This window comes from Mustela putorius, unplaced genomic scaffold, assembly GCF_011764305.1.
Source record: "Mustela putorius furo isolate JIRA1106 unplaced genomic scaffold, ASM1176430v1.1 tig00003913_pilon_pilon_pilon, whole genome shotgun sequence".
NCBI lineage: Eukaryota > Metazoa > Chordata > Mammalia > Carnivora > Mustelidae > Mustela > Mustela putorius.
This window is the reverse complement of record NW_025422060.1, coordinates 5,284,380-5,428,558: the sequence shown is the minus strand read 5'-3', so window position 1 is coordinate 5,428,558 and position 144,179 is coordinate 5,284,380. Positions and strand designations below refer to the sequence as shown.

At 39.4% G+C, this 144,179-nt stretch overlaps 1 protein-coding gene, 1 non-coding gene and 1 pseudogene across 2 annotated transcripts; 1 reads left to right on the top strand and 2 right to left on the bottom strand.

Moving 5' to 3' along the window:
- The first annotated feature begins 6,343 nt into the window (after positions 1-6,343).
- Positions 6,344-7,541, top strand: LOC101674414 (annotated as a pseudogene).
- Positions 7,542-19,382: 11,841 nt separating this feature from the next.
- On the bottom strand, positions 19,383-19,487 carry LOC123388859. The gene has a single exon (XR_006603381.1). It is a non-coding gene; the product is annotated as a U6 spliceosomal RNA (small nuclear RNA).
- A 16,756-nt stretch (positions 19,488-36,243) lies between these two features.
- Positions 36,244-80,782, bottom strand: KIF5B (kinesin family member 5B). Its single transcript, XM_004777869.3, has 26 exons — positions 80,210-80,782; positions 71,787-71,874; positions 63,677-63,750; positions 62,657-62,761; positions 61,929-61,977; positions 61,307-61,362; positions 61,127-61,214; positions 60,817-60,941; positions 59,648-59,752; positions 59,218-59,363; positions 58,106-58,254; positions 57,470-57,663; positions 55,975-56,043; positions 53,647-53,853; positions 50,841-50,984; positions 46,652-46,840; positions 45,953-46,070; positions 45,358-45,419; positions 45,147-45,256; positions 44,176-44,277; positions 43,086-43,146; positions 42,902-42,973; positions 42,626-42,730; positions 41,510-41,726; positions 40,836-40,985; positions 36,244-36,684 (listed from the first exon to the last, which is right to left on the bottom strand). Exons 1-25 carry the CDS (start codon positions 80,333-80,335, stop codon positions 40,855-40,857), a joined length of 2,892 nt encoding a protein of 963 aa, XP_004777926.1. The 5' UTR covers positions 80,336-80,782; the 3' UTR covers positions 36,244-36,684; positions 40,836-40,854.
- Positions 80,783-144,179: the final 63,397 nt, after the last annotated feature.

Below are 144,179 nucleotides of genomic sequence, written 5' to 3'. Positions count from 1 at the left end.
GAATTTTAGTTGGGATTTCATAGAATTTGTAAATTGCTTTGGGCAGTATGGACATTTTAACAATATTATTTCTTCCAATCCATGAGCATGGAATATCTTTTTTTTTAAAAAGATTTTATTTATTTATTTGACAGTAGATGGAGAGGCAGGCAGAGAGAGAAAGAGAGGGAAGCAGGCTCCTTGCTGAGCAGAGAGCCCGATGCGGGACTCGATCCCAGGACCCTGAGATCATGATCTGAGCCGAAGGCAGCGGCTTAACCCACTGAGCCACCCAGGCACCCCTGAGCATGGAATATCTTTATACTATTTGTGTTCTTCTATTTCTTTTTTTTTTAAGATTTTATTTATTTATTTGACAGACAGAGATCACAAGTAGGCAGAGAGGCAGGCAGAGAGAGAGAGAGAGAGAGAGAGGAGAAAGCAGGCTCCCCGCTGAGTGGAGAGCCTGATGTTGGGCTTGATCCCAAGACCCTGAGATCATGACCTGAGCCGAAGGCAGAGGCTTTAACCCACTGAGCCACCCAGGCGCCCCTTTGGTGGAGTTTGAGAAGGATAGGTATTAAATCTCCTTTGAATTTTTGATAAATTTCACCCAGTAAACGATCTGGTCCTAGACTTCTGGATATTGGGAGGTTTTTGATTACAGATTCAATCTCCATACTAGTAACCAGTTTATTAATATTTTCTGCATTGAAATATTATCTGTTTTTAGGAATTTATCCATTTCTTCTATGCTGTTGAGTTTGTGGGCATATTTTTGTGTATAATAGTCTTGTGATCCTTTGTATTTTGGTGGTATCAGTTGCTACTTCTTAATTTCTAATTTTATTTATTTGAGCTTTCTCTCTTTTTTCTTAGAAAATCTAGCTAAAAGTTTTATCTTTTCAAAGAACCAGCTCTGAGTTTCTTTGATCTTTTCTATTTTTTTAGTTTCTATTTCATTTTTTCTGCTCATATCTTTGTTATTTCCTTCCTTCTTCTAATGTTGGACTTCATTTGTTCTTCTTTTCTAGTTCCTTTGAGTATAAAGGTAGGTTCTTTATTTGAGATTTTTCTTGTTTCCTGAGGTAGTCCTGTATCACTATGAACTTTCCTCTTTGAACTACTTTTGCTGCATCTCACAGATTTGGGATGGCTGAATTTCCATTTCCATTTGTCTCAAGCTATTTTTTAATTTCCTCTTTGATTTCTTTATTGACTCATTGTCCAGTAGCATATTGCTTATTCAGCACATATTTGTCTTTTTTTTTTTTTTTTCCAGTTTTCTTCTTGTAATCGATCCTTAGTTTTACACTATTGTGGTCAGGAAAAATGTTCAATATCTGCTGGTTCATTATTAGTGTATAGAAATGCAACATGTTTTTGCATACTGATTTTATGGCCTAACATGATCTATTTTGGAGAATATTTCATATAAACTTGAGAAGAAGGTGTGTTCTGCTGCTTTTGGATGAAATGTTCTGTATACATGTATTAAGTGGATCTGATCTACTATGTCTTTTAAGGCTAATATTTCCTTATTGATTTTATGTCTGGATAGTCTATCTCATTAATGAAGGTGAGGTATGAAAATCATCCACTATATTGGTGTCATCTTCTCCCTTTAGGTCTGTTAATACCTTTTCTATATAATTTAGGTGCTCCTATATTGGGTACATACCTATTTACAAATGCTATATCCTCTTGCTAGATTGACTCCTTTATCATTATGTAATGACCTTTTTTGTATTGTTTAAAGGTATATTTTGTCTACACCAGGTTTTTTGCATGAAATTTCTTTTTACATCTTCATTTTCAGTTTGACTCTCCTTAGATCTAAAATGAGTCTCTTGTATGCAACATATAGATGCGTCTTGATTCTTATCCATTTTGCCACTTTGTATTTTGATTGAAAAATTTAGCCCATTTACATTTAAAGTATAACAATTGATAGGTATGCACTTACTGTTATTTTGTTCATTCTGGCTGTTTTTGTAATTCCTCTCTGTTCCTTTCTTCTTCTCTTGCTCTCTTCCCTTGTGGTTTGATTCTTTTCTTTAGTGTTATATTTAGATTCCTTTCTCTTTGTCTTCTGTATACCTTCTGTAGGCTTTTGCTTTATGGTTATGATGAAGTTCATAAATAACAACCTATACATATAACACTATTTTAAATTGATTGTATCTTAAATTTGAATGCATTCTGAAAACTCTACATTTTTACTCCCCCAACCCACATGTTGTATATTTTATGTCATATTTTACATCTTTTTATTTTGTGTATCCCTTAACTAACAATTGTTGTTGTAGTTAATTTTCTGCTTTTGACTTTTAACCGTCATACTAGATTTAAAAGGAGTTAGTCCAATATCTTTATTGTATATTCTCCATTACCCATGAGATGTTTACTTTCATGTATTTTCCTGTTAGTGCCTTTTCAGCTTAAAGAAATCCATTTAAGGGGTGCCTGGGTGGCTCGTGGGTTAAAGCCTCTGCCTTCAGCTCAGGTCATGATCTCAGGATGCTGGGATTGAGTCCCGCATCGGGCTCTCTGCTCGGCAGGGAGCCTGCTTCCTCCCTCTCTCTCTGCCTGCCTCTCTGCCTACTTGTGATCTCTGTCTGTCAAATAAATAAATAAAATCTTAAAAAAAAATAAATCCATTTAGGTACCTGGTTGGCCCAGTCAGGTAAGCAGCTGACTCTTGATTTTGGCTGAGGTCTCAAGGTCCTGGGATTAAGCCCTGTGTTTAGCTTTTGCTTGTCTGAAAAACACTATCTCTCCTTTAATTCTGATAACATTGCCAAGTAGAGTATTTTTGCTTGGAAATAGTCTTCTCTCAGCACTTTGAGTATACATCATGCCACTCTCTTCTGGCGGGCAGTTTCTGCTAAAAAATCAGCTGATAGTCTTTTGGGGTTCCCTTATAGGTAACAAGTTGTTTTTCTTTCTTGCTGCTTTTAAAAACGTTTTTTAGTTTATTTATGTGTCAGAGAGAGAGAGAGAGAGACAGTGAGCACAAGCATGGGGAGTGGCAGGCAGGGGAAAAGCAGGCTCCCCACTGAGCAAGGAGCCCAATGGGGGACTTGATTCCAGAAACCTGGGATCACAACCTGAGCTGAAGAGAGATGCTTAACTGAGACACCCCAGGGGTGCATTTTCTTGCTGCTTGTAAGATTCTTTTTATCACTTTAATTTTTACATTTTAATTATAATGTGCCTCTGTGTGTACCTCTTTGGGTTCATCTTACTTGGAACTGTCTTTGCTTCCCAGACCTGGATGTCTGTTTCCTTCCCTTGGTTAGGAAAAATTTCAGTCATTATTTCTTCAAATAAGATTCTACCCCTTTCTCCCTTCTCTTTCTGGGACCCCTATAATGCAAACCTTATTCTGCCTAATGTTGCCATAGAGGTCCCTTAAGCTATCCTCACGTTTTCATTCTTTTTCTTTTTAGTCTTCTCTTTGGGTGAGTGTGGCTGCCTTGTCTTCCAGGTCACCAATTTGTTCTTCTGCTTCATCTAGTCTGCTCCTGAACTGCTCTAGTGTATTTCTCAGTTCATTTATTGTATTCTTCAGCTCTGTGACTACTTTCTTATACTTTCTGTTTCTTTGGGAAGGTTCATCCTTTCTTCTCCTGTGTTCAGTGACTATATTTATGACCATTACTATATTTATGACCATTACTTTGAACTCTTTATCAGGTATATTATTTATTTTTATTTCATTAAGGTCTTCTTCTGTTTTGTCTTGTTCTTTCATTTGGAACAAGGGAGGGATCAACGATGGTATTTTCCTGCCTATGTTCCCTGAGCATGCCTCTGTAGACTCTAATGTGGGGCAGACTTGAAGGTTGTTCCTTCAAATGAAACTCCAGGACAAGTAGATAGGCCTTTTTCTCAGGCACACTGAGAGTACATTTCCACTTGCTATCTGTGCAGTGCCCTAGGTATTATTGCCTGTCCAGAACCATCTTTCTAACTGGCATAGTCTTGTGGGACCCAGAAACAAGAGCTCCTCAGGCCACCAGGGCCAAGCGATCAAGGGGCATCCCCTTTTTGGACTACACTCACACACTGGCTTTGAGAGGGCTGCATGAGTGTGCTGAGGGCCAGGAATGTCCACAGCTTTAAGGAGATGTGGGAGCACTGGGCATGGAGCTTGTCCTGTGACTTTAGTGAGGCTATGTCCACACACATCTGCGAGTGCTGGCAAGGTAGAGGGAGAGTGCAAAAATGGCACTAGCCAGTGCCTCCATCCCCAAAGAATGTCCCCATTCATCCCTGCCCCTCTGGCAGATCCTTTATGGTTAGAAAATGAATGTCCTTCACATGAAATCCAGTTGCCTCTCAAGATGCTGTCTTTGCACTGGTTCCTGGGATGAGGGAGTCTGCATGCAAGCCCCTTATAAGGAATACCTCAGTTCTCCCCAGATTCCCAGTTTCCTAAGTTGTAAGCCCCTTGGATTTCCAAATTCAGATATTTGGGGGGGGGGGTCTCATCTCTGGTACAGATCCCAAGGGTTGGGGTGCTTGATATGGGGCATGAACCTCTCACTCTTCAGGAAGAGGCTCCAGACCTGTGAGATCCCTCCCTATTGTGAGTTGCTGCACGGGGATGTGGTTTTTGGTGAGATTGTTTCTGCCTCTTCTACCTGTCTCAGTGCGGTCCTTTTATCCCTTCTTGTGGAGAGAGCTGTCCAGCCAGGCTTCCATTCTCTTGGAATTATCCCATACACAGCTGTATATTTGCTGTCTGTGGAAAGAGGCGAGTTCAGAGTCTTCCTTGGCTGCCATCTGCAGGCTCCAGGTTTTCTCCCAAGGGACTGGAAGCAGGACACTTCACTTGAAATTCATTGGAATTCGGTGAGTACTTGGAGTTCACTACTTGCTACCAGTTAACTCATTGGATGGTACAAATTCATTCATCCTAAGGAATTCTCAATCACGTACGTAGAAAATTCTGTTTTAACATATATTACATTTGATTAAGGTTTTTTCTTTCTTATATAACTTTCCATTACTGTAAAGAACTGTTTTAAAGTTATTTAAGTCTTACTGTTGTTTTCAGTCCTTTGAAGCTTTATGAGGAAAACTGTATGAATATACACATGTTCATACAGACATACCTTCTTATTGCCTCTACTGTTAAAAACAAAATTTGACTAAGTTTGATGATCTAACTGGCTTCATTCAATGATTCATGAATCCTATTTAGCAAATAGAAGGACCTCCAAGAGCTATACAAAATGGAAGGCTTTTATAGGCAGAAGAGGGAAAAGAGTGGATTGTTTAAGGCACAGTTAATTTCCTTTAGGAGACAAAAATGGATCCACCAGGTAAATTACCTCACTAGAATTGATCAGGACATTCCAGACTGACTGGTTAAGATTACATCTTTGTGGTGGGGCGGGGTGGGGGGTGGCACCTGAGTAGCTCAGTCAGTTAAGTGTCTGATTCTTAGTTTCAGGTCAGGCCATGATCTCCAGGTTGTGAGATCAAGCCCCACATTCGGCTCTGCACTCAGTGGGGAGTCTGCTTGAAATTCTCTCTCTCCCTCTCTCCCTCTGCCCTTCCTTCCACTAGAACACACTTGCTCTCTCTTTCTAAAATAAATAAAAAAATATAAAAACAAACAAAAATACTACATCCTGGGAGGGGCTGAAACTTCTTTTAGGTAAGGTATTATTAACTCTTTTTGGCTTGCCGATGCGGGGTTTAGCACAAGTGGTTCCATTTTGGAATCCTAATGTTTCTTTTTTAACACACACAAAGTTATTGAGTACAGGTAGTGTTTGTGATCATAGATGCTTTTCAGAGAGCATACTACCAGTCTGTAGGATCTGGAGAAGAAACAGAACTGATGCTCCCATCTTCTCTCCCAGAGTAAAGAACTTTGACATCTGTAGGCCCTTGGGTGTTTTAGATTGCCCTGGAGCAGTCACAAAGTTAATCCAGTTAATTCCAGTAATTAATCTTATTACAGGGAACTAGAGGGATTCTGTGTGCCACCATCATGACTTCATGTTGAAAAGCCAGGGTTTTTATTCTACATCCACATCATTCCATCAAGAAATGGTTATTATGTATGAGTATTAGCCTACTTAAAATAGAAAAGACTTCTATATATAATAGCAAAGAAAGAACATAAAGGGGAAAACTGATAGATTTTGCTATAAAAAAGGAAACATATTTACAAGTTAAAAAAACCATAAATTAAACTAAAAGGCAAAAAAAAAAAAAAAAAAGGAAGGTATTTGCAAACCATATGACAAAGGATTAGAGCTAATGTTTTTAATACATGGAGCGTTCTTTCCAACCTCTATAAATAAAATTTTTTCCCTTTTGAAGATAATCTAGAGGCATTCAAATGGTCCAGCATTTGACATACCCCATAAGCTATTTTACAATACAGCGTCCAACAAAACTAGGCTGCCCTGAACCCCTGGCATTAGAATTGTTTACCATTATAGCAAGAAAGTGGGACAGTACTAAATCCACCTGTGGCATGTGCCTAGGTCAACTTCAAGAGGTTTGTACCTTGAGAGCCAAAGTTCTTATGAGACTGTCTAAAACAAAAAAACAGGTCATCCAAGCCCCTGGTGCTTCCATGGTTGCAAAACGTGTCCATGATAGGATCAAGAGTACTTTTCTTATTGAGGGGCAGAAAATAATTGTGAAAGTGTTGCAGGCACAAGTACGGAATCAGAAAGCTAGATTTAAAAATGGATCTTTTCTAAATATTTTTTTAAATATTTTATTTATTTGAGAACAAGGAGAGGGAGAGGGAGAAACAGACTTCCCACTGAGCAGGGAGCTTGATATGGGGCTTGATCCCAGGACCCTGGGATCATGACCTGAGCCAAATGCAGATGCTTAACCAACCAAGCCACCCAGGCACCCCAAAAATGGACCTTTTTTAAATAATAAAAAAAATCAGAAAACTCCTACAAAAATTAAGTTTCTTCCTTTATTATATCATAGAAAACGAATGGGCATATTTTCAACAAATTTGGAGAGATTTGGAGTGATTTGACTTAAAATACAGCTCCTGTATCGTATAAGGAATCCATTTGGGGAGAAACCAAGGAAGTTGGGCAGTCCTACTTTAGAGCACCTGAACTGGTTTAAAGCAAGGCCTTAGGAGTGCCTACTGGGTCAGACAAACTAGCGAAAGTGTTACTAGTATAAAGACTAGCTAAGACATCAAGTGTTGTGAGATCTAAAAGAGGCAACCCATGTAAAGGGCTGAACTCAATGCCTGGCACACTCATTTATTTTTTTACTCCAAAAATCTTTATTGAGTGACTGCTGTGTACCAGGCACCCTGTTTGGTGCTGGGGATAAGGCAATAAACAAGGCAATAAATAAGATGACAGCTATCTTTACCCTCTTGGTAAAGGGTGACTGACACATAGTAAAAAATCATAAAACAAAGCTAACATTATAATATAACACAACACACACAAAATTTAAAAACCAAGATATCTTTTTTCACCTGGTAGATTGACAAAGGTCCTCTGATAAAGGTAAACCTAGAGGTACGGCCCAAGGGTGTGGAAAAATAGGCCCTTTAATCTCTCTCTGAGGGCTGTATGAATTGGTGCCCTCAGGAGAGCAGCTGACAGTACGTATCAAAAGCCTTTACTCCTTCAATTCCACTTCTCTTGATTTATTATCATAAGGAAATATTTATGGATTATCTAACAATTTCTACATAAAAGGAAAGTTAAGAGGTTCAGAGGCTGAGCAGTAGGTTTGCAGGCTGGGTCATCATCTGTTAGCTGTGACCCTCAGGTTAATTCGTGACTATCCGTTGCTGTGCCATCTTGGGCAAGTTTTTTATAACTTTCAAGCAACATGTTCCTCATCTGTAAAATGGTGATAATGATAGGATTTACCACTGTTGGGTCTGTTATCAAAGGAACGAGACTGAGACAAAGTAAAAGTTATGCAAAGCCTTATTCTACACCAAGCATTAGAAGTTAGACTGACCCGCCAGGGGAACAAGGCTGAGACAAGGTGAAAGTTATGTAAAGCTTTATTCTTTGCCAAACATTAGAAGTCAGACTGACCGGCCAAGGCCGCCTCCGAAGAGAGCAACCCCGCTTTGGTCTTACAGGCTAGTTTTATAGGACACAACCGCAGACCTTTATGTATGTGGCTTTGGCTGATTGGATGTCTTCTGCCTGTGTGTTTTAGTAACGGTTACCCGGAACCGATACTAGTAACTGCTGAGGCATTTATTAAACAACAAAATGGCTACATAGGCAACGTGGGGTCGCTATGGCTAAGTAGGCCCAGGCAGGCCCTAGAGGTTTAACAGGTTTTAACGTGGAATCGGCCCCAACACCACACAGGGCACTGTGGGGAGTCAATGAGAAAACGCACATGCAACACTTAGCATAGCGCCTGATACATGTTGCCATAGAGGTCCCTTAAGCTATCCTCACGTTTTTATTCTTTTTCTTTTTCTTTTTAAGAAATCCATTTGGGGAGAAACCAAGGAGTCTACTTCAGCAAAAGAGAGAGAGAAAAAAGAAGTATATGCTCAGTGCAGCATTATTTACAATGGTAAAAGGTAAAATAGAAACCACCTCTGAGGGACGCCTGGGTGGCTCAATTGGTTAAGTGTCTGTCTTTGGCTCAGGTCATGATCCTGGGGTCCAGGGATCAAGTCCTGTATCGGGTACCTTGCTCGGCGGGGAGCCTGCTTCTCCTTCTGCCTCTGCTGCTCCCCTTGCTTATGCACCATCCCTGACAAATAAGTTAATAAAATCTCAAAAAAAAATTTACCTAAGTGATTAAAATATAAGCAGAGAAGACATACTATACAAATATTGAAAAGCAAAATTGAGAGGGAGACAAACTGTAAAAGATTCTTAATCCTGGGAAACAAACTGAGCGTTTCTAGAGGGGATGGGGTGGAGGGATGGGGTAACTGGGTGATGGACATTAGGGAGGGTATAGGTTGTAATGAGCACTGGGTATTATATAAGACGGATGAATCACAGACCTGTAACTCTGAAACAAAGAATACATTATATGTTAATTATGAATTTAAATTTTAAAAATGCAGATTAAAAAAAGAAAAAGAAAAAGAAAACCAAAATTGAAAAGCAGATGAATAATTGTATGACACTGGAAAATGATCACAATATGTCGGGAGAAAAAAAGTTGGTTATAAATAGTACATTCAATAGCAATTCCAATTTCGGAAAAAATGTAGAAAGACAATACTATGTATTTTCCACGATGAACATGCATCATTTTATAATTTAAACAAGTCCTACATATTTATAGCAGACGTATATAAGATTTTGGATGCCCAGCATCATCCCACTTCTTATAATATCCCAGCTTTCTTGTGGGAAAGAGGCTCCCTCTGTGAGGAATCCTGACGGGAGGGCAAGATTTAGCTCACCCACCTCACACCCACCTGGCACTTACGGAAGCCAGGAGGACTTTGACCTAGGATGGCGTGTGACAAGAATGGGAGATCTTTTGGAGGATAGTCTTAGTGTGGTGGTAGCACTGCCAGTGTGGAAGGGGCTGGGCTGGGCCTTCTTTGACCCCTGCCCCTTTCCCAAGCCAGGAATTCCTCCTCTTAGTGTGTTCATGAGCCCCTATTAGTCTTTCAATAAATACCTTTTTTGCTTACATTAGCCAGAATATGTTTCTGTTGCTTGCAACCAAGAACTCTTACTTATACATTGTTTTTCATAACTGGAAAGTGAACCAAGCAAGCTGCACTTAATGCAAAGGGCTGTTCTTTACAGGAATAGTCTAAACACAGATGAGTTTGACTGGGTTAAGAGGAAATGCTAAATGACCTGGCTCTGGTCACAGGATGCCAAATATCTGGTTGGAAACTGGAAAAACTAATTTAAAAATTTACATGTTCCCAAATATCCAATTATTTGACATGTGACAGCAGATGATTATTATTCACTGATCTTTGTAATTTGCACTGACTTAAAATTTAGAACACTATGAATGAATGAAATGTTTAACTTCGCTAAACAAACACCTTAGACATACTGATAATAAACCACATAGATGAACAGGAAACAAAACTTATGCCCTGTATGTTGATTGCATTATGAAACCGTAGACCTTTTAGCTAATACACTTTTAAAAGCTGACCCCAGGAGAATGCTATGAATTACAGCTCTGTTGTTAATACTTTAACAATAGCAAACATCTGCATATGTTCATTTACATTTAATTTTGGTAGCATGACACCATCTGTTTTCAAAAGTTTCCCTTATGTCATCTGCTATTAAAATGATTGCTGCCCTTGGCATGAGTAAGTTTGCTAGGTCTTAGTCACACATCCTCAGTCCTCATCTTTACATTTTGGGAGTGTTTGTTTCCAAAATCCTTTGACTTGCCTCAATTATTTAGTCCGTTTCTCTATCTCTTGTGGAGAAAATACCCTGCAACTGTGAGTCAGACCCAAGATTTGGACAAGTTCTAACACCTAGACAATATGGCCCATTAACAGAGAATAATTACCTAGCTTTCTGGGAACAATTACTCTAAACACAATTTTAGCTCAGTATGCAGTTTTTCATAATTTGTAATCGGTGTTGTTAAAGGCAGTAGGAAAAATTACATGTTACACAATTTTGCTTTAAATCAATACTCTCACATTTGAATATGCATATGAATTATTTTTTTTAAGATTTATTTATCTAGAAGAGAGAATGTGTGCCTGTGCAAGTGGGGGAGGGGCAAAGGAAGAGCATCCTCAAGCAAATTCCATGCTGAGTGCAGAGCCTGATGCAGGGCTCGATCTTGACCCATGAGATCATGACCTGAGCTGAAACCAAGAATCACATAAGCTTAGCTGACTGAGCCACCCAGGCACCTCAGTATGCATATAAATTATTGAGGGGTGTTGTTAAAATGATTCAGTGGGTATTCTGGTTATCTGTTGCACAGCAGACCATCCCAAACTTAGTGGTTTAAAACAGCCATTAAATGATTACTCATTTAGTTTGCCCACAAAGCTGCAATTTGAGCAGGGCCTGGTAAGGATAGCTTGTCTCCATACCTGCTTAGATGGTTGGATTCTGAGGGTAACTTAATGGCTGGGAGCTGAAACCATCAGAGTCTGATGGTTGATGCTGGCTGTTGACTGAGATCCTAGATGGGGCTCTTGACCAGAAAGCTCATATGTATCCCTTCCAAATAGTGCTTGGCTTCCTTACAGCATGGTGGCTGGGTTTCACCAAGTGTCCCAACAAAGCAAGGTGAAAGTGCATGGCATTTTTATGACATCACCTCAGAAGTCACATAGTGTCACTTCAACTATAATCTACTGGTAGAGGCAGTTGTAAAGGTCTTCCCAAATTTTAGGGAGGAGATATTGTCCCCACCATTTGATGGGAGAAGGGTCAACTTCACAAAATGTGGAATGGAACATATTGTAGAGGCTATATTTGAAAAATATCTGTGTGGTGTGTCTGGTGGGGCCTGAGACTTTTCTAACTTCCAGGAAATATCAGAGCTGCTGACACAAGCCCGTGCTTCAAGTAGCAAGTGTCTAGACTGCTTCATGAAGCCAAATTTTATTATGTAGATTCTTTGGGTTGTTTTAGAAGTAGACAGAAAACACATACAAGCATACATGAATAGTTTGGATATTCTTGAGAGATGACATACAATTTTTCCTTATTATTATTTTGTTTTCATTTTTTTTTCTTACAACATTCTTTTAGCCTAATCTCATTTACTCTTCTTTCTCCATACTACCCTTAAAGAAGGAAGAATTGCTTCATAAGCATTGTTTAGGTAGATCTATCCCTCACATGTAGAATTTTGTACTAGATATTTCATAAAGGTGGTTGACATTATATTATAGTGTATTTTATTTAATATTTATAGAAATAAATATTTATTATTAAAAGTCACAATCTGTTTCTTAAGGGCAAAATTTGTGAGTTTTAAAGCTAATTAGTTTTATACAAGAAGCAACAGATGTTGGCAAACATGAAGAGAAAGGGGAACTCTCTTACACTGTTGGTGGGAATGCAAACTAAGGGGTCCACTGTGGAAAGCAGTATGGTTCCTCAAAAGTTTAAAAGTAGAACCACCCCATGACATAGCAATTGCACCATAGGTATTTATCCAAAGGATACAAAAATACTGATTTGAAGGGGCACATGCACCCCGATATTTATAGCAACATTACCAACTATAGCCAAATTATGGGAAGAGTCCAAATGTCCATTGACTGATGAATGGATAAAGAACATGCAGTACACACACACACACACACACACACACACACACACACACACAAAGGGGTATTACTCAGCCATCAAAAAGAATGAAATCTTGCCATTTGCAATGATGTGGATGGAACTAGAATGTATTACACTAAGTGAAATAAGTCAGTCAGAGAAAGAAAAATACCATATGATTTTATTCAAGTAAAATATGTGAACAAACAAACAAACTGATGACTATATGGGAAGAGAAAAAAAGAGAGAAGTAAGCCATAAGAGATTCTTTTTTTATTTTATTTTATTTTTTTAAGATTTTATTTATTTATCAGAGAGACGTGGGGGAAGAGAGTGAGCACAGGCAGACAGAATGGCAGGCAGATGCAGAGGGAGAAGCAGGCTCCCTGCTGAGCAAGGAGCCCGATGTGGGACTCGATCATGACCTGAGCCGAAGGCAGCTGCTTAACCAACTGAGCCACCCAGGCGTCCCCCATAAGAGATTCTTAATGATAGAGAACAAACTAAGGGTTGATGGCAGGAGGCGGGTAGGTGATGGGCTGAATGGGTGATGAGTATTAAGGAGGGCTCTTGTTGTGGTGAGCACTGGGTATTGTATATAAGTGATGAATCACAAAATTCTATTCCTGAAGCCAATATTACACTATATTTTAACTAACTAGAATTTAAGTAAAATCTTGAAAACAACACTAGTTAATTTTAAATTAATTTATCTTTAAGACATCAATTTTTTAAATCCTGGGAAAATAATTTAATGTAGTCTCAAGGTCATATAGCTCCATGAACCCTCCTATGAAATGATAAGATAACTTTATGGGATGCCTCTCTTATGGAATCACTAAAGTGCATTCATTGAGCCAGTGATTATTGAGAACAAGTGCAGGTGCAAGAGATACAAGAGGAACAATGTTCCTGCTCCTATGAAGCTTACTTTCTGGAGGGGATGGTTGGGAGGAGAAAACTATGAACATGTAAATAAATAAGACATCGCTTCCAAAAGTGTGGTCTATGGACTTTTGAGAATCACTAAGACTTTTTCAGGTGTCTGCAAGATCAATATTACACATGGGTGAAATATCCATCCAAAGTATAAATCAACAGTGCATTTTTTTAAAAGATTTTGTTTATTTATTTGACAGAGAGAGACACAGTGAGAGAGGGAACACAAGCAAGAGGAAGCGGGAGAGGGAGAAGCAGGTTTCCCGCCGAGCAGGGAGCCTGATGAGGGGCTTGACCCCAGGACCCTGGGATCATGACCTGAGCTGAAGGCAGATGCTTAACAACTGAGCCACCCAGGCGCCCCTGAACAATGGATTTTAACATAACAGAGGACAAAGAGCTCATTGATATGGTTTCAGATTCCACACTGCAGCTAACCTTTCAAAAACTAATACTTGTCAAGTTTTGGTGTAGTATCAAAGAAGAACATCCAGTTATCTGAAAATGCTGTGTCTACCTTTTCCAACGACACTCTTATGAAGCCAGATTAGCTTCCTAAACTTAAACCAAAACAAGATGCTGCAATAAATTGAATGCAGAAGCACTCGGGAGAATTGAGCTTTCTGTTAAACCAGGTTTTAAAGAGACCTGCCAATATGGAAAGCAATACCACTCTTCTTGCTTAATTTTTTTGTCTGGAAAAGATATTTGTTTTTGTATCAAATATGCTACTTGTGTTTGCATATAATGAATGAGTTTTATTGATGTCTAAAATCAACTGACAAATACTTCAAAGTTTTCTCATTTTTAATTTTGAACATGATAAATATGGATAGTTGTAAACCATGTCAGGAAAAGCTTTTAGAAATCCTCAGTAGGGCAAACATTCCCCATGGGGTGTTAACCTTCACACTTCCAAGTTGTATCGCCTGTCCTCTTGTGCAGCCATTTGGGATGTTAGAACCCAATACTCTGCCATGTGGCCTCATCTGAGTCAAGAAGGAGCAGGAACAGGTGGAAACTCTGGGCATGTGGTTTGCCTGTTCACGTAGTGGCAGCAAGAGAGAGCCTTGCTGTCCTAGGCTGCAGGACTATGTTGGCCCTGATGGTGAAACTACACACTGAGGTAGAACAGGAAGCTGAGGGTCTGACAGGCGGCTGGAGCCAAGGGAGCTGGGAAAGCATATATTGGTATGTCTGATACAAGTATATCTTGGTCATCTTTTCATGGCAGTATATATAGGCCTACTCGTTCTTCAAAACAGACATATGGCTTTATATTATAAGGATATAACTTTTTAAACCAGTTCCCATCGTCAGGCATTTGGGTTGTTTCCAACTTTTGATTTATAAATGTTGCTGAAATGACCAGGTGATGAAATAAACATTGAAAAAAATGAACAAGATAATTGCAGTAGTGATTAGTGCTTTGTAAACAGTCACCAGCATATAAGCCTCGTAGGAGTAAGGATTTTTTAAAAGATTTTATTTATTTGAGTGTGTGTGTGTGTGTGTGTGTGTGAGCATGGCTGGGGGGAGGAGCAGGGGGCAGGAGAGGGAGAGAGAGTCTCAAGCAGAGCCTAAGCTGAGTGCGAGCCTTACATGGGGCTTGATCCCATGACCCTGAGATCATGACCTGAGCTGAAATGAAGAGTTGGACACTTAACTGACTGAGCCACCCAGGAACTCCAAGAGTAGGGATTTTAGCGTGTTTTTTTCACCACTCTATCCCCAGCAGTTAGAATAGGGCCTGTCATATAGTAGGTGCTCAAGAAGTATTTGTGAAAAGTTTGGAACAAGGTATGATAATGATTGGGAGGAGCCCTCAGGAAACATCTGCATTTAAGCTGGAGGAGAGAGAGCCAGCCTTGGGAGGGGTAGGGTTTCCAAGGGTTTTCAGGCAGAGGGAAGAAGCTGTATGAAGGGCTGAGTTATGGAAACCTCTTGGCATATTTGAAAAACAGAAAGGTTCATGTGCGGGAGGGTTGTGACCAAGGGGAGAGTGTCAGAGATGAGGTTGGAGAAGAGGGCCATATGCTTAAAAATGGTTAAAATGGAAAGTTTTATGTTAGGTATAATTTACCCCAATTCTAGATATGTTCTCAATAAAAGTTTGTAGAGGGGCATGGCTGGTTGTCCCATCAGTACCCCTCCTTCTTCCTGACTGTATCTGCTTTCTCCTCTCTCCTTCCTAGCAGATTATGACTTAGTGTACCTTTCCACTCCCTCTCCTAACAGCTGGAAGCTCTAGGAGAAAATGACCCAGCCCCTCCTTTGGTGATAAGGCAGAGCAGTTCCTAAAATGCAGCCAAAGACCCTGGGGTTTCTGAGATCCTTTTCAGGGGTCTGTGAGTTTCTCCCTTTTCTGGCTACATATCTGAATGAGGCTGGATTTTTTTTTTTTTTAAATACTTACTTCAACAGATTCCAACAGATTGAATGAATGCAAAAGCATTTATGGGAATCCAGCTGTCTTAACACTAAGCCAAATAGTAAGGATTTGCAAAAATGGAAAGCAAGGCCATTGTTCTCATTCAGTGCTTTTGCTACGGCTAATAACAGAACTTCCATATGATCCAGCAATTCCTCTTCTGGATATAACACCCCCCCAAAATGAAATCAGTATCTTGAAGGGATATGTGCAATCCCCTGTTCACTGCAGCATTATTCACAAGAGCCAAGACATGGAAGCAACCTAAGTTTTTGTCAACGGATGAATTGATAAAGAAATTGTGATATGTACATTCAATGGAAGATTCTCCAGCCTTAAAAAAAAAAAAAGAAAAAGGAAACTTTGCCATTTGTGACAACATGGATGAACCTGAAGCACATTATGCCAAGTGAAATAAGTCAGACACGGAAAGAAAAAAACCATGATCTCACTTCTATGCTGACTCTTAAAAAAAGTCAAATACATAAAAACAGAGAGTAGAAAGGTGGTTTCCAGGGGCTAGAGTGGGGGAAATGGGGAGATGTTGGCCAAAGAGTACAAAGTTGCAGTTATGTAGAATGAGTAAGTCTAGATCTAACATACAACAGTTGAAAATACTGTATTGAATATTGGAAATTTGTTGAGAAAACAGGTTTCAGGTGCTCTCATCGCACACACGGTAACTATGTGAGGACTAGCAATGAGTGTGATTGTAGTAAGCACTTACATGTATATCAGATCATCACACTGTACACCTTAAATACACACACTTTTTATTTTAAAAATGCTTTTGCTTTGGAAAATATAGCTATGTTAACTTATGTTAACATTCAGTGGGTTTATTGTTGTTTTAAAATTAATAATTATTTAGAAATTTTAGTAATAGATACAAACCATAATAATAAAAGCCCTTTGAAATCCTTAATTTTTAAGCACCTGAATTGGTCCCAAGATAAAAAATGTTTGAGAACCACTGGCCTGGAGTATTGTCATTCCCTTTGCTGGGAATTGGTGTGGGAAGGCTTCATGGACCCCAGAAATGTCCAGTGAGAACGGAGAAGTCTATTGGAAGCTTATGGGAAAAGTTTTTCTAGTCCTAGAAGTGAGCCCCCAGAAAGCCACTCTCTTCTTCCCCTGGATGTTGATGTGTCTGGATGTGATGCCTAGGTCTGCCGTGGCCACCTTCCTACCACCTTGAGGAGAAACACACCACCAAAGATGGCAGTGATGTTTCCAAATTTCATGATTACAGTAATTCAACAAACATCTTTCTACATAACATATCTTTGTTTGAGTATTATGGTGGAATTCTTAGAATTGGAGGTGCTGGATGTCATTAAAATACACACATTTAAAATTTTAATACCGATTGTTGGTAAGTGGTCTTCCCCTGAGTTTTTACCAATAAAAATGTCTACCAATATTTATTTAACAAGAACTTATGTGAAGTTTACTATGTGCTAGGCAACTGTTCTAAGGTCTTTACAAATATTAACTCATTAATAGTATATGCGAATGCATATTTCTCCATACTTCTGCTAAATTATTATTTATTCCTCCTTATCTGAGAAGCAGGAAATATCTCACAATTTCAAGTTGCATATCTTTGCAACTTGCAATTAGTATGGCTGGACATTTTTAAAAATGTTATCTTTAAATGGTCTATTTATGTCCTTGGTCCAATTTCCTTCTGGGTTTCATCTCTCTTTTTCTTATTAATTTCTAAGAGCTCTGTGTATATTAGGGATAATTGCCTTTCAATGTCATATGTGTGACATATAAAATTCAATAATCACTCACTCACAATTCCAACATCTAAGAAGCTCTTAAGTTTCTTGTCAATTTGGTACAAACTCATTTGATAACAAAATGTGACCTCAGCTGACATAAGACTATTTCAGCTTTTTTATATTCCACTTAATGGAAACAGTGGTACATTTTGCCAAAGAAAAAAACTGATTCCAAGGCACAGGCCTAGACCTCACGGGTGGTATTTTTGTACTAGGTATTACCTTTTCTCAAAATTCCATGAAATAGTTGTCCCCAGGGATTTCAAGTAAAAAGGTGAGGCAGTTTATTTACACACATAACGTTTGAGAGTTTTTTAGTGCCTGGGAGGTCTTCCACTGGATAAGTTCTTCATGCTGTTGGATATAGGAGTTAAAATTCAAGACAAAGATCAGGGTTAGAGAAGGAGATTTGGGGTTTATCAGCTATGGAGGATGATTGCATTAGAATCATGAGAGCTACATGTTAGAAACCATGCTTTGCTAGAAAAGCAATGGGGGCATCTGTGTTTAAGGGTTGAATGAAGAAGCATGGAGAAGCAAGCAGGATTTGGACAGAGCAGAGGTGCAATCATTCTGGAATGTGACCAACAACGGGGACCATGCAAGACAGCGCAGTTGTCCTCACTTCAGAGTCTCAGTGGAGTTATTGTTGGGTTTCAGAGTGAACTTAGCCTTTTGGAGCCTGTGGGGTGGGGGAGATGGGGCAGGAAGGGCTCGTGGTTGCCTCTGTGTCCAGGCTCAGCGATGTGGCCTCAACACTCCTAACAACCCAGTATCGTTCCATCAGTCTTCTTAAGAAGGGTTACACAGGCTTCCTCTCCCATAAATGTTCTGTGAAAGGGTCTGCAGCACTTTCCCAGCCCCATTAGCTCCCTGTGGGCCCCATTCTCTGTGGCTCAGACCTTAACATGAGCGAGCTATTGCGATAGTGGCCGTGGGAAGATGTTGGTCCTTGACACTAATACTGGGCCAGAGAGACCAGGAGGAGGTTCCATTTCTTCCTGTTTTATCTTTCAGATAGGCCTTGTCATCAACCTTGGCAGGAGCAGTTAGAAAATACTTGCTGATGGGGTGCTACTTTCAAAGACAGGACAGCTGGAACCTTCTAACCTGCCCACTGCACTTAAGTCTGTAAACCAGTTATGTCTTATGGAAGAAAATTCCGTTTTTCCTTTTCAGTTGAATGTTCTCAGCCTTCAAATGTGTGCCTTTTGTTCATTCTAATTCGCCTACATCTGCATAAAACAAAAGTTCATTTTCAGAGCAGTGTGGAGAGAGACTGTGCACAATTCCAGTTATTGTATAGAAAAGCTGTGTGCCTAACTTTTTATTCAGCGAGAAAATAATATATCCAAGATGTTAATGTGGGTGTTTTCTGTAGCTCATACTGGTGATGTCTTGTCTCTCTCTCTCAAGAAACAATGGGCATTTATTTGGGATTGCTTAGATTTAGTTACATTACTTTTTTTTTTTTTCCCAAATGGCTCCCAACTGTTAAGTGGGTGAAAAAAATGAGTTAATTTCTTGAATATTTTAAATAGTTGTCATCTAATCTTACCTACAGTGGAAACATTTGAAAGTTTATAATGTTAACTTTATTTTATGAAGCTAATATGAAATGAGCAACACTAAATAAATATTTTGGTATACAACATGACCCAATTCCAATCCTGAGCTAATTTTTACATACATTTTCTTTAAAAAGCACTTCTCTTCCAACACCACTGAATCGTACACCTAAAAATGATTAAAATGGTAAACTTTGTGTGTTTTACAATAAAAAAAATTCTAAATTTTTAAAAATTTGGAAGCATTTATTTAATAAGGAAGTACTTTCAATAAATGTTTACTTCCATTTGAGAGAGCTTGTGAATTTGTTTTTGTAGATATAGTCCGTGATTATGAAGGCTTAATTTGAAATAAACACTTCACATGTGAGATATTTATATATCTATTTATATTTGTATATATATTTATTTGAACTCAGAGAAACATCTTAAAAATATGGAATGCTTCATGAATTTGCATGTAATCTCTGTGCAGGGGGTCGTGTTAATCTTCTGTGTATTGTTCCAACTTTTAGTGTATATGCTGCTGAAGCAGGCACCCGATGTTATATTCATAAGTCTAGAAAAAGTTACTTGGGATCAAAGAATGTTAGAGCAATAAGAGATGGAAGAGTCACCTTTGAGGTTTTCAAATGACAACTCATTGTTCTACAAATGAACAAGTTAAATTCTGTTAGGGCAGAATTCTGGTTCTGAGTGGTCAAGCCACTCAGAATACCAAGCTGAGCCCTGCCTGAAAAGTCAAACATGCTCTAGAAAACTTGTTTCAAAAAGCGGTAGTTCCCCCACCCCCAATTAAAAATAAAACTAAAAAGCAGTCCCTGCCCCACCTTTCTTGTTTTCCACTCTCCAGAAGCAGCCACTTTCATTTTTTTCATCTCCAAATCCCTGCTTCTTGATAATTCAATTCATGGTTAAGCACTATCAGTTGTTACTGTGGAAGATGAGGCATGAACCCTCCTCATCACCACATACACAAACACACACACACACACCCTAACCCTCTTCCTCTCAGTAAGGTAAGACTTTTGTTTTCTATTTCTTTCTTATGGTCCCTTGGTTTTGTTTTGTTTTGTTTTTAAGATTTTATTTATTTATTTATTTGACACAGAGAGAGAGAGAGAGAATCACAAGTATGCAGAGAGGCAGGCAGAGGGGGGTGGGGAAGCAGGCTCCCCGCTGAGCAGAAAGCCTGATGTGGGGCTCGATCCCAGGACCCTGATGACCTAAACCGAAGGCAGAGGCTTAACCCACTGAGCCACCCAGGTGCCCCTTTTTGTTCATTTTTTAGTGGAGATAAACTTTTTTTAACAATTTCAAAACCTGAGAATATTAGTGGTAGCTCTTTAAAATGTTCTCTTCTCCCTTCATAGACCCACTTTTCTCCCTATTATTTTTAATTTTTTTTTTTAATTCTTTCACTGTAAAGGCTTTCCTCGAATGCTGACGATCCATGGCCGTCTGCACATATTGGTTGAATGGGAAGCTGAATGGGAGCAATTGATTCATATAAGTAGGATTTGTTGACTGACATTTCTAAAACTGCTTCCCTGGGTATCCCCAGTATCAGCTGTCAATTTTTTCACAGAAGAATCTTATCTTCTGGATGGGGACCATAAGCCTGGCTGCCAGCATTCAGGTAGCCAAGTGAGGGGGAAAGGGCTGAAGGTCTAAATATTCTTTTATTTTTTTTAAAGATTTTATTTATTTATCTGACAGAGAGAAGAGAGAACACAGCGGGGCGGTGGGAGGCGGGAGCAGCAGGCAGAGGGAGAGGGAGAAGCAGGCTCTCTGGGCAAGGAGCCCAATGCAGGGCTCAATCCCGGGACCCTGGGATCATGACCTGAGCCAGTGGCAGACGCTTAAGGACTGAGCCACTCAGTTGCCCAGTTCTAAATATTCTGATAATAAATTTTCATATTACTTTCTGTATCAGTCATGGTCCAAAGGGATTAAGTATAAATGGGTACAGACAACTTTAAAGAACACTCTAGGGCTAAGGGAGAGTACCCCAAAAAGAAACACACTTAGAAGGCCTCCCTGCACCCCCATGTCTGGGATTCAGATCTCATTGGTGAAGGTGTGATTGCAGCCCACTGGATGGAGAAGTTTGCTAGGTTTCCCAGGCGAGCAGGAACCATCCCTCTGGACTGTAGTTAGGACAGAGCTGGCGAGCAGGGAACCATGACTGGGATTGAGAAGAACCATGTATCACTGGGATATAAAAGGGGTGAGCCTAGAGCGCTCCTACTAGGGACGCTAGGTGAGTAGGAAATGCCTCTCTCCATGCGGCTGAAGGGTAGGTTCACAGAGGGAGTCAGGGCTTTGGAAGCCCATCCACCGGCCAGAGGCAGTCATGTGGTCCGGGCTGCAAGCTCTCTTAGAGACTGTGCACCCTGCGGCTACGAGCCACTGGATGTCTCCACCCAAAACCACAACAAACACACCACTAACAACTGGGTGGTATTAACAAGGAAAAGCAAGCTAAGGCATGTCAGCTAAGAAAGGAGAAAAGCAGAAACGCGGGAAGGGTCCAGCTCAATATTGTAGTGTAGCCAGTTGTATTAGTTTGCTACGGCTGCCATAATTAAGGTCCCACAGCCTGACTTCATAGAAATTTATGGTCCAACAACTGAGGAGTCTGGAAGTTCAAAATCAGGGTGTTGACAGAGTCGATTCCATCTGAGGGCCGAGAGACGGATCTGTGCCAGGCCTCTCCTTGGGTTGTAAATGACTGTGTTCTTCCTGTGTCTCCTCACGTCATCTTCCCTCTTGTCAGATTAGTCTTTTACAAGGACCCCAGACATATTGGATTAGAGACACTCTGGTGACCTTTAACCTGATTACCTCTGAAAAGACTCCATCATCCAAGTAAGGTCACATTCTAAGGTGATACGGCATCCCACATAGGAATTGGGTGAATTAAGGGTGAATATAGGGACGAGGGGCAATAATTTAATACCTGGCATGCTCTTTACTCCTTTTCAGTAGGTCACTTTACCCTCAGCTCTTCCTGGTGTTTCCTAGTATAGAGACCCTCCAGTTGACCCCTTCTAAATGAACACACAGGCTTGTGTAGGGACATTGGAAAGGCAGTTGCCAAACCGTGTAGTACTAAAGGTCCCTTCTGGGGATTGAACTGAAAGTCCTAAATCCTTTCAACTAATGCTATATTCAGGCTCCTTCTGCTGGTACCTGGTATCATTTTCAAGAACACTGGGGAGTTCCAGGGGGGGACATTGGGTTGCTTCTTGGCATTCCCCACTGTTGGCTTAGGAGGCAGGTTTTTGGGGTTTGCTAAGTTTTGCTTTCCAGCATCTAGAATGTTATTGCTGTCATCTCCATACCTTGTGGCTTTATAAATTATTAAATAAGGCTACTATATCAGAATAATTTTAGATTTATGAAGTTGTAAGGGTAATAGAGGGGATTCCCTTATGCCCTTTACCCAGTTTCTCCGAATGTTAACATCTTACATCAGCAGTGCATCAGAACTAAGAAATTAACTGGTATGTTACTTATTCACCAGGTTTTCCATTGATGTCTTTTTGCTCCAGGATCTAGTCTTAGGATACCACACTGCTTTTACTTGTCAAGTCTCCTTAGTCTCCTGTGATTTGTGACAGTTTGTCTTTCCTTGCTTTTCATGACCATGGCACTTTGGAAGAGTACTGGTTAGCATTTTGTAGAATGATCCTCTAACTGGTTTGTGTGGTGTTCTTTTCACAATTAGACTGGAGTTAGGAGTTTTGGGGGGAGAATAACACTGGTGAAGTGCCCTCCTCACATATGAGGAGTACAAGATACCCACATGTATTATTGGCAATCACTTGGTTAAGGTAAAAAGTTCAACAGTGGCTCTCTTCTATAGGGTAGGACTGATACCTGTCATAGAACTAGATTCACTGGTAGCAGTGGGGGGGGGGGATGAAATTCTCCCCACCTTCTCCAATATAAATGCCAGGTGGTGGTGCCTACCATAAGACAGATGGATATAATTATACTGTGCAACAGGAGGCTGGCCTGGCAACCAAGGAGATGGACTCACAGAGAATTATAGATATGACTAATAGAATACAGTATGTGTAGGGCAACATATATGGGCAGTTTTTACCATCAGAATATTAATTATGGAAGATGACAGGGAAGTTGAGGGTAGTTGCCCTAATAAAGTCACAATCCCTTCCCCAGTTAGCCAAGCTAGTTTTCCAACTCAGAACACACAAATAAAAGGTTGAGAACCCAGCAAGAAGGACCTGGCAACAACATAGCATGCACAGACTAAAACACTTGCCTATCTGGTGCCAAAAGGAATTAAGGCCATTCAGAATTGTACAATGGAGAAAGGGGAATACCCACATATTTTGAGGGAGGGCTATCAGACACAGGTAGGAGTTGATACTGACACCCAGAAATCTGAAGCATCATCATGGTGGGAGGGAGGGGTTCATATATAGGCACAGTAATAACTTAATAAGTAATAATAGGCACAATAATAATAACAACTTAAAAATAATAAGTATGGGCCAAGTTATAAATGTATATTTAAGTGCTCTTATTATAACAGCATAAGCTCATGGATTGGAAGAATATTATTAAAATGTCTACTGAAAGCAACCTACAAATGTAATACGATCCCTATCAAAATACTAACAGCATTTTTCAGAGTTAGAACAATTCTATAATTTGTATGGATCCACAAAAGATCTAGAATAGCCAAAGCAATTTTGAAAAAGAAAAACAAAACTGGAGATATCACAATTCCAGACCTCAAATTATATTACAAAGCTGTAATGATCAAAACAGTATGGCACTAGCATAGACATACAGAACAGAAAACCCAGAAATAAATCCATAATTATGTGGTCAGTTAATCTTCAAAAAGGAGGAAAGAATATGCAATTGGAAAAAGACTGTCTCTTTAACAGTGTTAGAAAAACTGGACACTTTTTGTCACCACACACAAAAATAAACTAAAAAATGGATTAAGGGAGGAGCAAGATGGCAGAGGAGTAGACCTAAATTTCATGGGGTCCCAGGAATTCAGCTCAATAGTAATCAAGCCATTCTGAACACCTACAAACTCAACAGGAGATCAAAGAGAAGAGCAGCAATACTAGGAACAGAAAATCGACGAGTTTCTGGAAGGTAGGACATGCAGAGAAGTGAATCCGAAGCAATATATGGGAAGAGAGACTGCAGGGGTAGGGGCTGGCTCCCAGCAAGTGGCAGAGCAGCAGAGTCACAAATTCGGAACTTTTAGAAATCTGCTCCACTGAGGGACTTCACTCTAGAGGCTAAACACGGGTGGGGTGGCGGGGAGGGAAGCCTTCACAGGGACAGTTGTGGCTCAGGACTTAGGGTCACAGGAAGACTGGGGATGCCTGAATGTGACAGAGCTCCCAGGTATCAGAGAGGGGAAGCCGGCTGCAGAGATGGAGCTGAGGAGTGAGCTCTTAGCTCAGGGTTGCCATAAACTGTGATCCCTAGCACTGTCATGCCACTACTCTTCAAGCAGGGACCCCACAACTGGCAGATATTGGGAAACTCACCGTCCTTCCCTGGGAGTAGCAGCACAGGAGCACACTGCAGAAATTGGATGGGTTTGAAGACTCCAAGCAAGGCTGTGCACCAGAGATAAAATGCTCAATCATAGGCTGGATGAGCAGAGTGCAGCCAGAGACCAGGGAGATGGGAAGGATTGACAGCTTTCTCTGAGGACTCACTTAAGTGTTGGGACCCTTAGCGCTCGGCTCCTCTATGGCCAGAGATGGGAAGCTACCATCTTCATTCTCATCCCCCAAAGCTGTACGGAAAGTGATCAGGGAACAAAAGCTACCAAGAGCAAAATTGAGCAGATTACTTAGCCTGGCCCCTGGCAAGGGCAGTGCAATTCAGCCTTGGGCAAAGACAAGTGAGAATCACTGTAACAGGCCTGTAGCTCAGAAGTCAACAAGAACATCCAGCCAAGACCAAGTTCACTGATCAATGAGAATTGCAAAACTTCAGAGCAAAGGGAATACAGCACATAGAATTCATGGCTTTTTTTCCCCATGATTTTTAAGTTTTTCAAAGTTAAATTTTTTTTAAAAATTTCTTATTCTATTTTTTAATGTTTCCTCTTTCCTATTTTAACCTTTTAAAACTATTTAATCTTATCAATACCTTTTAAAAAATCTTTTAAAATTCTCATTGTTGTAATCATATTCTATCCCTTCATTGTATTTAATCTTATTTTTTATATACATTTAAGTTTTTCTTTCTTTAAAATTTTGGGATACAGTTTCTTCTAACAGATCAAAATATACCCTAAATCTAGTGTATGGCTTTGTTCTAGTCTCTAGCCTGACCTTTTCTCTTTTCTTTTTTTCAAACAACTTATCAATTCCTTTTTTAAAGTCTTTTTAATTTTCCTCTTTACATGTTTACCCTTATTTCTGTGTGTGTGTGTGTATGTTTTTCTTTCTTTAAAATTTTGGGATGCTGTTTCTTTTTTTTTTTTTTTAAGATTTCTTTTTTAAGATTTTATTTATTTATTTGACAGACAGACAGAGACCACAAGTAGGCAGAGAGAGAGAAGGAAGCAGGGTCCCCGCTGAGCAGAGAGCCCGACTCAGGGCTCGATCCCAAGACCTGGGATCATGACCTGAGCCGAAGGCACAGGCTCAGCCCACTGAGCCACCCAGGCACCCCAGGAGGCAGTTTCTTTTAACGGACCAAAATACACCCAAAATCAAGTATGTGGCTCTGTTCTACTCAACAGTCTTAAAAAAAATTTTTATATCTATCTATCTAGATAGATAGATATAAAATATAATATAAAATATTCCCTTCCTCCTTTCTTCTCCACCTGGTTTCAGGTCTCTTCTGATTTGGCTAAGGTATATTTTTCAGGGGCCGTTACTACCTTTTTAGTATTTTATTCTCTCATTCATCTGTTCTTCTCTAGCTAAAATGATAAGGTGGAAAAACTCACCTCAAAAAAAAAAAAAAAAGAACTAGAGGCAGTACCAATAGCTAGGGACCCAATCAATACAGACATTAGTAAGATGTCAGAACTAGAGTTCAGAATGGTAATTATAAAGATGCAAGCTGGGCTTGAAAAAAACCATAGAAGATACTAGAGAATCCCTTTCTGGAAAAATAAAATCCCTTTCTGAGGGAATAAAAGAACTACAATATAACGAAGTTGAAATTAAAAAACAGCTATTAAGGAGGTGCAACTAAAAATAGGAGGTTCTTACTGCCTGATAAATGATAAACTGATAAATGAGGCAGAAGAGATAATTAGTGATATAGAGGACCAAATGATGGAGAACAAAGCAGCTGAAAGAGAGAGAGACAAACAACTACTGGACCATGAGGGGAGAATTCGAGAGATAAGAGATACCACAAGACAAAACAATACTAGAATAATTGGGATCCCAGAAGAAGAAAAGAGAGAGAGGGGGGCAGAAGGTATATTGGAGCAAATTATAGCAGAGAATTTCCCTAACCTGCAAAGGAAACAAGCATCAAAACCCAGGAGGCACAGAGAACCTCTCTCAAAATCAATAAAAATAGGTCCACACCCCATCATCTAGTAGTAAAACTTAAAAGTCTCAGTGACAAACAGAAAATCCTAAAAGCAGCTTGGGACAAGAGTCTGGAACATACAGCAGTAGAAATATTAGACTGGTGTGAAATATTCAGAGCACTAAATGAGAAAAATATGCAGCCAAGAATACTATACCCAGCTAGGCTGTCATTGAAAATAGGAGGAGAGATATAAAGCTTCCAGGACAAACAAAAACTAAAGGAATTTGCAAACACCAAACTCTCCCTACAGGAAATATGGAAAGGGGTCCTCTAAGCAAAGAGAGAGACTAAAAGTAATGGACCAGAAAGGAACAGAGACAATAGACAGTAACAGGCACCTGGCAGGCAATAAAATGGCACTAAATTCATACCTTTCAATAGAACGCCGAATGTAAATGTGCTAAATGCCCCAATCAAAAGACACAGGATATCAGAATGGATAAAAAACAAGACCCATCAATATGCTGTCTACAAGAAACTCATTTTAGATCCAAAGACACCTAGATTTAAAGTGAGGGGGTAGAAAATAATTTACCATGCTAATGGACATTGAAAGAAAGCTGGGGTGGCAATCCTTGTATCAGATAAATTAGATTTTAAGCCAAAGACTATAAGAGATGAGGAAGGACACCATATTATACTTAAAAGTTCTGTCCAACAAGATCTAACAATTTTAAATATTTCTGCCCCTAACATGGGAGCAGCCAATTATATAAACCAATTAATAACAAAATCAAAGAAACACATCAACAATAATAGCAGGGGACTTTAACACCCTCCTCACTGAAATGGACAGATCATCTGAGCAAAAGATCCATAAGGAAATAAAGGCTTTAAATGACACACTGGACCAGATGGACATTACAGATATATTCAGAACATTCCATCTAATGCAACAGATTACGCGTTCTTCTTTAGCACACATAGAACATTCTCCAGAATAGATCACATCCTGGGTCACAAATCAGGTCTTAACCAGTACCAAAAGACTGGAATCATTCCCTGAATATTTTCAGACTACAATGCTTTGGAACTAGAACTCAACCACAAGAGGAAAGTTGGAAAGATCTCAAATACATGGAGACTAAAGACCATCCTACTACTAAAGAATCAGTGGGTCAACCAGGAAATTAAACAATTAAAAATCAATTCATGGAAACAAATGAAAATGAAAACACAACTGTTCAAAGTCTTTGGGATACAGCAAAGGCAGTCCTGAGATGAAAGTATATAGCAATAAAAGCCTTTCTCAAGAAACAAAAAGGTCTCAAACACACACCCTAAAGGAGCTGGAGAACAAACAGCAAATAAAGGCTAAACCCAGCAGAAGAGAAATAAAAAGATCAGAGCAGCGGTGCCTGGGTGGCTCAGTCGTTAGGTGTATGCCTTCAGCTTGGGTCATGATCCCGGGGTCCTAGGATCGAGCCCCACATCGGGATCCCTGTTCTGTGGGAAGCCTGCTTCTCTCTCCCACTCCCCACTCTCTACCTGTGTCTCTGTCAAATGAATGAGTAAACTCTTAAAAGAAAAAAAATAAAGATCAGAAATCAATGAAATAGATACCAAAAGAACAGTAGAAAAGATAAACAAAACTAGGAATTGGTTCTTTGAAAGAAATTAATAAGACTGATAAACCCCTGACCAGATTATCAAAAAGAAAAAAGACCCAAATTAATAAAATCATGAATTAAAGAGGAGAGCTCAACATCAACACCAAAGAAATACAAACAAATATAAGAACATATTATGAGCAACAATAGGCCAGCAAATTTGACAATCTGGAAGAAATGAATGCATTCCTAGAGATGTAATAAGCTACCAGAACTGAACCAGGAAGAAATAGAAAACCTGAACTGACCCATAACCCGTAAGGAGATTGAAGCAGTCCTCAAAAATTTCCCAGCAAACAAGAGCCCAAGGGCCAGATGGATTCCCAGGGGAATTCTACCAAACATTCGAAGAAGAATTTATACCTATGCTCCTGAAACTGTTTCAAAAAATAGAAATGGAAGGAAAACTTCCCAACTCATTTTATGAGGCCAGCATCACCTTGATCCCAAAACCAGACCCCATCAAAAAGGAGAATTACAGACCAATATCCCTGAAGGACATGGATACAAAAATTCTCAGGAAAATACTAGCCAATAGGATACAACAGTATATTAAAAGGATTATTCACCAGGACCAAGTGGGATTTATTCCTGGGCTGCAAGGTTGGTTCAACACCCACAAATTAGTGTGATACAATACATTAATAAAAGAAAGAACAAGAACCATATAATACTCCCAGATGCTGAAAATGGGTTTGACAAAGTACAGCATCCCTTCTTGATCAAAATTCTTCACAGTGTAGGGATATGATATCTCAATATCTTAATATCATAAAAGCCATCTATGAAAAACCAATATCATGCTCAATGGGGAAAAACTGAGAGCTTTTCCCCTAAGGTCAGGAACACAGCAGGGCTGTCCACTATCCCCAGTGCTATTCAACATAGTAGTAGAAGTTCTAGCCTCAGCAATTAGACAACAAAAAGAAATAAAAGGCATACAAATTGGCAATGAAGAAGTCAAACTCTCAGTCTTTGCAGATGATAAGATACTCTATGTGGAATACCCAAAAGACTGCTGGAACTCATACAGAAATTCAGTAAAGTGTCAGGATATAAAGTCAATGCAGAGAACCAGTTGCATTTCTATACACCACCAAGAAGACCGTATGATATCTAGGAATCAATCTAACCAAAGAGGCAAAGAATCTGTACTCAGAAAACTATAAAGTGCTCATGAAAGAAATTGAGGAAGACACAAAGAAATGGAAATACTTTCATGCTCATGGATTAGAAGGACAAATATTGTGAAATTGTCTATGCTACCTAGAGCAATCTACACATTTAAAGCAATACCTATCAAAATACTGTCAACTTTCAAAAAACAGAACAAATAATGCTTAAACTTATATGGAATAAGAAAAGACCCCGAATAGCTAGAGGAATGTTGAAAAAGAAAACCAAAGTTGGTGGCATCATCATTTCAGACTTAAAGCTCCAGGCAAAGCTGTAATCATCAAGACAGTATGGTACTGGCACAAAAACAGACACATAGATCAATGGAAAAGAATAGAGAGCCCAGAAATAGAACCTCAACTCTATGGTCAACTGATCTTCGACAGAGCATGAAAGAATGTTGAATGGAAAAAAAGACAGCATCCTCAACAAATGGTGTTGGGAAAATTGGACAGCCACAGGCAGAATGAAACTAGACCATTTCCTTACACCACACCCAAAAATAGACTCAAAATGGATGAAAGATCTCAATGTGAGACAGGAATCCATCAAAATCCTTGAGGAGAACATAGGCAGCAACCTCTTCGACCTCAGCTACCGCAACTTCTTCCTAGAAACATCGCCAACACAAGAGAAGCAAGGGCAAAAATGAACTTTTGGGACTTCAAAATAAAAAGCTTCTGCACAGCAAAGGAAACAGCAAAACCAAAAGACAACTGACAGAATGGGAGAAGATTTTGCAAATGACATCAGATAAAGGGATAGTATCCAAAATCTAGAAAGAACTTATCAAACTCAAAACCCAAAGAACAAATTATCCAAGAAATGGGCAGAAGACATGAATAGATATTTCTGCAAAACAATACAAGCTGGTGTAGCCACTTTGGAAAAATGGAGATTCCTCTAAAAGTTAAAAATAGAGCTACCCTACAACTGAGCAACTGTACTACTGGGTATTTACCCTAAAGATACAAATGTAGTGATCAGAAGAGGCACATGCACCCCTATGTTTATAGCAGCAATGTCCACAATAGCCAAACTATGGAAAGAGCCTACCTAGATGGTCATCAGCAGATGAATGGAAAAAGATGTGGTGTGTACACACACACACAATGGAATACTATGCAGTCATCAAAACCCCAAAATCTTGCTATTTGCAATGACATGGCTAGGACTGGAGGGTATTACACTAAGTGAATTTAGTCAACCAGAGAAGGAGAACGATTACATGCTCTCTCTGATATGAGGAATTTAAGAGGCAGGGCAAGGGGTCCTGGGTGGAGGAAGGGAGGGAAAAATGAAACAAGATGGGACCAAAGAGGGAGACAAACCATTAGAGACTCTTAATCTCAGGAAACAAACTGAGGGTTGCTGGAGAGGAGGCATGTGGGAAGAATTAGACAGCTTGGTGATAGACAATGGAGAGGGTATGTGCTATGGTGAGTGCTGTGAATTGTGGGAGGACTGATGATTCACAGACCTGTACCCCTGAAACAAATAATACATTATATGTTATTAAAAAATAGATTAAGGGTCTAAATGTGAGACATGTAACCATAAAAATCCTAGAAGAGAGCAGAGTCAGTAATTTGACATTGGTCATAACAACATCTTTCTAGTTAAGTCTTCCAGGGTAATTGTCTCCCTTCCTAACCAAGGGAAATAAAACCCTTTTTAGCACTACACCAAAATAAGCTTCTGCACAGGAAAACAAACAGTCAGCAAAACTAAAAGTTCACTGAATGGGAGAAGGTATTTGCTAGTTATATATCTGATAAAGGGTTAGTACCCAAAATATATAAAGAATCGATACAGGGCCTGGCTGGCTCAGTCAGTTAAGTGTCTGACTCTTGATTTCGGCTCATGTCATATCAGGATCTTGAGATCGCACACTGCACTGGGCTCCGTGCTCAGTGGAGAGTCTGCTTGAGATTCTTTCCCTCTGCCCCTTTCTTCCCACTTGCTTGTTCTCTCTAAAAATAAATCTTAAAAGAAAAAAAAAACAACCCACAAAAGAAACCCTATATAACACTTAAATAATCCAACTTAAAAACACACAGAAGACATTTCTCTAAAAATGATATCCAAATGGCCAAGAGACCCAGGAAAATATGCTCAAATCCCTCATCATCAGGGAAATACAAATCAAAAGCACAATGAGGGATCACCTCACAACTATCAGAATGGCTAAATTCAAAGACAGAAGAAAACAGGTATTGGTGAGAATGTGGAGAAAAGGGAATGCTCTTGCACTGTAGGTAGGAATGCAATTTGGTGCAGCCATGGTAGAACACAGTATGGAGGTTCCTCAGAATTTTAAAAATAGTACTGTGCTATCATCCAGTAATTGTACTGTTGGTTTTTATCCCCGAATTGCAAAAAAATTAAAAAAAAAAAAAATTCAAAGGGCTACATGCTCCCCTATTATGTATTGTAGCACTATTTACAATGGCCAAAGAATGCAAACAGCCTGTGTCCAATGACAGATGAATGGATAAAGAAGATATTGTGAGTGTATGTACATGTATGTATTACCAATCCATAAAAAAAGAATGAAATGCCATTTGCAACATGGATGGACCTAGAGAGGATAATGCTAAATGAGATCAGACAGTCAAAGAAAGACAAATACAATTCCACTCATATGTGGAACTTAAGAAAACTAATAAAACAAGGAAATATTAGAGACAAACCAAGTAATAGACTCTTAACTAGAGAACAAATTGATGGTTACCAGAGGCAAGGCTGTTGAAGGGTGATGGGGATTAAAAAGTACACTTACCAAGAGAAAGAGTAATGTACAGAGAACAGCTAAAAAAAAAACAAAAAACAAAAAAACCACAAAAGCATATGCTCTGCAGACTCAACCCTTGGGTCATTTCCCTATTTCTGCAAGTGTAACTAGAACTGACATACTCCCTAAGTGGCAGGACTCCCCACATGCAACTTTGGCCTGCAGGACACTGGCTATGCCAGAGCCAAACAGAAGCCTCTGAATCTGCTGTGCCCTCCCTTCCCACACCTACCAGCCAAATCAGTATGCAGTGCGCTCCTTTCAGATTACAAGAGGACCAAAAGCAGTTTACATTCACATGTAGCAGACAACATACATGTACAATTTTGCTCCAGGCCCGTTTTAACTCTCCTACCCTCTATTCTAAGTTTGAAGCAATCTGAGTATCTGGTCATTCCACAGAACATCAAATCGACACTGTTAAGCTTATTGAGCTGGATGAGACAGAAATGGCTAGCACACTGAGGCCCTGATAAGACAGACTGCATCAGCGCCCAGTGTGGGAGATAAACCTTATTAAGAATGTTTCCAATTAAATCTCCCCTTGAAAGGGAAAAATGACTTGAGGCTCATAGAGCACTCTTTTTAAAAAGAAAATAACCAAATAACATACAAAAAACAAGGAAAAAAGGCACAACTGGTCACCACTATCAGATGATAATAAAATGATAATTTTGAAACTTTCAAGTAAAGGAAAAGAATCAATCATTTACCCTGTTTTTCCTAAACTAACTATACCACTGGTTAACCAAATAGTAGATGAAGGCAAAGTTCTCTATGACAACTAACAAATAATTATCAAATTAGAATACTGCCAACCCCTAATAAATTGATAAAGGGATTGATCATCAATGGCAGTTAATAATCCAACAAGAGACTAGACATTATGTGCCACCTGATGGAATACCACCACCTATGAAAGAATGCTGCCCCCTACGCCAACAAAAACAGCAATCTGAATCTGAAGTCTCTAGATTCAGGATAAATTTACTTTCCAAGGAAATACAAAGGTCGGAGGCGTTAGTATCAAAGGAATGCAATCAGCAAAATATGGGAATTTCTACAGGACAAATAACCTGTTTTCCTCATAAACTAATTACAAGGGGAAAAAAATGAGAAAGAGATATGGAGGGGACACAACTCTAGTATATGGATTATAATTGGGTCTTGATTCGGAGTTTATAAACATTGAAATTTTGTTTAGGAAACTTTTTTGTGTGTTTTAAAGAGTATGTATTTTAATATATATGCTGAAATACTTATGAATAAATGCATATGACATTTGGGATTGAGTCCAAATAATAGGGGAGAGGGGACACACAAGTGTGGTTATGGATGGAACAAGATTAGCCACGAGCCAATTAACTATTGAAATAGAGTGATAGGTACTTGAATCTTCATCATTTACTACATGCTTTTATATGTGATTAAACATTTCTATAACGAAGAATTTAAGATTATCCCTCTCCCCCACCCCCAACAAAAAGCCAAATCACCACTAGAATTCATGAGTAGTCTTTCTTTAGTTTTCTTCAACTAGGTCTGAATGACCATTAAGGACCACTGCGTAAGTACTGAAAAACAAACACTTCTTATACAGGTTAATAAAACAATCGAGATCAGATGAACAGAATCATGCAGGAAGGCTACACTAAAGTAACAGGTGAGATTGAGGATTCACTTCTGGTTCTAATTTTTTAGCCTACATACTTAATACCCACTGTCCAAAGAGTATGCAATACATTAGGAAACAAAATATGAACGAATATAACATTTTAGTCACCACCTGCAAGACAAAGGCCACTCAGTCATATGAAATCAACCTAATACTTCACTAAATAAGTTTTAAGAAAGTTACTACATTTCAAAAAATTTTTCTTCTTTATTTAAACATAAAACACATTTACAGCATGCAGGTTAACTTAAAACTTAAAGATTATATGGCGTCTTCCCAAACCAATTATCTTTGAGTGTGTCTTCAAGCACTGAAAATAAACCAACATATTCCACAGGTATATTCAGATTCTTTTCTGTCACCTTCTATCAAATTGAAAGTTATGAACAGTAGCTTGCTTAAATTAGACAAATAATTTAATTGATCACCATGAATAAATATTACTTTTATTTCATTGAGTTTCTCTTCTGAACCATTTATCAATACCATTCAGAGGAACATTAATAGTCAAAAAAAAAAAAAAAAAAGACACTGCAAATTGAAACAAGTGTCAATGTTCCAGATGATCAGAAATTTTATAAGAGTAAATCTTGTGTTTAATGACCTACCATAGCAAAAAGAGCAATTCACTGAAAAACTAATTTATGAAATTCTTTGTACACTTCGTGAAAGTCTGAAATTATAAATAGAAAAGAACCATTTCAGTATTTTAAAAAACCCTAACATTGTGAATTCTGAACCACATGCTAATTACAATTGTTTGTTACACAGCACCAATACCCGTGATACATCTTACAAGAATGAAACTACCATAATGTTCAGATAAAAGAGAAAAAAAATTCTGCTTCATTTAAGAATACTGCCAAAGAAGCAAGCTTTCTTTTGAAACAAAATAATGTCTATGTAAATGCAGCCCAACAGTTCTCCATTTAGAAAACTATCACCATAAATAGGCTATAGCACTTTTTTTTTTTTTTTTAAAGTTAACTGTATTACTTCAATCTTGCTGCACACCAAGTTTTCATCTCAATTTCTGGAGTGTTTCTTTTGACCAATCTGAAAAGCAACACCATCATTTTGAAGGTTGCAGACTACAACAGCAAGGGCTTTTGAGTGTTAAAAAAATAAATAAATAAATTTATCTTTTAAATCAAAACTATTATAAAAGTGGAAATTACAATAGTTAAATAGAAAAATAAGCCAATTATGATCTGAGTCTTCTGACTATGGCTCCAAATTTAATACAAATATCTGTGTATAAAACTTTTTCAAAAAGTTAATTCTGCCAGCCAGATCCCAATACAGAATTTTCCAACTTTCTCTATTGACTGAATCACCTTAAAATCATCATTATCTGCAAATTTCTGCTAATATAAGTATAGTCACCCCACACACAGATGAGGCAAATATTTAAATCTCCCTCCCTACTACATTTTGAACTTCTGAAAATAAACTTTTGACGTCGTTTTATAAGCTGAGGAAGAAGTGGCAAAAATGGATACACTTAGTACAAATTACCAAATTATGGGCTATAGCCAACAAAATTTCTTTGAGGATTATTAGTGACTTGCACTTTGCTATTTCTAGACTAACTAAATAAGAAATAAATTATAGTGTATGACTTAATGTAGCAGGTTAAAAATACCTCAGGGATTTCAGACCAAAATTCACCTCTAGATTTATAAGCTCACCATTAAGTTCTCCACAATTTTTCTCAATTTCCATTGGCTATAAATTTAGATCAACCAATACAGTAGTTAAGAATATAAATGCTGTTTAAACCTGTAGTATCTTACTTCATTTCATTATAAGAAGATGACAAATCAGGGCGCCTGGGTGGCTCAGTGGGTTAAGCCGCTGCCTTCGGCTCAGGTCATGATCTCAGGGTCCTGGGATCGAGTCCCGCATCGGGCTCTCTGCTCAGCAGAGAGCCTGCTTCCCTCTCTCTCTGCCTGCCTCTCCATCTACTTGTGATTTCTCTCTGTCAAATAAATAAATAAAATCTTTAAAAAAAAAAAAAAAAAAAAAAAGAAGATGACAAATCAGTATCTAATTCTTACATTAATTAACAGGCTCACCAGAATGAAGCAGAGTGTTTTCATTCCATCCCGCCATGTTGATTATAGAACTGGGAAGAGAAATAGAATTCCTTCTCCAAATCCTCTTTCTTAAATGGAGATTTGCTTTTGATATTATAAAATATTTCTATTCAAGATAATTCAGCAACAGGCATTTCATGAAGACAATTAATTAGCCGTGCTCAGTCTCAAATGCCTTGTTACGCAGTTTTAAGGTTTCAGTGCTCAAACAGTAGTTTTCAGAAGCAACTTCAGACACAGTACAAATAATTTTAACTCTGAAATCATTTCAAGGGATTTTAAAGTACAGTACTGACCTGATAGATTTTGTGGGCATGTAGTGTTTTAGGTTGTGAAATTAAAGACATTTAATCTAAATGTTCCATTTTCCCTAAAGTAAGGAAGACATTTTATTAAGAAAAGTAAGAAGCAGTAGCAGCTAGGTAACTTAAACTGAGATTAAAAAACAAACACAAACAAACAAACAAACAAGTACAAAAAGCACAATCCTATATGGTACAATTAGCTTGGCACAATGAAGACTAAATTTAAGACACAAAAGACAAACTGTGTAATAAATAGAACCACAGTTGTAAACTGTCATCTTTTCCCCTCCTAAGACGCCAAAATTGCACTCTAGTTGTGTTGGGAAGCAGCAGAGTTTACAAGAAGAGTGGGTAGGAAACGGCTGTACAGGCCAGGTATAATTTATACATTAAAAAAGGGTTATAATTCTACAATTCCCAGGGGGTAGAGGTTATAGTCACTGAATGACTCTGCCTGATATTATGTCCTCTTCATTCTTCAATTATTTTCAACACCTGAAAATAGATGCAAAAAAATTATTTATATAAATTAGTTTAAAACAATCACAAAAAGAATGAAACAAGTAAATAAAACATAACAATATATTTAAAAACATTTTAGCCAATAGCTTAGACCACTTGCCCCCAAATGATTTGATCATTTTTCTTTTTACTTAGCTTCTGCTTCAAAGAAGCTCTTTGTTTTTATCTCCCCAAGAGAGTTATGAGTGAGCATATGTAGGAATTACATTTAAAAAAAAAAAAAAAAAGGATGGTTAATAAAATGGAAGCCAGTGGATGGTGTCAGTGACATTCTTAAGCCAAAAACCATGATGTTATATTCATGGTAGCTGTAAAAAAAACAAAAAAACAAACCACTAAGAAGTGTGGGTTGGAGAGAGGGATAGGTAAAAACAAGATAGATACAGTAGGAAAAGCAGCAGTGAAATAAACAACTCCAGTTGTTGTCACCTGGTGGCATTCTTGTATTAAGCCGCCCATTTACCTGTGTGTTTAGGAAAACTCAACTTGTTTTTTTTTTTTTTTAAAGATTTTATTTATTTATTTGACAGACAAGAGATCACAAGCAGGCAGAGAAGCAGGTAGACAGAGAGGAGGAAGCAGGCTCCCCGCTGAGCAGAGAGCCCAATGCGGGGCTTGATCCCATGACCCTGGGATCATGACCTGAGCCGAAGGCAGAGGCTTTAACCCACTGAGCCACCCAGGCACCCCAAAAGTCAACTTGTTGACAGTATTACGGAAGAAAGACAAACAGACATGTAAAACTGGGTTCTAACAGAATCGGTATTATTAACACATTGCTGTCTTCCCCAGAAATAAACCCAGTGTTTTGAAATGTTTTGCTTAATGAGTAAAAATAATTTAAACATTTTTCTACATATTATTCAACTTTTCAACAGTTTATCACTTATGAAGCTCATATACTCCGCAATCGTGGTTTAAGACTGAATGATCCAAGGCTTTAAGAAATAAAAACCACTATCCTTCTGGACCAGCAATGAAACAATCCTGTAATCAACTATACTTCTATAATTACTACTTCAAGTCTTCAAACCCTAGTCTGGCTAGGTTAGCTATCCCCCTCATGTGCTAAACTGCTGTCATTACACTGGGATCAGCATTCTACTTTCTAGCTAAAACTTAAGTTATACATAACAAAAGGCCCTGGTCTAACCTCTCTGCAAACAAGATAGGAGTTCAAAGTTTACAAGTGAATTCTAATGCGAGGACAATACCCAAAAGGAATAAACTTTTATCTGTATCTCTATTTATGCTGTGAAAATCCCTTTGCCCACCTACACTTCCAGAAAAGGCAGCCTGCCTATTACCGAACAGCTGCTCTGTACTAACATCATTTTAACTTGCATAATTCTCAAAAGTGACTTACATTTCACTAACAAAGGGGCTCAGCAAGTTATTACTCCAAACAGGGAAAAACAGAGGCCGTCTCTAATTGGCAGGAAAGCAATCTACTGTATGTCTACGGATGTGACACAACACATACTAATTTATTTGGTAGTCTTGTTAAAGATGCTTACGCCCCACCTCGTAAAGCTTTCATTATATAGGGAATAGAGAAATAAGGCTATCACATATAGAAACACACCCAGAGGAGGCATATGCTCAAGGTAACTGGCCTAGTCTCCTCAGTAAACCAATGTCATTAAAAAGGGGGGATTTTTCTAGATTAAAAGAGACTTCAGAGGTCTAACTGAATGTAAACAGTGGTCATGGATTATACCGTGGTTTAGATAAACCTAAGGCCTTAGGCGGGAAAAAAACAATTAGAGAAATCCGAATATGGACTGGCATTAGATAGTATTAAAAATATTTTGTTGTATGCAATGTATTGTGGTTATGGAAAAAATGTTGTTTTATAGGTACATTAGTTTTAGACCACAGATACATAATTTATTTTCATGCTTAAGAAATTTAAAGGAGTGGGCGCCTGGGTGGCTCAGTGGGTTAAGCCGCTGCCTTCGGCTCAGGTCATGATCTCAGGGTCCTGGGATCGAGGCCCGCATTGGGCTCTCTGCTCAGCAGGGAGCCTGCTTCCCTCTCTCTCTCTGCCTGCCTCCCTCTCTCTCTCTGCCTGCCTCTCCATCTACTTGTGATTTCTCTCTGTCAAATAAATAAATAAAATCTTTAAAAAAAAAAAAAAGAAAGAAATTTAAAGGAGTAAAAAAAAAAAAAAAAAGAAGTCAAATACTATAAAAAGTAATATGCTGATGGTCATAAAAATAGGAAAGTTGGGATTTAAACTGTCACTTTTCTAAACAACAAAAAATTGGAGTTTCTGCTATATGATGGAATACCAGCAGCTTACTACCTAGTTGTGTTGTACAAAAAAATGTTCAGAACATATTACTAAGTTAAAAAAGCAGGTTACAAGGGCATCTGGGTGGCTCAGTCGTTAAGCGTCTGCCTTTAGCTCAGGTCATGATCCCAGGGTCCTGGGATCGAGCCCCACATCAGGCTCCCTGCTCAGTGAGGAAACTGCTTCTCCTTCTCCCACTATCCCTGCTTGCGTTCCCTTTCTCATTGTGTCTCTCTCTCTGTCAAATAGATAAAATCCTTAAGAAAATAAATAAAAATTTAAAAAGCAGGCTACAAAGAAACATATGTACTAGGAGTAGTAGAAGAGTATTCATCAACAGTTTAAAATTAATTTTTAAAAGATCTTATTTATTTGTGAGAGAGAGAGCACAAGCAGGGGGAGCAGCAGGCAGAGGGAGAGGGAGAAGCAGGCTCCCCACCTGAGCCACCCAGGTGTCCCTTGAAATTAATTTAAATATTCTAATATGCAAAGAAAGCACCAGAAAGATACAATGTATTGGACAGTATCTTTGGATGATATATATATCCTACTTTGCAGGTAGTCTTTATCCTCCTACAAGGAACAATCACTCATGTGATCAGAAACAGATTAAGACAAATCTGTTAGGAAAATCATTTGCAACAGATAAATGGAAAGGACAAAGAAATAACTTAAAAAAAAAAAACAATCCAAGTTCTTATTTTTTTTTTTTTAAGATTTTATCTGACAGAGACAGAGATCACAAATAGGCAGAGAGAGCGAGGAAGCAGGATCCCTGCTGAGCAGAGGACCCTGAGATGGTGACCTGAGCCAAAGGCAGAGGCTTAACCCACTGAGTCACCCAGGCACCCCCGAAACAATCCGAGTTCTTAATAAATCAACAAGATGTTTATTTTGGACTATTAAAACGGAAGCTTAAAAACTATTAATATTCAGGGGCACCTGGGTGGCTCTGTCGGTTAAGCATCAGCCATGATCCCACGGTTCTGGAATTGAGCCCCACATCGGGCTCCTTGCTCAGCGGGAGCCTGCTTCTCCCTCTCCTTCTGCCCCTTCCCACCACTCATGTGTGTCCGCTCTCTCTCCCGTTTCTCTCTCAAATAAATAAGTAAAATCTTTAAAAAAACCACAAAAAACTATTAATATTCCATGCTGGCGAAGATGCAACAAAATGGACAGTATCCTTGGCTAATATGCAATTTGACCTAATCTTTCTGGCGAGCCATGTATTAAAATGTATCAAGAGCCTAAAATGGTTCACACTTTCTTGGGATGCCTAGGTGGCTCAGTGGGTCTTGCCTTCAGTTCAGGTCTTGATCTCAGGGTCCTGGGATCAAGCCCTCCATCGGGCTCTCTGCTCAGCAGGAGCCTGCTTTTCCCTCTCTCTCTGCCTGCCTGTCTACTTGTAATCTCTCTTGCTGTCAAATAAATAAAATCTTAAAAAAAAAAGTTCACACTTTCTTTTAATTCCACTTCTGGGAATCTTCTGAAAATAATCTAAAAGGTGAGGGGACACAAAAAGGTATTTCACACTTGAAATTCTCCAAATAGAAATTTCCATATATGAAATCTGAAATGTGACACATTTGATAATATAGAAAAAAATCAACTTAATTAAATGTCCAATAAAAGGGAATAGTTATAAACCATGCTATATCCACTAGACAGAATATAAGAGCTTTTAAAAACAATCCAGTATCTTACACATTAAAAAAAAAAACCCCAACTAATACGAAAATCCAAAAAAGTAATATTTTTATTTTAATAATCAATGGCTGAACATTTCCATTTAGAGCTATAATTTAAAGGCCAGATTTAAACTACATACCTGTAGTAATGTGTAAAGATTACACTTGTTTGCCTCCTCCACCTCGAACTGCTACTGGCTGGCTGTTCTGAACAAATGCACCTCCTCCACGAATTGCACTTGGATGAGTTGGAGAAGCCGCTGGATGTTGCCCGGGACGAATAGGCTTAGCTAATATGAAAAAGAAGAACTGACTTTAGAATAAATCTTAACACATGACTGTAGTGACAGTTTAGGTCTCTCCTTTTCATTCACAATTCCCAAATGTGGTTTTTCTTTGCTATTCTGTTCCTCAGAAAATTTTCTTTTTGGTTATGACCTTTTCACCGGGACCTATATAATCCCCAGCCTCTTAAAAACCTTATTCCTCTATGAATGATTACTCTAAAGCATGTAATATTATTACTGACCACTTATTTTCTTGCAAGTCTCTCTTTGCTTTAGGAATGCTCTCTATATAGTTTCACCACTTCTGACCATTCCTGCATGTCCATCTAGTTCTCATTTATTTTCTTGTCCTGTGAATGTAGCTATCCCTCAATCTGCTCTTTATGCCCAACAATGCCACTCTTTGGTAAATTAGAAATACAATACCTCCATAACAACACATAATCAATCAATCAGATTATGTTTTCAAGAAAATAAAAACATTCAAACCAAGCAAAGTTTAAAAGGTTTTAATGTGTTCTACTAACCAATTTGTGCAGAATGTCCTCTTCTGGCCATATTCTTTGACCTGACTGCTTCCTTTATACGATCTACTTCTTGCTGATAGCGTTTGCGATCACGAGATGCATTTTCTTTGGCTTCTTTCAGTGCTGACTCCAAAGCTTTCACTCTTTCGGCTGTAGCTCTAAGTCGCTTTTCCAACTTAGGAAGTTCACAGCGAAGATCTGCATTATCACGTACCAACTACAAGTACATAAAGAAAATAAGTAGTTTAGCTTTAACAAGATGATTTGAGAAAATACAAACATTTCATAATTTCTCTTTAGAAAAAAAAGTAAAACTACATGTTATATTAACATTTTCCATTTAGCCAATTTAACTTAGGCAGCAACACACAAAGAATACATACATCCATGCATATAATCTATATATGTATTTCTCACAGATATAATTTCACTCAATTTTGGGGGGCGCAAGGGGAAATTATTTTGTCTCCTCACTAGGCAATGACCATAAGGTGTAACAGTGTTAGGTCTCTTAAATAAGGTACTAATCTGGTAAATACCATTTTAAGCATTAAAATAAGTGTGGAAAGCAAAACCGCTAAAAATTCCCTTTACTCTAGTACAAACATCACACTTATATGAACAAAGATGTGCAATTCCGTATGCTAAAAAACTTTAAAAATAATTAAATCACATATTATAAGCCACAAAAAAGCAAAACAACAAAAACAAAGACCCACACAATAAACACAATTTTTTAAAAAAATGAACTGCCTCATTATTTCATATAGTTCACACTCTGGGGCATTAAATGACAGACAAAAATTACTGTATTTTAACTGCAAAGTCCTATTTACTAAATATTTAAAAATTATCATGAATAAGTACGAAAAACTGACATGCCTGAAATCCTAGAAAATAAATACCCATTTTCATTGGCCTCTTGATAATAGGGTTGTTAAAAACATTAACTTCCCTAAAAATTGCTAGTGATTTATTTATATAATTGTTAGATAAAGCAATAGAATAGCTCAGGGCATGAAAATTCCTTAGACCTCGGAAATACTCAAACACTTGCCATTCCTCAATTATTTTCTTATAATTTTGCAGTTACCTATAAAATAGATTCTTTGTTACCTGTTTGTGCACTTTAGTGAGTTGTTCAAGGTTATTTTCAAGAAAGGAGATCTTTTGCTTTTGAGCAGCACTGCCTCCAGTGTCATCAGAATCGATCTCGGCACTCTTAAGAAAAGAAGGTCAATGAATACTATGAAAACACTGAAAGTTAAAAATTCTAACCTCATCTATACAAAAATTGTTATGACAACGTAAAGTTACTCACCTACAGATATAAATAATTAGACATAGTAAGCACCACTTATATAAATACCCACCTCAGTATTATCTTATTACCTTTTTAACTCTGGTGGCGAGGTCCTGAACAAAGAGTTTCCGCAGGTTGTGTAAAGTCTGAAGTTCTTTTGCCTTGAATTAAGAACAGCAATGTTTTTGGAATTTGGTCTTTAAATATTTAGTATAACCAAGGGGAAACCCATTAAACATCCCACCATCTTATTTATTTTCGAGCTTTTCTTACCACTGTCTCTTCCAAACCCTTCAAATCTTGTCTTGCTTGTTCTCGTCTATCTTGCATGACTCTAAACAGCAGAAAATACATATTTTCAACTCTGATTCCATGAAGTTAGTTTTATTTTCAAATAAATTTTACACGCCTTACAATCTCCTTCTAAATCTATAGTTTATTAGACAAAAAACTTACTACTACAGCAGTGTAGAGATGAAATAAAATGTAGCAGAATTCAAAGAATTAGGAAGGAATGGTTCTTATATTTTAGAATATACCACACAGAACACACTAACTACTATTTATCCAAAATAATTCTGCTTAAACTTGGAATTATAAATTATTGAAGACTAAAACATTTTATGTATTTCATATTAAAATTATTCTAAACAGAACTACGGTTGAGATTTGGCAGTTTGTATAACACCAACTCTGAAAGCTGGTCCTGACATGTGACCGTACTAATAAGAGCAGTTCCATTTGTAAATCATCTGTCATAAATTCAAGAAGTGAGAAGTTATAGTCATGAGTTTTCTACCTGCTGAGATTCTAGAAAACTGAGTACTAAGTATCTCTCAGTACACCAGGTAAAAGAAATGAGGAACACTTCTTTTTAAATTTCACAGAAGGCTTTTGTGGCAGATTCTGAAATCTTCTAAATGACTTTATGATATTTAAGGTATATTTTTATAATGAAATCCTGACAGAAGTCTGGGCCTGCCATCAGTGAAGAATATAGGACCTTGCAAATTTTAAGGTATATATTAAAATTCAGAAGGTTTAAGAAAAATATCCTTTAGCTGATAAAAACTTAAAAATGTGTCCACTGGGTACATCCAAGAGCAATGCCTGCAGTCCTCTAATTTACTTTTGATTTTTTTTTTTTTTAAGATTTTATTTACTTATTTGAGAGAGAGAGACAGTGAGAGAAGAGAGAGAAAGCACGTGAGAGCAAGTAGCAGACTCCTGGCTGAGCAGAGGGAGCCTGACACAGGGCTCAAGCACAGTCACGACCTAAGATGAAAGCAGACATTTAACTGACTGAACCAATCACATGCCCCCAGTTGTTAGTTTTTAAATTTGAATTAAAACATTTACTCACGTAAGTTCATGTAGTTTTCTGCTCTTTTCCTGATCTGTAGCTTTCAACTTCTCATGCTCTACTCTTAGACGTTCCTGCTCTAACATCATTTTCTGGTTTTGGCTGACAAAAGGAAAAACGTAACACAATATCAATATCAAAAAAACTATCAATTTTCTGAGTGGCACCATTAAAATTCTTTCAAATTCTTAAATTCCATCCTTTCTCTACTAAAATACTCAAGACCACCTGTAATCCTGTCCCCCACAGGGGAAGGAAGAGGACCTGGCTACTTTTAGTCATGAAATATTTCTCATATTTTGGTTTGAAGCCATGAATCTCATTCTGTATTTATCATAAGGCATTAACATTAAGACCCACATATCAAAATTTGTCATCATTTTTTGTTACTCTCCTCTGGTTCCTACTCAAATCATGATTTAGTTGCAGACCTCCAATTTTTATAAATTCTAGGCTATGTATACATACAGCCATGGAAACACAGAAAATGAAAAACCAAAAATACAATTTTTTTTTTAAAGTTCTTGAATTAAAATAAAAACTTAAAAAAAAAAAACTCCAACCTTCTAAAACCCACATTTCCAAAAATTTTTCTCTGTTAGGGAATTTTTAAAAAGGAAGTTGATTTTTAAAATCCTTTTTTCTTTTTTAAGATTTTATTTATTTGAGAGAGGGAGAATGAGAGGGAGAAACAGAATCCCCAGTGAGCAGGGAGCCTTGACATGGGGCTCAATCCCATAACCCTGAGATCATGACTGGAGTCAAACTGAGCCACCCAGGTACCCAATTTTCTGAAAATTTCACCTGGAACTTAGAAGTTATGCTCTTAACTAAAAAGATTCTTTACGTGCAAGGCAAAATGAAAATTTTCAATGAAAAATGGACACTTCTGAAAAGATAGTATTTCCTCTTGCTAAACAATCTTTTTGAGTTAGTTTCTAATATCTCAGAGGGAAGAAAAGTATACTTACTCTTGAAGATCAGTGATGAGTTTTTCTTTTGCCTCAACTTCATCTCTCAAACTACTAATCTGTTTTTGATGTGTTTCTCTGTGGCTTTGGATCTGCTGTTCAACCGCTTGCTGAAGTTATTGGGAGAAAAGGATTTAAATCAGATTAATCAAGATTAAGAATAAGAACAATGGATTAAAGTCATTAGAATCCAACGTTACAGCAAACTTGCCTTAACTTCATTTGCAGTCTGAACCTTATTTAAGTGCTCCTTTTCCATCTCATGTACTTTCTCTGTTTGGGTAGAGAGAAAATAGGGAAGAAATAAGCCTTAAAGTCCTTCCTATATACCAAGGAGTCAAAGGTTTTATGAAGGATCTGTTGCTTGGCAGTACTTGATTTTAAATTCTCTAAATGCTCCATAGTATATCTTGCTCTCCGGCCTCAGAACATGTTTACTAATAATATAGTTATAGCCTTTATGTTGATATTTTAGCTTATTTTCTTTGCCTAATCCTGGAACAGATGGGTTATGGCATGGTAGGGGCTAAAATAGCTTTCTCTATCCCCCTATGTTAAGATTTATACACCGCCCTCACCCCCCACCACACACACCCCTCATAACTTTGTGGGAAATTCCTAGATTGGCCACTTCCATATTCAAACACAATTTTAAAAATAGGTTTCAAAACCATTTTAAAATATATTATTTCTGTTCTAAGTTATCCATATTCCCACTACTTTCAGTGTAAATTTAATTTACTACAATTATACTAAAGAAAGAACCAATATACGTAGAACTCATAAAAAAAATCAAAAGTTAATACCTTGTGCTCGAAGCTGGACTAGTTCTTCACTGAGGGAATCAACTGATTCCTCTAGCTGTCTTTTCTTTTGCTCCACATTTTGAAGGTATTCAGTCAATGATTTGATTTTGGCTTCATGCTTTTGGGAAAAATGTACTGATATGAAGTGCCAAAAAATAAAAATCTCATGCACATTTTTCTTAGGAATAATCTGAACTTAGCAGGTTTTCTCTGTATATCTAAACATGTAATATTACAATGATAATTTAATTAAGGAAACGGTCCCCTGTATAGCTTACAACACTTGCAAACTATGGTACTGAAGGCAGAAATAGGCAATATCCTTACTAGTCTCTCCGTCCAACATTACTCTTTTCCCCTACTTCTACAACTCCTATCTTGGATGAATGGCCTCATCCATTCAGTTGCCAAAGCCAGAAAAATGGTTCTGTAGTTGTCTACCCCAGAATTCTTCTAGATTTTTCAAAAGCCAAATCAGTCACATTTTCTAGCAAATTTCTATATATAACATATACATGTCACTAAATATAATGCAGTTAAATTCACTCACATACTGCAGTGAACGAGGGAAGAACTAATTCATCTTTTTACTGTTATCCAAAATAACCCACAGAAGGTCATTTTCCTTAAAATTTTTATAATCAATAAAATGTATATATGGCTGTTCAAAGTGAAGAAACTTTGTTCTGTTATACATACTTGAGAGATACGAAGCTGGCATGCTGCTAATTCCTTTTCATTTTCTTCCATTTTTTTGTTGCTCTCAGTTTGTGTGCTTTCTAACTGTTTGCAGCGTTTTACCATTGTTTTTACTTCTGACTTCATTTTGCTAATGTAGAGCCTTGCAACAGTGAACTCTTCATCTATCATGCCAGTTCCTTCAGGCTGCTGTAAGAAAAAAATAAAATAAAAAATTAAAACCGAAAGTGTCCAGTTTGTGGTTACCTAATTAGACTCTAAAATCTTTTAACAAAATAAGTATTACCCAATATTCATTAAAAAGTATGGAGTTTTTCTTTCATTAAATATTGTTCTTAATAAAGGATAAGTAAACTTAGCTTAATTTTTACCTTTCTTGTTTTCTAAAACTTAATGTTAATACATGCTTACAAGGGAAAACAACAAATGCAACCTAAAAACAAACTGAAGACACTGCCTCTTTCAATTTTTAGATTTCCTCTTCACTGATAATCATATGTAAGCCCAGTATAAAACTTAGTAATGATGTTTAGGGGCAGAGAAAGGATGACTTTTAAGTTCAATAAAGAAGAACCGTGGTGACTGTATATTCCCTAAGTTTCATTAAAAATTCCAGTACAGTATTCAATGTCAAAATTAAGTGGAGCTTGAGAAGAAATAAGACTACCTTTGTTTGTAGAAGACAGGATTGTTTAAAAAACAACAACATCTAGAAACAGTAAGCCATTATAGTTAATATTGCAGAATACAAGATTAACTTAAGAAAAGTCACATTCTTATATCAGCAATGAAGAAGGGAATGTGAAATTTAAAAAACAGTGCGGGTGCTTGGGTGGCTCTGTGGGTTAAGTTGCTGCCTTCGGCTCAGGTCATGATCTCAGGGTCCTGAGATCGAGTCCCGCATCGGGCTCTCTGCTCGGCAGGGAGCCTGCTTCCCTCTCTCTTTCTCTCTGCCTACTTGTGATCTCTTAGTCAAATAAATAAATAAAATCTTAAAAAAAAAAAAAAAAAAAACCAGTGGCACAGACATTAGAATGAAAAGAAAAAAGTAATACTTAGGCATAAATGTAATATAGCAAATATAAAATCAATAATGCAAATCAATGAAGAACGAAACAAAATGGGAAATATTCCATATTCATCGATAGAAAGACTCAATATTAAGATGTCAGTTCTTCCCAACTTGATCTACGGATTTAACATAATCGTAATAACAATCCCTGCAAGTTTATCAACAGACACTAACTAAAGTTTAAAGGGAAAGGCAAAAAACCTGAATAGCCAAACACTACTAAAGAACAAAGTCAGAGGATTGATACTACTCAACTTCAAGATTTATTTTAAAGCTAGAGTAATCAAGATGGTGTGGGACTGGCAAAAGAACAGATGGTAACTGGAACAGAACAGAGCCCAGGAACAGACGCACACAAATACAGTCATTCCATCTCTGACAAAGGGGCAAAGGCAATTCAGGGGACAAAGGACAGTTTTTTCAATGAGCTGTCACAGAAAAACTATCAATCCAGATGTAAATAACAAAGCTTGACAGACCTTATACCTTACAGAAAAAAGAAAACTCCAAATGGATCACAGACCTAAATGTAAATTATATAAAACCAAAAATCTCCAAAACAGGAGAAAATCTAGGTGACCTTAGGTTTGGACATGAGTTTTAGATACAATGCCAAAAAACTCAACCCTGAAAGAAAGAATTTGTAAGCTAAACTTTATTAAAATTAAAAACTTCTGCTCTGTAAAAGACACTGTTAAGAGAATGAAAAGATAAGCCACAGACTGGAAGGAATATGTGCAAAACGCTTACCTGTAAAGGACTGCTACCCACAACATACAGAGATCTCTTTAAAACTCAAGATAAGAAAACAAACAATCCCACTGCAAATTAAAACAGTAAGATAATACTATACATATACATCTCAAACCAAAAAACTGATGACCTCAAATACTTGTCAGCATGTGAAGTAACAAGAGCGCTCATTTGCTGCTGACAGGAATAATACAAAATGCTACAGCCACTTTGGGGGTTTCTTATAAAGCCAATTCTTAACGTATGTTCTAGCAATTATGCTCCTAGGTGTTTTTACCCAACTGAATTGAAAAGTTATGTCCACAGGAAAATTTGCATACGAATGTTTATAGCAGCTTTATGTGTAATGGCCAAAGACCTCAAGTAACCAAGATGGCCCTTGATAGAGGAATGGATAAACTGGTATATCCACACAGCAGAGTATCTGGTGATAAAAGAAATGAGCTATCAAGCCATGAAATAACTTAACTGCACGTTGCTAAGAAAAGCCAGTTGAAAATGAAAAATACTGTATGATTCCAACTATATGGTATTTTGAAAAAGGCAAAACTATACCAGAAAAGATTACACTGGCTGTTGTTCAGGGGAGAGAGGTTAATAGGGCAAAAAGCACAAGGGATTTGTAAAGGAGGTGAAAACTGTTCTATATATATATATCTATATATATATTTTGTAACATGCATCTGTTAAAATCCATTAAGTGTACGACACAAAGAGTGAATCATGATGTAAAAACCACAAAGTTAATAAAGCAAAAGCAATGCTTAATGATGATGTTAAGAGGAAAAGAATTACATACAAATGACAAAAATACTGAGAATTATTTTTTCTTTCTTTCTTTTTTTTTTCAAAGAACCTATTTGTGAGGCTGACTTAGATCAAAATGCTATAATGGTACAGTGAAAAAAAAACAGTCTAGGGAGTCAAGGAACCTGTATTTTATCAATCGTGCTGCCACCGAAAAGAAACAATTCCTTCTCTTTTCTCTCTATTTACCACTTTTTCACTTAAATTAAGACTTAGTTGAACATAAAATGGAAAGACTTTTCTAAAAAGAAGCTGCGGGCGCATCAGTGGTTCAGAAAGCTAAACATCTGCTTTTGGTTGAGGTCATATCCCTGGGTTGTGGGATTGAGCCCCATCTCAGGCTCCTGGCTCACCAGGGAGCCTTGCTTCTCCCTTTCACCCTGCACATTCTCTCTGTCCCTCAAATGAAATAAAATCTTAATAAATAAATAAATAAATAAAAAGAAGACGCAAATCTAGAACAAATTTTGAACACCTATCTCGTGTTTAATGGTATGAAGTAAAATTTACTTTTTCATCCCCGAAGAGTCCCACATAGCTCTATCATATTAGTTCACCCTCAATGTTCAGATGGAACATTCTGGAGGGAAGTAGAGTAAGTCAAGTCACCCAGTATTTAACATTTTTCTTTTGTCTCAATGGCATGAGCCAACATTAAAAAATGATTAGGAGACGAATCCTCTATCAACACACAGCAGCTTTGAATAACAATTAACAGAAGGAATGTGTACTCCATATTGGAAACTTTTATTTCATTTTCAAATCTTGTTAAACTGGGCATCTTATTCTTAGTAGGCTGTCACAATAAACCCTAGTGTAAGTTTGTTCTTTATTACATAATTAAGCTTTAATCAAGAAGAAAAAGTCCAAACAAATACCTACTGCAACATACAAATCTTTCGTATTATATACATGTGTTTGCAGTTAAGAGTTTTAGTTTGCTTTTTTTGGTCTAAGTTTTAAAATTTACGAGGTCACTAATCTTTTCTTCTTATCACATGCCCAGTGCTAACATAACCAATGTTAGCATCTTAAAAAAGATTAGTAAGAATAAAAGACATATAAGTACTGCAACATTTTGATTACTAGTAACTCTGAAGTTCAAGGTAGTATTCTCTCTACTGTTACATGTCTGAAATTTTTCACAATAGAACTTTAAAATTAGTAGTGCTCATCTTTTTTTATCTTTTCAAACATTTAAAAGCAACCACAGGCCAATTCATTTATGAGTTAACTCCCTGAGCTAATCTTCACTGTTCCCCAGTTACATACTTTCATGTACAGTAATTTATTAACATGATCTCTAAATGTAAAATCTTTACATGGTAGAGAACAGAACCAAACAGGGATCCAAATAAATGATACTGCTTTTGAGCATCTCATATTCTCTTCCTCTTTCCTCACCTATTTAAAATGAAATTAATAGCTACATCTTCTACACATTGTTGTTTTGAATGAGATAATGGGTATGAAAAGAACTTTGTAAAAGTTAAGTAGTAAACAGAAGTATGAGTTCTCTACTGATAATCATACTTAGTATTTGGTTAGTATACTTACCTTTACGTCATTATTTCCTACAGCAATTCCGATTTCTGCAAGGTCTTTTAGTAAAGATGCCATCATCTCAGCAGCTCGTTTCTTCTGGTGGTTGGTCATTTCCTTAAGTTTCTGAAGTTCAGCATCTATACTTGCTAAGGTTGCCTAACAGAACCCAAAACAAAAGGCACAGTTAAACCTAGTAAGTGAAAGATTACTTCAAATATTGACAGGTATTTCAGTTCACCCAGGACTCACAAAAGCATTATTTTCTATTTTCAGTTTTTTGAACTAACTGATCTACTGAGTTCTGGGATAGCTCCCAATTTATTTATTTATTTATTTATTTTTTAAAGATTTTATTTTATTTTATTTGACAGAGAGAGATCACAGGTAGGTAGAGAGGCTGGCAGAGAGAGAGAGAGGGAAGCAGGCTCCCTGCTGAGCAGAGAGCCCGATGTGGGACTCAATCCCAGGACCCTGAGATCATGACCTGAGCCGAAGGCAGCGGCTTAACCCACTGAGCCACCCAGGCGCCCCGAAAGCTCCCAATTTAAACTTAGAAAATATTTTAGACCTAGCAGACTCTGTAAAGTAGCCAGATTATGCTCTTTGAAAACCAGACAGTTTGTACCATTTCACTATATATTTTTTTAAAGATTTTATTTATTTAGTTGAGAATGAAAGAGCAGGAGAACACAGGGGGAGAGGCAGAAGCAGAGGGAGGAACCCAACATGGGTCTCCATCCCAGAGCTGAAGGGAGTTGCCCAACCAACCGAGCCACCTAAGCATCCCCCCATTTCACTAATTTTTGAGACTGGGTTATGTTTTCTACCTAGAAGTGAGAAACTTCCAAAATAATTAGATTGAATTTTCTTTTATTACCATAGTATATGTCTTATCTTTGGCAACAGAGTCTGAGCAAAATAATGTAAGAATAGAACTGAATTTTGTGTGTTTTATCTATTTTCTACATATACAGTCACTGGGAAAGTCCACTTGATAATTACTACTTCTTTGATATTATGACATAAGCAATTATCTAGGAGATACTGATGAAGTAGCATTACTGAGTTTAATTAAGTTTAAAATAATAGCTGCTTTACCAGCAACAAAATCACCATAATTTTGAAAAGTCCAGCCCCAGTTGGCCATATTAAAACTAATCACTATACCACAGGTCAGATATTAAAAGTCAGTAAGTTGCATTAAAAATTGCAGTAACGGGACGCCTAGGTGGCTCAGCTGGTTAGACGACTGCCTTCGGCTCAGGTCATGATCCCAGAGTCTTGGGATCGAGTCCCGCATCGGGCTCCCAGCTCCACGGGAAGTCTACTTCTCTCTCTGACCTTCTCCTCGCTCATGCTCTCTCTCACTGTCTCTCTCTCAAATAAATAAAATCTTAAAAAAAAAAAAAAAAATGCAGTTGCTTGGGGCGCCTGGGTGGCTCAGTGGGTTAAAGCCTTTTGGCTCAGGTCATGATCCCAGGGTCCTGGGATGGAGCCTGCACTAGGGCTCTCTGCTCAGTGGGGAGCCTGCTTCCCCCACCCCCGCCTGCCTCTCTGCCTACTTGTGATCTCTATCTGTGAAATAAATAAATAAAATCTTTGAAAAAAAAAAAATGCAGTTGCTTTTAATAAAGATGCCATTATTTCGGTTTGTTGTTTCTTCTGGACATTTTCCTAAGTTTCTGAGTACCAGTAGTGTGTCCACCCAGTTTAATCTAAAATACCAGGCATACCTGTCAAGTCTCATAAGGTAGTGTATATTAACATCTAAATCACCAGGTATTTCCTCTAACAACTGAGTAGCAATGCTGTACACATATAGAACACTGTAAGGATTCTCACTTCTACTACCAACGTAGTGCTGACAGATTCAGCTTTGTAACTGAGACACAGAGAGAACTGTCAAAAAGACTGAAACTGGAGACCGAAGACCAACTTACAGCTTAGAGTTGTAAGAAATTCCCGTTGTTCTTCCAAACAGTAATTAGATGTGCTAATAATGCAAACTCAAGGGCACCTTGACCTCCATACTATTAAATTGTAACTTTGGAGATTAACAGGGAAAAATGAATTTCTCATCAGGGGCATGAAACCTTTAAAAATAGATTGACTGCTTTTCTTTAAATAGGTGAACATGGATAGGGAAATAAGTAGTGAACACTGACACTGAGTTCAACTCTAGATGTGGTTTCCAGACAAGAAGTTGGTATTGACAGTAATAAAATGTTAGTAGTATGAGGGCTCTTCCATGATGCTACTGCAAGTATAGTAGTCACAATCACAGTTATATACTACCTTTGGCATCACTCTAGGAGAGTGGCAAATCCTGTTTTATAGCAATAATAACAAATAAAGATCCTTATTTATTGCAGAATCGCAAGGAAGAGCCTTCACTTCACTTCGCTACTAGGTAGGCTCTGTGCCAGGGGCTGGGAATATAACAGTAAACAAAACCCAGGTTATAGAAAATTGTATCTCCTTCTCTTATTTTTAAGTGCACATTTCTTACTTAGCAGTCATCTAATAACACTACTGAACAATCAGAAGTTAAACTTATTTTTCCTTTAACATTAGACTATTGGGAATAGCCAACAAGTCTTCAAATGGCATTTTAATTACCTTTTAACAGATCTTCAGGAACTAAAAGATAACTCTCTTCCTTCACCTCTAAGGTTTTATATAAAGGAGGGACTGAAGTTAAGGCTTAGAATGCCTTAAGAAAAGATACTATCAGTATTAAGCTTACTAGAAAGAAGTTAGTTAATTTCAATTAAGAATGCTTTTACTAAAATATTAAGAAAACAGAATTATAACCTACCGATTTCTGATTTAGTTCATCACTAAGCAATTCATATTCCTTAGTTTTATCTTCAACTTCCTGAGATTTCTGATCATAATTGACAGCAAGCTCCTCTAAGGCTTGCAAAACTTCTTTTACTTCTTCTTTAGAGGCATCATTTTCTGCTTGCAGGCGATTCAGTTCAGCTTGCATGTTATCTTGATCCCTTCTCGTAGATGCCAAAAGCTATATGAAAGAATAAAAGTATACAGGTTTTAAAAAGGTATACAAATTTAACAAAGAATAAAATGCGGATGCTATTAACTGTGTGGACACTTATTCATTCAACAGATTTACTGACTACTATATGCAGGCACTGTGATAGACACTGTGGGAGACAGCAAGAAAATGAAAAAGACTTTGTCTTTGAAGAATCTAGTAGAAAAAAAAAAAGGTACATAAATAGATGCAATACATGATGGAATGTTAACTAAGCCATAAAGGAGGGAGTGGACATGACAAAGTGCTTGGCAGTATGTATGTATGTATTTATTTATGCTTGGTAGTATTTAAAACAGTATTTCTGCAGGTTATTCATGAAGAAGGTGGCAAGAATTGGGCCAATTTTAGTCATGTGCAAATTAATTTAATGGAAAGGAAAAGGCATACTAGGTTCATGAATAATGAGCACAGAAAAAGAAATTAGTAGATATCTAGAAGATATGCTTTAAAGTTTAGATTTTCTTTGGTCAAAAAGGGGTGGCACCTGAGCTATGCCTCAGGAAAACTTAGCATCAACATACAAAATTTGAACTGCAGAGAAGCCAAGAGGCTAGTTAGAATACTGCAAACATCTATGATCAGTGGCTTTTAAGTGGGAGAGGCATCTGGCAATTTGTAGGAATATTTCTTTCTTTTTTTTTTTTTTTAAAGATTTTATTTATTTATTTGAGAGAGAGAGATCACAAGTAGGCAGAGAGGCAGGCAGAGAGACAGAGAGGAGGAAGCAGGCTCCCTGCTGAGCAGAGAGCCCGATGTGGGACTCAATCCCAGGATCCTGAGATCATGACCTGAGCCGAAGGCAGCGGCTTAACCCACTGAGCCACCCAGACGCCCCTGTAGGAGTATTTCTAATGGTGCAGAATGCTAATGGCACTTAGAAGTGGGGCCATGCAGGGGCGCCTGGGTGGCTCAGTGGGTTAAAGTCTCTGCCTTCAGCTCAGGTCATGGTCTCAGGGTCCTGGGATTGAGTCCCGCATCTATGCTCAGCAGGGAGCCTGATTCCTCCTCCCTCTCTCTCTGCCTGCCTCTCTGCCTACTTGTCATCTCTATCTGTCAAATAAAATAAATAAAATATTTAAAAAAAAAGAAGTGGGGCCATGCATGTTAAATGTCCTATAACAAACAGCACAGAATATTATAATGAAGAATTGTGTAGATGTTTATTAGTGACTTTTCTGAGAAAACATGCCATAACTGAAGTACAAAGATGATGTGACCAGGACTAAGTTGACTGATGGTGGCTATCTCTTCCTTATTGAAACTATATAATCTTTGCGCCCATCTCCAAAACAAACCTTGAATGAAGTACCATTTTTTAATTATCCCCCTGCTCTGCCAGATAAGATAAACTGAGGATCTAAACTAGGTGACAAACTAGAGAAGAGGAACTTGAAAGAACTATTATCAAAGTAAAGAAGGCAAAAATGTACAGGTTTGATGAAGGCAGACATGGTGGGAGAGTAAAAAAGGTTTCATTCAATGACATTCTCAATCCCACAGTCATACCTTAAATTATACAATTCTCAAAGACAGGTCTAAGCAATTCAGAGATAAGTTATTTTCTTTCTTTAATTATCCCTTTAAACCTCTATGTGTGTTTAAGTGAGGAATGACAATACAACATTGTGTTTTTAGTATTTCTTCCTTCATTTACATGTGGAAATACTCTCCACAAAGGGAGGAACAGTCTAAAGTTATCCCAGCCCAGTATAGTAAGTCTTTCTCAAGAATTAATAAGACATGTTTCGGGGGAGATAAGGACATAAAACAGCACTGTACGTCAAGCAAGGAAAGTAGAAGACAGAATTAAAAACTCCAATAGAACTATATGAAAAGAATACTGAATAAAGTTTCCTCTCCCCTCCAGTTAGAACTCAAACTGAAAAAAACAGAAAAACCTTAAGAGGAAGTGAATCTTTGCTTTAATCCAATGATGTATCATATGCACAGTGAAGCATGGGAATATTAAAAAAACTTGTTGATGTACTCCAGTATATTCTAAGCTCTGTAGGTTCTTTTATGTTTAAATAATAGTGACAAGCTATAAAGCTTTTTTGAAAGCAGTACATAAGGTATTCAACTTACTTCTTCTTGATCCAACATTTGTGTCTTCAGTTTCTCTACCAATTGGCTCTGTTGATTAATTTCTTCATCCTAGAATTTTAAAGTAGTAAGTTAATGAAGTAGCTCACAACCAAATTCTATTTTCTAATACAAATAGGAAGATTACTATTCCCCCAACCAAAATATTTCAGAACTGTTTCACTAAATTCAGCCTAGCTTATTTCAATCTCCTAGAAAAAAAGTTGAAATAGCTGGAATTTCTTTCAGTTAATAACTGTAACATCACCCAATTTAAAAAGGCTTGTTTATTAAAAAAAAAAAAAAAAAAAAAAGTTTAAAAGCAAAAACAATAAACATTTAAATTTATTACTGAAAATTATGGCCAGGCAGCTATTCCAAAACTGCCATATCTGTTTAAAATACATATAAGGGGCGCCTGGGTGGCTCAGTGGGTTAAGCCTCTGCCTTCAGCTCAGGTCATGGTCTCAGGGTCCTGGGATCGAGCCCCACACTGGGCTCCGTGCTCAGTGGGGAGCCTGCTTCCCCCCTCTCTCTGTCTGCCTGCCTCTCTGCCTGCTTGTGATCTGTCAAATAAATAAATAAAATCTTTAAAAAAAGTAAGAAAATTAAAAAATAAAATAAAACACATATAACATATCACCTAAAACCAAAACCAGAACTATTTACTTCTCGTCTCTCCACTGCTCTTGTTTTCCCCTTCTTTTTCTGGTTCATAATTTATTTTTCACACTACTAATGGACATAATCAAAATAGGAAAACACTATTTCCACTTTATTTTGTTCCCTCTCTAATCTCCTGCATCACCTTTGAGTCCTTAGATCCCTGATTCTAAGAAATCGTTTCATTAAGGCTCTCCAATGACCCAATGCCGAATTTTCTTTTGCAAATTCTTTTAAAAGGAAAAAAATAATTATGTCTCACAGTTTCTGCATTAAAACAGAAACTGTGATTTTGTATTTTTATTAATACAGATGACCCTTGAACAATGTGAGGGTTAGTAACACTGACTGTCCCCCACCACAACAGAGTTAAAGATCCACAAATAATTTCTGACTTACCAAAAACTTAACTCTTACTAGCCTGCTGTTGAATGGAAAAGCTTACCAACGAACAAGTAATATATATTTTTTGTTAATGTATTATATTTATTTAAAAATTATTTTTATTTTTAATTTTACATTTATATTTTACATTTATAATTATATATTTTATAAAATAAGATTATTTTATATTTAAATATAATCCATATTTTAAGATAGCAAGCTAGAGAAATGTTATTAAAATCACAAGAAAAATATATATTACTGTATTTATTGTAAAAATCCATATCTAAGCGGATCCATGCATTTCAAACCAGTGTTATCTGAGGGTCAACTTTACAATGATTTTCATAAGGTTAACAGAAACCAAAGATGTATATTAAAATTAAAATTAAAAATAAAAATACCTATGCCATAACATTCTAAAACAAACTAGAAGATGAACAATACCTACCTTGTCATCAAGTTGTTTGTATAATTTAGCAATTTCTTCTTCACACTTTCTTCTTTCAGCATCAGTAAAGTTTCCAGTAACTCCAATTGTAGCTGCTGGTTTATCATTGGTAATAGTAATATCCTTATCTACTGCAAAAGCTTCCAAGTTGGCTTTCTCTTTGTCAAACTGCTCATCAATAGGCACTGTCTCTCCTAAAATAAGAGAAAGCATAGTTAATAAACTATCCACCTATCTAAAATGAATTAAATTTTATCCAATTTCAACAGCTCTCACCAACTTTCTTATCAGCTAAGTCTGAGATTTGAGAATCTGCAATTACTTTGGACTCACCTCCATCTTCTAAATCCAGTCACCAAATCTTACAAATTCTATTGCTTCACCCTACTGTAGGAACCTTGCCATCTGTGACTACTATAGCTTCCAAGATGGCCTCTGTGCCTCTATTTATCAATACAGATAAAATTAGGATTTAAAAGATTTTATTAAATTTTAATTGATGATCCCTAATTCTTAAAAAGTAAAAATGGATATGGTTTGTTATTTTTATTTATATTTATTATTAGTCTCAAATTTATAAAACAGCTTTACATTCATATTCAACAAACTACAAATGACATATTCATAAATTATTACCATTACGCCATCGGTTGAGTTCATTTTCAAGCCACTGAATGGTATTCCGCAGGGTCTTATTTTTTTCCTTTTCTCTTTCATATTTCTTTTTCCACTGTTCTGCGGTTAATTCTACATTTACACAAACTGTGTTCTTAATTGTTTTGGCCCTAAGAGAAGTAATAGCAGGAAAATAAAAAGTAACTAGAATTAAATATTTTCAATTGAAATCCATAGGTGTTACATGTATATGAAGTGGTGTGTGTGTGTGTGTGTGTGTGTATATGTATTTTTGGTTATGCAATTTGACTATTCTTAATTATCTTTATAACTAAATACAAAAAACTGTAATTACTATAGTGCTTATTCACAAGCTAAGTAAATTTGTGTCAGTTCTCAAATTTGTGAATAGCTTAAAAAAAAAAACAACAAACAAAAACAAAAAAACCGGGCGCCTGGGTGGCTCAGTGGGTTAAGCCGCTGCCTTCGGCTCAGGTCATGATCTTAGGGTCCTGGGATCGAGTCCCGCATCGGGCTCTCTGCTCAGCAGGGAGCCTGCTTCCTCCTCTCTCTCTCTCTGCCTACTTGTGATGTCTCTTGTCAAATAAATAAATAATCTTTAAAAAAAAAAAACAAAAAACAAAAAACCCCAAAAAACTGATGAGGATAAAAAAACAAGGGCCCCTATTTTCCCAATTCATTTGCAAGGATAAATTAATAAAAAAAAAAAGTACTGCTGAAGGTCAAAGATAAATCACCACTACCGACTTTCCTAGGTTAAGCAATTCATATTTGGCTATCCCATTACGTGAACCTATCACATATGTCAACATATACAGGATTATATTTGTCAAGCTTTTCTTTATTATCTGATTTAAATGCTTATTTTCTTTAATGCTGAATTAAAGCTTCTCATATAAATTTGACTCAAGTTAACATTTAACTTTGATATGTACTAAAACTTAATTCAAATCCAAGCAGCTTTAAAAATGGACCTTGTTTACATTATCTCTCAATTTAAGAGCTGCCTAGCATATTACAAAATGCACTGATTTGAATAATACCTACCTGCATTTTCCTAGACCTAATAAACAAAAGACCTGTCATTTACACTTTGTATTTTAACAACTAACCTTTGACCAAACAGGAGCGTAGATTTTGTTTCAGATTCATTATATGATGATGGAGAGCAGCAAATTACAATAGTGGTTCTACAGTTGCCACCTAATGAGTCTTGAAGGATTCTTGTCATTTTACTATCTCGATATGGAACATATGTCTATGAACATAAAAAACATAGAAGACCAATGGGTTTCTAAGGAATAAAATTTGTTACAGAAATATGTTACACTTTAAGTAAGTTACAAAGGGATTTTGGTTATTTTAACGGATTAATATTAAGAGAAGAACTAAGATCTACATACTAATACTATAAATTCCTGTAAGACAACTAATTCACACACACTGATTCAAACACACCGAATCTTTCACTCAAACATCCATGCATCTACACATATGGATCCCCAGAAGACAACAACAAGGAAAGAGAAGATGTGCACTCACGCTCCCCTCAGCCAGAGCAGAAATGACATTGCCAAGAGCAGAAAGGGATTTGTTGATGTTCTTCGCTTCATCCAGCACAGCGCCTTCAGCTCCAGTTTTACTAACCTACACATACGATTTCAAAAGAATGAAACAAAATTTTAAGCTTCTTCAAATTTTCTAAAAAGTTCAGGTCATCAATAGCCAACAAACAATAGCACAAAAACCTTCATGATTTTATTTGGCAAGTATTTATTCTAAACTATCACTATTTCTTGAGCATTAGACTTCTGAGAACTTGGTCAAGTAACTAGGTACATGACAAGAATGTCAATAAGGAGATAACAAATTTTATTTCAAGTTTGTGCTCTTGAAAATAACAAATTTACATGTACATTTGCCATTTACTATTTATTAACCCCCTTTGCTTCATTTAAAAAAGGGAAAGCTTTTAACATTTGCTAAAGTATGTTGATACTGTAACTATTACAGACTGAATTTAAATATAAAAGCAAACTTCTTTTAAAAAGATGTGAAATACATATGTTAAAGATAGAATAAAATAGTATGTTAACAATACTGGCTGAAGAAAGACCTCTCAGAATTCATAAAAATCAAAGACAGGCTTTGAAGGATGTGTTCAAGACTTAAGTAAAAGGGAATAGGCATGTCATTTTAATCAGAAGAAAAATTAGCAAAATGGCCAAAATTGTTACAGAGATCAATTATTAAAATATTTGAACTTATTTTAATTTTCGCATAAACTAGAATCAGACTGGTAAATGGTATAGTCTGTAATTATTAAATAATCAACCAAGTGAAAGAAAGGGGTACAACCAAACCAGAGAAGACTAATGGATAGTTACCAGTTTTCACAGGGAGCCCCCAGGCAGTATGGTAAGGAAAAGGATACCTAATAAAATTTGTAACAATATATGCTAAAATAAATTCTCAATAAAATCATACACCTTAAGTCAAAGGTAACACCTATTGACTGAACTGGACTATGGCACAAATGGCAGTAATTTGGAACTGGATAAGCATTGTCATCAAAGCTTTTAACTCTCAGAAATATTAGCAAATCCAATTTTATAGTTTCTAATATGTTAATAATGAATAATGTCAAAGTCCAAATTCAAGCAAAAGTTTTTAAAAATGCTTAAGTATCTACCAGAATATAAAGATTTTACCTTTTCACTACCAGCTAAATCAACCAGATAAAGTTTTCCACTCAGCTTTTGTTCTGTTTGCGTGTTCTCTTGTTTTACATTAATAAGAAATATACTGTGACTCCTAGAGCTATGTTCATTCATATCTGCAATGAAATAACACAAACAACTATAAACAAACATGGCTTTCCCTTACTAATAAGTTCTAAAGCATTACTTTACATAGAAATCTAATACAGTTAATCAACTTCATAAAGACATTTAAAAGTCATAAGACATTTAAGGCAGCTTTGAACCTTAACTAGTGTTAATTAATAAACATCCTACTTACTTGTAACTGCTACATGTCTGTTGGACTTTCCTTCGTCGATGGTATCCATAACTTCATCTGGACTACATACAAAACGCTCTGTGCACCCCTATAAAATATTTTTTGAAGTATGTCAATAGCCTTAAAATTGTTTATCACAGGGCTTTTCTAAACAAGCATTCTGTATTATTTTATAAATACCTTTACATAGGGTACTCGATTTTTATCTTCATGAACTGAAAGATTTGTCTTTGAAACTGAAAAAGAAAAATGAAGAGTATCAGCAACATTCTCCTCAACTCAAAAACTAGCTATGAAATAGCTTATTCAATTGATTGTTTCCTTTCCCAAGTGACCTAATAATAGATAAATTTTAAAAATACAACACACCGCTATTAAAAAAAGACTGCAGAAACAGTAGGGGATTTAAATAGAAAACTAATTGAGCAATATAGAATTTTAGGTTCAATGCAACCTCTACCACACACATTTGAAAATAACAATAACCCAGAGTGGTTTAATAGTCTGTCTGAGGGCAGTGAATCTAACTGACAGCTGACAGAAGACAAGGACTCACAACCTCTAACTGTAATTCAATTCTCTAATTACTACCTAAGAAACACAAACACCCATAAATATGTGCTTTAAGTAAGTTATTCAACAAGTCAAAAGCATTCAACTAACTTTAAAAGAACTTTAAAATATACCTGTTTCCTACAATTTAAGTCAATTTCATATAGGTCTCTTAGAAATGATTTCATATCTACTATTAAAAAAAGGTAACATGCTATTTTAAAATGCTAAGAGCAAAATTGTAACTTACCATCTAACAGGTCCCTTATCTTATCCAAATAAATTTCAAAATATGAAACCTGAAGGTAAAGAAATGAAGGAAAAAAGATTAAAATTTTAAAATAATTTATTCACTTGTTCATTAAAGTTAATGGGGCCCAGACTAGGGGACAGAGTTATCAACAACTCAGCCACAGCTCATGTTCTACCGGGAAGATATGAACTCTCTAAACTGGTCATGTAACAAAATAGCAATTTCCATTATGTATCTTCATCTAAAATGAATTAGACTCATGAGAACAGTAAGAACCTTTGAGTTCAGAGCACCTGGGTGGCTCAGTCAGTTAAGCAGCTGCCTTTGGCTCACTCAGGTCATGCGTGATCCCAGGGCCCAACAGGGTGTCTGCTTCTACCTCTGCATCCCTGCCCCCACCTCCACTTGTGGTCTCTCACTCTCTCTCTTAAAAATAAAAACTTTACCAGAACAACAACAACAACAACAACAAAAACCTTAGAGTTTAGTAACAAACTCCTTCACTTTTATAGAGAAGGAGGTGAAGACAAAAAAGAGGTTTTGTGACCCTGTTTAAGGTCATCTAATGGTATAAAGAACCCCAGTTTACTAACCCTAATGATCTTTCCACTGTAACTGTCCAAAGAACTTTAAAAATATTTTTTAAAAAGGAAGAACATTTATTATTTCTTGGAGTAAAATTATTCTAGGTGTAAAACAACACAATCTTTCCCCAAGTCTTATACCTTAATATGAAATTCCAAATTTTCGTCCATGGAGTAAATGTAATTAAAAATATCTTGCACTATTCTTGGAATAATCCCCATGCCTTCTGGATCATGAAGTTTACCCTAAACAGAAAATGAAATGAGACTCAAAGAAATATGAATTAAAAGTAAAAATTTTCAATCTACAATTTGCAGTAAACAAGGGACAGTAATTGTAATTGTGGCCATTTTTTGGTGAAAACAGCTCTACAAATACCCCCAAAAAATCCAATTCAAGTATTACACATTGGTAATTTAAATACTGCATGTCAACAATAAGGGTTACCAATGGTTCTAAGCCTTTTATTTTGGATTTAGATTATCCATGCTTGTGCAATAAACTTATTTTCGAAAGAGGTTTTTAGTCTGTTTCTTCCCACATGTCTTTATTGTTCCTTCAAGTCAAATCAACACAAATGCTAGAAATGTCTTCATTCTCTGTAACTTTATGGAATAAGTAATATGAATTACACTAAAATAAGCAGTCATTTTAGACAGAATGCTCAGATAAATGATAAAAGCAGATGCTTTGTAGCAGCAGCATAAGATAAGAAATGGGCTGTTTTCTAGATGAAAGTTTAGGCAGGACCACATCTTACTAATAACAGCACCAAAAACTGTGGAGACATTCTTATTAAAGAGTTGCAGATATTTGGAGAGAATTAATTGCTCTGAATAGAAATGAAAACATATGAAACATTTAAAATTTCAAATTTCCATTATAAAGTAACAAGAAATTTCCATTAATTCTAAAATGCTCATCTTTTGTGGTTATGCTAATAAAACAAAGTTAAGATAGGATTTCAAGTATATAATGTCATTATTTGAACTCCAGGACTGATTAGATTACAACAATGAGGTTATCTGTATATTATATGTATCAGAGAATCCAATAAAGAGTAAATATGTTTAAGCATGATAAAATAATTTCACAAATAATGAAAGAATGCACACTCTTTTCCGCAAACTACAGGGCAAGTACAGATTATAAAATGTTACCTCCATTGTGTGTGTCTTCCCAGAGGACGTCTGTCCATATGCAAATATTGTTCCATTGTATCCTTCAAGTACATCTATGAGAAAATAAGAGATTTTATACCTCAGGGGAATTTTTTTTCCCTCTAAAAAAGAGTCATAAGAAATTACTTAAGTGTCTTAGAAAACACTGAAAAAATTCACATAGATATTAACTGTTTCTCATCCATGCATAATAAAATCTGCACAAGAAAATATTGGGGGGGGGGTGTGACTGGGTGGCTCAGGTCATGATCCCAGGGTCCTGGGATCGAGCCCCACATCGGGCTCTGTGCTTAGCAGGGAGCCTGCTTCATCCTCTCTCTCTGCCTGCCTCTCTGCCTACTTGTGATCTCTCTCTGTCAAATAAATAAATAAAATCTTAAAAAAAAAAAGAAAGAAAGAAAGAAAATAGCTGTTGGAAGAATGATGAAGAAGATTCAGATTTTCTTTACACGAATATGAAAGACACCATAAAAGTTGAAGTTTAGTTCATGAAATATTTATAAAGACTGAAGAGAAAGAAGAATATATTAATAGTAATTTTCTTAGTGATGATCCACCTAAGCAATTACTTTCTCTCTAGCCCAGATTACTTTCTGTGGTCAATGAAACACAAATTTTAAATTTCATTGTTTATGATCATCTCTTACATAAGTGCACATCTCAAAAGTCTTTACGTTGTATTCCAAAGCTTTATGTGATCTCAAAGGAAAAATTTTCTGCAAATTTACATACAGATATGAATTCATCTTTACAAATTGGATTGCTGATTAGTGGTTAACTGGTAGTTAAAGCTTACAAGCCCATACAATAGTCCTCCTTATACAAGCATCAAGCCCAGCTGTACCTCAAAAATAAATTTTCAAAATATCTGTGAAATTAAAAATAAAACTGTTCTATCTTTAATATCTAAGTATCTTCCTTTACTAGGCTGAAGGGGAAAAAAAATGCGTAACAAGGTGACCTTTTGATTTTCAGTTTTCAGGGATTTGGTTTGTTCTGTTTTGGTTTTGCTGACAAAAAGGTACTATGAAATTACACTGTATTCCAGAGGAAGCCAAAGTAAAAAGAGAAGCCTGTGTTGGAAATAGCACATGCTAAGTAAATTAGTAAGCAGGCCAATTCTTTTTTAAAACTTTTATTATTTAAAAAAAAAAAAAAATTTCAACACTGGGCACAACTAACTGGATATTAACAAATTTCCTATAGGCACATTTATTAATGAGAAAAAGAAGGTACTTATTTCCCTGGGAAAATTTTAAGAGAACTCAAATCACATTTAAAATAGGAGGCATTGGGGGTACATGGGTGGCTCAATAGGTTAAGCATCCTACTTGACTGGCCTCAGGTCATGATCTCAGGGTTTTGAGACTGAGCCCCGCGTCAGCTTAATACTCTTCTCTCCACCTCTAACCCTCCCCCAACCCACCTTTAAAAAAAAAAAAAAGAAAGAAAGAAAGAAAAAAAAAATAGGGCTCCTGGGTGGCTCGGTTGGTTGGGCGACTGCCTTCAGCTCAGGTTGCAATCTTTGAGTCCTGGGATTGAGTCCCACATAGGGCTCCCTGCTCGACAGGGAGTCTCCTTCTCCCACTGACCTTTCTCCATTTGTGCGCTCTCTCTCTCTCTTTCTCATGCTTTCTCTCTCCCCCAAATAAATAAATAAAATCTTAAAAAAAAATAAGATGGCAATGCAGTATTTCTGAACAAGAAATTATCTGGAGAACAAAGTACAGACCCTTTCCAATTCACTCCCTTTACACATAATTGTTCTCAGTATATCAATGTCATACCTTCTGCTTAAGGATGTTTTTATCAATCAAATAAAACCTAAGGAAAAAATTCAAATTTTTGTTATATCCATAAAATACTGGTGGGTGAATTAACAAGCGACTCTCTCAAGATCAACATGTAGTAGCATATACCTATATTATACCACATACCTGTGGTTATGTGAAACTGTATTCTATGAGGGCACCAAGGACAGCAAATGCATACATTTGCTTTCGGGACTTCAAGCATAACCTTAAAAATTTCACATGATTACAGAGATTATGGAATATTCAACATTCAAATACTTACTGAGCACCTGCCATGATCTACACTCCGCTCTTGGTGCAAGAGATACTAACAACAACAGATTAGGCAATTTCCTAATGCCACCTTATCACTAAGTAGTTTGACAAACACTTATTAATTAGGAAAATAATTTTTGCCTACCTTCAAATCCATCCCTGACTTTATTTTCTACACTGACTTATTCCCAACAAATCTAAACATACAGATAAAGGGAATACATTTTACAGTGTACATTCCTATAACTTCCACCAAGACTCTACCATTAACACTTTTATAATTTTACTGTTTAATCATGTATCTATTCATTCATCTCATGTTTTAATGTATTTCAAAGTAAACTAGACTTCAGTACACTTTCACCTGAATACTTCACCATGCAGGTATCTTTAACTAGGATTCATTTTCCAGTTTTATTCCTGAGGTAAAATTTATATACAATGAAATGTACCTATCTTAAGCATGGATCTTTAAAAAAAATTATATTCATCTATTTGAAAATCTGAGAGAGCATACATCTGTAATCAGGTAAAATTAGACACTTTCTGTCCTGCCTCTTGTTTGCCACCTCCCACCATCCTTCCTCTTACACTGCTGTTTTGTGTTGGTCAAAATGATCAAATCTGACAATTTCACATTCAAATTCAGTTACACCATAATGTATGCTGTTCCTCACACTGTGATACTCTTCTCATGTGGGTATGCATTGGTCCATGTGTCATCTCTACCAGGAAGGCAACCTCCTTTCCTTCCTACTCTGTGCATCCTTTAAGACTAGCTTAGACTTTGCTTTCTCCTCCAACCCAACTATATAAACCAGTCATCTCATTCTATGTGTTCTTATAGCATCTACATTTAAACATTATATTTATAGCTGCACATTGCAACTGTCAATTTACTTATCTGCCTTCTTCACCAGCTTTTAAACTCCTTGAGGCCAGGGCTGTGCTTAACTCCAAGCACAGTGACTGGCACTTAGTAAGAAGTCAAATGCTTGCTGAATCATTATTGCCATTACTAACACAGAGCACCTTTCTAAAGCCTCCCTCCCTGTTTAAAATATACTTTTGCTGTTCTTGTGAGAAACAGAGATGGACAACTATGGGTATGTACTACTTCTCTCATACTTTGTAAAAAAGAAAAACATTTAGTAAGCAAGACAACAGCATAACACCTTCGAAAAGTCACCTCTCTCTGAACTTCCTCAAGAGGAAACGTCCTCATCAACAAAGGGGAAGGCTTAATTAAGAGAAGGCTACGAAAATTAGAAGTCCTCATATAAAATTATTACTGCTAACATCTGAGAACATACAATGTGCCAGGCTCTTATAATTTTTCATATATTAATGTATTAAATCCTCAGCAAACTCTATGAAAGGTACTATTTGTAATCCCACTTTATAGATGATGAAACTGAGAAAAGAGATATTAATTTGCTCTACTTCCACAGCTAGCAAGATGGAGGTGGGATGCAGACCCAGACAATCTTGGTTTTAAGGACATACTTGTAACCACTGCACTGTACTATCAAGGAACACAGGAACTAAAATAAATATATGGCAGGCCACATCTGTTTAAATTAAAAGTAAATGCTGTGGCAGCCAGTTCAGGTCAGGAAGCTATGGTAGGAAATCCATGAAGACCTGGTATGATGGGTAGCATACAGCAAGTACTGAGTAAGTGACAACTACTTCATACATGGAAGTAAAAAGATATCACTCAGATTTGGAATTCACTAGAGAATACCAGTGGGTTAGCCTCATTCAAAATAAAGAAAACTTATCTAATGAAGCTACAGAAAGGAAAAAGGAATAACTCTGTACATAATAAAGTTATATGTGTGTGTGAACATATATATATTCACACACACACAAACTTTTACAGAAATTCATATTATGAAACAGTGCTTCAGCCAACTGACAGAGGAGCTCAGACAGTACCAGTTGCTTCAGGTCACCCTTGGCAGCTTGCTCATCAAATCTACATCTCAGAAGAAAAACCTACTCCCACATCATTTTGCTGATCGCTACCTACCAGAAGTTTCTAACCTTGGTCTTCCAAAAGGTTTGTTTGCCAATGACTGTCCCAACTCCACCCTGCCATGTATTTAATTGGTTTCCCATCCTCAGACCTCACCAGGAACCCACCATTTACCTCATTTCTTTCCTTAAATCCATGTTTATTTCCTGGTAACTCCTCCACATTCATAATCTTGTCCTGGACAAGTCCCACTACCTACTATATCCAGTCTCCTCCAAAGTGGTTGAGAGCATTTGGATGAAGACAAAAGGAGTTAAGTCAGGTGACACTTTTCTAATATAAATTTCTGTGGCAAAGCTGCCACAGAAGCTGGAGACAGTGACAGAGCTTTCTACTACAATAGTTACTTGAAGTCTAATTTTGTTGAGTGAAAACACTGTAGGCTATGAATTATCCCAAGCACAATTATTGTTGATTAAATCACGAAAGTAATTTCTTCTCTCAGAAGAGAAGAAACAAGCAGCAATTGGTATCTGTTGTGCTTGCTTCTTCATACCAGGCCCTGGGTAAAGTTCTTTTACATGAATCCTCTTTTTAAATCTTCACAGACCCTTATTTTGCAAAACAAGAAACACAGACATAGAAAAGTTAAGTAACTTCCCAAAAGTCACAGAGCTAAGAAGTGGCAGAATCTAAATTCCAATCTAGGTTTATCTGATTCCAAAGCCTATCCACACAGCAAATAAAGGAACTGCTATTCATTGGGGCGCCTAGGTGGCTCAGTGGGTTAAGCCTCTGCCTTCTGCTCAGGTCATGATCCCAGGGTCCTGGGATAGAGCCCCGCATCAGGCTCTCTGCTCAGGAGGGAGCCTGCCTCCTCCTCTCTCTCAGCCTGCCTCTCTGCCTACTTGTGATCTCTGTCTGTCAAATAAATAAATTAATAGAAACATGTACCTTAGGACTTTAGGACAACAGATTCCAAAGAGTTCTAAGAAAGGTAAGATATGAGACCATTATTAAGAGACTATATAGGGTATAAGCTTTTTAAAATATTCAGAAAAAGACTAATGTCTGAGTAGACCTATACTGCCCAGAAAATAAAATGTTAACAGACAGTATAAGACAGAGGGTAGTCCCATTTTATTAACACCTTCTTCAATATTATCCTGAAAATGAAACAACAGAATAAACAGTCAAGAGAGACTTCAAGGCTGAGGTCTGAGACAATGAAAAGAACGGTTTTAAGTGAGCTCAAGTTTCTAATTATAAGAGAATATTTCATAGATAAAAATTTCCCAGCTACTATAGCTGATTTTTAAAAGCCACGGAGAACAAAAGCAACAAAAGATGACTAACTTGTAAATGTTATACTTATTTTCAAAAAGGAAAAATGATAGATTATTTTTGGTACACCAAAATTTCACTGAGGAAAACCTACAGTTGAACTAAACTCATTTCCTGTACCATGACTTCATAAAAGGACCCAAGTTTTTCATCATATTCTTGTTGACATGCTGATAAAACTAAAAACCAGCGAACTATACAAGAGAATCGGAAGTTGGCTGACTACCCAGTGCAACTTTTAGAAGACTAGTAAGGACCACAGCCCATTAAGCATCTTATAAATGATTTAGAGTAATATTTTTCAAACAACAATGTCTATAAATAAGGAGTTTAGCAGAATTCCAAAATCCTGCTGGATTTGGATTAATTTCAATAATCCAAATATGCTGAGAGCCAACACATATCCCTAACAAGATAACCATAAAAACAAAACTCAAAATATAATCAAGAGCTAAAACGAACAACAGGGAATCCACACTTTAAAAGCTAACAGTCAAGGGCCCCTGGGTGGCTCAGCTGTTAAGTGCCTGCTTTCAGCTCAGATCATGATCCTGAGGTTCCTGGGACTGAGCCCCACATTGGGCTCCCTGCTCTGTGGGAAGCCGCTTCTCCCTCTCCCATTCCCCCTGCCTGTTTCCCTCTCTTGCTGTCTCTCTGTCAAATAAATAAATTGAAATTAAAAAAAAAAAAAAAAAGCTTACAGTCAAATTTTAAAAACTTCAAGTATTGAATGGGATTTAATGTTGGCTCCAGCAGATGTGAAAAAGACCTTAAACACTTAAATTGCTCTTGAGCTCATGAATCAATACCTTAGTATTTTTTAAAAAGTAATGTAAAATCTTAGTCTGTACTGATGAAAAAAGTACTCTGAAATACAAAGAATGTAATATAATTGTGTTCTGTAACAGATCCACTTGGAAAACTATTTGATGCCTACAAACAAAAGATGACACTGCCTGTTCTTCCTGCAATCATTTATAGAATCAAGTTAATTCTCCAACAGCTTCTATGAGTTTTTCAGCATCCAGTCCACTCTCTCACTAATACCATTCCTGTTCTAATTCTTGATGGTTCCAGTGTCCATGTAACAGATGATCCTACTAAAATACCTAGTTTTCTCCAGATGCCAACTAACCTCTAGACCTTTTCATTACTACCTACACTGCCTTCCTAATGTTAATTAAGTACTACCTCCTATTATTCCTTCTAGTACCGATTTCAAAAAACATTCGAGCCCACAAAGACTGTAACAAACTAATCTTACCACTTCCTTTCACTGTCCCTCAAACCCATTCCCCCCAGCTGTATTCTCCTTCCTCTCATTCACCTTAGATTCCATGGTTCACTATTATCATTCTCTTGATTCATCCTCAATTCTTTTGCCCTTCTCCCCCTCTTTTATAATCGCCTGGCAAAACCCAACTAGGTAAATCCAGCTCTTCTGGCAGCTAACCTCAAGTGGGCCCTTGGCAATGCTGCCTGGCAATACTGCCACATTTCTTTAGTCCCTTCCCTTCTACTGCCAGACAACTTCACTCCTTCTCTTAGAACTGCCTACCCCATCTTCACTCTGGGCTAACTTTGTACCCGTGATCATAAACAAAATGGAATTTTGAAAATCTGTATTTTCTTCCATCACACCTATAGACTTAGTTCTACCCAAAAACTCTACCTCTTCTCCTCTTACTGGATGAACTGTTTGTGCTCCTACTTAACCCTAACCTGTCCACCCTTATACTGAATTCCATCCTCTCCACTCTAGGGAATATTACAAGACAGGTTTTTGCCACAATCTAAGAAGTACTTTCTAACAATTAGAGCTGACAAAAAGTAGAATAAATTATATCACAAAGTAATGGCTATTTAACTCGAAGATTCCTTTGACAAAAGGGAGTTATGTAGTAATTGGAAGTCCAAATAATCAATCACACCCTCTCAGCTCCAGGGTTCTATGGTTTTAGAAAGTATAAACTTGAAAAAGCTTAGTATAAAGTAATAGTATTAACTGGAACGTACGCACTTTTCTCACCCTTGGTAACCTCTGTTAAATTCTTCAAGTGTTTTTCTGTTGAACACAAGAGGAGTCTTTGGGGAAGAAAGAACAATGGAATGGAAGAATGACCAATTGCTACCATTTTCTACTACTATTTAGAAACCCATTTAACCATTTTGTAATCATTCTCAAACTGCTGCATTTCCAGAACTGCTACCTTAAAAATTCTCTTGGGAATATCTAATAGAACTGCATCTTCCAAGAACAAGTGTGTAATTCTAATATTCTTATATTACCTTTCACTAAGTATTGTGTATAAATTACATCATGGAGGGGTGCCTGGGTGGCTCAGTCAGCTAATCAGCTGCCTTCCGCTCAAGTCATGATCCCAAGGTCCTGGGATGAAGCCCCACGTTGGGCTCCCTGACCAGCAGAGAGCCTGCTTCTCCCTCTCCCTCTGTCTGCAGCTCTGCCTACTTTGTGCTCTGTCAAATAAATAAAATCTTAAAAAAAAAAAAAAAATTAGATCATGGAATTTGAGCCATAATGTGTTTACTAATTGTATCTGATCTTTTCATTATTTAAACTGTCTTCTACAATTAACTAAAAAAAGGAGTGCATTAAAAATGAAAAAATTGGGCAATGGGAAAGATCACAAAATTTTACCTTTTGTTAAGACAACAGCATGTTAAATATATTTACCTTTAACAATCTTCTTTGCACAGTCATTATACACTTGCTCTTGAGAGGTGTTTGACTGGAACACTCGGTCAAATGCATACGGCTTGGACTGAAAAATAGAAACAAAGATTTCAACTACACAAAGTAAAGGTGAACGGCCACTTCTAAGTTCCTTTAAAGATGTCATTATATATTTAACCTTCTAAATAGAGTACCTACTATATATATTACTTCGTGTCACAGAATCTTGTGGAAAGGACCTTAAGGATCACAAAGTACAAATCCAATAGAATGAACTCCACAAAACCAAAAATGTCTATTTTTGTCTTTGTTCTATTTCCAGGGCTTACCACTACTATAACAAGCACTCATACATTGCTGAGTGAATTTTATTTAAGGACTGTCTACTCTGGCAAGCACTAAGACTATACTTTCAATAATAGTATCATTTTGCCGATAAAGAAACTAGAATCCTGAAATGTAAAAAAGGTGTTAATGACAAAATTAAAATTTAAATTCAAATCTCCCACCAATTCAGAGCTCCCTCCACTACTCCCATTAGGCTTTTCATTTTACTGCAATAGCTTTTCAGTCATTTCATTCATTTAAAAATTTTTATGGGATGCCCGATATACTAGACATACATCTCACTAGAATGATGACCAAGACAGAGACATGCTTTAGTGGAGGTTAAGTAATAGTGGGACAGACATTAGACAAATAATTATGTGACTAGCATTCTGACTCATGCAACAGAATGCTATGAGAGCATATAAGAGAAGAACCTGAATCTGGGAGAAGGCAGAAGAATGCCAGGGAACCACTCTGGAGAAGGGATATTTAAGAACTGAAAAAAAGAGTAGCACCTAGCTCATTGCTTGCCTCTTCAATATACTAGTCTCGGGAGGGTGAATGCAGGAAGTACCCTAGGTACTGGACACATAAATCCTAAGGCAGAGGGCGCCTGGGCGGCTGCTCAGGTCAGGATCCCAGTGTCCAGGGATGGAGCCAAGGATCTGGATCCCTGCTTAGCGGGGAGCCGGCTTTTCCCTCTCCCTCTGCCTGCTGCTCCCCCTACTTGTACACACTCTCTGTCAAATAAATAAATAAAACCTTAAAAAAAAAAAAAAAAGATCCTAAGGCAGAAATGAGGCTGCAGAATGCAATAAACCAAAAGTTAAGTTGGAAGTTATGGAGCAAAGCTCCAATGTGACAACACAGTAAAAAGGCAAATAACAGCAGTATTATTTTGAAAAGTTCTGACCTTGTGGGTCTCCTGAAAGGATCCTGGGGACTCATTTAAAGAACTGACACAGTCTGAAGTTGAGCCAGAGGGATGAAATGAAAAATATTAGAGTATAGCATCCATGCAAGTGAAGGAAAAATTACTGAGGGAGTGATTGTGTCAAATATAGCTGTGAGGTCAAGGCAAAATTGAAAATAGCCATTTAAAAAGGTTAGCGTGGAAAGAGATTAAAAAAGAATGGGAAGTAGGGGCACCTGGGTGGCTCAGTTCTTAAGCATCTGTCTTCACCTCAGGTCATGATCCCAGAGTCCTGGGATCAAGTCCCATTGGGCTCCCTGCTCAGAGGGAAGCCCCCTTCTCCCTCTCCCAGCCCCCCTGCTTGTGTTTCCTCCTCTCTTGCTGTGTCTCTCTCTGACAAATAAATAAATAAAATCCTACCAAAAAAAAAAAGAAAGAAAGAATGGGAAGTAACTAAGTAGAGAAATCTGGCTGAGGGTCTAAAGACTTTTTTTTTAAAGGACAAGATCTGAGCAGGTTTAAATGTTGGCCGGAACAATCTAGTAAACTAAAAGAAAAAATAACATATACAGATGTAAGAGGAGAGCAAGGAGGTCTAGTATTTGAAAGTATATGCTTGCTCTCTACCCTTTCTTAAAGGAAAGGAAGGAATCTAGACCTTAAATACAAAACAATCATGGCCATCCAAAAAATCCTTAACTTTATAGAATACTTCCTAGGCCTCTGCTAAAAAAGACCTTACTTTTTAGGAATTATGCTTCACAATCTCCTTCCCCAAAACTTGGAATAACAGTTAAAATGAAAAGTACAATGAAACAGACATTCCTAAATGGCTATCCAAAATCATTAATAATTCTCCTTCCCTTTGCAGCTTCCCATTACATAGGCTGGGAAGCTAACTACCTGATAGCCTAGTCTCCTTGCAACCAGTGGCCACATGACCCATTTCTGGATACTACAAAGTAAGTGACGGTCTGCTGAAGGGTCTTGGGAAAGGGTTTTGTTTTTTTTCTTTGATAGAAAGGACCATCTCAGCTGTAGCTGCCCTTTCTCCTTTCTGGAATGATGAAGCTGTAGCATCCATCTTAAAAACATGAAGAAAAATCAATAGCTTAAGGATGACAATAGATAACAGATTCAGTAAGCAGCAGCACTAGGGGCCCATCTCCAGACTTTTAACATGTAAGAATAATAATCTCTTTAAATCTCTTTGTTGTTTGTTTGCCCTCTGCAGCAGAAAGCATTCTTAAAGGATATACTATGATGACTTCACTTTGGCATCAATTAAAAGTTGGCATCTTAATGTCTATTCTTTGCCTGTGAGACAAACATAAAAGTGTCCTTAAAAAAAAAAAAAAAGATAGATTGATTTATTTGGCAGAGAGAGACACACAGACACACACAGAGAACATAAGCAGGAGGAGCCAGAGAGGAGAAGCAGACTCCCCACCAAGCAGGGAGCCCGATCTGAGACTCTATCCCAGAACCCTGGGATCATGACCCCAGCCGAAGGCAGCCACTTAACGACTGAACCACTCAGGCACCCCTAAAAGTGTCCTTTTGCTAAAATTCTACAAAGACATTAACCTTCAATTTTACAGGTGCAACGAAAAAAGAGACAATCTATTCTTTTAGTGATTATACAAGACGTATTTGTGATAAACAATTTTTTTTGTGATAAACAATTTTTAAAACACAAGTACACTCAAAATAACAATCAGCAGCCAGAGATAAACCACACTAATTTTTTCTATGTGAAAAGAAAATAAATTTTCCTCTTCATGTATCCAGAAAACATTTATTTAGCACCTGTAAGGTATCAGAAATTGTAAATGAGTAAAAGAATTTTAGAAATGTTATTTAATTAGTACAGACTACAGGGTTCAAAGAACAGAAAATAAGACTGGGTAGAATCTTGAAATATACAGCTCCTGGGTGGCTCAATCAGTTAAGCATCTGCCTTTGGCTCGGGTCATGATCCCTGGGTCCTGAGATCAGGTCCTATGTTCCTGGAATCAAACCCTGCATCAGGCTCCCTGCTGGATAGGGAGTCTGCTTCTTCCTCTACCCTTCCCCCTGCTTGTGCTTTCTCTCTCTCAAATAAATAAATAAATAAGATCTTAAAAAAGAAAAAAATCTTGGGGCGCCTGGGTGGCTCAGTGGGTTAAGCCGCTGCCTTCGGCTCAGGTCATGATCTCAGGATCCTGGGATCGAGTCCCGCATCGGGCTCTCTGCTCAGCGGGGAGCCTGCTTCCTCCTCTCTCTCTGCCTCTCTGCCTGCTTGTGATTTCTCTCTGTCAAATAAATAAATAAAATCTTTAAAAAAAAAAAAATCTTGAATATAAAGCTAAGAAACTGTGTAAAATAGGATCAAATACAAGTGGTTCAGTAATGTTAACAGAACTGAAATGGAAACAACCTCTAGCATTAAAGAACTCACAATCTGGCAGAGTCAAGAACAGACTGCAACTAGCCAAAATACACATTTAATAAAAATGCATAAAAATATACTATGAAAACAAAAATTAAAAAATGATTAACTCAAACTGTGCTTGCAAGAAGCAAATTAATCAACAGAAAATAGGCAATAGCATGAAGAAAACTGCATCCTTCCAAAAGAAGTAATAACATACTAAAATAAACATTTAAAAAATATAAAGAACAAACACCACTGAGCTTGAAGTTATCCCATTATTACATCAGTAAAAAGAGTGGCCATAAACCATTTAGAAAGAAATATACCAAAAATAATGGGTAATAGGGACACTCAGGTAGCTCAGTCAACTGAAGCATCTGCCTTCAGTTGAGGTCATGATCCCAGGATCCTGGGATGGAGTCCCCCATCTGGCTCCTTGCTCAGAGGGGAGCCTGCTTCTCCCTCAGCCTGAGGCACTCCCTGCTTTTGCACATTCTCTGACAAATTAAAAAAAAAAAAAAAAAAAAGAAAGAAAGAAAGAAAGAAAAAAGAGGGTAACAGTAAAACTTGCCTAAAAAGTACTTTATGCAGGTTTACTATGGCATTTACTATGTTTACTATGGCATTCCTTACAGCAAACATGCAAACTAAAAAATAACTAAGCTGGGATCAAGTGTTATGTTCTATCACTGTTGAATCAAAAATTAAGTGCTAAGCATTAAGTTGACAAAGATCTTTTAATTCCAAAACTAAACTATAATTTTGGTATGTAAGGTAAATGTTTAATTAGAGATCTAGTCATGAAATTACTAACTGATAATAGCTTCCTGGAATGAAAAACAAGACTTATGAAATATAAAAATTACTTCTAATAGTCTACAATTAAGGGACATCTCCTAACCAAAACTTTTCAAATAAATTAAAGAAAGGAAAGCTCATTATCTGGACATCCGTATCTTAAAAACCTGGTTCTTGGCCTTGAAATGTATATTAGGTAGTCTTATTTCTATGAACCTTCAAAGATACTTCAATTCATAAAATATATTCACACCTGACAGGCTTCAAAGGGACAAAACCAAATAGGAATAAGCTTATTTGAACTGCAACCACAACGTAGATTTTTTTTTTTCTTTTTAAGATTTTATTTTAAAGTAGTCTCTATGCCTAAGTTAGGGCTTGAACTCACAACCTTGAGGTTAAGAGTCACAAGATCCACTGACTGAGCCGGCCAGGGACCCTGTATCTTAGATTTCTTAAGTGAAGTGGCTCCTGTCTATATCTGGAGAGACCAGACTGAACACCAAATCTGGTTATAAAGGTCACCCTCCTAAGCAGGAATATACCTTTCTCTGGAATTCTGAATAGTGACCCTCAGATCACATGGGATTGTATCTTACCAGACTTTGCTTAGTCTGACAATGATTGTTAGTTAACATATCATAATTGTACAGGTATGTGATGAGGGCTTCTTTCTCTATGATTTATTTGAGAGACAGAGAGCCCGCCTGTGCATGCATGCACATGTGTGAATGCTCATGCAACCTGGGCTAGGGGCAGGGGCAGAGAACCTTGTGGAGCAGGAGGCAGAGCTCAATCTCGGGACCCAGGAGAACATGACCTGAGCTGAAAACAAGAGTCAGGAGGAAGGCTTCTTCTCTTTCAATTTTCACTCTTATGGTAATGAGGATCAAACACCATAACATCGTTCATTTGAAAAGAGAAATCCTGTTGAGCTATAGACAAGAACTAGACAAGATGATCTAATTAGGTTTTACTTTCCTTTAATTTCAATGAACTGCAACAGCCTGTTGTTGGTTCTGACAGTCTATTCAGTATACCATATAAGGAACCATGATTGGTCAAGATACTTAACAATACAAATATGCACATTCCACTTTTACAATTCATAAAAGAGTAACTTTCTCTATTGATTTTTTTTTTCCTGGAGTTCTCAGCAGGCTTATTTCAACTACATAAGATGTTACCCTTGTCCTCTTTTGTGGATAACAAGTTCTCTTATTTAAAGCAAATTCTATTTTTATCAAGTAAAGGTTTTCCTTAAATAATTCACTTAATTCATTTTTGTGATGTGGTATTTATACCTCTTCAACAAGCACTTAATTACCCTAAAGAGTTGTATAAAGACTGTAAAACATAGAGCAACACTACAGGATTACAAGATTTGCCTGCCACAGGATATATTATATTAAAGTCACTGATGTAACAAGAATAAAAAGTTTTGACAAAAGTGAACTTAGATGAAAATGAGAATCCTCAGAAATTATTTTCTACAGGAGCACAGACTATATCTATAATTCGATCACATTATAAACTATTTATCCTTTTATATTTTGATTTAACCAGAAGATTGTATACAAAATGTTTTAAGATCACGTTTAAAATAATTTAGTTTTAAATGCCACATTGCAGCAATCCTTTCTTAAAACTGTTCATTTGGAATCAGGATCCAGTAAAATGAAAACAAATCTAGAGATTTTTAGAACTTTAAAATTTCACTCTCCCAGCTATACCTCATAAATTTTCAACAGCCTTTGAAAAAATTCATTAAAAAAAAATTGAGATGTCTTGTAACCAATAACTTAGTATGTGCAGGATTAGCTTTTGAAAATAATGAAGTAAACATGCCGCCTTATATTTCTTAAGGCTAGGTGACTCTGCTGTATTTCTGCTTAAACTTTAAAATTAAAAAAAAAAAAAGACTAAAGATGCTTACAAGTTTACCTAAAGGCCAACTGTTTATTACAGATTCACAACTCAATCACTTATCCATTATTTCTATTATTATTTATATTTATTTACATTGCTCAGGAAACTTAAATAAGAACTTATAAGAACTTTATTCAAAGGAAACAACCTAAAATACAAGTGCGCTTACTGTGGTAACTATTTTAACTCTTTCCTCCTATGTCTTATTTGGGCAGAAAGCTGCCTTCTCAATGTATTTTGGGAATCCTATCATTCCAACAATGAATCTTGGTAATACTTACAGATTTGCTTAAACACACACAAAAATCTGCAAAAATAAGATATTCTTTATACAAGTCTAAAAGGAAAATCGTTTTGATGTATCAATCACTGTTGAGCAGCTGAATAATCACAAAAACTATGAGAAACTAGTAGCCAGTTTGCCAACTAACCCAGGCCTTGCAAGCTTCCTGATTCCATGTCAGAGATATCCTAAAGGAAAAGGATGACTACTGTGCTTAACTTCGTAGTTTTACCAATGCCATTTATCGCTTTTCTCATGAACTTGTTAACAAAAAAACCAGCCACACAGAAGTAGCTGGCAGTTGTTGGTAATCTAATGACTTCTTTGCCAAATGCCTACAGAGCAACAGAGAGCTATGACATTCAATTTCTAAAGCTGAACTTTGCAAACTTTCACATAAAAATTCTTAAAAGAACTTCAATCCTGTCTTGTAGGTCAATGCTCTTCACCATCAGTGTCCCATCTCCTATGACCCCCTTTGTTGCTTTTCCAAACTAAACTGTGCAAACAATATGCTAAATATGGAATGCCATCAGAGAAAAAAAAACTAACATTTAGATTCTGTACCATGATAGCAACGTAGAAAAAATTCTGCCACAATGGCATTACCAAAAAAGATAGATTTATTTTAGTCACAATTCACTCTTCTGTAAGCAGTGTCCTACTACCTACCCATTTTAACCTTCCTGAACGGGGGTTGTAAAATATTTGCAGATACCTTTCAAGACCAGAGATCAGACCTAAAATAAAATAAGTTAAAAAAAAAAAAATCAACCTTATATTCTGGTTTCCCTGACAATAATCAACCAACTCTGGTCATGTTTTATACCACAAAGGACACTACTTCTCCATCCTTGAGATTTATCAAAATTGATTTTTCAAGGTAGAAGTAGGGATCTAGTACTAACAATAAATCCAATTTACTGATCAAATTTATTTTCTTTTTAAAGCTTGCATTTGTAATACCCTGATACAAAGTTAACACTCTTTGCTATACTGCTACCCCATAAAACCCAGTAAGAGTATATAGGTCATTCTGGGCACCTATTTGACCCAGTCTGAGTTGGCCAGATCAGCTAGAAAACTGAAGAAAACTTGATCACTCCTATTTCAAAAGAGAACTCAGTCTTTTTACAGTCGCCGATTCGCAATTTTTAATAGTTAACATGAGCATTCATTCATCACTCAAAGGACGGGTGGGTGAACGTAAGAGATACAGGTATATTTGCAGTCATTCGATAATTTTTCCTCCTCCCGAGAGAAATATGGTTCATCACGTAGCTGCGCCTTCTGTTTCTATACAACTAGGTATGTTTACTACTTAAGGTACAGTAGGGCTGTTCTTGAACCTCAACATTCCTAGCTGAACTTTAATCCTGCACGTGTTACAAATGGTAAACTTGCGGGCAGTCCAAAACACCAACAGCAAGTGCGCACATACAAGCAGAAACGTACGCAAATATGCACTAAACTCTCCCCGGACAGTTCCTCCAGCGCCCCAGGTGGGGGAGTGTCCCACACCGAGACCAGGCGCCTCCCTTCTCTCCGAACTTAAGACCCGGTGAGGGCGATCCAGGAACACCCGTGGAGCTGCGCAGTCTCCCTCCCCAGGGTTATTTGAACCGGCAAACTCTACCGGGGGGCGGGGTTGGGGACACCACTGCTCGTTCTCAATTCTGCACCCCGCCACTTCCCAGAACTCCGGGCCCAGCCAGGAGCAAAGGAGCAGGACGGGGGGGACCGGGCTCACTCACCGCAATCATGACCGTGTCTTCTCCCTGAAACTTGGCGATGTACTTATCGCCGCGGTTCACCTCAGACTCGTTGAGAGGTCTGAAGCGACACATCACTTTGATGTTGCACTCGGCCGGGTCCGCCATCTTTCTCGCTGCCGGGGCCGGAGGCCGGGAGCCACTCCCCGCCACTCAGTCTGGAAGGAAGCGGGCCCGAGCTGAAAGTAAGGGTCGCGAAGGTCGAGAGAGTCAGCAGTCTGCAGCGCCGCGCTTCCCCCGACGGGAGTGGCCGGGAAACCCGGACTCGAAGCACCGGTGCCGGTAGCCGTCGCCCTGAAGCTCACTTCCGATCCATCATGGCAGCCATGGCGGCGGCGGCACGGGTGGAGAGTCCGCGGCTCCTCAGCTTCTCTCTCTCCTCGGAGAGAGTCCTCGGCAAACTACAGGGGCTCAAGAGGATTCCAGACCCCGGGAAAGTCGCCCCCTTACTTCTTCGGAGACAGCAGGCCGGGCACACCTTTTGCTCGCCCGGCTGTCCGCTCGCCGGCTCGCCGGCAGCCGCCCGATCACTCCCGAGGCCGCAGACCGGCGACTGGGCGTCGGGATGGGCGGGGCGCGAAGAGCACGGCGCAAGCGCGGCGGGTCCCGGCTCCCTGACAACCAATCCGCGTCCGCGCCCGGCCGCGCCGCCGCTCTACCGCCACTCTTCGCCCAGGGGTCGCGGATTCAAGTTTTACCGGCCGCTCACTGCCGGAGGTGCCTTCGGTTACTCCAATGCCTGACCTGACCGCAGAACTTCCCAGAGCGAAGGCAGATGCGTTTAGCTTTCTTTTCTTCAGGGGTCAAGGGATTTGTTAAAACTTACGTTGTAGTTTATTTAAATACAGTACTATATTCCTAATAAGGAAGTGTTTGCTTTCTATTTGGTCTGGAGATAAAATTGGTTCCTAGTCCGCCTTATTAGAGCGCCTTGCCAGAGAAAAGATTTGAATGAAGGGTGACGCGTGGCTCTCCAGTTGAAGCGGTTACTATTTCCTGAGAGAGTGGGCTGGCGAGTCAAGAAAGAAAAAGGAAATTTATCCTAAGGAATGAAGAAAATTACTAAACAAAGGTGAAAAGTAGGGTGAGCGGGGAGAAGGCCCTCAGTCAGTCAGAGGTCCCACTTCTCTGGTAATAAATATATGGAACTCAACCCCGGAGGAATGACTGACCTGAGTCATTCCTGGATAAAAGGCCTGGATAAATTTGTGGATTACATGTCAAAGGGAAACCACTCAGCCGTTGAAGTTTTTTTTTAGAACGGTGGATAGAATGGTAGGTAGAACCATAATGGCTCTCAACTGGAAGTCGCTCTGAGGTACTGTGAAAGGAGAACTGCGAAGACGATCAGGAACCCTTCGTCTGGGTCTCAATTATAGTTTGTAAAAAGAATGATTGCATTATAAAAACCTCCAGGGCTCTCTGCGCTCAAGACATGCCTCCAGAAGTTAACCCGTAGCTCAACATAGAGGTTTGTTGATCCACAGCAATAGAAAGCTCACAACCGAGGAGCTGGGGGGCAGCTCACCAAAGGAAACGATGGAGTTACACAGCTCTGGAGGAAGTGTCGAGTTAGGGCAAAATTTTGATGAAGTTGTGTTTCAGTAGGCTCTAAATAAAGCAAAGCGTTGACATCACGTCTAGACTACAAGTGGACCTTAGGTCCTGTTTCCCTGGGAACTACAAAATTAAGGCAGATGTGGAATGTTGTCTTCAGAAACCCCTGTCCCAAAGCTCTGCACCAGGCTTGAGAGTCCATCAGTGCTGCTTCTCTAGGTCTTAGATCCTCCAAGCAAGAGTAGGATGTTTTGTTTATACTGATAAAGTTTCAAACAGTGATTCTGATAGTCTATAATTTTAGGGAACAAAGTTTTCAGTGAACAAGAGACTAGCAGTCACTCAAAGAAGGAGGTCGTGGCACTTGGGCCACTAGTTTTCTACCTTTGCTGCAGGATCTCTTGAACACCCTCTCCTCTTCCCTCTGCTCTTTGCTCTGAGCCCATTTCTTCAACAATTGCTTGACTCTCTTATCTTCATATCTACAGACCTGACATTCCCATTTCTCTAGCTGCTTACAGGCTACCTTGTTTAGGGTGCATGTCAAATTTGACATTCCAGAGACCAAATTAATTATCCTCTTCTTCCTGCCAATACTCAGTTCAACTTTCCAGTTTGATTACCAGCCTCAGCATTCTTCTGCACTCCCAGGTTAAAGCAGTTCCAGTCACCTATCACTCCACTATTCATCTTCTATACATGAGGAATAGAAATATGGTAGTCTGTCTCTAAAGTCCCTCAGCTTCTATTCCAGCATGCCCATGTGTCTTCAGCTCAGAAGGTCTGGGGAATTATTGGTCCAGAGCAGTGATCTGCAAATTCTCCATGGTGTAGGGGTTCCAAAAAGGTGACTCGGGATTTCATGATATGGGGAAGGAAAGGAGATTGATGGAAGGGCCAAGGAATTAAGCTCTGGAAGCATCTGCTATTCAAGGCACTTCAGTTGCAACTCTTGCCTCTTCCTTCCTTCTGCATAGCAGATATGGAAGCTCAAACTTTATGAAAACAAAATCCAGAAAGGGAAGTGTCTTGCAAGAACCTTCTGCTTTCAGATATGACATACATAACTTCTTCTGGACAAGGAAGCATAAAAAGCCTGACCCTGCACAGGATCAAGAAGGAAAAAAAATACTATGTGAAAAACAAAATATTTCTAAAAGTTGTCCTGTCACATTAGTGAGGAATAGTGGTTTTAAGCAATAGACTTTAAGAATTATTTTCATAGGGTCCCCTGGGTGGCTTATTCAGTTAAGTGGCTGCCATCAGGTCAAGTCATGACACCAGCTTTTTTTCTTTTTTTAAAAAGTATTTTTATTAGCATATGATGTATTATTTGCCCCAGGGGTACAGGTCTATGAATTGTCAGGCTTATACACTTCACAGCACTCACCATATCCCATACTATCCCCAATGTCCATAACCCAACCACCCTCTCCACACCTCCCTCCCCCCAGCAACCATCAGTTTGTTTCGTGAGATTAAGAGTCTCTTACGGTTTGTCTCCCTCCCAATCCCATCTTATTTCATTTTATTCCTTCCCTATCTCCCAACACCCCCACTCTACCTCTCAAATTCCTCATATCAGGGAGATTATATGATAATTATCTTTCTCTGATTGACTTATTTTGCTCAGCATTATACCCTCTAGTTCCACCTATGTAGTTGCAAGTGGCAAAATTTCATTTCTTTTGATGGCTGCATAGTATTCCACTGTGTGTGTGTGTGTGTGTGTGTGTGTGTAAAACGTCATCTTTATCCATTCATCTGTTGATGGACTTCTAGGTTCTTTCCATAGTTTGGCTATTTTGGACATTGCTCTATAAACATTCAGGTGCACATGCCCCTCTGAATCACTACATTTGTATGATCCCAGCTTTTTGAGGAAACTCCGTGCTGTTTTCCACAGTGGCTGTACCAGTTTGCATTTACACCTACAGAGCACAGGGTTCCTTTTTCTCCACATCCTCACCAATACTTGTTATTTCTTGTATATTTGATTTTAGCCATTCTGACAGTTATGAGATGATATCTCATTGTAGTTTTGATTTGCATTTTCCCTGATGATAAGTGATATTGAACATCTTTTTATGTGTCTGTTGGCCATCTGTATGTCTTCTTTGAATAAATGTCTATTCTTGTCTTTGGCCCATTTTAAAATTGGCTTGTTTGTATTTTGGGTGTTGAGTTGTATAAGTTCTCTAAATATTTTGGATACTAACCCTTTATCATTTGCATTTGTCATGTCATTTGCAAATATCTTCTCCCATTCAGTAGGTTGCCTTTTAGTTTTGTTGATTGGTTTCTTCACTGTGCAGAAACTTTTTATTTTGATGTAGTGATAATAGTTTATTTTTGCTTTTATTTCCTTTGCCTCAGGAGACATATCTAGAAAAACTTTGGTATGGCCAATTTCTCTGATTTTTATGGTTACATGTGTCACATTTAGGTCCTTAATCCATTTTGAGTTTATTTTTATGTATGGTGAAAGAAAGTATCCAGTCTAATTTTCCCAACACTTTTTGTTGAAGAGACTGTCATTTTCCCATTGTATATTCATTTTTCCTTTGTTGATGATTAATTGGCCATATATTGGTAAGTTTATTTCTGGGTTTTCTGTTGTATTACATTGATTTATGTGTTTATTTTTATGCTAGTGCCAGTTTTAATTACTACTGCTTTGTAATATAACTTGAAGTTTGGAGTTGTGATACCTCCAGTTTTGTTTTTCTTTTTAAAGATTGCTTTGGTCAAGTTCTTTATGGTTCCATGTAAACTTTGGGATTGTTTCTTCTAGTTCTGAAAATGTACATTGGTATTTTGATAGGGATTGCATTAAATCTGTAGATTGCTGTGGGCAGTATAGACATATTAACAGTATTTGCTTTTCCAACCCATAAGCATGGAATGTCTTTCCATTTCTTTACATCATGGTGAATTTCTTCTATAAAACACTGAAGAAAGAAAGTCATCCTCTTTGGTTAAACTTATTTCTAGATTAACTTGTTACAAATAACAAATTTTTTTTTGTTTTTGATGCAATTGTAAATGGGATTGTTTTTTTAATTTCACTTTCTGCTTCGTTGTTGGTATAGGAACACAATAGATTTTTTTTTCTTTTCTTTTTTACTTAAGATTTTATTTTCAAATAATCTCTATACCCGATGTGGGGCTCTAACTCATAGCCCTGAGACCAAGAGTCATATGCTCTTCTAACTAAGCCAACCAGATGCCCGGGAATGTAACAGATTCTTTCTCCTCCTCCTCTTACCTGCCCCTCCTCCTACTTCTCCTCCTAAGATTTCATTTATTTGTCAGAGAGTGCGCGTGCACACAAGCAGGGGGAATGGCAGGCAGAGGGAGAAGCAGGCTCCCCACTGAGCAAGGAGCCCAACCCAAGACTTGATCCCAGCACCCTGGGATCATGACCTGAGTCAAAGACAGATGCTTAACTGACTGAACCACCCAGGTGTCCTGCAACAGATTTCTTCTGTACATTGATTTTGTATCTTATGACTTTACTGAATTCAAGTATCAGTTCTGGTAGTTTTTCTAGTAGTTTTTCAGTTCTAGTAGTCTTTCAGGTTGTCTCTAGTTTTCTTTCCAGTCACCTGCAAATAGTTTTACTTCTTCCTTGTCAATTGGATGCCTTTTAATAATTTTTTTTTCTTCTTGTTGTTGTCTGATTGCTATTGCTAGGACTTCGAGTGCTATGTTAAATGGAAGTGGTAAGAGGGGCGCCTGGATGGCTCAAATGGCTGAGTGTCCAACTCTTGATTTCAGCTCAGGTTATGATCCCAGGGTCATGGTATTGAGCCTGACTTTGGGATCATCAGAGAGTCTGCTTTAGATTCTCTCCCTCTCCCTCTGCTCCTCCCCCTTCCCCGCACATGTGAGCTGGCACATGCACTCTCTCTTTCTAAAATGAATAAATCTTAAAAAAAAAAAAAAAGTGGTTAACATGGATATCCTTGTCTTATTCATGACCTTAGGGGAAAAAACTCAGTTTGAGGTTTGAATATGATGTTTGTTATGGGTTTTTCATATAAGGCCTTTATTATACTGAGGTATATTCCTTCTTAACCTACCTTGCAGAGGATTTTTATCATGATGGATGTTGAACTTCGTTAAATGATTTTTTTCTACATCTTTTGAAGTTATCATATGGTTTTTAGCCTTCCTTTTATTGATGTGATGTATCAAATTGATTGTTTTGGGAATATTGAACCCCCTTGCATCCCAGGAGTAAATCCCACTTGATCATGATGTATGATTTTTTTAATGTATTGTTGGATTTGGTTTGCTACTATCTTGTTTAGGATTTTTCCATCTATATTCATGAGAAATATTGGCCTGTAGTTCTTTTTTTTGTGGTGTCTTTATCTGGTTTGGGTATCAGTGTGATATTGGCCTCATAGAATGAATTTGGAAGTTTTCCTTCCTCTTGTATTTTTTGGAATAGTTTGAGAAGAATAGGAATTAAGTTCCTATACAGATTTCAAACACTGAATCTCCATTGTGGAAGATAGCCACCAAAAATGGTCCTCCAGTAAACCATGCATGTCTGGGTTCAGACCTCTCTCCTTGAAGGCTGGCCTTTTCAGAAGTGTGACATACTGGATGCTATATTAGATGAAATGAGAAGAAGTCTTATTACTTCCACTTAGGTCTCTTGAAACACTCTTTCAGGGAGGTCTAAGCCACAACATAAAAAGACCAGCTCCCCTGAGAATGCCATGCTAGAGAGGCTATACTTATGTAGGTCCTCTAATCCACAGTCCCGGCTTATCGCAGCCTTTCAACCATCTCTACCCAGGCACCAGACTCGTAAGGGAGGCCACCTTGAACTATCCAAACCAGCACACCCAATAGATGAATATCAGTGAGTAATCTCAACTGACAACCTTGGAACAGAAGAATCACCCAGCTGAGGCCTGCCCAAATTCCTCACCCATAAAATCACGAGATGTCATAAAATGGTTCTTGTTTAAAGAAACTCAGTTTTGAAGATTTGCTACATGACAATAGACAACTGGCATAATAACCCACAACTTAGAGCTTAAAATTTGTCTCCTGGAAATGACTCTATAGAATGTTACTTATTCATAGTATATATACTTGGATGAGACTATATTTTAGATTAATTATAGTTGGAGGGGGCCTAAGAATATAACCCTTGCTTATAACATCATTATTATAAGAAAATTTGTTTTTAATTTAATGTGAAATGACTTTTTAAATGGGCATTTAGAATGGGAAATTCTAGTCTCATTTTTTGAAATGTGCACAAGAGGGGCAGTTAAGCGACCCAACTTGCTTTCCACTCAAGTCATAATCTCAGGGTCATGAGATCGAGCCCCACCATGAGCTCATGCTTAAGATTCTCTCTCTCTCTCACCCTCTATGCCTGCCCCTCTCCCTGGCTATTACCCCTTCCTAGTCCCAGCCTTTACTACTACATTCCTGGATAACTATAACGGTGCCCACCCAGCCTCTTTTCCATTTGATCATTCAGTATGTATGGGTTAAGCTCCTACTTTGAGTCACACACCTGAGATATGTGCTGGGGATACAGTAGTGATAGAAACCAGGCAATTCCCACCCATGTCCGCTATTTCATGTACAATAATTTTCACATTAAATTTCCTAAAACCTTGCTTTTATTACATCATTTCATTGCCCAAGAACCTACAGAAGAACCTTTTTTCTTACTTAATCAAATTCTTCTGCTTAGAAGAATTTGATGCCTTTTATCATCTGACTTTCCCTTACTTAAGTAGGATTTTCATATTGTTGAATATCTTACTTTCTTGACACCTGGCAACTGGCCCTTGCTAATTTCAAGGTCCCGTGATCCCACCCTGACCTTTTTTTTTTCCCACCCTGAACTTCTTTACCTTAGGTCCATCCAAATCCTATTATCTTTCCCCAAATCCCACCTTGTGCAGTTGGTTTCCCAGACTAGAATTCTTTCACAAATCAGACAGAAAACCTGGGCACTCTATTTGTTACCATATTTTAATTCTTTAGAAGATCCTTGTAAAATGTGTTTATCAAAATAACGCACATCCATGGTTTAAAAATAAAATTACAACCGTGAAAAACAGAAGTTCTTGCTCCCCCCGCTCTAGTCCTCATTTCTATTCTTCAGAGCAATCACTTTAACTCTTGTAGTTTTTCTGATATTTATCTCCATGTCCTAAATGACATTTTTTTCTACTACTTTTTGATTTACTATTCTTCTTAAATGAAATTATAACTCTTTTATACTGCCCCTCATCTGATAAACACACATATTTTCTTCCCCTTATCTTTCCGACATATTTCCATCACCAGTGTTAGTTAATTAGCATACAATTACATTCTTCTTCTTTTTTTTAATTTAATTTTATTTATTTTGAGAGAGAGCTGGAGCAGGGAAAGGGAGAAAAATCTCAAGCATACTCCCCTCTGAGTACGGAGCCCTATGCTGGGCTCCATACCATGACCCTGAGATCATGAGCTGAAATCAAGAGTTGGTTGTTCGGTTGTTCACTTAACTGACTGAGCCAGCCCGGCCCCCCCAGTGTTTACATTCTAAGTAATTATTATTCACAGCTTAGGAAATTGTGCATTATAATTACATTGCCTTTCTTTTGCAACCTTTTTTTTTTTTAACTGTCTTCTGGCTTCTCTTGTTGTTGAAAAGTCTGATTCCCTCTGGCCCTGATCATCTGTATGTGATCTGCATTTTTCTTCCAGGCAGCTTTTAGGTTTTTTTTAAATCTATACTTCTCTTGTCTTTCTTACTTGACATCTCTGAGATTTGTTCTTCTTTTTGGAAGATTCTTTCATGTGCATTTTTAATTTTAAATTTTTTTAAAGATTTTATTTATTTATTTGGCAGAGAGATCACAAGTAGGCAGAGAGGCAGGCAGAGAGAGGAGGAAGCAGGCTCGCTGCTGAGCAGAGCGCCCAATGCGGGTCTCGATCCCAGGACCCTGAGACCATGACCTGAGCCAAGGCAGAAGCTTTAACCCACTGAGCCACCCAGGCACCCCTCATGTTTATTTTTAAGTCTTATCTTGGTTATTTTATATGTGCATGTACACATATATGTGATAAAATTTCTTGGAAATGCTCATGTTTTTGGTATGTTGATCCCAGACTGAAATTTATGTGTGTGTGTGTGTATACATATGTGTATATGTGTTAGTGTGTGTGTATGTTTTTCTGAATTTGTATTCTCTAAATGAATGTTTTAAATTTGTTCTTGCTTCATAGAACAGTATCTTCTCATCATTCTGCGGAACTATTTTGTTTATGTTTTAGATTTTTTCTGTTTTGTAAATTTTCTCTGTGGTTTGTTTTCATCTCTCTCAAATGTGTGGTGACCCGGGTATTCTAACATCTTTGAGTAGGAAACTAAAACACTTATTGGAAGCTCTGTGCATGTAGGTTGTATTTGTAGGTTAATGGCCTCACTGCCCTGGGATCAGGCAGGATCTAGCAACCTCCCTAGAGAAATTATAAATGTCATTTTGCACAGACATCTCTTTTGGACTGGTCAGTTTCCCCACAGAGGAATTCTCCAATTTCTTGCAAGATGAACGTTAGTCTGGTGGCCAGTTTTCTTTGAAGTGAATAGGATTGGCTGATCTCAGCCTTCAGTTTGTACACTTTCATCTCCCTGTTTTCAGTAAGGCAACTCATCTGCAACATCAGCTGTGTCTGGTGTCCGTGAATCCACAGCCTCTCCCATTCAGCTTCTTCAGGGAGTAAGTTTTCTTCCTTCTGTTGTGCTGGGGAGGGAGGCAATCTTCTGGCACTTTAGTAGGGGGTCAATTGCATTTTAACACTGCCTGTATAATCTTTCAACTAAATCTTCCTATTTTTCAGCTCTACCCCTGCCTCCTGGTGTCTACAATTCCTGAGGCTTTTTGTATTCTGTATGAAGAACTGTCTTACTTTCTGGCTTTCTGCCCTGCAAGCTTAGGTTTTAGCATTCTCTAGCCTATTTAAGCAGTTACACATTTTTTTTTTTTTTTTAGATTTTATTTATTTATTTGAGAAAGAGAGAGACCATGAGTTGGGGGAAGTGGTAGGAGGAAGGGGATAGAGGGAGAAGCAGACTCCCCACTAAACCAGGAGACCTATACAGGGATGAGAGGCTCAATCCCAGAACCCTGGGATCATGACCTAAGCAGAAGGCAAATGCTTAACCAACTGAGCCACCCAGGCACCCCTAGGCATTTACACATTTTTAACACTTCGCTGAAATCCTGTTTGCTGATGATTTTCTTTCAAGTTTTCTTTTCAGTTGTGGCTTTAGGACTTTTGTATTTCTTTACTATTATTTTAATGGAGCATTAGGGGGATCAAAGGTATATGTGACTATTCAACCTGCCAAACTTAACTGGCTACTCTAGCTGTTTAAGTATGTTTAACCCCAAGAATATAATAAGTTCCTCCAAAGCAGTAAGTGTAACTCATTTTCCCCAATGATGTTTAGCTCAGTATCCAAGATCTCATAAGTGCTAATAAATTCTGTACTGTTTGAAATTGGAATTCAATGAGTGACTATTAATTATGGTCCTCTGCTCAAGAGGTGGTGGGATACAAATGTGGGTAATTTCTCATTGAGGAAGTCCTAGTCCAGAGGAAGAGTTAAAATAAGTATAAATCACAGGGATAGATTCTATAAAAGCAGTTCCATAAGAGCACAAAAAATGGATGTTTCGGAGAAACTCCCTGACATTTTAAAAGTGAAGTCAGAGGAAGATCTTATCCAAAATCTGTCGCTCATATACAAAACACTGGGTTGGATGTACTGTGGTTTGACCAGGTCTACCCTGGTCATGTCTCCAATGCCCAAGGTTTCATTCTTATTCAGCTAAGATCCACTATTATATATAATAATATATATTTAATACATAAAATACATAATACATAAAATAATATATATTGTATATAACCATCACAATTATAAGGAGACTGCACATAATTGAGAAAGTAGAAACTAAATAAGAGTTTCTTATTTACTCATGTATTTACTGTGATTTGGCAAGGTTGTTAATTATTTTTTTTAAAAACCAGATGTGTATTTTCTACAATTTAAAAATTTTTTCAGACTCCTTTTATTTTTTAATTTTTTAAAAGATTTTATTTATTGATTTGACAGATAGAGATCACAAGTAGGCAGAGAGGCAGGCAGAGAGAGGGGAGGAAGCAGGCTCCCCACTGAGCAGAGAGCCCCCAGACTCCTTTTAAATAAACATATATGCAACCATGGGGTTGGCTCAGCAGGTTAAGCCTCTGCCTTCGGCTCAGGTCATGATCCCAGGGTCCTGGGATGGAGCCCGGCATCAGGCTCTCTGCTCAGGAGGGAGCCTGCCTCCTCCTCTCTCTCAGCCAGCCTCTCTGCCTACTTGTGATCTCTGTCTGTCAAGTAAATAAAATATTTAAAAAAACAAACAAAAAACATATATGCAAACAGTTCTCTATCCCTAGGAATAAGTAGGGTGATCCACAAGAAGAGCAGCAAGAATTTTACTGCAGCCAGTCCATTTGCTCAAACCAAATTAATAGAGCAATACTCTACAATGACATAAAAATAGTTCTTTTTAAGTCTGCCAAAAATTTTTGCCATATGTCTTGGGTTGGGTTTGATGGGAAAAAGTCTCTAAGGCTGAAATTTGCTTGCAGAAGGTTAATTGGGGTGTGCTCTTGGCAACACCGCCTGCAGGAAAATGTGCAAAGCAGCATTAAGCAGAGAAGTTGAACCGTGATGAAGTTGCAACAGAAACCTCAAATGATTTTATGGGAAAGCTCCAGAGCAGGATGACCCATTAGAGTTGTTCTAATTGAGACAAAAGACTAGTCATTGGATGTTGGCTACCACTGGTGAAGGGACATGATCTTCAGGAAGACAGCTCTTTTCCCTGGAGGGCAATTCCCAGGGAGGCTGGGGGTCACCACCAGCCTTCATCGTAAATGGGGGATTCGGGAGTTGAGTGGCACATCACAAAATCGATTAGACCAATATTGCAGTTCACTTAAGAAGTCTTTATATTGTGTATCTCTGCAAAGACTTGATTTTTTAAAAAAGATTTTATTTATCTATTTGACAAGAGAGACACAGGAAGAGAGGGAAGACAAGGAGGAGGAGTGGGAGAGGAAGAAGCAGACCTCCCATCTAGCAGGGAGCCTGATGCAGGGCTCCATCCTAGGACCCTGGGATCATGACCTGAACCAAAGGTAGATGCTTAATGACTGAACCACCCAGGTGCCACAAACTTGATTTTTTTAAAAGAGTTTATTTTATTTGAGAGAGAGAGCACAGAGGGAGAAGGAAAAGCAGACTCCCAGCTGAGGAGAGAACCCAATGAGGGACTCGATCCCAGGACTCTGAGATCATGACCCAAGCCGAAGGCAGACACATAACAGACTGAGTCACACAGGCACCCCTTGATTTTTAATAGATTAAGAACTGTCAGTCTATGCTCTTTCACCCACTGCTGTTTTCTTCACCAAAAACAAAACAAAAATTAAAAAAAAAAATTGAAAGGTAAACAACTTAAAATTCATTTTCAGTGAACACCTTCCCAGAGTTCAGGCACTTTTAGCTTTTCTAACTGTTAGGCATAATAAACTCCTTCTAAATGTGTTTCTTAATGTTGAACCTTTGAAAGCTTGAACCTTGATGTGTGTCACCACTGCCACCCACCTCTCAGCTCTGTCCATTACTATCACTCCCTAAGATTTAAAGGCAGGACAAAGCTTATTTAGAAAGGTAATAAAAAATTCTCTTATTTTGGAGGACCTGAGGTATTATCGATAATATAATTGTTAATAATTATAGTCTGATGATTTATCATAGGCCTCAGTTATAGACAGGATGAAATTGGAAGACTCTTCCAGTCAAGAAGGTGAACTTTCTGTCATCCTCATCCTAATCATGTTGTAACATGTCCGTTCCAGGTAAGCCTTCTGCTTTAATCCAGACCAGGGCATCCTCACCTTTGGGTTTCGGCTGTACAAATATGCAACATAATCAATTGCTTACTATGGCAAAGCTGTGTAAACACAATCTTAATAAGGGCTATGGTCTTTTTTCAAGACTCTGGAACTGTAAATATATCATTTATGGGGAGTAATTAAGTCATGCTGGCAGTGAAATACTGTTATAATAGCTTATCTGAGAGATGAACCTATTAGGTACCAAACCTCTTATTCACACTAGAATGGATGTGTTTGTTCGTTGTTTCTAAAAGTGGTTTGTACTCAGCACATTTGCGGTTGGTGGTTCTAATGCTCATGAAAATAAAGAGCTGTCTTTACTATTGATGAGTGAGGAAACCACTAGAAAGAAAATGTGTTGTTAAAATTGAGAAAAACTGCAGATCTATAGAGCACTTTTATTTGGGTTATTTCTTTGACTTTCAAGATCTAGGCAACTTACAAAAATGTTAAACTAAACTAAAATATAAATACTAATGTTTTTGATAAAATGGAATAAAATACACATTGATTGATTTAGCAAGTCAAATGGAAACTCTAAGTAGGGTATCTATAATTCACATGCAGCTTTTCCATTTTGTCGTTGGTGTGCTGACAATAAGCACATGACTTACCAGCATCAGAGTACAATGTCCTGACTACAAAATCTTCAAGTCAATATAGGAAAGTAGTTTAAAGTATCTTTTGCCAAATTTGACTCACTGTAAAATAACTCACTGTCCTTTTTCAGGACTTTAAGGAAAAGGTAAGATCTGGCTAAGCTCATAATGGAATTCTTTGTTATCTCTTTACACACACACACACACACACATTCACACACATACATGCAACATAGGTACATGCATCTATAATACACATATCTGTGATATATATTTTATGTATATATAATCTGTAACTTTGATATTAAGTCATTTATTTATTTATTTTATATTAAGTCATTTATGTCTACCTTATTATTTCCTCCTCACTCCCCTCAAGTCAAATCCTACCTACTCCCCTGTCCCACTTGTTATAGCCTTGGGAACGACAAACAGAGACAAATTCTGTTCCTGCAGGTCTTGAAGGGAGCTCTACCAGTCACTGAATGAAGTCTAGGGCAACCTCAGAACTCATCCTTGAGCTTGCTTTTTGCAGTCAGGAGTTCGTATGACAATTGTTTTAGCTCAGCTGATGAGAAACAGGCCTCAAGACTCAGCTCTCTGGTTTCTACTGTCAACCCTTGGCCACAGCACAGCTTACAGGAATCTCACAACCCACAGTACTATCTTCCAGGTCTGAGGCCCTCATTCCTTTATTCTTCATGTGACAAATATTTATTGACCACCTAGTAAATATCAGGCCTGGCAGTTACAATAGAAAGAAAAGACAGAGCTAGATTAGTTCACTAGAAAAGGCTATAGAATTAACTGAGGTAAGAATCAGTGTTTTTACGGACAATTTCTTTTTCCAGCACTATTTATTAAACGGTTAATCATTTCCCCACTACTTTATATTACTACTTTCATTTAGAGATCCCATACCTCCATAGGTATGTTTCTGGGCTCTCTATGATTAAGGATTCTATTGATCTATTTGTGTATTCCTTCACCTTCAATTTTTAAATTTACAGAAAAAATAGAAATAAAAATAAACCTTTAAACTTACAGCAAATTCAAAAGAATTTCATAGCAAACTTCTGTTTACCTATCACCTAGATTCCATATTCATTAACATTTCACTATACTTTATCATGTATCCATTCAGTATCCATTAATCCATCTTTTTGGTGCATTTCCAATTAAATTCAGATATCAGTACACTTTTACCTAAGTACAACACTATCCTTTATAATTAATCTTAACTAGAGGTGGCTGGGTGGCTCAGTCATTAAACATCTACCTTTGGCTCAGGTCATGATCCCAGGATCCTGGGATCAAGCCCCACATTAGGCTTCCTGCTCACCGGGAAGCCTGCTTCTCCTTCTCCCACTCCCCCTGCTTGTGTTTTCTCTCTCTCTGTCAAATACATTTTTTAAAAATCGTAATTATACAGTAAATATATAGTTTCACTGTTATCACAACTGAATTTTTCAATTGTGTATCTCAAGAATTTTGATATTTTAAAATAATTTCTTATTAAAATGATGAAAAAGAACCTTGAAGACTTGCTTAGCCAGGGATAAAGAGCTTATGACCCTCTCAAGGCTGGGCTCTCAATTCTAGACCAATTGAAGGAGGGGAGCTTGGATAACTTCACCCTAATTATCTGGGTTCTGGGATCTTTGAAACTGTGAGATACTTGTAACTTCAAAGATTTAGCTTCATGTTGTGAGGAGAAAGTTTAAACATCTCTGAGAGCAGATGATTCCCTTGTTCCCCGTTTTTAGAAAAAATATGTTGATGGACTTTTTGTTAAAGATTTTATTTTGTAGTAAAAAAGATCCAAGAAAATGGGACGCAATACTGTTCTCACAAATATTTCCAACATTTGTGTACACTGCAGGAGTTATGTCCCTGCAAATTATTATTTCTTTAGGATAATGTTTCCTTCTTAAATATGGATTTGCTTCTTCTGTCCTTGAAAATTATTGATTATTCATGCAGATATATATAAACAATGTGCGTGCGTTCTTGCTTAAGCTAAGATCAAAGTACCTGGCATATAATAAGTATTCAATAAAAGTTAATTATTATTAATAAAAATACTGGCCATCCATCAGTCAAACAGGATGGAGGCTCAGACTATTCATATTTTGACATAAAAGGGAGTGAGCTCCTGCAAGGCTGAGACATTAGACATATCTGAGTTACAGATTACCGCAGAACATTGTTGCTTTGGTAATTATTGTGGTTATTTAATTTTCCAGAGAAATGAACACTAACTAGCAGGAAATTATTGGTTAGGAATTCCTACTTGAAGCTAAACAGATGGACAAAGGAAAGCTTTGAGAGGTGGACAGAGGATTATGGGAACAATATGGAAAACCTCTGATTTCCCTCTCTTCTCCCTCCCATGTATTTCCTCTGCTAGATGCTCTAGCTTTCCACCTCAAAAATCTCTCCTCGGTAGAGGTTTTGAACTTAGTCACACAGTAAGGCACAAACTATAATCTTAGACAGTTGAAAGGATTACCTCTGCCAGGGTTATTAGCATTTTAACTGGGCTCAGTTTTCATTTAACCCTTCTAGGCTGCTTCCAGGGGGCTAGGCAGGTAACATAAATGAGCCAAATGGCCTGGTCCTGGGCCACAGGGTCTGGTGGAGGCTGGGTAAAAATTCAGGTTTTTAAAATATTATTTGCCAAACAAAGCCTGTCAAAGGATCAGATTCAGTCTGCAACCTGCTGGCTTATAGCTCATGAGTTAAAAATCTAAATGTGAAATTATAATTATTATTCAGTGGGAGGCTGAAAATAGTGTGCATGTGAGGCTTTTTTAAGAGGGAAGCAGGGAAAGGGTGGAAGAAGCAAAGGGTTTAATAGTTTTTCCAGGTATACATACAGTTCCTAGGTGGTTCCCTACTTTTAATCAATGGAAAAAAGCCCACGTTTGCAAGACGGTGTAGCTCTGGTTTCAAATTCCTATTGGGTGTAGCCGCTTACTTGCAGTAGAGTCTTGAGCAAGTCACCGAAGCTCAGCAGTTTACTCATCTGTCCAATGAGAATGGTTCTTTACCCTTTAGGCTGTTGAGAGGATTCAGTAAGAGAACACAGAAAATGCCTGCCTCGTTAGGTAGTGCCAAGCACATTTAATCAGTGGCTGTTTATTGATTCCTAAACCTGTCTGTAACCATGGCAAATAACACAGACATTTCCCTTTCCAATGAGGAATACAGGCTTTAAAACAAATACTTAGATAAATAGACATCCCATAAATATTAGAGCTATTCTAGATTCATATAATAAGCGGTCCACTCAATCATGTGTGTGCACAGATACATTTTATTTGTTGACTCACGTGAATGAGAATAAGTTCTACTTCCCTTGAGATGTTTCATTCTTACAGTGGCATCTATTGAAAAAAAAAAAACTTTGTCTATTTAAAAAAATAAATTAATTTTAATTTTAATTAAAATAAATTTTATTTAAAAAATAACTTTGGGGCACCTGAGTGTCTCAGTCGGGCTTCTCACCTTTGGTTTTGGTTGAGGTCATGATCTCATGGGTCATGAGATCGAACCCCAAGTTGGGTTTTAAACTCAGCAGCAGTGGAAGGGGGGTCTGCTTGAAGATTCTCTCCCTCTGCCCTCCCCCAATTCAGGTGTTCTCTCTCTCACCCTCTCTCTCTCAAATAAATAAATCTTTAAAAACAAAATAACTTCTGTAGTTATTATTAAAGTGGGCTCCAGTGTGGAAAATGCCTTAATTTCCCCCCAAATCAAATAAATAAGACTCTAGTCAAGGCAAATTGATCAAGAAATAATTATTGTACTTCAGGTAAGAATAATGCACAGTGTTGCACACTATCGGGGATACAGAGAAGCATGAGATCTAAGATCTTCAGTTATCAGGTGTTTTTAAAAAAATAACCTGTTAGTAATATCTGACTTGAGCATGTTTTGGTTTTCTTTTCCTTGGATGTGGGTATGAGGCGTGTTATAGATCTGGAGGTTGATGTGCACGGGTGCTATGGAGATTTGCAGTCTATACATTTTACAGTAGAAGACTACATGATAGCTAATACTGTTCTATCTTATGTAACTATCACCTTCCACAACATAAACAAATATTGTAACCAAGGACAATCTTAAACCTGAAAATCAGTTGGAATGAATTCTAACAGGAAGAAAATTGTCCTGATACCCACCAGCAGCCCATATGTGGCATCTCTCCAGACTCCAGGGTTTTCTTTCTTTCTTCCATCCTTCCTTTCTGTTTTTTAAAGATTTTATTTATTTGAGAGAGAGCACATGAGCAGGGGGCGGGGCAGAGGGAGGGGGAGAAGCAGACTCCTCTCTGAGCAAGGAACCCCTATTCCGGGCTGGATCCCAGGAAGTGGGATTGTGACCTGAGCCCAAGGCAGATGCTTTACTACCTGAGCCACCCAAGTGCCCCTCCTAGGGTCTTCTTAACTTCTCCAAGTCAGTTGTTCTCTGTAGAGCAAGGACAATATCCTCTCCTTCTCAAGGACTGGGAGAATTAAAAGAGACGATGGGTGTGAGCACCAGCTATTTAAGTTGTCATTGTCTTTCTCCAGTGTAGTTTGAAATCACTCCTGTCAACCCACTAGCTCTTTGTTCAGACTCTGGCCTGTTCTTGCCTGGACTTCTGCAATCGTCTCTGCGCTGATCTCATCCCCAAACCATTCTCTATCCTGCTGCTAAAACGATTTTCCACAGCCACTTACACAACAACTTAAGAGACTTTCAACATCTTCCCTTTACCTTTTTCTCTTTTATGAGGTATTATTTACATACAATGATGTTCACACGTTTTAAAGTGTTTGGTGATTGTGTACAGTCCTGTGACTATGACTACTATAGCCCCTCTGCCTCCCACCAACTGTTCCTTTGCAGGTGATTCCTTCTCTCTACCCCGACCTCCAGGCAACTTTGTCAAAACATTAAAAACTCCATCAGTTGGGATGCCTGGGTGGCTCTGTTGATTAAGCCACTGACTTTGGCTCAGGTCATGATTCCAGGGTTCTAGGATCGAGTCCCACATCGGGCTCTCTGCTCAGCAGGGAGCCTGCTTCCCTTCCTCTCTCTCTGCCTGCCTCTCCGCCTGCTTGTGCTCGCTCTCTCTTTCTGAAAAATAAATAAATAAATAAAATCTTAAAAAAAAAAAAAACTTCCATCAGTTATAAAGGTATAGGAAAACAAAGCAAATAATAAAACTGGGGTGCCTGGCTGGCTCAGTTGGTAGAACATATGACTCTCCATCTCAGGGTTATGAGTTCATGCCCCACACTGGGCATAGAGCCTACTTAAAAATAAATATATAAAAATTTTTAAAAATTAGTGAAACTAACATTTAGTACATTGTAATTTAGCACATTAGAAACATTAAGATTCAAGTGTTTTATTTCTTTGTAAAAAATTTATCAAGAATAATTTAGATAGGAGCACCTGGGTGGCTCAGTCGGTTAAGTGTCTGCCTTCTGCTCAGGTCATGATCCCAGGGTCCTGGGACTGAGTTCCACATCAGGGTCCTTGCTCAGTGGGGAGCCTGGTTCTTCCTCTCCCTTTGCCTGCCACTCCCCTGCTTGTGCTCTCTCTCTCGCTTTTTATTTTTTTTATTTTATTTTATTTTTTTTTTTTAAAGATTTTATTTGTTTATTTGACAGACAGAGATCACAAGTAGGCAGAGAGGCAGGCAGAGAGAGAGAGAGAGAAGCAGGCTCCCTGCTGAGCAGAGAGCCCCATGCGGGACTCGATCCCAGGACCCTGAGATCATGACCTGAACCGAAGGCAGCGGCTTAACCCACTGAGCCACCCAGGCGCCCCTCTCTCTCGCTTTTTAAATAAAATCTTTTTATTTATTTATTTGACAGAGAGCGAGAGAATGAGAGAGAGCATGAGACAGGAGAAGGTCAGAGGGAGAAGGAGACTTCCCCGGAGAGCTGGGAACCTGACTCGGGACTTGATCCTAGGACTCTGGAATCATGATTGAGCTGAAGGCAGTGGCTTAACCAACTGAGCCACCCAGGTGCCCAATAAAATCTCTTTTAAAAAAAAAAAAATAATAATTTGGAAATGCTTGCCTTCTTCTTGTCATATAACTTGCAATATGGAGCAAGCAACTCTTCTATGCCTGGGTAAATTGCCATGTTTCTAAGTTCTAATCAGGTTCCAACACTGTATCCTTTGTGCTTTTAGTGTGGTGTGGTGTCTCCGTGAATTCCTTCAGTGTGAATTTTTTGCCAGCCTCACTTCCTCTGGTACCTCTTCATTCTTTTCGTCATGACCACTTTCCCCATTTATGTTGATACGCTGTCTTCACTGCATTCCTTTGGCTGCACCTCTGGAGGCGACCCTGAGAGGAGGGTCGCTGTTTCCACTGTTAGCTCTTCTTCTATAACATAGGTGCTCTACTCAAGTTTCACTTTTACTTTATCTCTTTTTGCTTGTTCACTGCACTTTCCTCTTGTTCAGCTGATTCCTTCTATTACTCACTTTTTAAAAGTGTTTATTAATTTATTGAGAGAAAAGGGGCAGCATGCATGTGCTGGGGGAGGGGAGAGGGAAGGGAAGAGGGAGAGAAGCTCAAGAGACTCCCCACTGAGAACAGAGCCCAACACAGAACTCGATCTCACGACCCTGAGATCATGACCTGAGCCAAAATCAAGAGGTGAGTGCTTAACTGACTGAGCCACCAGGTACCCCTTTTTTACCCATTTTTGTAGAATGTCATGTGAGTTTAATTGCTGGGATACAAAAAGGCTACACAGCTCCACACTTTGCTGTTTGTGCAAAAACTGAACAGCAGATGTGCAACAACAGACAACTGATAGATTTGGGGAGAATTGATGTTGTGGCCACCGATTGCATCCACATCTCTTATATGCACAGAGATTTGTGGACTGAAGACATAGTAGCCATCAGGGTATGTGGTTACTCTACACCATGAAGTATGGTGACTGATTTTTGAATTATATTGTTGGAGAACTGGTGTTGCTTACCTAAACCATGGTAACCAAAATTCACGCATGCAGAAACTGTACAAAGTGGGGCTTCTTGTCTAGACGGCGAGGGGAAAGCCTTCCACTTACATGCAAGTTATATTTAGCCACTTTCTAGAGTGCTTTGGAAACATCGGACTGAAATGCTAAGCACTATGTCAGTGGAGGACAATTAGATGCCATATAGGGAAAGGAAGCTGTAAAAAAAAAAAGGTAGGAATTAGGCAGAAACTGGTATGTTGCTGGGAGCTCAGGAAACAATTGAAACAAGAAGACGGGTCAACTCTGTGGAATTGTGACCAGTAGTCACTGTTATTGACACTGCCTGTCCTTTTCATATTTGCCTGAGAATCAAAGGCTATGATGTACTCAGAAATATCTAAGAGAGCAGTAATAGCCAGAAGAGTGGAAAGTGCTTAACATCAAAACACTCTGCATTTAAGGAGCCATTTCTAGAACCTTGTTTGCTCTGTTAATTTAATGAGTATGCATCTCTAATGGAATGATGATAATTCTCCCTTCTCCAGGGATGAGGTGTTTTTTTTTAATTTAATTTTACTTATTTTTATTTTTTATAAACATATAATATATTTTTATCCCCAGGGGTACAGGTCTGTGAATCATCAGATTTACACACTTCACGGCACTCACCATAGCACATACCCTCCCCAATGTCCATAACCCCAACCCCCTTCTCCCAACCCCCTCCCCCCAGCAACCCTCAGTTTGTTTTGTGAGATTAAGAGTCACTCATGGTTTGTCTCCCTCCCAATCCCATCTTGTTTCATTTATTATTCTCCTACACCCCAAAGCCCCCATGTTGCATCTCCACTTCCTCATATCAGGGAGATCATATGATAGTTGTCTTTCTCCGATTGACTTATTTCGCTAAGCATGATACCCTCTAGTTCCATCCACGTCATCGCAAATGGCAAGATTTCATTTCTTTTGATGGCTGCATAGTATTCCATTGTGTATATATACCACCTCTTCTTTATCCATTCATCTGTTGATGGTCACCTAGGTTCTTTCCATAGTTTGGCTATTGTGGACATTGCTGCTATAAACATTCGGGTGCATGTGCCCCTTCGGATCACTACATTTGTGTCTTTAGGGTAAATACCCAGTAGTGCAATTGCTGGGTCATAGGGCAGTTCTATTTTCAACATTTTGAGGAACCTCCATGCTGTTTTCCAGAGTGGTTGCACCAGCTTGCATTCCCTCCAACAGTGTAGGAGGGTTCCCCTTTCTCCACATCCGAGCCAGCATCTGTCATTTCCTGACTTGTTAATTTTAGCCATTCTGACTAGTGTGAGGTGATAGCTCATTTGGTTTTGATTTGTATTTCAGGGATGAGGTTTTAATTATTAATTACAAAAAAAATACTGCAAGATCTCGATGTTAATTGGAAATTTTCTTTAGGAGATACAATTAACTTAAAAGCCACTAATTTTTTTTTAAGACTTTACCCATTTATCTGACAGACAGAGATCACAAGTAGGCAGAGAGGCAGGCAGAGAGAGAGAGGGGAGAAGCAGGCTCTCCACCGAGCAGAGAGCCCGATATGGGGCTCGATCCCAGGACCCTGGGACTATGACCCAAACCAAAGGCAGAGGCTTTAACCTACTGAGCCACCCAGGTGCCCCCAAAGCCACTAATTTCTCAAGATCCTTTTTTTGGGGGGAAGATTCTGAGTATCACACAGGAAGAATCTATAAATAAAATCTAAATCCTTTTTCAAAAACTTGAGTCTGGGGCACCTTGGTGGCTCAGTCGGTTAAGCATCTGCTTTCAGCTTAGGTCATGATCTCAGGGTCCTGGGATTGAGCCTCTCTCATCAGTCTCCCTGCTCAGCAGAGAATCCATTTGTTTTTCCCTCGCCTTCTGACTGCTGCTCCCCTTGCTTGTGCTCTCTCTGTGGGTCAAATAAATAAAATCTTTTTAAAAAATGGTAAATAAAAACTTGGATCTGTTTTGCCTTGAGAACTCCTTGACAGCTCTGCTGAACCTTCCTTGCACTATACGGTGGGGTAGATTCCTCTGTGCAAAATTTACTCTCTCTCCATCACTTGGGGTCAGAGGTACATGTCTGGTGAATGCTCCCCAAATTTCCTTGAACCCCTCCCCACTTTCCTGCACAGCATCATTTTCCTTAATAAAAACCTTACATATTTCATCCTGTCTCGGTATCTGCTGCTCAGTGCATCTGGACTGACACATCCTCCTAACAGCAGTTCTATTTCTATTCTCATTTCTATTCTCTTAGTTTTCCATGAGCCTATGTCAGCCCATTAGAAAATATGGAAAGAATGTGAAGATATTGGAATTTCAACCATCTGGAAGAATTTTACTCTAATCATAAAGGATTGAAGCAAGCATCTTCATTAGAAAACACTATACAAATATAAAAAGACAAATATTTTTAAAAAGACAAATATAAAAAGACAGCTGGGTGCTTAGAGATTTGGGAAACATGGATATGAGTAGTCCTATTTTTAGTGGTTCCCATATTATATTGGTATCTAAATGACGTGTGTGTGTGTTTAATGCAAATAACTGGCTTCTCTCCTCCACTTCCCAAGACCTATGGAGACAATCTCCAGAGATGGGGCCCAGGAATATGCACTTTTTACAGAACTTTTTTTTTTTTTTTAAGATTTTAATTTTAAGCAATCTTTATATCCAGCGTGGAGCTCAAACCCATAAATTTGAGAGATCAAGAGCTGCACCCTCCCCTGACTGAGCCAATCAGGTACCCCTTACAGAACTTCCTTATGATTCTAATTTACCCCAAAGTTTGAGAATCATTGAACACCACTGCCCTGTTGTTGCTCCAGAAGTTCTTTTCCTGGAAGTAATAATCATTCAAGAGCTTGTGACCAGTTTTCTCCCTCATAGTGTTGTGCCTCCTTATCCCGTGTCACCTGATCCTTTGTAACCTGAGTTTTTTTTTTTTTTAAGATTTTATTTATTTTTTGACAGAGAGAGAGATCACATGTAGGCAGAGAGGCAGGCGGTGGGGGGAGGGGGAACACGGTGAAGCAGTCTTCCCACTGAGCAGAGAGCCCGATGCAGGGCTCAAACCCAGGATCCTGAGATCATGACGTGAGCCAAAGGCAGTGGCTTAACTCACTGAGCCACCCAGGTGCCCCTGTAACCTGAGATTTTTAAGACAGATGAAGTACAGAAAAACTTGATGTTTCATGACTCCTTTGTTCTCAAAAAGCTATAGATACATCTAACTGTCTTAAATGCAAAGGTAACCCATCTTTATTTAACTCTGTCTTCAGATTTCTATGTCAGATTTTCCTAAGGTGACACCCACATGCATGTATTTTCAAATAGTTCATACATGACACTGGTGCTGTACTTTGGGCACATCACGTTCTAAAGAAACGGTTACTCTGGGTTCTAGAAATCGACTCGGGCTTCTTATCTTTTTACAGAGATTGCCACATTTAGGGTCTTAATAGCGGTGGAAAGGAAGAGACAAGTTCTAGCCAGTTTCTGCGTTGACTGTTGGATCTCGGTGGATAACTGATAAGGACTCCAGACCACACACTTTCCGAGGAGGAGGAATGGAAATTCACCAACTCAGTAAACAAGGAGCATCAGTTTTCCACCAACCTTTCTTTCTAACCTGAGAAAACTAGTATTTTGCACAATAAATATTCCTAAATTTAAAAGCTTTTGGATTACTCAAATATAGTGTGTATAGTTCCTTTTTTAAAAGTGTGAGCCTTGCACTAACTTAGTTTTTCATTGGCGGTACTGTTTTCAGTGTATTTGTAAGTTTTTTTTTTTTTTTAAGATTTTATTTATTTATTTGATGGATAGAGATCACAAGCAGGCAGAGAGGCAGGCAGAGAGTGGGGGGAGCAGACTCCTCACTGAGCAGAGAACCTAATGAGGGGCTTAATCCCAGGACCCTGAGATCATGACCTGAGCCAAAGGCAGAGGCTTAAGCCACTGAGCCACCCAGGTGCCCCTGTAAGGTCTTTTTTTTTTTTTTTTTAAGTAATTCACAGTGGCTTGATCCCTTTTAGATAACAAACATCCATTATAGTATACTACCCACCCGAGCAATCTGCCTTAAGCAAGTCTCTGGTTATGACATTCTGCTCAATCACCTTCTGTGATTTTTTTGTTGCCTTAGGTCAAGCACAAATCTCTCATCACGGTATTTCAGACCCTCTGCAATTTATTCCCAACCACCTTTGTACGTCTTGCTCCCTCAGCTCTCCCACGTGTGGTCCAACTGGCCTGCTTTCTGTTTCCACATGTGTTGTGGCCTCCCACCTCTGCATGTCTGTGAAATGCCCTCTCCCAGCATTTCACTGTGGGATGGGGGATTCTACAAATACGAGTTATGTGACTGCTGTAGTATCTGCATGGCTCTCTGTGACACTTTACCACAATAGGCCTTCTAGTAGCATAATGTGAGGATTTGTCATACTCGGTTATATTAGGTTGAACACTTTCTGATCAGGAATCATTTCTTATCCAAACTTTAGGGTGCAGGGACCAGCCCCCCTCATAACCAGCTTCTTCAGTTAGGTTGAATAACTTCAAACAGAGCCTCCAACCAGTGGTGATGTAATCAACAAATGTGTTGGAACTCTTTAAGAAAAGTATCTGTTCTTAAAAAGTATCTGATTATTGAGAAGGACAACTATAAATTTATTATTAGGGTATTTGGGTGCAAAAACAGAAAAAGGGAGAGCATCACTTTTGAGTACCTACTGTATACCGCGCATTATTATGTCTTTTATCTAATTCATTCATTCATCCATTCATTCTTTCAACAGATATTTACTGGGTACCATCAGTATTCTGCTAGGAGATGGGAAACAGATAAAAAGCCACTATTCTTGTTCGTAAGGACCTAACAGTCTAGTTATGGCAAGTACATCAATGAATTCAGCATAGCATGATGGAGGGGATAGTAGATGGACACATTAAGTGCTTTGGAAACACAGAAACGAAGTAGATAAATTCAATGATGTTGTCAGCTACGTCTTCCCAGAGGAAATATTCTTAAGGTGAAATTTAAAACATCTGAAGTTAGCTAGATAAAGACGTGGTAAGGGCATTCTAGAGAAGGAAAACAGTAGGTATAAACAGTATGCACGGCCACAGATGACAGCACAATGCACGGGTCGCACATGTAGGCGATGGCAGGAAGGGAGCTGCGGAACGAGGGAGGGTCCAGTCTGTGAAAAGCCTGGGAATGAGCTCAAGCTATTCTAAAAGCTGGAGGAAATCTTTGAAAGCTTTAAAGCAGGAGAGTGCTGTGATCAGATTTGCCTTCTGTAAAGATATTACTGGACGTAATATTGGGGGGATGCAGTGGAGGGCAGACAGGCTAGTTGGGATAGACTCGTTAAGAATCCCTTGCAATTGTCTTGGAGGGAAGTGATGACACACAAAACAGAGGAGCAATGAGAGAGAGGAAGAGTAGAATCTATGAAGTTTGGAAATTTTTAGATGCGTGAGGGGCTTCAGAATGAGGGATCTAGGATTATTCCCAGGATTCTGCCTTGGATGACAGCGCAAATTACGCTGAAAATGCAACCAGTGCCGAGACCAGAGTGAGGAAGTGAGGCACTTGTCTTAGGCATAAATGAAGGGATATTCACAAAAACTCAGTAATCAAATAAATAATAGTACATTTTAATGCACTATTTTAAAAATCAAAATTAATGCAAAGAAGTCCATGATGAACCAAATATCAACATTAAAAAAAGAAAAAAGATTTCTCTATTTTTAAAAAGAGAGGGAAAGAGTGAGGGTGTGAGCAGGGTGGGAGGGGTCGGGGAAAGGCAGTTGGAGAGGAAGAATCTCAAACAGACTCCACTCCCTGCTCAGTGCAGAACCTGATGCCGGGCTTGATCCCACAGCCCTGACACCATGACCTGAGCCAAATTGAGTTGGCCACTTAACCAACTGAACCATCCAGGCACCCCACAAATATCAACATTTTTAGGTAAAGAAAGACTCTGACTCTGTACTTTATTAACTGTTAACTGTCTTACTCACCTCCCCCTAATCCTGGCCCTGAATACAACACCCCTACTAACAAAGGTATTGTTAAGCATTCTCACTGAGAAAACTGCAACCCAGAGGAGGAAAATACTTAACTGAAGGTCACAAAGCCAGCAAGTGCTAGAAGCCAGAGGCCCAACCCAGCTTGTGTTGGATTACATGGCGGTGCCTCCTATCTACCACAGGACCCTTGCAGAACTGAGACATCCTGGGGGGATGCTGTAAACATCTGTGTTGTTTTCCTGTATTTGCTTTCACTTTTAGCAAATAGTGACTATGTCCAAAAGGAGAAATGTCCCCAAGCCCCATCATCTTAGAGTTGAGTTTAGCAATAAAAAAAGGGGGGAGGATTATTACAAGATGAAACAGAGAGGTAATACTACAAGCTACCAAGAAAAAAGAAAACATTTAAGAGCCAGTGTGGATCAAATAACAAACATCAAATCTTGAAGTTTCTGAAAGTGTGGAATCAGCAAATACAGAATTGATTAACTGAAATGATGATCCAAAAGTTTCAATACACACGCATTAAGGATAGTCACTTGGAATCAATCCAATTGGAAAGAATGAAGAATTCTCTCAGGTTCCACTTTGCCACTAAACCTCAGGGGCAACTAAGGGAACAACGTAATCTTTCCTAAAGGTAGAGATTTGGGGTTCTTGATTCCAGACATGAGAAAATCCCAGAGATTTTGAGTTCTTGGTTCAGGCATGAGCCCTGCCAATGTCTTCTAGGCAGAGTTTCCCTCTGAAGGCCACTACGGAAGAACCCATTTTAAGTAGCTTTTAGTAACAAAACTCCTGGTGCTGACATTAGCCCACTCTGTGAGCTAGATAGACCACAATTTTGAGCTTGTGAATATGATAGCTTTGGCCCACTGCAAAGTTCTATGTAAAGGTACAGATTGTCTCTAGACCTATATGTTTCATTTGAAAACATATATACACCCCTATGTTTATTGCAGCATTATTAACAATAGCTAAGATATGAAAGCAACCCCAGTGTCCCTTGACAGATGTATGGAGGAAGAAGATGTTGTACCTATATACAATGGGATATTACTCAGCCATAAAAAAGAATGAAATCTTGCCATTTGCAACAATGTGGTTGGATCTAGACAGTATAATGCTAAGTGAAATAAGTCAATCAGAGAAAGACAAATACCATAGTGGAATTTAAGAAACAAAACAAATGAGCAAGGGGATAAAAAGAGTGGAACAAGAAACCAGACTCTTAACTATAGAGAACAAACTGGTATTGGCCAGTGGGGAGGGGAGTGGCGGGGAGGGATGGGTGAAATAGACAGAGGGGATTAAGAGTGCACTTAGCATGATGTGAGCACTGAGTAACATGCAGAATCGTTGAATCACTATATTGTACACCTGAAACTAATATAACGCTGGACATTAACTATACTGGAATTTTAGAAATTAAGAATAATTTATTGGCAACTTGCTTGCTTAACCCAACAAATGGAACATTGTGCAGCAAATGTTTTCCCACAGAATAGATGTAGTTTTTGAGCTGAGAGTCTGCAGAGGCACTGTGACTTAATTCCTGGGAAATATATTAACAAACTCATGAAAATCTAAGACATGTAATAGGTTAACAAAAATGTAATGGTTAATGCCATTAGAATCAAATGATACAGCTAAATGCAATGCAGTCATCTAAATTGACCAGTTGTTAAAACAGCCTTTTTGGTGGGGGCGCTTAGTTGACACATAGTATTACATTAGTTTCGGGTGCACAGCATAGTTATTTGAAAAGTTTATACCTTATGCGGGGCTCACCACAAGTGGAACTACCATCTGTCACCATGCATAGCTATTACAATATCTTAAAATAGCTTTGGACTTGCAAAGTTCTGCCTTCCGGAGTTAAGATTACAAGGTGTGAACATTTTTCAGTGTAATTTGAACCAATCTAGCCATTCATTTTGGATTAAGACCATCTTTCTTATGAGAGTTTCTCTTCCTTCTAGTATAATTATAAATTTGTTTTTTATGAAATATTTCAGCACAGAAGAATGTATGGAATATAATGTTGTAAACTCCTCTTTGCCTACAAACCCAGTTGAAAGGAAGGCCTCCTGCCCCCTTCCCATCCCACTGACCCCTCCCACTGAGCATTGCCGTTGGTCTAAGTGATTCCTGCCACACATTACCCCTCCCAATCCTTATGTTCTTTAACGCCCAGGAGCTTTGGGACATGAAAAGGAATACTCACAACTATTTAAATTTTGTTTAATGCTCAGATTGTTAAATGCCTATATCTACTTAACTATGACTGAAAAAACTAAATTTTTTAAGCTTCTAAAAATCAATTTAAGGGTGCTTGGGAGGCACAGTCAGTTAAGCATCTAGCTTTTCTTGGTTTGGGCTCAGATCAATATCTCAGGGTCATGAGATCGATCCCTCCATCAGGCTTCCCGCTCGGCACAGAGTTGACTTGAGTTTTTTCCTCCTCTCCTCTGCCCCTCCCCCTGCTCATGTTCTCTCTCTCCCCTCCTCTCTGTTCCCCGCTAAAATAAATAAATAAATCTTTTAAAAAATCAATTTAATTAATTCTTTCAAACAATTACAGACCTATGTATTAGCATTGCTGATTTTTAAAAACATTTTGAATCCTTCAAACAGTTGACAAAGCATACACAAATGATTATAAAATGTATTATCACACTGAAGTTATTTCTGAGACATCGACAAAATGGCCCTCTCCTAGTTCTTCATTTTCCCCCTCTACTTGTTTTTATACTGTTTTCAGGCTCTAGCTATTTTTACTTCAATATCTTTCTAGGGTTTTCATTTTGTCATTTGGACACTTTCCCAGGATTGCAATAATCTTAGCAGACCCAAAAGCATATTCCCCAAACCAGACCATTTATAAGATGGGGCTTATCACTTCATTTTTGGTCAGAGCATGGGAGTTCCTTCTGAGCCCCTGGGCCGCAGGACAGAGGTCCTTGCTTGAGGTCCAGTCAAGGACCTCTTGACAGAGGTCCAGTCAAGCTCCACTGATCAGCTCCTCTTACTAATAAAACTTTTCAAGATCATTTTTAGTGTATGTTTTAGTTTTTTTTACAACTTGGTATATTTCTTCAAAATGCTTTACTTTTAAAGCCCTGCTTGGCTAATTAACATTAGCCAAGTTAAATAACGTGTTTTTCCATGATGATATATCCCCGTTGTCTGTTACCATTAGTTTTTTAAAAGATTTTATTTATTTATTTGACAGACAGAGATCATAAGTAGGCAGAGAGGCAGGCAGAGAGAGAGGGGGAAGCAGGCTCCCTGCTGAGAGCCTGATATGGGACTCGATCCCAGGACCCTGGGATCATGACCTGAGCCGAAGGCAGAGGTTTTAACCCACTGAGCCACCCAGGCGTCCTGTCTGTTACCATTATTAAAACTATATTCATTCCCTTCTGGTATTTCATTATAACTAGTAGGACCAGCAAGAGGCATAGGTACCTTTCCTTTAGGATATTTGGCCCATTTATCACTGTTGAACTTTTTTTCTGTAGTGGTTTGATGTTAAGCCCCTTTCTTCCCCATTTTTATGTGTGACCACTAGAAATGAGTAGCCCTTCCTGTCCTTGTATAGCCTCCACAATTTCTGGGACTTTTCACAGTTGCTTGTATTCACTGTTTTTACCCACACAGATAGAAGCAAGTGTATATCCATTCTTTATAAATATGCACGAATTTAGTGAAAGAAGAAAAACTCACACACTTTCATTTATCACAATTGATACAAATAAATCATATCCTCTTCTGCTTCCTTGTTTCTGTATTACAATTACCTTTTGTATAATACATGTTAGTATTTCTTTTAGAGTATTATAAATTCGTGACCTTTCGTAGATTCAACTTGTCCTAATTATATTAACAATAACAGTTATTGTTCACTGAGGCTCTATTTCAGGGCAGGAGACTATTCAAGTTTCGTTGCCCTTTACGCCTGCTTCTGGAATCCTTAGAGGCATTCTTGCTTTTTGGCAAGATGTGATGTTCCAAAACCATCCTGATTTTTCTTGCCCCAAGACGTGGAATGAGATACCCTGCATGAGTCCTTTCTCCTTTCGGTGGAGAATAGTATCAGGGACCAAAAGTTGTAATGAGTAAGTCTACTGCTCTTGTCGTGGTGGTGAGAGCAAAGGTTTAAGAGTGCTAGAGCTAGAAAATATGTCTTTTTTTAAAACTCAGAGTTCATTCTGATTCTTCCATTTTAACATAGGATGTGACTACTCTACCCTCCTTTCCCTAGAGCAGGGACTTTCCTCACTGCCTAGCTGAGAAAACCCACACCTTACAGCCAGAAGGAAAATCTCATTCTAACTGCTAAAAATTCTATTGACTAAATCCACCCCTAGGAAACATTAACCCCTCCAAAGTACCCGTTTTGACTTATTATTCTATTTAAGGAAAGTGGTACATAGCTGAAGCTTTGGAGCTCTCTGAGGCTGAGGATCACCTCCCAAATCATGAGTGCTGTCCATGTGCAAAAACCATGCTTTAATCATTTTCACTCTGTTTTCTTGGGACCCTGGAGCACAAGCAACAAAGATTTTTTAACTTTGTTAAAGAGAATTCCGCTTCATTTAGGGGCTAGTGTTGTAACCATATTGGGTTTGGGGTTTTTTGGTTTTATTTTTTTAAAGACTCCATCCATTTATTTGACAGAGACAGAGGAAGCGCACAAGCAGAGGGAGAGGAAGAAGCAGACTCCCCAATATGGGGCTGACCCCAGGACCCCGAGACCATGACCTGAGCTGAAGACAGACGCCCAACCGGCTGAGCCACCCAGGCGCCCCAATTTTGGGTTTCTGAATCATCCTAAAACTGAATGCTCTGAGTCATTCCATTATTTCTTTCATAACATTAAAAATTGAACACCTTCATTTTCAGAGCAAGCAGTTTACTTTTATTGGAATTTTTTGGGTAGTCTCCAAATCCTCAGGCAAAGCGACTTATCTGAGAGATCCCAGTCACATTCTGGACTTGTGTGCTCCACTTCTGTGAGCTGACTGGAGCGAGGGTTCTACTCAGTATGACCATCCACGTTAATTGAGTTTTTATCAAGACACTCCACCCAAAGACATACAAAAAATAGAACTTTGGAATAAAAACCATTTGTTTCTTTCCTTTAAGCTGCTTCCAAAAGCTAGTCTAGTCTTCTCAGAGCCAAGGATTCAGTCCCACGCTATACTTCTTCTAAGACGACCTGTTCAACTCCTGAGTTCCATGGGAATGGGGACAGTCCTAGAGATGATTCGTGGTTTGAATCTGGCCTAATAGAGTTCAACAGTGGCCATGATTCTGTGTTTGTTCTATGGTGCGGGAAGAAGTGTGGGGAAATGCGGAGGAAGGAGGAAAATCAGGGACTAATAACACCATAGACTTCCAGATCTGCCTCTAGGATGATCCCTTTGACAACTTTGAAACAGACTCAGAACCCCAAAGCAGGAGCTCTGTTCGCATCCAGGATAGGCCGGTGTGTAACTGACTGATCTGTGACTCAACTCACTTCATTCCATCCTGTATCAGCCCAGGCAGCTGCTCCCAGCAGGACTGCATCTTTCCTGGGGTCAAGGACTGTGACTATCCACGACGAATGTCTGTGTATTGGAAGTCTTTAGGTAACAACTAGGAAAATAATTATTTCTGATATCAAAGAAATCATGTTTGGTGATCCTGAACAGATTTCGGCATTTAATTCCTTTGGTATCTCCACACTTTGAGCTTCTCTTCCCTTTATTCATTCCTTTATTAATTCATTCATTTAGCACGATATCTATCAAGATCTTCAGGCATACAGAGCAGTCATTAAGAAGCTCAGAGATTACAAGAGCCACATGTACTCTGTACATAGGCCACCGCAGGTATTGTATAGTGTGACAGATCCACATTTTAGGACGAGTTTTGAAAATGACACTCTCTGGATGTGAAGTTCATTGGAACAAAACATAAAGTACAGATTAGGCATCCACAGAAGATACGCAACTTGGACGATACGAATGTATCCATGTCTCCTGACAGATCAACGATCACTGTATTTTGTGACTTGGGGAAACACCTTATGAGGTTATGTTATAATGTTGTTACAAGAGAAACATTAGTGTCTGGGAAGAAAAGATTGGAAAAAAAAAAGTACTGCCCAGTGTGTCTCGAGTATTGTCCAGGGAATAGAAATAACCAATACTTAACATCTAGAAGGAGATACCTCCAGAGAGAAGGCTAATAACATTTGCATAGCACTTTGGTTTACAGAGTCCCTCCCTGGACATTAGCTCTTTCAATGTTCTGAGCTGCTGCATAGACTCAGGGTCATTGTCATTCTGGAGGAAATAGAGTCTGAGAGGCTAAATGACTTCCATGTCCCACTGCCAGGGAGGACTGAGTGATCTGATTTGAAAGGGAGCGTACTTTCCTTAGCTGTTTAATACCAGTAGAAAACCCACCCGCTTAAAAAAAAAAAAAAGAAAAGAAAAGAAAACCCACCCGCTGAATTTAGGGGGCCCAAAGAGCTTCTCGGCAACAGTCACTTTCCTTAATCTGTCTTCTTCTTTTTTTTTTAATTACAAAATGTAATTGACATACAATGTTATATTAGTTTCAGGTGTACAATACGTTGATCTGACAATTCTAAGCATTACTCAGTGCTCACCACGATAAATGTAGTCTTTAACCGGCACCATACAACATTATTACAATATTATCGATTGTTCTCCCTCCACTGTTATGTTTCAACACTGGGACTTACTTATTTCATAACTGGAGGTTTGTACCTCTTAATCTCCTGCACCTATTTTGCCCTTCCCCATTCCCCCTTCCCTCTGGCAACCACCAGTTCTCTATATTTAAGAACTGTTTCTGCTTTTTTGTTTGCATTTGCTTAGTTTTTTGGATTCCATGTTTAAGTGAAATCATATAGTACTTACCTTTCTCTGCCTTAAAAACGAATGAGATCTTGCCATTTGTGACAAATGGATGGACCTAGAGGGTATCATCAAGCCATCTTTTGATCAGTAATTTGACCTCTGGGAAGAGGCACATCTCCGGAAGATAATTGTTGCACTCAGGATGAGCTTCATGGATGTGCGACCTGTGGAGCTCTACTGGGCCTTCTATGCCAGCTCTCTCTCTTGGTTTAAAGCTTTCCTGTCACTGTCTCAAAATTTTAAATAATTTTTGAACAAGTGACCCAGTATCTTCTCTCTTCCAAGATTTTATTTATTTATTTATTTATTTATTTAAGAGAGAGACAGAGAGTGAGAGAGAGCACAAGTAGGGTGATGGAGAGGCAGACTCCCTGCTGAGCAGGGATCCTGATGCGGGATTCATCCTGGGACTCCAGAACCATGACCTGAGCAGAAGGCAGACTGAGTCACCCAGGTGTCCCGGTCCAGTATTTTCATCTTTCACCAGGCTTTGCAAATTCTGTAGCTGGTACCAATGGCACGGATGATGGCGACCAGCCCGGCAAGGGTGTCTGCGGGTGTCCCAATGCCTTGTAGTTTAAAGGGTGTATGGAATTTGGAAATGAAGACAGGAAAGGATGTGGAAAACAGTCTTGCTGGGGGGAAAACTTCAGGAAAGGAAGAGTGCTGGAGCATATACGGCACGCTCTCAGGAGTAACACTATCTTGCAAACTTACTCCTTTTGGCTCGTACCAATTACCAGCAGGTCTGTACACTTATTCCTTCCATGTCTCCAAAGGAGCCATAATTGATCCTTGGCCAACTGGCCAATGTGGTCCCTGGGATCTTTTTTATGATAATGTTTGATAATTTTGTTGTATACATTTGGAGCCATGGACCATGCTGTGCTGGTTTGTCAAGCTGTGTCTCGAAAATCTCAAGAATGATGATGAGTCTTGCCTTTGGTTGCCATGGCTGGTTGTGTAGTAGATTTTACCTACATGACTGCCCCCAGTGAAGGCCTTGGATTCTGACACTCGGATGGATTCCCCTAGGCAGAGACATTCCACCTATGCCCCAGATAGATCTGCCAGAGAGAATGTGCTCCTGTATGTTCTCAGAAGGAGAAGGACATCGGAAGCCTGTGCTGAACCTCTCAGGATTCCCCCGATGCACATCTATTTCCTTCTGCTTTTGCTCAGGATACTTTGCTGTAATAAATTTTGCCCCTAAGTATAACCTGCCATTGAGTCTTGTGAGTTCTTTTGGCAAATCATGAGACAAAATAGTCTTACACAAACCTCAAACATAAGCCCCAAATGTGCTATTTTCTGCTTTTTCAGTAATCAGAATTATGTGCTTTTATGGAATATCCTCATTTAATAATACTAAAAACAAATAATGACAGTATTTTAATGGTAAACTCTAGTCCCAATTAAGGCTGAAAATTGTTCCTTTTACTGAAATTTGGAAAATCTTTTTGGATTTGAAATGACTAAAAAAAAGAAAAGAAAGAAAGAAAAGAAAAGAAAAACAACCAAACAACAACAAAAATCCCCTTGTATGATCCAGATGCCTTTCACCATTTGGAGAGGATCTTTCATTTTGGAGACAAGTGCACTTGCTAAAATAGACTTGGAACAGCTCACAGAGCACATGCCTTTGTGTCCTCTTGGATTGATTACTGCCATTATTTCTTCTCCAACATTCCAGAGGTACTAACTCATAGATTACAAGTGTTTCAAAACTCTATCACATGCATCCCTGCCAACCATAGCTCCATTTTTATATCTTTGCAATAACTTAGCCTGTAATGAGGTCTTAGGTTTATTTTATTATGCATTTAGCTAAAAATAACTCGAGCTAAATTTCCTTTACATGGCATTTGCCTGTATACGTACTTAGCTCTTACAGTATTGGTTAAGACTCATACAATGAAAAAATTTAAATGCATATTTAGAAAATGTCAGAAAATTTTATTTTCTATATCTTTAAAGATAATTTCTTTCATTCTCTCTCTCCTGACCATTGAGGATGATTTTGTTTATATTATTCATATGGTTATTTACCATTTAAAAACTGCTAACTAAAATCTTTTATTGAATATTAAAATATAGTTATATACTTAGTTAAAGTCTTGCTTTGCAGATAATCTGTTTTCTAATCAGTTGACTATAATGACAAATTTCTATAAACTAAATATGACCTTTATACATTTATCATCAGAACTGAAGTTTGTATAAAACATTTGTTATTTTACTTGATCTTTCAATCAGCCTAGGGGTCAGGCATAATGAGAGATGAAGGAAATTGTCACTGCCATGTGGTCGTTCACTGGAGATACTGAAGTTCAGAATGAAGTTCTTCCTGTCTCCTCAAAGCTCAAAAATCTTCAGAGGTTGATTTTTAACCAAATCAAGTTTAAATTTTGCAATGACTTTTTTTTTTTTTAATGCTTTTCAATATCATTTGGTGTCTGGCCCCATCTAACTACTTGACCCCATTACTTACCATTTCCTGAATGGGCATTTAGCTCCTCATGATGTATAGAATGAATGCTGAGTACATAGTAAGTGTTTAATAAATGCATGCTCACTGATGTATTTTTAAAGTTAAGAACAAGATGTTCCCGCAGACTATCATCATTAACATGAAACCTTGAGGCCATTATAAAATATGCTTGTAAGAGTAATTGCAAAAATTTAACTTTGACTAAATATTTGATTTTAAGAGATTATTGTTACTATTTTTAGGTGTGATAATGATATTATATTGTATCTATTCTATTTATTTATTTTAAAGATTTTTTTTGTTCGAGAGAGAGAGCATGAGCAGAGGAAGGAGAGAGGGAGAGAGAGAAGCAGGTTCCCGCTGAGCAGAGAGCCCAACTCGGGGCTCTATCCCAGGACCCTGAGATCATGACCTGAGCCAAAGGCAGATGCTTAACTGACGGAACCACCCAGGTGACCCAGTGGTATTGTATTTACATTATTTTTTATAAATATTTATTTATTTATCTGAGAGAGCAAGAGCAGGAGAGGCAGAGGCAGAGGGTGAGGGAGAAAATCTCAAGCAGATGCAGGGCTCGATCTCCCGACCATGAGATTACAGCATGAGCCGAAACCAAGAGTTGGGAGTCCCAACTGACTGGCCCTGTATTATATTTATGTTAAAAGAAATCTCTGGGGACGCCTGGGTGGCTAGTCAGTTAAACGTCTGCCTTCTGCTTAGGTCATGATCTCAGGGTCCTGGGATTGAATCCCAAATTGGGCTCCCTGCTCATCGGAAAGCCTGATTCTCTCTCTGCCTCTCACTCATGCTCTCTCTCTCAAATAAATTAATTAATTAAAAAGTCTTAAAAAGAATCTCTGTGTTTGGGATGAATTATGTCCCCCCAAATCCATATGTTGAAACCCTAACTTCTGTGAGACTGCATTGGGAGGTGGAGCCTTTAAGGAGGTAATTAGGATTCAGTGAGGTCATAGGATGGCGTCCTAATCCAATCGGACTGGTGTCTCTATAAGAAGAAGAGACACAGGAGTGCACCAGAGGAGAAAGTCATGCGAGGACACAGTGAGAAGCCAGCTGTCTGCCAGTCAGGAAAAGGTCTCACTGGGAAGCAGCCAGCAAGCATCCTAATCTTGGACTTTCAGCCTCCAGGACAAGGAGAAAATAATTTCTGTGGTTTAAGCCACCCGGTCCTGTAAGCACATTGTATGACAGCTTGAGCAGACTTGTTTTTAAGATCTATATCCATCTATCAATCAATTGATCAACCTGCCATCTATCTAGTGATGTGATGTCTAGAATTTGCTTCAGAATAATTTTTAGAGCAGATGGTGGTCTAGATGAAACACTGACCATTCTTGGACCTGAGTACTTGGCAGTTAATTACACTGTTCTTTCTACTTATGTTTATCTTTGGAAGTTTTCATTTGAAATGCTTTTAAATTTTAGCACAAATGAAAAACTAAACACAACAGCTTGTGGCCGAGGAGAGGCTGCAGTCGTGGCCAGGCCCACGGCATATCGGGGAGGGTGGGGGGTTGGGTTGGAAAGACCTAGGGGCTTTGTGGCTTCGGGAACTTGATTACTTCCTAGGAGCTCCTTTTCTCAGTAATTCTCCAGCATATCTGTGTACAGACATTTCTTCTCATTCTATCCTGCCAATCAGTTATGAGACAGAATGGAACCAGCCTGGCATATCAGTAGAATAGTTCGATACTTGAGAAATCGGTCAAAAAACCATTTCACAAACAAACAAACAAAAAACCAAAACCAAAAACAAAACTTTGCCCTGCTCTGTCATTCATGCATGAAGTTCCCTGAACTACAGCCTTGGACACCAATTAAAGGGCTTCCCTCAGTAAAAATCACACACACCGGGCACCTGGGTGGCTCAGTTGGCTAAGGTCATGATCCTGGAGTCCAAGGATCGAGTCCCACATTGGGCTCCCTCCTAGGCAGGGAATGAGCTTCTCCCACTGACCTCTCTTTTCACAAGCTCTCTCTCTCAAATAAATAAATAAATAAAACTCTTAAAAAAAAAAATCACACACACCTATACAGGCACCATCACACATGGCATAATGTGGCTTCTCCCCTTTGGGGCCCAAATATAATCCTGTCACAGGAGTAGAGTTGATTGCTCCACTTCTGGGCAGGTGGACACCCCTTCCTTGGGATTCTTTCCACCTCTGAGTGTTGAGCTTCCCCAACTTATTAGGAGCCAAGCATCCCCCCTACACACACACACACACACACACACACACACACACACACACAGCTGCTTCCATGCTCACCAGAGGGGGATGGGAGACTCCACAGTCCCTCTACAACCCTGCCGTCGGCCAAACCACTTCTTCCAGCCTCACCACGTCACAGCTGAAGGCTTGCCTGCCACACCGTCCCAGCTGAAGAAGGGGTTTCCAGGTGGCTTTTATTTCGCTTGTCTGTACTTTCTAATATTTTCTTTAATGAGCATATATTTATCAGAAGATAAAAAGTCAGGGTTAAACAAATCTGAAGCAAATAAATACACATAAAAGTCACAGGCTTTGATGGCCTTGAGCAGGTGCAATGAGGCACCAAGGTGGGGTTCCCTGACAGAATCGGACAACCAGAGAAAAATGTTTATGAAATATGTTAGGAAGCCAACAAAGGCAAATGTCATCCTTGCGGTACTGCTGGGCCAGTACGGACAAATGACTTCACTGCTAGTTATAGATCACGTGGTAAGATGTTTATAAAGGAAACCCCATGGTAATAAAGACAACTCATGTGATATTTGCTCTCTTTTAAGCTATAATTCCCTTAGAAATAGTTAAGAGAAGGGGCACCTGGAGGGCTCAGTTGTTAAGCGTCAACCTTCAACTCAGGTCACCATCCCGGGGTCCTGGGATCAAACCCCGCATCGAGCTTCCTGCTTGGGAGGGAGCCTACTTCTCCCTCTTCCACTCCCCCTGCTTATGTTCCCTCTCTAGCTGTATCTCTCTCTGTCAAATAAACAAATAAAATCTTTAAAAAAAAAAAAAGCAATAGTTAAGATGATTTTGATGTAAAATGATCACTCCAACAGAAAGTTCTTTTCCTTGTTCCTTTTTCCCCACTAAGGTGATGACCCATAATGAAGTTTAAAGTCTTTCACATCCATCAATGTAGTTTTCTTAGGCAGATCTTAATAAGAAAACAAGAGTTTTCCAGAAATACAGTGTGAAGTACTCTCGGGCTATGCTTGGTAAGCAAAGGTCTCTATAAAACTTCCCTTTATAAATAAGTTATAACTACATAGAAAACAAAATTGCTTGTTGATGAAAGAGAGAATACAAAGTTCCAACTAATGATGGTATCAAATTCATATTCTAGACTGCTTCTTGTCCAAAGCAAAAATAAAACAAAGGATAAAAATTTGATAAACTTCCTCAGGCAACTTTCCACATGGAATCTCTTTCAAGTCAAGTTTTCAAGTTTCATTTTTTTAAAAAAATAGAATCTTGCCCTGCCTTTTTTTTAGTGCATTCTTTTATTTTTAAACCTAGTGTTTTGGCATTTAAATTCAGTCCCATGGACCATGAAAGAGAGTGGAGGCCCAGAATTTGTTATCAAGGGGATCAGGAAACTGCTCCTTTTTGTTCTTTTTCTAAATAGCTGAGGATTGTGAGTCAACCAAACTGAAAAAAAAAAAAAAAAAAAAAACCCACAACACTCCACCAAATTAAAACATAAAGTTTCCTTCACGACCAGTTTGTTTATATTGCACTTACGTACTCCTTTCAACATGCCATAACATTGAAAGTTCTGTCTTAGGGATAATATGTGGTTTAACTTGAGTTGTTTGACATGGAACAACCCAGAATGTTCGAGGCATTCGTTGTCAGGAGCAAAGAGGTAAATTTTGTTCTCACCACAGCAGCTCCACACCCCCCTTTCAAGGTGAGACATTCAGTGTTCTGGACCCCTGGGAACCAACAGTTCTGAGCCCAAGGCTATGGTGTGCGCCACTGGGGCAAAGGGAGCCCTTGCAGCACAATGGCTTTGGGTGGGGAACTACTGGTCTCTGCCTTCAGTACAGGAAACAATGGTGACTATAGCTCGAAGCAGAAGGTAGCACACCCAGGGAGTCCTTGCACGGGACCGAGAAACGTGGACTATATAGGGCTGTTCTTGTTTATTAATCCTTTAAGCTTACGGGAGACAGGTCTGCCCCCCTTGGAAGGCTGGTCTCTGGGTAGGAGTGTGTGGAAAGTAGCACAATAAAAAGAGGACAGAACACCGAAGTTTGTAGTGATGCAAAAGCACAGATGATGAGGGGATTTGGAAGGCAAAGGTTGGAGTTCCATTGTCTTATCCTTTCTTACAAGAAACCCACGACAGAAAAAAAAAAGTTCTTTGAAGTCTGACAAAGAGGGAGGCGGCTCTTGATCAAGCTGGGATCAAACTGTGCCTTGAAGTCATCAAGCTGGGGGCCAGAAGAGGACTTTGAAGGGCACAACTTGGTGCTTAAATAGTTAACATGAAGGAGAACATTGAAGAGAAGACAAAACACTACCGCGTCTATGCAGTGTCACAGGTAGTCATTATTTCATCTCTTTTTCTACCTAGGAATATGGACTTACATGTCATTATAATGGTGGATAGAGGTAGATAATTGTTCACCTGTTAGGTCCCCAGGCTAACCTGTAGCCTACATACTTTTCATACAGTATCAAAGAGGAGCTGGTTGCTACCTTCTTAGAGGGTCTCATGACGGCCTGTAAATCTCACCAATAATTGAACTGAATGATAAGCACCAGAGAAATCTTGTGAAAGTAGTTTTACAAGTAAAAATTTGAAGAAGACATTTATGATCTAATATTCTCCACACGTCCCCTTCCCCTCGGGCATGAACCTATGACCACTAGCTTCAGACAGCAAACTGCACTCTTTCTGCCCATGGGTCCTGTCCCGTGCTACTTTAGTAAACTGACAAGTCGTACCTGTGAAACATCTCAACAATTCTTCCTCCCTGCCTCCCTCCCTTCCTTCCTTCCTATGTTATTTTTGTTTGAGTAATACCTACACCCAATGTGGGGTTCCCATTTACAATCCCAAGATCAAGAGTCACGTGTTCGACCCATTGAACCAGCCAGGATTCAAGAACTCTTTCTTGGCCATCGCACTCAAGGATCCCAAAAGAATCTTAGCTGCCTCCTTTAATTTAAAACAAGGATGTGGGCACAAACTCTTGTGGCAACCCCTTGCCCTGTCAATGTCCCGATAATTTGTATGAGGTGCCCCGCGAGGTTTGGCAGTCTACTTGGTGAGGAACTGAACTTCTGGGTCAGATGTTCTGGTTTGGTTCAGGCTGGTACGTACTTAATAAACCCCTAGTAGGTGCTGAGGCTGGCTGTGGAGAGAAATCTAAAAGTCAGGTTGGAAACTGAGGGTTTTAGAGGGGAGGGGGCTGGGGAGAGGGGTGAGCCTGGCGGTGGGTATTAAGGAGGGCACGGATTGCATGGAGCACTGGGTGTGGTGCGTAAACAATGAATCTTGGAACACTGAAAAAATAATAAAATAAAATAAATAAAATAAAATAGGTTGTGATTAAGGTGGGATTCAGGGCCTGGGGAAGGGAAGGAAGGACCCAGATATGCAACCAGCAGGGACAAGATGGTGCCGCCAGCCTTTCAGAGGCTGGATGGCTCCTTCCTGAGACCCACAATCATTTTCTCTCTTTGGGCTCTGTAAGATACTCTAGTGTCCTTGAATAACCTCCTCTTTTTGCTTTAGCTAGACTAAGTCAGGGACCTGTCGATAGTTCCATTCTAACCAAGAAAATCCTGACTAAACCAGTACCATTGTTTTTTCTCATTAACAATCTCTTCGGGGCACCTGGGTGCCTCAGTCGGTTAAACGTCTGTGTTGGGCTCAGGTCATGATCTTGGGGTCCTGGGATTGAGCCCTGCTTCGGGCTCCCTGCTCAGTAGGGAGTCTGCTTCTCCCTCCGCCTCTCCACCCCACTCCTGTTCTCTCTGGTTCACTCTGCTCCCTCTCTCTCAAATAAATAAATAAATAAGTAAATGAATCTTTAAAAACAAAACAAAACAAAAGGACCACCCTATCTTCTAAACTACTTTATTACTCAGCTCCTGTATCTTCTCACCCCTCAGGGATTCTCAACAAAGGCTGTGTCTCCAGGACACTTGAGACAAAGGTCTATTCGTCAGTTTAGTGGAAAAGGCAGCTACCGAGGCATTTGCATGAGAAAAGAAAATAATTATATGAATTTTTAACCTTTCAAATCTGTCTGTATTGCTAGTAGCACAATCTTGGTGGTGTCCCTTAGTTCTCAAACTTGAAGAATTTAAGAACACACCTTGATAACCTCACCTCTCAGCTACTGTATATTCCAACATTGGAATAAAAATCTTAAAAAAAAAAAAGTTGCTTAAGAAACAACGGGGGTAAGAAGGACACTCTAACCCTCTTTTGTCCCCCGAGAAGCAGGAAATAAATCTTTCATGTGAAAGGTACCTCCCTGATCCAGGAGGAGAGAAGGAATCCTTGTCATCAGAGAATGAGAATTCAGGGCCAAGAAGGCTGTGTAAACAAATCTTGTTACTTTTCCAGTAACTACTTCCCCAAGCACAAATGCCTTTGTCTTGTGGATTCCTCACAAATGCATTGTTTGTTTAGATGGATAAGAGCTGCCTGCTTTGGTCACTTCTTTGAGTCTGTATTATTGTGGGGTTCCCATACATATGACATTACATTTGTTTTTCTCTGCTAACCTGTCTTGTGTCAGTTTAATTATTATATGCTTTGGTAAATATGCTTTGTTAAGAATGCACCTCTCAATGGGAAGATACAACTCCCAACGTGCTGTAGAAAACCACAAGAGGTTCAGCCCAATCTTTTTCCCAGGTTGATGGGCAAAGCAGGATCATTACCTAAACATGACCAAAACATTATCCAGCACTTCCTTTGAAAGACAATTAATAAAATAAAAGGAACATGAAGCGTCAAACCTTACCCAGAAGTGCTTGGTTGAGATCCTGGTGACCCAACTCTGCCTGCTTCATATCCAATCACCAGCTCCTAGAACCCCCATATTACTCCTGAGTATATGATCCGTATAGATATGTCTCTCTCTCCTAAGCAGATGTTCTGCTGTGGGTCCGGGTACCAGCGAGAAACTCAAGCCAGCCTGTCCATACTGAGTAGGCGCACATTAGTATAAGCTTCCTTGAGGGCTGTTTCAGGAGCTCTCACCTTGGTGGTCTCATGGGCCCAGACTGCTTTCGCCTAAATGAACTCTCCTTGCAAACTGGATTCTTAGCCTCCAATTCTCCTGCGACACTCAACATATTGGCCTGGTTTTCTGTGGTTGCTTTGCAGCCGTCAGCCTTACATGTTGAATCCCCATGGAGATTTCTTTTTTCCTTCTCCTTCTTGTGGTCAACCACCCCTAGCTTTTCAATGTGTTTGGTGAGTGATTTTCAGTCACTTATGTTCCTTCTATGCTCGTTGGTTCATATATGAAGGTCGTCTCCCCAGATAACATTCTAAATTGCCTGTGCGAAGGAAACCTCTGCGTGTTCTTTGTACCTTTCTATGACATCTTACACAGGGCTGGGTACAGTTGAGGACCAATTAAGAGAACACGACTTTCCAGTGGAAGAAGTTGTGGGACAGACAGAGGAATACAGAAAAACTTTCTAATTGTAAAAAAAAAAAAAAAACAAAAACCAGGGATAGCTAGCAAGGGAAAATAGGAGAGGGGGGAGACGATGACAGTAAGAGAAAAGAGGAAAAATACGCCTCTGTACTCTGACCCACTGGAATTCCTTCTCATGGGAGAGTTAATCTTCAATCTATTAAGTGCTGTGTCATACTAACAAAATGTCTGAGGTTTGTATGTTTTCTAGTCCATTGTTGAAGGCATTTAATGAAACCCACTTTAATTTCTATGTGAATATTGATTACAAAGGGTCCCCCTTCACTATTCATTATGGCAGGAAACTCTGTTTTGCCCTTGAACAAGAACTGAGTCGTTCTATTCAGCATATGTTCTTCTTAATACACACACATTTTGGTAGCCAAGTATGAAGGCATATATTTGAGTCTCTCAATATATCTCATCCCCATCATAATTTTTTCCCCTGTCGTATTTTTTAAAAGTACAATGTGGATATTGAAAGTTTTGCTCTCGTATAAAAGGTAAACATTACAATTTAATTGTTATTAAATTCAATTTGATATTTGTTGCAACAGGGTTTCTCCTAAGTATATCTATATACATTATATAATTATAGACAATATACAGCTAGAGCTAACATCACTACTCTTTTCTTTGCACCTACATGTTGCCTATGATTCCAAATATTCACACACTAAAAATGCCAAGTGTCAGAAAAAATGCCAAATGTCATTGCTCAAATCAGTAAGGCAATTTGGAGGTGACTGCAATTGATCCCTTACATGTAATATCGAAAGCAGATAAAAGGCACAAGGGGTGGGGGGCTCAGTCAGCTGAGTGTCTGACTCTCGATTTCAGATGGGCTCATGATCGTTGGGTGGAGCCCTGCATGGCACTCTGTGCTCAGCTGGGAGTCTGATCACAGATTTTCTCTCTCTCTCCCTCTGCCCCTTCCATGGCTCACGCTCACGCTCGTGCTCTCTAAAATAAAGAAATCTTAAAAAAGAAAAAAAAAAAAAAGCAGGTAAGAACATTGACACATTTCTCACGATGATGTAGTGAAAAATGGGACTGGCTTCCTCTTCATATTAGTGTGAAAACACCAGGCCCTGGCCTCTGCTCAGAATCTAGCTCGGGACTCTGGATCAGGGTCAGGTATTTGTCACTGATATGGGTGTAAGGCCTGTCACTATTTATCCAGGATGTGTGACATGTCCCCCTCATCCACGAAAGCACTTGCAGAAATCAAAGACTATTTGGAATAACCGTGAAGAAAGCTAAAGACTTGGGTATAATTTTCAACCTCATCAAACATTCTAAGGTCATATTATTTTTCAATATAGTCAGATAAAGATCTTTTTGCCTATTTAAGTTCATTCAACTTTTCGTTTTTCTAACTTCAACAACGTTTATTTCTAGGATGTATTTGGATAGCAAGGGTTCAAGTACAAGAAAAACAATGAAGAAATGAAAACTATACAGTTGAGGCCATCCCTGAATCCATCGTTAATGGAATACCTTCTTTCCCAACACACAGGTCCTAAAGAGTTCGAGCGCCAGGTCCGGAGGTAAGAGAAGGAAGTTGATCAGACAGCTCTACCAGGAAGTTCATCTGCCAATAAGAAGGCTGTTTGACTAACACTTACATGTACCAGAGCAGAGGCTTTGGCTGTATTTGCTGGGTGTGTCGATGGATGGAGGAGAGCTAGACGCCTTTTTTCCTCAGTGCCCATTGTCATCTCAGGTAAAATATGTAGTCCCTGACAAGGCTCCAGCTCATGACTTTGAGCTTCTGGGTAGAAGGGTCTGGAGCCATGTTGTCTGTTACAACAGTCACTAACCAACCACACGTGTTGTTTACACTTCAATTAATGAAAAGCTTCAGTTTCCAACAGCAACATTTCACACGTTCCACAGCCACGTGTGGTTGGCAGCTAGTGGCTAATCCACAGTAATCTACACGCTGAAGATCTCTGGCATCACAGGAGGTTAGAGGACTGGGTCCTCGGTACCAGGAGCTTGTGAACCAGCAGCTGCGGCATCAGCCAGGAATGGTTAGAAATGCAGATTCTCTCTTACCTCTAGATCTGCTGAGTCATAATAGGCATTTTACTAAGAAACCCCCTCCAGGTGATTTATGTACCATTCACTTTTGAGTCCAGACCAGGAAGGAAACATGCCCCCAACAGGTTTAGAAAAAGGAGAGAACCATATCCAGGGCTCAGAGGGTGCAGAACGACTTCCTACAAGCACTTGTCTTTGCTACAGCGCATTAAAACTAAACAACTAAAGTTGCTTCCAGACATAATGTAACAATTCGGGTCTGTACCCATCCTTGATCCCTGCATGCCTTCCTCTTGATGTCCTCGTAACAATAGCCAAATATTTATTAAGCTTTAACTTTGAACCCTGCATTGTTCTAGGTGCTTTGTGTACGCATGAATCTTCACAAACAACCTTCTAGGTAATTTTCTATTGTTCATCTTATTTTGCATGTGAGGATTCTGAGATGCAAAGAATGGAAGTAAGCTGCTGTCGCGGGTTGGGAGGCAGCTGAAATTGCACCCGGTGGGGCCCAAGCAAGAGGATGTCTTCAGGCCACTGGCCGTTCCTGGAAAGTTAGAACTCTGGAGGTTGTTTACCAGGTGAGCCCTAAAGCCAGTGGTGTGGGAAGGATCCTTTGTTTGTTGTGTCCTGGTTCTACTTATCTCCCTAGGAGGCAGCCCCTTTCAGGTCTGCTGGAACCGACTGTGAGGGGCCAGCCGGCAAGGACGCCACATTTCCTTCCCATTTGTTTAGCTCATCCTATGGCACAACCCTCTTTCCCCCAAACCCCAGGAAGAACCCAGGAGAGATAAAGAGCTGCCATTAAACTCCTGCCAAAATCCTAATGCAACCTGTCCACCAGGGGAATGCAGGCCCCGCCTAGACCAGCCACAAAAGAATCAGCTGTTTCCTGCCCAACCTAAGTGGTTCTGGGTGAGTCATCACTTTCCCTGCCCCAGCCAGGGCGTGGCTCCCCCAATCCCTCACCAGGCGCTCAGGCCCTTCTGTTGGAAAGTCAACTATTTCAGGCTCTCTCCTTCGAATCTCATGAATAAACAATGCCTGCACTTAAAGTCCCAGAGTGCCCACGTCCAGACCTGAAATTAACTCCATTGGCCTCCGGCAGACCCCAAACTAGCCTCGTGCATTAAGCCCAGCGAGAGGATTGGGGACTTGCCAGGGCTTCGCCTCTCAGATGGCTCAGGCAGCACCAGCCTTGTTTGGTTATTCAGAATGTCCCGTTTTGTGACACAGTAATGAGAACCACCGCGACACGGCAACAAGGGCACCTTTTCGTTCCTCCTCTCCAGTACTCTACTCCGCTCATTTTAAGTAGTAAATGCTAAATTCTGGAAGGACAGAGGCTGCGTATCTGTACCACCATGGATGTCAGGCGAAGAACTCTGCATGCAGTAGGTGCTCAATAGATGTTTATGAAGGGAAGAAACACAAATGGATGGGGGGGGGCTCCTATGATCATGAAGAAATAGCCGGTGAGAGAGAGCAGCATGATACTTTGCTGTTCTGTAGGACCCTTTTCCAATGAACTTAAAGTATTTTTATAAAATTTCAGCTAATAAATACATACCAGTCTCATGGGATAACTGGAAAGGCTCATGTTGAGTGAGGATATAATTTGGCTACCACCAAACCGGGAGGAATAAAATTCAATCTTTCTTAATTTCACCTTGAAGCTCTGTTGTCTTGGAGGACCTAGGATCTAAGAGGAAAAAGGGTATCATAAGTAGTCACTGGGACCAGGGACTTATGTCCATCGGAGGTGGACCCGAGAGAAGCCCCTTGGATTCCCTCTGTGTCTGCAGAATTTCTTAGGGGCCAGATGCAAGGCCACAGGCAGGGCCTCTGGTGTCTTTGTGGATGGCTGTGCTTTTCCTTGGGGCCCCTGGAAAAGAAGAAGGACTGAGAAGTGGCCATGTAATAAATAGATAGAAAGCAGGAGGCACCTTGGAGGGGCACGGGCCAGGGCTGGGCTCCATGGGGCTCGTCTCCATCTGCACACAGCCCTAGAGCAGCAGTGAAAGGATCTACACAAGAACACTTATCTAAAATATTTGCCAACAACTTCACACTCACTGGGAACCGAGAGGAAATATTTTAGGGAGGAGCCCATTACATCATGCTCGCTTTTGCTGTCCTTTAGCACTGAGCGCTCAGCCTTCCAGTGTTGCCCGGCATTCTGCAAACACCCACGTTTGGCTTTCTCCTTCAAGCCAGTGAGATGGAATCAATGGATTCCATTATGTCCAGATAGGACTCTCATCCTCCAACCGCCTCATTAAAGAACCAGTGTTTTTGAGAGGCCTTGTGTTTAATGGGTCATTATGTAAAGACTGACTTTCCCAAAACCCTCGTGGAGGAAGCCATTTGCGCCGGTGTCTGGGGCATGGGTGTCACCAGCACAGGCTCAGAGGAACTGACAGACAGAGATGACAGAGGACTTTCTGCCTCGGAGGGAAGGCAGCGCTTTGCCTGACGGCTTCCGGCTGACTTGGAACTTCTATTTTATCTTGGTATTAAAAGGATTAAGTGTGTAAATGTTCCAACAGGAACCACCATCCGTAGCATTTGACTTCCTCCAAGTCCCGAGGATGACAGCATTCCCTTCCTTCTTTGACCCCAGGAACAATCCGTCTCCTCCTCCATGTCCCTGTAGAACCTACATCTGGCTGGGTTGAAGGAGAGAATGCCAAATTTCAATCAGAAGTCCTGAGTTTGAATCCTGTCCTATCACTTACTAGCTGTGGGGCCTTGAGCAAAATCTTTATTCTCTGAGCCTTGGTTTACTTGTCTGTAGAATAAAGCTGATCATTAAATCTCTCTCAAAGACTCATGATATGGTATCTCAAGCAGAACATTAGGCTTTCAACAAACACTTGATGAGACAATTAATTACACTGCATCATAATTAATTTGTCCTAATTCCTCACCTGGAATGTAACCTTCTTGCCGTGATGGAACAGGTCTTCTTACTCATCTCTGTATCTCTGACACCTAGCAAGTGCCCAGCCCATCATCGTAGGTGCTGAATAAATGTTACTGAATAAATGAATGAATGAGCCACATAACTTATGTCACTACTAAGGCAACGATACTGTCCAGTATGGTCAGGGGCTCAGCTGAGCTGGAGGGAGCGCGACTACCAGGTGTTGGAGTCACTGATTGAGACAACGAGCCAACATGTAAGAAACAGTCAAACCTTTAGTGGTCACTTAGTATGACAAAGAAGCTAGTTCGTGCTGGTTCCTCCTGTTCCTTTTCCCTGTGGAACAGAACCAAGCGAGGGACTGAGGTATCAGCACAGGTGGGGGAACTCTCTCACTACTGAGGGAGCCCTAAGCAAAAGTTCCCTGGAGTTTTATGGACCCGGGGCTGGGCAGAGGGTTGGGGCACAAAGGAAAGAGGACTGCAGTGGAAAAGTACTGAATACTAAGTCAGCATAGAGAAGTGTCCTCAGGTTGCCTCCTCCCTTCTTCTAGAAGGAGGGCTTGGCGGAGCCTCCTGAGGAAGGGCTCTGTCAAGGCCTCCCTGATAAAGAGGCCTCCAGATGGAGGTGCCCGAGCTAGGAACGCAGATGGGTATGAGAGCGAGGCTGGAGAGACCTGAGTCCTTGACTGTAACCCCCTTCCTTGTGTGGGGAGGTCAGCTTCCCGTTGGAGGACCGGCAGGCAAAGCCTTTGTAATTGCGGGTGGTCAGGCCTGAAAATCACACGGAAGTGTTTGGCCAAGAGCTCAACTCTTCATCCAGTACTTTCCATCTGACAGGTAAAGTAGCTTGTCTAAGCTCGCTTGGTTTGGTAGATGCAGAGCCGGGATCAGAACAGAGTTCTGACTCTCTCCTGATTAGTTTACACTGCACCAGAAATGGGTACGGGAACACTTGCAGCCCTCGTTGCGTTTCTGTTTGGGATGTTGGCGGCTCTGGCCAGAAGGAGTTGTAACTTCCAAAGCTAGCTGTGGTAGGCAGGATCTTGACCCTGTGACCTTTGGTCTTGGTGTTACACCTGTGATTACACTACATTACATAGCAAATGGGAGTTTGAGGGTATAATTAAGGTTATTAATCAGCTGGCCTTCCTGGAAGGAGATAATCCTGGATTATCTGTTGGGTCCAATGTAATTCCACAAGCTTTTAGGACAAGAGGAGAGCTGAAAGCCAGAGAAATACAGCAGAGGGAGAAGTCAGAGAGACGGGAAGCATGACCAGGATTTGACGTTTGGGTGCTGGCTTTGAAGGTGGAGAGAGCAGTGGGCCAATGAAGTAGGTGGTCTCTGGAAGCTGGGGATGCCCTCCCCTACCCCGCCGCCTCCACAGGACTGCCAGCAAAGACTCAGGGCTGTCAGTCCCACAAGCACAGGAGAAGGACCTAAATTCTGCCAACCACGTGAATGAGACCGGAAGCAGACTTTTCCCCCCAGAGCCTCCAGAAGAGCCCGGGCCGGCTAATCCTTTGTTGCAATCTTGGGAGACCCTTAGCAGGGTTAAGCCCACGTGGACACGTGACCTACAGAAACTGTGAGATAATAAATGGGTGTTTGTGGTCATTCAAGGAACGAACACACGGGTTCAAAAGCACAGAAGACCCATCTTGTCCACTCTTTCTCATCATGCCCGCCGCTACTCCCGAGCTGGTAGCCACTCCCTTGGGCAACAGGTCCCATGACACTCTGTGGAAAATGCTGTTGTCAGGCCCAGACCCCAGACCGAACATTGCTGAGTGTAGCTCAAAGTTCATCATAAGCTTGTGGGTTAGGAAGGCACTGGGACTATTTCTGTGATGCTCAGTAACTTTTTTTTTTACTATCCTTTTTTTTTTTTAAGATTTTATTTTTTTGTTTGACTGAGAGAGCGAGCACAAGCAGGGGGAATAGCAGATAGAGGGAGATGCAGGCTCCCTAATGAGCAAGGATGGGATCATGACCTGAGCCGAAGGCAGATGCTTAACAACTGAGCCACTCAGGTGTCCCTGATGCTTAGTATCTTTATCTCTTCTGTCTGCCTGTGACATACTCAGTGGTAGGCTTTCAGGTGGAGGAAACACCCTATTAAATCTGAATATCAGATTTAAAAAATAGTAATTTTTTAGTGTGTCCCCAATATGACCCAGGACCTACTTATACTAAAAAATATAAAACATACATATATAGTGATATATACTTTAAAGTCTGGCACCCCGGGAACCCTCTTACACTGTTGGTGGGAATGCAAGTTGGTGCAGCCTCTTTGGAGAACTTCCCTATGACCATGAAATTGCACTACTGGGTATTTACCCCAAAGATACAGATGTAGTGTAAAACCATCTGTACCCCAATGTTTTTAGTAGCAATGGCCACGGTCACCAAACTGTGGAAAGAACCAAAATGCCCTTCAATGGACGAATGGATAAGGAAGATGTGGTCCATATACACTATGGAGTATTATGCCTCCATCAGAAAGGATGAATACCCAACTTTTGTAGCAACATGGACGGGACTGGAAGAGATTATGCTGAGTGAAATAAGTCAAGCAGAGAGAGTCAATTATCATATGGTTTCACTTATTTGTGGAACATAACAAATATCATGGAGGACAAAGGGAGTTAGAGAGGAGAAGGGAGTTGGGGGAAATTGGAAGGGGAGGTGAACCATGAGAGACTATGGACTCTGAAAAACAATCTGAGGGTTTTAAGTGGTTGGGGGGGGTGGGAGGTTGGGGGAACCAGGTGGTGGGTATTAGGGAGAGCACAGATTGCATGGAGCACTGGGTGTGGTGCAAAAACAATGAATACTGTTATGCTGAAAATAAATAAAAAATAAATTAAAAAAAAAATAAAGTCTGGCACCCCTATCAGGAGCAGACATTAAAAACGAGTTTTTGAGAGTAAGCAGAACTGACCAGGAAAACAGTAAGTCGTGACCTAAATTTGAGCTGGCTTCCCTTTTCTGGGACCAGTGCCCTTTTGTTCCTGCCACAACCAAATCTGGTATCAGGAAAGGATTTTGTGTCAGAGGCTCACACATCAGTGGGAATTTTTGTCTGTATCTCCAAACCTCTGTTCTGATGTGGAATGAAAGACCTTGCTTCCTGTCAAAAGGAAGGTTGGGTTTTGACTGAGCAGGTGGGATGATAGATCTCAGTCTGAGCTCCTTCCTGAAGCAGAAGGAAAGAGACAAGACATCTGTCTTTAGATCCTGGCTTTGCTGTTCTCTGCTTTGTGATTTGGAGTGAGTATTTCTCAGTACCTTTGTCCTCACCTAGAGTACTTTTGCCTGTAGGGTGATTATGAAGGTTGAATTAGCCCATTCACATGAAGTCTGTAGCATACAGTAGTTGTTGTGTGTGTATGATTTATCCTTCTCTCCCTGAGCTCTGACCTAGTAGCCATAGGTCTATTCTGTATACAGGCAAAGATGGCCACATCAATCTAAAGCTACCTATGGGCATCTAAATGCCAGCAAGTAGGGTTCAAGAGCTGAAGGCTCATAATATAGCCACACAAACAATTTATTGGACATGTACTATAATGAAGTTTAATAGACTTAGAGAGGACCTATTATGTGTTAATGATGGTTCTGGATGATTTGTGCATATTAATTCACTGCACACCCACAACAGCCTTATGAGGAGACACTATTTTTATCATTTGCACCCCATTTAGGGTGAAGAAATGGAAGGACTGACAGGAAGGTCCTATAACTTGTTCTAGTTCACCTGGCTAGTCAGTGATAGTAACAGATTTTTGACCCACGTGATTGGGTCCATAGTCCCCACCATTAAGTACCTCAATGTGCTGCTCCCTGTGTGTCTCATCTCCAATCTTTGTCCTTATCTCATTTAATCCTCACAACAAACCCATGAAGGAGGGATTTCTTTTCTGCTTTGTGTTTTAAGATTTTATTTAAATTCGAGTTAATTACCATATAGTGTATGATTAGTTTCAGGGGTAGAATTTAGTGATCCATCATTTGCATTTAACACCCAGGGCTCATTCCATCAAGTGCCCTCCTTAAGGCCCAGTCACTCACCCCAAACCCTCCCCTACCCCCACGGTCCCCCGCCAGCAACCCTCAGTTCATTTCCTATAGTTAAGACTCTCTTAGGGTTAACCTTGAAGGAGGATTTCTATAATCTTTCCCATTTTGCAGTTTGACCAGCACCTAGTAAGCGGCAGAGTCCATCTCTGAGAACCAACACCAGCCATCAGAAAGGATGAATACCCAACTTTTGTAGCAACATGGATGGGACTGGAGGAGATAATGCTGAGTGAAGTAAGTCAAGCAGAGAGAGTCAATTATCATATGGTTTCACTCACTTGTGGAGCATAAGGAATAGCACAGAGGACTTAGAAGGAAAGGAAAAGTGAAGGGGGGGATTCGGAGGGGGAGACGACCCATGAGAGACTATGAATTCTAAGAAAAAAACAGAGGATTTTAGAGGGGAAGAGGGTTGGGGGCTGGGCTGGCCCAGTGATGGGTATTAAGCAGGGCATGGATTGCCTGGAGCGCTGGGTGTTATACACAAAGAATCTTGGAACACTACACCAAAAACTAATGATGTATTATATGGTGACTAATGTAACACAATTAAAAAAGAAGAAGAAAAATTCTAATCAAGAAAAAAATTTCTAATAAAGAAAAACAGCTGGCAGAAAAAGAAAGACCGTATTTAAGTATTCAAAATATTTGAGTCTTAATGTTGTTATACTTGAGATCATCAAATTGTGGATGTTTCATCCCTGAGAGGGCGAACGTCACAAGCCTGACACAATGTGGCACTCTCATGCGTCAGGACAAGAATATCTCCCTGCTCAAGGACGGTCCCCTGGGCTCTCAGAGCAGCGCCACCCAACCCCCTTGGGAGGAACTGCCTTCCTGGTCTTTCTCTGAAGCCGTCTTCTCAGCGTGCACAGTGATCACCCCTGAAATAGAATCCCAGTGGAAAGGCTTTGTCTACCTCCTCTGATACAGCACTCTCTGTGGGTTGCCTTTTTTTTTTTTTTTTTTTTTTTTTTTGTGACAAGTGAATCAAATTTCCTTTAAAAACACCGATGCCAAAAGGGAGGGGGAAGAAAAGCTCTAGCATCATTTTGGCGTGTGAGTCTTTGTCTTCATTCTGGAACCTAGAATGGAAAGTTGGCAGCTGGGCCTGAAAGACGGGAGTGCGTCAGGCCGCTGCAAGACTAGGAGATAAAAACCACAAAACGGGGAGCAACTCGTTGAATCTGAACTGTGCCTGGGTGGCTGGGTGGGTGGGGGATGGCGAGAGACAAGCCCCGTGCTCCAGGGCAGGTCTCAGCCTTTCAGGGTGGGAATCAGATTGCCTAACCATGACGTCATGCAAGCCATTCCCACACCGCTGGCCTACTTTTCAAATCACCTAGCAAGGGGTGCTGAAGCCAAATTTGAAATAGATTACTCTATGACTCAGACTGTTAATCTCTGTTTTGATAACCCACATCAAGTCACTGGGACTTTAGCTTATATTTTGGATGAAAATATCATAATGTATGCGGAGGGCTCCTTAATTCACCCCCTCCCTCAAGAAAATGCTAGTCGTGTCCAGGTGAAAACCACAGATTCATTTCCCCAGATTGCATTTGGGGAAAATGGCAAGAATTCCTCTTCACTGGAGGCCTTTGGAGAAGGTAAGAATGCAGTCTCTAGAGTCAGCCCATGGCTAATCCTGGCTGCACACCCAAGTGTCGTCTTCTGTGGGGCGGCTAAGAATCACCCATTTCGTGGGGCTGTTGCAGGGATCCATGGAGACAGAAAGTTCTAGCATGGTGTTCTGTAGGTACACAACACATGCAGGCAGTTGTTATTTATGTTTCTATTTGTAAACACATAGTTCAGAGCAAAGAACCAAGGCTGAAGAGAAAGTCCCGGGTCCTGCTGGTTATTATTTCCTCTGGTGTGGTGCTTTCTGGTCCCTTGTTAATAGTAAAGCCCTGCACACCTGGGAGGTTCAAGGAAGGACGTGGAGCTCTTCTACCCAGACGTTTAACTGGGGTGATGCTGGTTTACGAACAGCACACCAGCCTCCTCATGGAGGACTAGGGGATCTATAGTCCAGGAGCATTTTCTTTCTCTGATAGAAGTAACTGTGACTAACAGAACATAATAATAAAAAAAAAAAATTGAAAAAAAAATAAAGCAAAAATGTTACCGGGGGAAAAGAAGTAACTGTGCGATGCAAGTATCCAACTTGGGCGAACACCAGAGAACCTTCCAAGTGTTTTCTTTAACAGCAAAAGGCTTCTATTCAGCCACATCATCCCATCCAGCAACTTCCTTTCACGGTTATTTTCCTGCCTGTATTTCCCCGAGTCCTGAGCTGGTTTTCTCAGTCAGCTTTGTGGTATCTGAAAATTGGCCCATGAAGTGAAAACAGGTTCCTAAGGTTTTCACCTTATTTTTCCTCTAATTAAGTCTTTTGTATTCATCATCTGTCTTCAACTTGCTAGAGGTTTCTGAATCCCAAAGGTAATTTGAATTTTCACAGAAGTCTTTCCAAGCTTCAGGAAGCTCTTGTGGCTCTTAGCTTGGACACATACCTGAAAGCTGAATCTATCGGTTTGCCTTCTGGGCCTGGAGTAGCTTTGGCCAGGAGCTGTGATGATGTGTCAGCCCTGGCCCCCTGCAAGCTTCATCAGTTAAGCATCAGCCTTTGGCTCAGGTCGTGATCCCAGGGTCCTGGGATGGAGCCCGACGATGGGCTCTCTGCTTTTCCCTCTCCCTCTGACTGCCGCTTCCCCTGCTTGCACTTGTGCTCTTTTTCTTGCTGTCAAATAAATAAATAAACTCTAAAAATAAATAAATAATAAATAAATAAAATCCTATCGTTCTCTCACTTTGATAATCCCTGCAGGATGGCTGGAAGCTCAGTAGTAGACACGAATACAACTAGGTGACTATCAGATCACCCTCAGCATCCCAGAAATCCACCAGCAGACTGACCGAATGAACTCCACAACTAAAGTAGAGAAGAGGCCACATTGAAGAAGCTAGAAAGTACGGAGATGTGGCTTGGGAGAAAGTGGACCATGGCAGCCGTGGTGGGGAGGGAGCCACGATCGCCGAGAAGGGCGAGAGAGAGACTAGCACCAGGGGAGCCCACACCGGGGAGAGGAATCCCCGTAGCAACTGGCTTGAAAGCAAGAGTGGCTGAATTTTAGGAATTCTTGCAACGAGCAGGGCTTAAAGCCTAGACTGTTAAGGGTCAGAGTGTGGGGCGCCTGGGGGGCTCAGTTGGTTAAGCATCTGCATTCGGCTCAGGTCACGATCCCAGAATCCCCGGATCAAGTCCCGTGTCTGGCTCTCTGCGAGGCAGAGTCTGCTTCTCCCTTTCTCTCTGATCTTCTTCTCCCTCTCGTTTTCTCTCTCTCTCAAATAAATAAATAAAATATTAAAAACAAAACAAAAACAAAAAACAAAGGTCAGAGTGCTTAGCTCTGGGAGAACTTGGAGAGTTGCTGCTCTATGAGAGAAGGCAGGCAAACAGCCCATGGGCATAGTGGAAACAGCAATCGAAAGAGCACACAGTGGGGAGCTTCATTGTTCATCTCAGAGCGCTTCCTAGGAGACAGTTCATAAAGAGACCCTCTGGGAACAAAGGAACTGGCCAGTGCCGGTTCCCTCTCCTGCCCTTCAGCATCAGCCCAGAGCCACCTGTGGGAGCCAGCACAGCACTAGACAGACACTCACTACCTAACTTGCTACATCAAGCCCTGACTCCCCTCCCCCACACTCCTGTGGAGTCACCCCTCCCAGTCACACTTGCCACAGTCCCAGGGAGACATGTCCCCTACCCCAAAAGACTGGCCCAAGCCCCTGCCAACACCATGTCCCTCAACCCCGGGAGTTTTGTGAGGCCTCGGTGCTGGTGGCCGCAGACGGGTCTCATTTCACAAGCAGACTGAGCACAGCTAGTTAAAATGTATTGAATTCAGCCAGGAACAAAACACTGCCCCCAACAGGCAGAGAGCGTCTCTGCAGATGACTGGCCTGAAGGACAAAGTGGCCAGGACATAATAGTAGAGAGCGTGGAATTACTATGTCTACAACATAGGTACAATTACTATGTCCACAACATAGATACAATTACTACATCTACAACATAGATACAATTACTACATCTACAACACTGATACAATTACTACGTCTACAACACTGATACAATTACTACGTCTACAACAGTGCATCCATGACACACTGGAGACACTCCAGGAGGCACCAGGCCCTGGGGAACAAGGGACACTATATACCAGGGCACTACAGGACCTCCTCCTCCTCCTCTTCCTCCTCCTCTTCCTCCTCCTTCTTCTCCTTTGAAGATTTGTTTTATTATTTTATTTATTTTTATTTCATTATTTTAGAGACAATGAGAGAGAGAGAGAGCATGTGTGAGTGCGGGAGGGGCAGAGGGAGAGTGAGAGAGAATCTCAAGCAGACTCCCTGTGAGCATGGAACCCAACACGGGCCTCGATCCCATGATCCCGAGACCATGACCTGAGCTGAAACCAAGAGTGGGATGCTCAGCCAACTGTGCCATGAAGACCCTTCTTCATACAGTCATTACCCTCAAGGACAGGAGACATAGCTGACTTTCCTAACACACAAAAACAGGTACAGACTTAGACAAAATGAGATGACAGAGGAATCTGTCCCTAATTAAAGAACAGGACAAAGCCATGGCCAGAGAGCTGAGCAAAATGGATATAAGTAACATGCCTGATGGAGAATTTGGAGCAACGGTCCTAAGGAAACTCAGGAAACTTGTGAAAAGAATGGAAGATGGAGTGAGCCCCTTAACGTGGAGAAAAGGGGCTGGAAACAAAGGGAGAAGCATGCTTGATGCAATGAACAGCGGCTGCGAGAAGCAGAGGAATGAAGGAATGACCTACAAGATAGTAATAGAAAGGAATGAAGCTGAAGGAAAGAGAGAAAAACAAATTATGCAAACCAAGAGTAGACTTAGGGAACTCAGTGACTCCATCAAACGTAATAACATTGTTTTTCTCTTACAGGTAAGGTGTTATCTCTCTTTCCTTGTTTTCGATTTTTTCCCCCTTGTCTTTAGTTTACAGAAGTTTGACTGTGATGTGTCTTGGTGTGGATTTCTTTGGGTTTGTTTGTTTGCTTGGGATTGCTCAGATTATGGAATCTGTCAGTTTATGGTTTTGGCCGCATTTCAGTTATTATTTCTTCAATAATTTCCTAGCCTCATCCTTTTTCTCTTCTCCTGGGACTACAGTGACACAAAAGGCTTGGTATCTACCCCCAGTTCTTTGAGGCTCTGTTCATTTTTTTTTTTCTAGTCCATTTTGTCTCTGTTGTTCAGACTGGGTAACACCTATTGTTTTACCTTCCAGTTATGGATTCTCTTCTCTGTCACTCTATCCTACTGATGAGGAATCCTAGGCATTTTTCATTTTGTTTATTGTGTTTTCAGTTCTAAAATGTCCATTTTGTTCTTCTTTATAGTTTCTATTTCTTTACTCAGACGTTCTATTATTTCATTTGTTAGAGTAAGTTTGTAACTGCTCAATGAAACATTTTTAGGATGGCTGTTTTAAAATCCTTGCCAGATAATTCTAATGTGTCATTTTGGTGTCGGTGTATGTTGGTTCTCTTCTCATTAAGTTGAGGTTTTCCTGGTTCTTGGTATGATGAGTGACTTCCAGGTAAAACCTGTACATTTTGGGTATTACATTGGGAGAACTTTGGATCTCTTTTAAATCTTCTGTTTTAACAGGTCTCTGACATGGCTCACTGATACTACCCTGAGTGGGAGGCACAGGAATGTCTTGTTCCTTCTCCCCATATGATTCCTGATGAGAGCAGAGGGCGTGGCCTCACTACCTCTGAGCAGTGGGGAAAATCTTGACTCTCCATTAGGTTTCCCCGATTTCCCAGCAGACGCTTCATTACTACCAACTGACAAGAGTGGCAGTCTAGCTTCCCCACTCCATCTTTCCTGGGGGGTGAAGGTAGAGCCATAATTTTCTCTGTGGTATTTGGCTGGAACAGAGTGGCTATCTGAAAACTGTCTGTCTTGAAAGACTTTCACTTTCCTGGTCCTTTGGTGAGAGAGAGCAGGCTTTTCTTGAATTTGGGGTTTTTTTTTTCTGCTCCTATTGTCATTTTCATGTTGTCATTTTTTTCAGCACCCAACCTGGGATATGAGGCAAAAAGAAAACCCAGGGAACTCACTCCTTGGCATTCTTCATGTCTAGAGGTCCTTAGTGTGACTGCTTTCTTTCTTCCTTTTTTTTTTTTTTAAAGATTTATTTATTTATTTGACAGAGAGAGATTACAGGCAGGCAGAGAGAGAGAGGAGGAAGCAGGCTCCCTGCTGAGCAGAGAGCCCGATATGGGGCTCGATCCCAGGACCCTGAGATCATGACCTGAGCCGAAGGCAGCGGCTTAACCCACTGAGCCACCCAGGCGCCCAGTGTGACTGCTTTCTTATCTTTACCTTTTAGAGGCCCTGTATGTTTCACAGGTAACATATGGATTTTTAGCTGTAGTTGGTGAGAGGAATAGGGAAAAGGATGTCTACTCTATCTTTCTGGAAGTAGGAGTCCTGCATTTGTTTTCAAAACCATATCAATTCCTGTGGGAATATGACAGGTTATACATAGATGAACTATAGATTTTCTTCCCAACTCAACTGCTGTCTTCTCTGTGGAGACTTTTCTTACAATCCCTTATAATTCCCTTCTGATCTGTGTGATAAGTAAACCCTATTCCTACCTCCATCAGAGCAGTGGTATAATTGCGCAGTTTGTACCTGTCTCTGTATGCTTTCACAGAGAACAGACTGCACTCAGACTCACTATGCATTTTTAGATGAGTGGATCCAAAGAAAGGATTTTTAAAAATTAACACAAGGTATTATTTGCTTCAGGGGTACGGGTCTGTGATTCATCTACCTTACACAATACCCAGTACTTACCACAACACATCCCCTCCCCAGTGTCCATCTCCAGTCACCCAATCGCCCCACCCTTCTCCCCTCCAGCAACCCTCAGTATGTTTCCTGAAATTAAGAGTCTCTTATGATTCGTCTCCCTCTGGTTTCATCTCATTTCATTCTTTCCTCTCTTCTCCTATGATCCTCTGCATTGTTTCTGAAATTCTGCATATCAGTGAGATCATATGATAATTGTCTTTTTCTGATTGATTTATTTTGCTTAGCATAATACCCTCTAATTCCATCAGTGTCGTTACAGATGGGAAGATTTCATTTTTGATAGTTGCGTAATATTCCTGTGTGTGTGTGTTTGTGTGTGTGTGTATCACATCTTCTTTAGCCACTCATCTGTCAGTGGACATCTGGGCTCTCTCTGTAGTTTGGCTATTGTGGCCATTGCTGCTATAAACATTGGGGTGCAGGTGCCCCTTCCAATCACTACATCTGTATCTTTGGGGTCAATACCCAGTAATGCAATTTCTGGGTCAGAGGGTAGTTCTATAGAAAGGATCTTTTATATAAATTAGTGAGCTAGACTTCAAGTCACAAGCTGTGCACAGGTAGAGGTAAAGATTTCTATACAAACTTTTCCAGATACCTATGCCAAATCTTACTGCTTTGATTTTTAGCCATTTTCGATCATGCAATTCAAACATATCCTTGAATCTGCCCAAGCAGGTTACACGTTAAGTCTTATCTAAATATTAATATAATGTACACCAGTTGGGAAGGAAAAAACCTCTTTCCTAATGTTCAAACAAATCCCCAGTGTTCAATAGACTTGAAACTCCAGAGAGCAGGCTTTTTCATGTTTGTATCACAGTAGAGAATGCATGGGAGGTAAGAGAATTCTTCCTGGTAGTTTTAATTTTCTCTGAGAAGAGGCAAGATCTTTTACTGAGAAATGTCATATGGAGTAGGCTTCTTGAAAGAGAAGTGATGGTTTGGAACATCTTACTTACAAATCAATTAGTATGGGGGCAACTGGGTGACTCAGTCTGTTAAGTGTCTGCCTTCAACTCAGGGCATGGTCCTGGGGGATTGAGCCCCAGGCAGGGCTCCCTGCTTGGCAGGGAGTCTGCTTCTCCCTCTCCTTCTGCTCCTCTCCCTACTTCTCTCCCTCTCTCAAACAAATAAAATCTTTTTAAAAAAATAAATTAGTGTGTATAGGGTTGGGGAAATGAAGGAGAAAGAGTCTAGGGGTGTTTAGAGTTTCTTAACTTGAATGGCTAGATGGTAGGTTATTATCCAAAAGAGAGAATATGTGAGGAGAAACAGGCTCTCAGGGAAAGATGTGAGCTCAGCTCGGGACAGGTTGATGCTGAGGAATGTGTAGGACCTTCAGGTGAAACTCTCTGGTGGGCAGTAGTGTACACGAAGCTGGTGCCATCGCCTGGAGGCACAGGGTTGGGACTGTAAGCTGCGTGAGCCTTCGAAATTACCCAGGAGAAGGGTGCTGAATGAGAATAGGAGACCAGAGACAGAGCTCTGGGAAACACTAACATTTAAGAGACAGGTGTATGAAAAGAGAACTTAAAAAGAGACCAGGAGGCAGTGGCCAGAAAGAAGGGATTGAAACCAGGAGTGTCACAGAGTCCAAAGAGGATAGAATTTCAAGGAGACGGGGTGCCTGGGTGGCTCAGTGGGTTAAAGCCTCTGCCTTTGGCTCAGGTCATGATTCCAGGGTCCTGGGGTTGAGCCCCGAATCAGGCTACCTGCTCAGTGGGGAGCCTGCTTCCCTTCCTCTCTCTCTGCCTACCTCTCTGCCTACTTGTGATCTCTGTCTGTCAAATAAATAAATAAAATTCTTAAAAAAAAAAAAAAAGAATTTCAAGGAGGTAATAGACAATGATATTAAAGGCCACAGCAAAGTGAAAGAAGATGTGGACCACAAAGGGAATAACTGAACTTGCAACTTGAACGTCTGAAGGCAGCGGCTGGACGAGAGAATGGCAGAGGAGGAAGTGGGCGCAGGAGAGAAATCCACTCTTTGGAGAAGCCTAATCCCGGAAGAAGACAAGTGATTATGGGATAGATCAGAACAAAGGAGGAATATGAAAATAAGTTCACTCCTCATTACTAAAACATAAATTCTTAGTATAGAAAATGTAGACCATGCATTTAGAACACGAGAGTACAAACTGTTTCATGTAATCTTTTCTCTCCTACATAATCGCTGTTGACATTTTGGCAGATACAATACAATCTTTTTAAAAGGAGGAATATACTTTTTAAAATACTATACTTTTAAATGATATACTTTTAAAAATGGTACTATTTAATGTAGGCTACTTTTCTGTGTTTCCATATATCGTGAATATATACTGTCCTGACTACTTTTTCTGCAACACTGTCCTGAGTGGCAACAGAGAATGTTCCATTATATATATCTATATCTTTTATTTTTAAACTCTCCCCTACTACTCGGCATTATGGCTTTATAATGTTTCCATATTACAAACAGCACTCAAGTGATTCTCTCTGTTCTTATCTCTTTGTTACTATGTCTACAACAGCACATTTGTCTTGTACAAATTTCAGAAGTGAAGTTACTGAGTCAAAATATATGCAAAAATCTGCCTTGGCATGTATTGAAAAATGCCTGTTGAATTTATTGCTGTTATTTTTATTTTAATCGACGTACACGGTCATCGGCGGTGCGTGAGAGAAGGTATTTCCGGTGAGAGAAGGACCCGAGCATGTCTTTTATGCGGAATGGAAGAGGCCAGCCTGCAGGGAAACGTTGAAACTATCAACAGAGGCTGGTGAAGTGATGGGAAGAGCTGGGACCCGGACCCCATGAATATAGAAGCGGGGGACACTTCTATGAAGATGGGAAGGAGGGAGAAAACACGGGTTCAGAGGGGTAGGACCTGCAGGTACAGGGAGACAGTGGTGGACGGAGCTTTCCCCTGAGGCTCTCAAGTTGCTCTGTGAAGTGAAAAACCGACTATTGAGAAGAAGGCAGGAGGGAACAGGATTTTGAAAAGATTTGAAGCTCCAGTGAGCTAGGCATGTGAAGAAGCTGGCCAACACACATAAAACGACTGCCAGAGTGTTCTAAGGACACACCCAAGGTTAGAGATGATAAGTTTATAGTGTTGCCAATCTACAGAGTTGGAACCTCAACCCGGAACTGCCCCACAGCTGAGCTCTTTCCCACCATTCAGACCTCTCTCGAATATCACATTCTTAGAGAGACTGTCTCTCATCACACCACTAAAGCACGCTTTCCGGGCCTCCAGAAAAATTCGATTTTGTTATCAAATTCTTATCACTGTCTGAAAGTACCTCGTTCATTTATTTATTCTTACTCTTTTATTTGTCCCCAGTAAAGCGTAAGCACCGTGAGAAGAGCACCGTGTTTGTCTGACGGGTCACTATAATCTCAACACACAGGACAATGCCTGGGACCTTTGTGGATTCTCTTCAAAAATATCGCTGACTGGGCGCCAGGGTGGTTCAGTGGGTTAAGCCGCTACCTTCGGCTCAGGAGGGAGCTCTCTGCTCAGCAGGGAGCCTGCTTCCCCCTCTCTCTCTGCCTGCCTCTCTGCCTCTTGTGATCTCTCTCTCTGCCTGCCTCTTTGCCTCTTGTGGTCTCTTCCTCTGTCAAACAAATAAATAAAATCTAAAAAGAAAAGAAAGGAAATGGGTTAACACAGAAGAACATGAGAGAATTTGTTTGTGAGGGAACAGGGTTTCCCCAAGAAACAAGGGAAGGGCAAGGATCCCGGGAGGAAACACAGAGCAGAATGGGGAACGAGATGACGTGGGGAGAGAGAGAAGGTGGGAGATGGAAAGTAAGGTGGTAGCCGGGGATGGGCTGGTGTAAAATGTGGTGAGATTAATAGGTCGTGGGACTTGCGGACCCACAGGCGTGGGGGCTCAGGCCCGGTGATGGAGGCCTGGACACGCTGGGAAGAGCTGCCCAGTGATTAGATGAAGAGTGACTGAGAAAGGGGTTTCGATACTGGGACAGGTGGGTGGGGGATAGGTCCCTGCAATATGCCTTAGAATGGCCGCTGGAGTCCCTCCCCTTCCTGCACACGTTGGGCAGAACGTTGTACACCACGCGAAAGGATGATGAAGCCGCCCTTAGAGGTTTCCCTTGATGCCGTTTGAGAGCCAGTGAGAGTTGCAACAGTTTTGAGAGGGCTCGGCTGCTACTGTGTGAATCCATTAGTGTGCCCAAGGACTTCCGGATCTTTTGCCGTAAGAGGAAGGAGGAGTTTTGCATAAACCCAGGGGATAGTAGGCAGTGGAGGAGAAGGGAAAGAGGTGTTGCCATCATTCCTTGTTGGTCCCTCGGACGGTGCTCAGGGGGTTAGTAATGGAAGGAATTGCTTCTTCCGAGATCAGAGCAAAGGGCGGTGGTGAGAAGGTGATGAAATTGGGCTTCGCAAGTTTGTAAGATCCTAGGCAGCGGCAGAGCTGTTTGGGACTCAAGGAAACAAGGGTTGCTTAGATGTTAAGTTCTCCAGCCCTGGTGAGGAGTTTCCATGCACCAGCTCTGTCCCCCATTTGCCTCAGCACAGAGAGCCCGGCTTGCAGAGGTCCCTTCCCCTGAGACAGCTGAGAGCCAACCAGGAGCCCACAGATATCGCACACGCTCCTTTTTGGTTGTTGGTTCCATCCCGGA

Coding starts and splice junctions, on each gene's coding strand:
- KIF5B (XM_004777869.3), bottom strand. CDS start 80,335: ATGGCGGACCCGGCCGAGTGCAACATCAAAGTGATGTGTCGCTTCAGA. Junction 63,751..71,786: donor TGCAAAGAAGATTGTTAAAG/GTAAATATATTT, acceptor ATTTTCTCATAG/ATGTACTTGAAGGATACAAT. Junction 43,147..44,175: donor AGAAAACTACATGAACTTAC/GTGAGTAAATGT, acceptor TCTGCTGTTTAG/AGTCATGCAAGATAGACGAG.